Here is a 144,179-nt window from a genome sequence, read left to right on the forward strand (position 1 = left end):
TACAATGCCCACGGGACTGCGCACTGGAGAGTGGCGTATCCGGCCGGACCGCGACCATGGAGCCATTGTTCTTAAAGGGCATCTGAAACGGTTCGGACAAATTTTGCAGACGCGTAGGGTACAGCTAAAGTTCATCATTCGCACCACAATTTGTGTGAAGCGCCTCATATTAAGAGAGCTAGGGACGATTACAAGTTACCCTCCTTCATATTCAAGCATTTTCTCCGCAACTCGTTTGCCGAGTGATCGGGGTTAAGCTCCACCTTAACTGGCTCTGCGTCGTAATGGCACGTCGTGTCGTCTACTTCCGGTTCTCTAGGAGCGAGCGCGCGCGCGAAGACTCTCCAATCTCTCCGGCAGCTGCTTGGCAGTCGATCGCAAGCGAGAGCTATCGAAGCAGCATGCGTTGCGAGCATTCTGTCCGAGCGCTGAACGTGTCTGGTATTCCGGTAACCACAGGCGAGCTCGGCCTTTCGTCGTATGTGTGGAGGCATAAACTCAAGCTGATGAAGCAACTTTAACGTAGACGTACGTAGACTTACGTGAGTGGCCTGATCGGTCTGCACGGTCCATCCACATGTTCGCGCATAGCTTAACCAGCAGAACAAAGAGCTAATATTGCTCTAACCAAGCGTAAAACATTTTAAACATTTGCAAAAACAGCATGTTGACAATTACGCTCCTGAGAAAAATTTACACCAGTAGTAACGAAGAATACACTTCGTTGCTGCTACTGTGTTTGGTTGAGCTCTGTGCCGCCAGGTGGCTGCACCGTGCAGATCATTCACGTTTCCGCTTCTGCTCATCCCGTGAAACGCCATGATCAAGCGGCCAGGCCCTCTCCCCTAGCTTGCGTTTACCCTAATACCAGACTCGCCAAACTTTATTGTGGTAGTAATCCTACAGTGTAAAGGGACGGCCACAAACTCACAAATTCTGGTGTCGAGCGGACACCGATAGTCCGATGTGCTGCAGCCACTCCGCTCGTCTGCTGCCTTACATAGGGGCAGGATGTCGAGCTTGACATATTGGCAGTTGCTACGCTTGCAGCCCATAACGCAACAAAGGCGATTCATGGTTCTCACGGAAAGATAGACCAACACTGACCGCGGCGCTCTCGTCAAGATGGAGCACGTTGCAACACAACCAGCAGACGCTTGCTGTGTGCCGGAATTGCTTAAGTGTATTGGGAAATTATTCTTGTGGATTCTCTTTATGTTACTTTCTTTTTATAGAAACAAATTAACTAGCTTTCCAACTATTACGAACATCATTTGTCCACCATAAAGGTGGAAAAATTATCGATGACGCGCCCTGGGCAGGCAATCGGATTGCTCATCCTACTGAGGTCGAGTGGGTGATTTACGTCATATGGGTAAGGGCGGCTGAAAATTTCGCCGAGCAGCGTGCTGCGATCGGCAGCGGTGTACATTTTGAAAACCTTATAATAAATTACACGCTTTACTCGAAGCACTTCGATGCGTCAATTAATGATCAGAAGGACCTACTCTAAGGAGTCAGCACGTTTGTACAAAATCGTCAAAATCTTTCAGGGTCCCTTCAAGAGCGTCTCGCTTTCGGCGGCGGTGGTGAGGTGCACCCCTGCCAATTTTCTAAACACCCTGCCTATCGCCCCGCACCCCTGCATAGGTCACAAAGCCATCGAATCTTGAACGCGATTTTTTCATTCGTTTATTTGCCACGAATATAACTAATATGTTCATTAAACTGCATATCCGCAGTCTAAAGAGAAAGATAACAATGAAAAAGCATGTGGAGGCTGGCCGAGAGAAATCATAGTACATGTTGAAAAGAGTTGTATATGTATTTCAACTGTAAAAAAATTCATTCATTAATTCAAAATATATGGCCAGATGAAAGGGTATGCTATATGATAGATTTTTGTGGTTGTTTCTTTTATATTTATGAAATTAAAAGAGAGGGTGTCACCTTTTTTGGCGCCGAACTGCTACTCTCCGCTTGGCAAGCAAAACTAAAAGCACAAGAAACTGAGAAGCTCGGGAGACAGTCAAGTATCCTGAATATTTGCGAAGTTCCGTGCCCGAGAAAGGAAGACGCAGCAAACAGTAAAAAAAAATGTTATTAAGAGATACGCAGAAACAAGTGGACGTCCACAAAGGACCCTCAAAGCAAAGCACGTAAGTTGGTTTTCGCTGACAAAATGACTGACGTATCTTGTTGTTGCCCTCGTTCTTGTTCAGCTAAACTACACGAAATACCAAACTACTAAAAACATCGCACTGCGCGCTACTCTAATGGAATCACATCTCGGGCAGGCGATCCGTGTTTCCGAACGCATATACGAGGAAACATAGTCGAATCAGCACAGAGAAGAACCGAGAAACAAACCAGCCATGGCCAGTTGCTGCAGAAAAGAACGCACGCGGGCGTCAATAGAAGAAAACAAAACGAAAACAAGAAAATTTACTGAAAGAGGTATGTCAGCGTTCTCTATATTATGCACTGCCGAGAACGGAACGATCTATCAAAGGCGCACTACATTTTTTTTGGCATGGGATACAGTAGCACACCATCGGAAGCCCTCCGAACCGTCTCGGACGTTGCACTAATGTCATCTTCTGCGAGTTTGTAGCAGCTTGGCCACAAGCGGACGCTCACTCCGGCGGCTGCCGTTGATGCCACTGCCCTCTCGGACTTTCGATTTCTCCACCTTCGGGTCCAGCCGGCTGATGCGCCTAACATCGCGGAAAGTAAGACTCTCCTAGATTGGGTTCCCTCCCCGGCTTTTCCCTGCCACGCCTTTACTTTTCCTGACTTGCCTTTCTGTGGCAAAGGGATCCGGTGCAGTGAGAATGCGATTAAAAAATGTTTCGCTTAGTTTAAATATGCATTAATCTTGGTAGGTGGTGGCCCAATTAGCATGCTACGGCTGTTCCGCAGGGCGCTCTTTCCTGTTCGTCATTTTCGTCCGTACTATTTCTACGAGTACCCTCATTTATTACATGAACGTCCTCGGTTCCACTGGAAATATATTGGGCAAAACGCGGGTGAAATGGCTTGCTGAAGTTGCCCCACGATTTCTACCCACCTCAATGGATAAACGGGTCGCAAAGGAAACGAAAAGCAGACGTACACAAAGATGATATCATAGGCAAAGTAAATTCACTGCTAGCCTATCTGTATCCGTGTATAGCGATGAGCCATCTTCAACAAATTTGCAAAGCAATCGTAAACGGCATCTAACGTAATAAACAATACGTCTTAGATTTATAGGGCTGTTCTTTATGACGCAATCTGAAATATGAAACGAGTGGCACAAGCGTAAAAATACCATGCTGGAAATGTAAGCGCAATGGATGAGAAACTATAGGGCGAATCAATGCCCTGCTAAGTGTTATATCTGCTTCTTCAGAAATAAGGTGAATCCATGGTCGCATTGTACACGCCCCACCATGCCATTTTACAGGATCGTCTGTGGCAATGCCGAAAGCATGGTGATGGCATGGAGTTTCTGTCGTCAAGGAAGAGCTGTCTTCCTCTTCAGCCAACACAGTTGATGAGGGATTTGATGGCTGAGCCAGTGAAGCTACACCTCGATCTTCGTAGAAAAAAGGCCGGAGTATCGGTGGTGCTGAGCGCACAGACCGCAAAGCAGTCACTCAACATCATTTCAATAAGACGTTCTAAACTTCGACCTGGCACTGTCATTCACCAATAAAACAAGGGGCAGAATACAAGGACAAGCGATCGCGCCATACAAAGCGCAGTAGGGCCGACCGCGTCAAGTCATTTATAGACAGTATGGTCCGTCATACAGCTTCTTAGTCGCGCTTCTGTAATAGTAGTGCCAAATATGAAAGCATGGCAGGGAAGCCGAAACGTTAGCAAATGTACGCAACATGCAGGCAAGTCTTCCCACCCTTGCAGCAAGCTCAACTTCATTCATTCTATTCTTTATTCAGCGAGCGCTATATTTTTTTATTTTTTTACTTCCTTTATACTCTGACCATAGATAACATTTCATGATTGCTATAGCGCTGGAGCTAAAGGCAAAGAAACACCCTCACTTGGATCGTAGCGCCATTCTAACATAAAGCACTGCCAAAATAATAAAAAGCAGTAAAAAAACTAAAGCATGACTCACGGCAAATAATGCGCAGTGCTCTGTATACAATAAAATGTCAAACACAATTTAAGGCATAGAGAATGAAGTACGCATTTTACTATAGTACACTACCCTAGTAAACTGCGTCGCATGCCTATACAAAAGAATGAATGCACGAATAAGGATATAAAATAATAAACAATTAAACCCTAACGGTTTTAGACTGTTGCACAGGATATCATAGATGTTTTGTTTTGTGCGTGTGTTCGTGCGTGCGTGCGTGCGTGTGTGTGTGTGTGTGTGTGTGTGTGTGTGTGTGTGTGTGTGTGTGTGTGCGTGTGTGCGTGCGTGCGTGCGTGCGTGCGTGTGTGCGTGTGTGCGTGTGTGCGTGTGTGCGTGCGTGTGTGCGTGCGTGCGTGTGTGCGTGCGTGTGTGCGTGCGTGCGCGCGTGTTACGCATGGAGAACTACGGGTTCGTTATCTACCGCTATACAGGCTATCATTTACTGATAATCGCAGAGAAGACACGTGGCAACGTACGTGGTTTGTCAGACATGGGAATGCTGCTCCGAGCTGAATGCGAATCAACGACACAGGGCAGCCGCTTCCTCAGCAAACATATAGCGGTGAAAAATTAGATTTCCACCTTTCAATACGAGCATCAAAAGCAAGTCGTGGTCGGATACAAAGCAAGCAGTTCTTGCGAAATAAAGCCTCACTGACTTTAGCACGTGGGTTATTATGTACAGATGCCTCAATCAGTTCTCTCTCGACTTTGGTCGTATTTCATGTAACTGCGGTAAGCGAAAGACAGCCCTCAATAAAAAAAAACTGACTCGCCGTCCCAGCTTCACGGTAGTGGATATCCAGCGAAGCTGTTGAAAACCTCCACTAGAACTGCTGAGGGGGCATGCAGTGCTTTATAGTTATAGCAGTAATGATAATTTCGACAGCACGCAGTCATGCATAGTGGTGCTATAACATCTTTGAAATCAGTTACTAGGCTTGTTCCATATACGAAATGCTGGGGGCATCACGCCCCACGTCGCAAGCTGCCGTCGGCGCGGCAGCTTACGCAACAGTAACCTTTGCCAGGAAATGTATGCGGGGAGCGCTACGTTCTTCGCATTGTTATGAGGAGCGCCTTATCACCACTTAGTGGTTCAGATGATTGTTTTGCGTTTCTACGTTATTGAAACGCATGCTGTCCTGTATGTTGTATGAGTGATTCCAAGGAGTGTATGCACTGTTTGCTTCGGTTTGCTAGCTGCTTGAAGCCTGTGCCTAGCGGGGGTACAAGCCACTGCGCTTGGCTCTGCACGGCCACCGGGATAAGGCTACATTTTGCTGCAAGATGTGTAAGACTCAGGCAGCATCGCTTCCCCACATGCTATGGGAATGTAAACACCAACGTCTGACAATTAATACTGTGACTTTCTCGTCGAGATGGCACGCCGCCCTGCGCAGCTCCCACCTCGACCCAGCAAGCCTGCGAGGCGGCGAAGAGGTAAGGCCTCGGCGTCCCCACATGGGAGGCCTAGGCCCAGCCAACTAAAGTGCTGGTTTCAATAAAAGTTTTTTCCTCCTCCTCCTTTAAACGCAAGAAACAAGTTTACATATGTTCTTTTTCCCCGTTTGCATTTCGCAAAACCAACTGATGAAAAACTATACGTGCAAAAGGACACACGAGAGATACATACTGCTTGAAGAACAACAAAAATATTTGTTCTCCGACGAGAACCGTAAAATAACGTAGTAGAATGAAAGCCGACACTGCGGCCTCAATGCGCGCAGTCACCGAGCGGCATTAAATATCACTAAAACGAAATAAAGAATTGAAAGAAAGGCATCTACTCCTAAGGCATGAATGCATGTCATACCCAATTATAAGCACCATTTCAGCTGTTTGATCGCAAACAGTAGCGCGCGAGGTAGTACGAACGACACCGTAGAGCATAATCACCAGCAGTTTACAACGGCGCGATCATGGAGGAAGGAAATGGCCACTGTGGTTTTTGGACTGTGTGGACTACGTCAACAAGATAAATTGGCTGCTCCTGTTATGATTGGGGGTTAAATCCCATCGCTCGTGATCCGTTGTGAAGATTGGAGTCTGGCATGAATTAGAAGGTAGCTGGCCCATGCCGTCGTCCAACTTATCCACGCTGAGGACGTTGATAAAGGGAAGGACTGCTTCTCATCTAGAACGAGGAATACGGGTTTATTTACAGTATTTATATCAGTCTAACATGACTGCTTGAGAGAGTGTCTCAGTCAAACATGACTGCTTAAGAAAGTGTGTCGAGCATCCACACAACAGCAGTTTTTAAACACTCGGTCCTCTCGCGATACAAGGTGACGCGAACGTTCGTTTAGTCCCCGTAAACTAGCCACCTCTCAGCGGGGCGGTTTACACACACACATGCACACACACACCTGTTCACGGTCCGAAACCGACACCCCACGAATTTCGTAAAACTTGGGGCCCCCGGGTAGCGCGGCAGGGTAGCAGACCATGTCCGCGTTGTCGTGTTGCGCACAAAGTCGGCTTCGTCGAACTCCTTCAGTCACAACGGCGACGAGGCTAGAGCGTAACGGTGGCGGTTTCAGCACAAAGCCTTCGCTTCGTCAAATGCATCCTAGCTGAAGCGACGGAGAGTGGAGGACGTGCGTATTGTTCCTGACGCAAAGTCGACTTAGTCACGCCGTGGCTAGATGTTGGCGGCGGCATTCCAAGATGAGGTTGCCACCGCTGGCGTAAATGGCTGGCAAACTTGCACTGCAGCTGGCCGTTCTTAACACTCCAAGACCACGTCAACCTATACCAAACTGGCTATGAATCCAACGAAGAAGGTGGAATCGGAGCTCCGGAAGCTGCTTACTGAAGTTTCCAGGTTTGACCCCCCCCCAAAAAAAAAAAGAAAAAGAAAGAATATCTACTACAGGTTGCTCTGCCACAATGAATCAGCTGCTCTCTACGGACAGCCGAAAATTCACAAGCCTCACGTTCCGGTACGACCAATTCTGGACTACACACGCTCGCCACTGTACGAGCTGTCCGCCTACCTGCACCGCATTTTTAGACCGCTTGCAGGACTCACGCCCTCTTCCTTCAAAGACTCCGCTCATTTACTGAGCAAATAAGAAGCGCCTGCATTGAAGATGAAGAATTCATGATCTCCTTTGACGTAAACTCAATGTTGACATGCGTGCCTATTGATTAGGCGGTCGAGTGCTGCAGGAAACGTCTCGAGGCTGACTCTTTTTTGCCCGAACGCACGTCATTCGAAACCCACGACATTTGCCGCCTCCTATAATTTTGCATTGAGAATACGTACTTCGTCTTTAACAAAGAGTATTACAAGCAAGTATTCGGCACAGCGATGGGAGCCTCAGTGTCCGTCGTTTGCGCTAACATTGCTATGGAGGATCTCGAAAGTGCCACCTTATCTTCATTTGGGACGCGACCAAAGTTCTTTATAGGATACATTAACTACTTACTTCTGCATTATCCCTCGCCGGCACGCAACACATTTCCTCGACGATCTAAATTCCTTCAAGCTCAGTAAACATTTCACGGCTGAAGAGCAAACCAATGGGCGCATTCCTTTCCCGGATGTCCTCGCAGAGAGGACTTCAAGCGGCTCGAGGAATAGAGTGCACAGAAAGCCAACGCACACGGCAAAGCACCTGAGCTTTGACGCGGCGCATCCCATTGGGCAAAAGCTATCCGTCGCGGCAGCACTCTTTTCACGGGCATACAGCATCTGCTCCAGACCCTCGAAGCGTAGGCAAGAGCTACAGGCTGTGAAACGGGATCTTTTGAACACTGATTACCCTTTACAACTGCTCAGAACGCAGCGGCGTAAATCAGCGAAGCCACACCGTGCAACGGCGAAAGAAATAGTGAAGCGTGTAGCGGTACCCTACACAGTGGGAAGAAGGGAAGCCCTTGCACGAATTTTTAAGGGCTACGGTACTCAAATCGCCCACTTGCCTTCTCGAAAATGTGGCCAACAGCTGTTTCGCGCAAAAGGACACTTGAAAGACACGGACTACCCGGGATTGATATACAAGATACCATGAAAGGAATGTGACGTGAATGGGGAAATTTTAAACGGAGCTTGAAACAGCACATGAATGAAGTCGCCAAGGGCCACACAAGCGCGAACACCCTGGCGCAATATCACGAACTAACCGGAGACATCATTTAGTGGAACTCGGCAGCCATCGTCGCAAAAGAGAAACACTTCTGTGCCCGTTCGCTTTCAGAATAATTTCATTCAATCGACTAGACGCACGCTAAACGGGATGCGGGGTAACCTCCCCGAGATATACACCTGCAGGCTGCGCCACCTCACCCATAAATAGCCGCGCGTCCATGCTTATATCGTCATTGTGATCAAGGGACCCGTACGGGACCCAAAACATCTGTTCTTTATTTTTGTTTTATTCTTGGCGAGTAAACGTTCTTTTCGTAGCAATATGTTTCTTCGCCACACGAGGTTTCGTCGAACACTTGACAATATTCTTATCTGCATGTGCTAGAAGGGCGGGGAAAGAATGTTGCACCACATAATTTTCTCTTTTGTAAATGAGATGAAAACTGCGAAGTACCCACACAAAAAGAGATAAACCTTGTTTCAACCAAGATGATCAATGAAACTTCAAAATAGCATGCTATCAAAATGGACTAGACAAAGGAAAACTTACGTCTGAAAATCCGTCGACAGATCAGTGAGCTCTCCCAGCGTCAGCTACCTTGAGTCTTGGTTCTGAGTCGCATCCTGTACACGAACATTCAGGAAGGGGTAAGTTTCAGCACCACGTTTACTCTTGAAAGAAGCAGGTATTTTGTTCTGACTCTGTGTTCTTTCGATATTTAGATCTGCGTACCTTCAAAATACTCAACTACAGGATCGCACTAAGGCTTCTTCAAAGAAGAAAAGAAGGCCACGGAAATATATATAGCTAACCCGAGCAGCTCACTAATAAGACATGCGAGTCTCCGAAAGCATGCGCACATCTGGGAGCGGTGAGTTCAATGTTCTATATCGGTACATAATTACGGAGCTAGACAGAAGAACCTGCAGAATACTTTTCAAGACACTCGCATAAAGCCTGTTTCACATGATGCGATTTTCGTCGCACTGGAAGTGCGATTTTCGTCGTTTGCGACAAAAAGCGCAGTCGCAGTGCCGAGCCCCTGATTTTCAGCTGCGACCAACTGGTTGGTCGCACTGTCGCAGCCATCGCTGTGATTTTCCGTCAAAATTGCGCGGACAGTTATCATGTAGCTATTTCGCCGGTTTGTTTTGGAAAATGGCATCTCGCATAACAAGTGCAATGCGCGCAGACGTGGATTGCCGAATTCGGTACGTACACGAAGGGAGAATAAAAAACTTGTACCGCAGATTGCATTCTCCGATTTCTATGCGTTTATTGACACGCTGCACAGCATTATCACGTTTGCTTCGTACGCCTTTGCGAGTTGTCAGTACTAGGTGTTCGATCCCCACCAGACGACGAGGTCGTCAGAATTTTCTTTTGTTGAGTAGTATACGAAAATCGCGCTTATGGAGCAGCTTGAATTATTTCAACCGTGGCAAGGGCAAATGACCAGACAGTAAAGTACCCGAAGTTTCAAGGTTTCTTTTTTCCCGATGCATCTTGGATGGTTATCTCACCTCACTTATTAAATTTGAGAGAGCGAAAGTGTAGGCTATGGTAATAAATTTTCTATGATAGCATTAAACCCGTGGCTTCAATAAACAGCGTCGTTAATTTGTTTTCGACACATGCATGTTAAGTTGGACCTGTTCTCTGGAGAATTTTTTTTCTTGCCCAGAAACCAATAAACATTGGCTATGTTGCGGAATCTGTATGCTTACTGCACCTGTATTAACATTCGCTTTGAAACGTAATTAACTCTACAGCTAGTAAATGAAGTAAATTATTCGGTTGCTCTAGTGGCACAGTGACAACGTACCCTCCTGTACTGTCATGTAAAACTTGCGCAACAATGCGAAAAGCAGCCAAACAGCCTGTTCGTGTGGGGATAAAACAGTAGAAAACGACACGTTAAAGAAAAGTAAATCGAAACTGTGCGGTGAAGTCAGCCAGTTGCATCCCTTCATGTGAAACTTTGAATCTAAGTACGACCAGTTCTTGCACGTTCACAGCTGGTCAAGTGCGCAGAAACATTCAAGCCTTAGATGTTTCTAATAAGTTTGTGATCACATATATTAGTGTGTCAACCCATGTAACGATATCCGTCATTGCTCTTTATAAGTAATGAAATACCATGCTACTTGCAAGGACATATCACCTGAGGATTTTAGAACAAATTTCTAGATTCGACTATACACAACATGTGGTTTATTCAAAAAAGGACCACAGACTGCATTATTGCAAATGATAAACTTGTTACATATTTTACTTACATACAGGCAAAAAATATCTATAGACAAAAATATTGTTCTTTAATTTATTCACCTGCCACTGAGGCTATATCATTCTGCTGCTAACACAAGGCAAGGGGTTGATTTGCCGGAAGTCGCATTTCGATGGGAGTCATAGGTAAAACAAAGCTCCTGCACTTAGATTTGGTTCATCGCCTTTTATTCAACCCATAAACTTACAAATACTATTGCATAGAGGGGCATGCTTATGAGAAATTTAACACTAAATGAAAGCAAAGGGCACAATTGTAAAACAACCATGTTTCGTGATAATTCGAGTTTGTAAACATTCATTGCATCAATATGTATTGTTCAACAGCACTGCACAAATGAGCATAATCAGGTATAGCAAGTAGTCTGTCAGGAAGCTGGTTCTACACACGTATAAATCTCAAGACATGAATGCTCATACTACGTCGCACACATAGCACAAAGAAAACCTTTTTCAAGAGCTCTCCCTTCTGGCAGATATGAGTGGGCCATAAACAGCAGAAACATTATTGCAGGGCATTGTGTAATACCACTTATGAAACAATAAAGAGAGTGAAGAGGCTTTTAACAGCAGTACCTCATGCTACTTTAATAAGATGAATGATGAGCGAAAAAATTTCTGGTAGCGCACTTAAGTTAAACAGTAACTTTTTGAAAGACAGAAAATTCCAGGTGAAAGTTGGAGGTACATTTGAACCATCCACACCAACAACACAGGCACACTACAAGAAATACTATACAGCCAATGGCGCACTACAGTCTATGAGAAAGCTATCTTATACAGAAATCAAGAATGATGCAACAAGCCCTCGACCACATTGCAGACTTTGTTGGCCAGTCTGGCCTCTCGCTTTCTGATAAGTCAGCTTGCATCAATGTCGGAAAATAGACTAGAATGAAGAACTACTCGAGATTTCACATTGTGCTCCCAATAGCTGGAGAAAGATACCCGCAAGTCAGCATCCACAAATCCTCAGCTAGCGTAAGACCATGACGGCAGAGCCAGCACGTGGGTGAAACAATTATGCTGTGAGTGGACGCAAATTTTACACCTAGTGAAAAGAATAACCTTGAAATCATGGGAGGTGGGTGAGTGAGTACTATGGAAAATTGTAGATGCTGTGCTTGTATCCAAGGTATTGTACGGTATGAATTACCAGCAGCACACAAAAAAGACAACTCTTCGAAAAGAGGCATCGGGTTATAACAGGTCTTTCAGACTTTACCATGCTTGAATACCTCTATGAGAAAGAGCAAACGAACAAGCACCTAGACAGAGTGTATTTGCAGCCTGCAGCCCAAATTCTGTGCCTCAAAGCTCAGAACCTGGTCCCAAGATACTATGCCAGCTAGCATATCAGATGCAAAGACGACTACCTCTCCCTTCAGAAAACCTCGGGAGCACCTGAACTTGAAACACAACAGGCCCATGCCGTGCAATATGTGAGCAAACAAATAGGCCAGGACTGCATGCCAATCCTGCATGCCAGCACCTTTCAAGAAACACTGTTATTCCAATAGACAGACTGACAGCTTGCTTATGCAGACACATTCTTCCAGTTCCATGCCATAGGGAAAAAATAAATTTCTTGGGAGGTAGCCTCATGCGCACTTCGTGATCACAATGTTTTTTCCCCTGGGACTTGTCTGTATATGTATATATATATATATATATATATATATATATATATATATATGTGTGTGTGTGTGTGTGTGTGTGTGTGTGTGTGTGTGTGTGTGTGTGTGTGTGTGTGTGTGTGTATTTTCTCGCTTTCCTATTTTTATTTTTGGTTTCATCAAGCACTAACTTTTGTCAGGTTTTACTGCGGTACTACCTTCTGGTAACCGTTAGAGATCACTAAATTACCACAATAAGCCTTTTAATTAGAAGTTAGCGTACCCTGTTCTTACTGCTTCACATTATACATTCTTGCTACATTGGCCGAATAAAAGAGTTTATAAGGTACACAGAATAATTATAAGGACCATTAAAGTGACTTGTTGCACTCTAAAAAATAAATAGCCTGGCTGCAAATGGCATCAGAGAACACATAGGATGAACAAGAAAACCGCAATGATCTAACATCCAAAAGTTCAATGTGCACACCGAGTAAATGATGGCTGACAAGCAATAAACCGTACATACACAAAACGGAGAAGGAAAAATTGTTATGTGCGTCCTGACAGAAAATACATCCATTTCTAGCGGAGGCCATACTGACAAGACTCTCCCAACATTTTTAGATCTACAGCTTCCGTAATTTCTCTAGGCAGCCTGCACAGTATGCTCTGTGGAGATCGGCTGCCTAGAGAAATCATGGAAGCTGTAGATGCAAAGACACGGGGAGAATATTGTCAGCATGGCCTCTGTTACGCTTTCAGAGATGGATGCGTTTTCTGTTGGGATCTGTATGGACACACATCAGTTTTTGCTCCTGCTTTTTGTGTAGCTTAGGTTTATTCCTTGTCAACCAGCATTCGCTCGGCATGTTCAATACACTTTCATTTGTTAGTACGCCTCCTGATCGTCTTGGTCTCTAGCAGAAAGGAGTTCATTCTTTTTACAGTGAAGCTGCATATGCCTAGGCAAAACACTCATGGTCCGATCCCAAAAACCCTAGCCTAGGGGGATGAGCTACTGTTTAGGGCGTTGTGAGCCATTGCATTGCTTGATGGACGGAGAAATTTCTTGTTGGGTAGACATAGAAATGCTTACGCATTTAAAACCTATACATTTATCTACGTATTATTGCAGGGAAGGAACACAGGGGGACGGGGTTAAGACAAGATCATGATGTCATAATTATCTCGCTGCAAAGGTGCGGCGAGCCATTGGATAGACCGATAGTGACGTCGTTTCTCTCTAGCAGCAGAGCTCACGTGCAGCAATATCTCTCCGCCTTCCCAATGGGTTCAAGAATGTGGCCCTGTATTTAAACAAATGAAATGTGCAGGCCCGGTTTGTCACTTGGTAACTACAGCGCATAACCGAGTCATAAATACTAAGATTAACGCATTACAAAACACAAATGCGTAACATAATTCAGAAAGATTTTGATGGACCCGCTGGATTAAAACACAATGAACCGCTCATTGCACCTTCCATGATGGTGGTTATGCGAAGCGCGATGTGTGGCATTCCAAATAAACAATGTGATAAACCCAAGCCAAATGTGTGCGTAACCTCATTAAGAAACACAGACATGACCAATAATATAGAAAGACTTGAATAAACTGTCAGAATTAATCCAGTGATAAACACCGGGACCGCACATTACAGCTTCACTGGTTTACCATCTCTACATGGTGCTTGGCCAGTAATTTTTTCTGTTATTGTTTGTTAAGTATTGTACAATGTTGTGCCAGTAAAACACGTGGGCTAGTTGGTGAATTGTATTGGTACTGCTTTTTTGCTGGTTTTATCTTAATGTTGTGCCCTTTTTCATTTTATAACTACTTTTTTATTCCCCCTCGTATAATACTCCAACCTTGCAGCCTGCGAGGCATATGAATAAATAAGTGCATAAGCTCATGTCATTGATTCATCTGCATACACCTCACACAATTCCTTGCTCAAAAAACGTCACTTTGTTGATATCTCGCTGTGTGCATCTACATTACGGCCGGTTGCATTTCGGTATAGTTTGTAAACAGTGTAGTGCATAAAGATTATATGACATTAAAGTTGTGACCTATGCGGTGCATAAGAACCTTGCAAAAAATGATATGTTGTATTGTTGAAAATAAGACGATTTGTATATATAACAGTTACTTTATTAGCATTTATTTGACCACTTGACAAAAACTTCACTTCGCATAGATTCCAGCACGTACACTGAGTCTGCAGTTGTTGTGGTTGTTACTGCATGGCCACATTGTAGATTTGAAAACAAAGTTCAATAAATTGGTTTGTCGCAATATAAAAATATGCTTAGGTCACTGGGATTGCAGCACCAGAACTTGATACAATCATGCATACTATAGAATGCAGACAAATGATCAGGACAAGCTCCAGATTGTTTGCATCCTGATACATGGGCCGGACATGTAATGAGGAGGGAAGATAACCGATGGTCATTAAGGGTTACGGACTGGATTCCAAGGGAAGGGAAGCGTAGCAGGAGGCGGCAGAAAGTTAGGTGGGCGGATGACATTAAGACGTTTGCAGGGACAACAAGGCCACAATTAGTACATAACCGGGGTAGTTGGAGAAGTATGGGAGAGGCCTTTGCCCTGCAGTGGGTGTAACTAGGCTGACGATGATGATGACTTACGAAAGTGAACAGTTTCATTCCCTGGCTGTCAATGAGAGGGAGAAAGTAAACTTAATTGTGTTCGTGAAACAAAAATGCATTGATAACCTTAGAGATATAGTCATTGCTTAACACTTTCGAAGTGAATAATTACAGCTTGCTACCGAAATTGAAGCAACCTTTTGACAGCAAGAAAATGATTCGGTTTTTCCAGCTCTGAACATTTATTTGCAGGCAATGGAAGCAGGCATAAAATTCTGCCAATATAATCTTTTTAGGAATACCAAATTGGAATAAACATTGAGACTTGCATTTGTACTTTCACTGGCTGAGCAATCTAGTTTGAAATGAATACCGTATCAATACGTTCTATCCATAATACAAGATCGTAGGCCCACGGCAGGCGCACTTGCCGCAGAGTTTTTCAGCTTTCTGCTCAGCCTCGCGCGTCAGTCACGGTTAGCCTGTTTTGTGTAATGTGAATGAATGAATGTGTAGTTTTTATTGGCGCAAGGGCCAGGTATGGCCAAAGAGCGCCATGCAAGTGTTAATTATTTCGCAGTGAAGTGATGGGTTCTATGGAGTTTATGTGACGTGGCTGTAAAGGGGCCTAAAATATAGTCACTGTAAAGTGCGTAAAATGTACGTGTATTAAAAGTATGGTGATGACAAATGACGCGTACTATGAGCATTGAGGTGCATTTCAAAATAATGATACGATATTAGAAATTGCATAAGTTTCTAAAATTCGCTAGAGCACCATGGCCTCGTTAGAGCCCTTGCGACACAAGGGCCTGGAGGCGTGTGCTATATAAAACAACTATCACAGTGGCATCCTCTGGAAAGAGGATGCGCTACGAATTTATTGGGCTCATAACATAATTTAAAAAATTGAGGACTACATTGGTGTTGAAAAATGGTTCCTTACCAAGAAACATGGCTGGGTGAAGAGGTATGCAATAATGATATGCAAGAGGAAAACGTTTCTTTCTTTCAGATTCGGCGTTTCGACACTCCAAGAGGACCTGGAGGACGGTCAGCCTCTCACCACATCGACCACAGGTTGGCTGGTTCATATCTAGCAAGCAGAAAATTGTGAGTACCAAATGTGTGCCCTATTCTGAGGCGGCAGAAAAGGACATCAGTTCGCCGTGATTTTGTTGGGGAGGGCCGAACACCTAACTGTGGCTTTATAACACGTTTATTTCTGCGTTCCACATGCGTTGCCAGTGTTGTCGCAGTTTCTTGCGCAAGAAAGGCTTCAGATCTGTGACAGGAACAGCACCTGTAGGAAAAGTATTGAGTTATGTGAGTGATGTGGCCATTTTATCAGCCAGTACATTACCCTCGATACCTCTATGGCCAGGTACCCAGCATATCACTACATGTATATGTGATAGATAAATACTGCATAAGAGGGAGTAAAGCTCGATGAAAACAGGATTTTTAAGCTTTTGTAAAGAAATTAACGTTTTTACGAGACTTAGCGAGTCTGTGTATACAATTGCTCTGTCGAGTTTTAATTTCTGTATATGTTTTACTGCAGACAGTACTGCATAGGTTTCTGCAGTAAGGATACTTGTTTGCGGGTTCAATAAGTAAGATTTAGAAAGAGAGGGACCAACAGCAGCATAAGATACACCAGCATGTGATTTTGACGTGTCTGTGTAGTATTCGGAGCAGCTGTACTTCGATTGAAGTTCACGGAAATGCATAGTGATTTCGAGGTCAGGTGCGTCCTTTGTGACCTATACAAAGGATACGTCACAGTCTATTACCTGCCACTCCCAGGGCGGTAATAGCTTAGCTGGAGGCATAAGGCGATGTTCGAGAACAGGGACATCCATTTCCGTGCTAAGTGCTAAGTGCTAAGTGCTAAGTGAGGAAGGAAGTCTCACAGAGGGTTTATTATGAAAAAGTGTTTCACACGTCAAGTCGTTAACAGTCTTGAAACACGCATGTTCTTTATTGGAGCGCATATTGAGAAAATAGGTAAAGCTGATGTACGTTCTCTGAAAATGTAGTGACCACTCGTCTGACTCTGCATATAGACGCTTCCACCGGGCTTGTTCTAAATGCGCCAGTGGCCAGGCGGATACCCAGATGAAGAACGGGGTCTAACATCTTTACCGCACTCGGTGCAGCAGAGTGATATACTAGGGCACCATAATCTAATCGTGATCTAACTAGGCTCCTGTAAATATTTAAGAGGCACCTACTGTCGCTACCCCATGTAGTGTGGGATAGAACATTAAGTAAGTTCATGGTTTTTAGACATTTTTCTTTAAGATATTTTTTGTGTGAAATGAAAGTGAGCCTGGAGTCAAGAATTACACCCAGAAATTTGTGCTCTTTCTTGAAGGGAATTTGTTGTCCACCCAGTTCTACACAGGCATCAGGTACCAGGCCTCTCTTTCTTGTAAAGTGAACACAAGAGCTTTTGTGCAGGTTGATTTTAAATCCATTTTGGTCTGCCCACTTGGACACCTTGTTTAAGCCCTGCTGTACCTGTCTTTCACCCACTGTAAGGTCGCAGGATTTGAAACCTATCTGTATATCATCTACGTAGACGGAATAAAAAATGGCCGGTGGCAGTGGAGGACGAAGTGTGTTCATTTTCACGATAAATAGAGTGCAACTGAGTACTCCTCCCTGGGGTACACCTGTTTCCTGTATAAAAGGTCGCGACAATACGTTGCCGATTTTCACGCGGAAGCTACGATCCGACAAATAGCTTTCAATTATGTTCAGCATATTTCCACGGATGCCGACCTCCGACAAGTCTCGCAAGATCCCGTAACGCCATGCCGTGTCATACGCTTTTTCCATGTCAAGGAATATCGATAGGAAATACTGTCCATGTATAAATGCATCGCGGATATTTCCTTCAATGCGCACCAGATGATCGGTTGTCGACCGCCCTTCTCTGTAGCCACACTGATAAGGATCGAGCATATTGTTGATCTCAAGGAAATGTATAAGTCTGCGATTTATCATTTTTTCAAAAATCTTACACATACAATTTGTTAGAGCTATCGAACGATAACTTGTTGCCAAGGAAGGGTCTTTTCCTTGCTTTAGAAGAGGAACCACGATTGCTTCTTTCCATGGGGACGGAAGCTATCCCGAAGCCCAAATAGTGTTGAATAGTGTAAGAAGTGTAACTTGTGCATCAGTATGTAGGTTTCTGATCATGTCATACATGACTCTGTCAGGTCCCGGTGCAGTGCTTTTGCATGTGTTCAAGGCAGCTCTCAACTCGGCAATACCCAAAGGCCGGTTATACGGTTCATTCTGCCTGGATTTTCCTATGAACGGCTTACGCTCTACTATTTCTTTATGTTTAAGAAAGGATTGGGAATAGTGCGTTGAGCTCGACACTCGCTCAAAGTGCTCCCCAAGTGAGTCTGCCTGGTCTTTCACTGTATCGCCCTGTGTGTTTACCAGAGGGAGTGAATATGTTTGTCGCCCTCTTATCCTATTAACCTTGTTCCAGACTTTGGCCTCATCTGTATAGGAATTTATACTCGATAAAAACTTCTCCCAACTTTCTCTTCTAGCCTGTCGGCGGGTTCTCCTGCCTTGGGACTTTCTTAAAATTAATAAGATTCTCCGTAGTGGGAGAGGCACGTAGCAACCCCCACGCTTTGTTCTGTTTTTTTACGAGCGATCCTACAATCGTCGTTCCACCACGGGACATGCCGTTTGCATGCCACGCCATTTACTTCTGATATGCATTTTGATGCGGCATCTATTATAAAGGCTGTAAAATACTCAACACCAGCATCAATTCCTAACGAGAACATGTCATCTCATGATATTGTCACGTGGTCGTGACGTCAAAGAACACAGTAGCAATACTGTGAAAGGCAAAAACTAGCTTCTATTGGGCGAACCTGTGCCCACAAAACAGGCTACACCTAAAGCACAACGAGAGCGGCGAACACAGTCGGCGATCGTCCTAAATCTGATCAGCGGGTCAAGCGCGTCGGCTTTTATAGAGCAGTCGTCGAATGTTCCAGATTAATCGTTCGGACCCGCGTGCCTTCCACAAAGTTCTACACCATTCGCGTTACGCGATGAAATCAGATAACACAAGGTTCGGCGACAGCAGACAGCCGGGTAGAAGCATCGATAACTTTCCAGAAACGTCGGATACATGCAGGCGCATCCCTCGCTTTGCGATTACAGTTGTTAAGCGGCGAAACGTGGTCGCCCGATAATAGTAATAGTTATCTCGGGCGTGGTCGCCCGAGATAAGTACACGTGTCAATACCCCCCTCTTAAAAAGCATCGACCCGATGCTGCAAACAAACGAAGGTAATAAAGCAAAGAAAACAACAAAAATGGCGAAGTTCGTCAGCGTCCGTAAAAGGGTTTAAGGCGCACCACGTGGACCACTTCAGATCGTGCGCGGCGCCGCTGTGAATGCGAAATGCCGTCTGGCACGACCTCATAGTCCAGAGCGCCAATACGTCGGATGACCTTGTAGGGTCCGAAATAGCGTCGGAGTAGTTTCCCACTCAGTCCTCGTCGGCGCATCGGGGTCCACACCCAAACACGGTCGCCGGGCTGGTACTCGACAAAGCGTCGTCGGAGGTTGTAGTGTCGGCTGTCGGTCCTCTGCTGGCTCTTGATTCGCAGGCGGGCGAGCTGTCGGGCTTCTTCGGCGCGCTGGAGATAGCTAGCGACGTCAACATTCCCTTCGTCAGTTACGTGCGGCAGCATGGCGTCAAGCGTCGTCGTCGGGTTCCTGCCGTAAACCAGCTTAAACGGCGTGATCTGTGTTGTTTCTTGCACCGCCGTGTTGTACGCAAAGGTTACGTACGGCAGGACAGCGTCCCACGTCTTGTGTTCCACGTCGACGTACATTGCTAGCATGTCGGTGAGGGTCTTATTCAGGCGCTCCGTTAGACTATTCGTCTGCGGATGGTAGGCAGTTGTCCTCCTGTGGCTTGTCTGGCTGTACTGCAGAATGGCTTGGGTGAGCTCTGCTGTAAAAGCCGTTCCTCTGTCGGTGATGAGGACTTCTGGGGCACCATGACGCAGCAGGATGTTCTCCACGAAAAATTTCGCCACTTCGGCTGCGCTGCCTTTTGGTAGAGCTTTAGTTTCAGCAAAACGGGTGAGATAGTGCGTCGCCACGACGATCCACTTATTCCCGGATGTTGATATCGGAAACGGCCCCAACAAATCCATCCCAATCTGCTGGAATGGTCGGCGACGGGGGTTCGATCGGCTGTAGCAATCCTGCTGGCCTTGTCGGTGGTGTCTTGCGTCGTTGACAGTCTCGGCATGTCTTGACGTAACGGGCGACGTCGGCGGTCAGACGCGGCCAGTAATACCTTTCCTGTATTCTCGACAGCGTCCGGGAGAATCCGAGGTGCCCAGCGGTTGGATCGTCGTGTAGGGCGTGCAGTATTTCTGGACGCAGCGCTGACGGTACAACAAGAAGGCGGCTGGCGCGGACTGGTGAGAAGTTCTTCTTCACGAGCACGTTGTTTTGTAGCGTGAACGAAGACAACGCGCGCTTAAATGCCCTAGGGACAACGTCGGTGTTCCCTTCCAAATACTCAACGAGGCCTTTTAGCTCCGGGTCGGCTCGTTGCTGTTTAGTGAAGTCTTCCGCGCTTATTATCCCAAGGAAGGCGTCGTCGTCCTCGTCGTCTTGCGGCGGGGGATCGATGGGTGCGCGCGATAAGCAGCCGGCGTCGGAGTGTTTTCTTCCGGACTTGTATATTACCGTGACGCCATATTCTTGTAGTCTGAGGCTCCATCGCGCCAGCCGTCCTGAAGGGTCCTCTAAGTTAGCTAGCCAACACAATGCGTGATGGTCACTGACGACTTTGAATGGCCTGCCATAGAGGTAAGGGCGGAATTTAGCTGTAGCCCAAATGATGGCGAGGCATTCCTTTTCAGTCGTAGAATAGTTGCTTTCCGCTTTTGACAGCGACCGGCTAGCATACGATATCACCCTTTCAAGTCCCTCTTTCCTCTGGACTAGGACGGCACCGAGGCCTAGGCTACTGGCGTCAGTGTAGATTTCGGTATCGGCGTCCTCGTCGAAGTGTGCAAGTACCGGCGGCGACTGCATGCGTCGTTTGAGTTCTTGAAATGCCTTGGCCTGCGGCGTTTCCCACTTGAATGCGACATCACATTTGGTTAGATGTGTTAGCGGCTCCGCGATGCGTGAAACGTCCTTGACAAAGCGCCTATAGTAGGCACACATGCCAAGGAATCTGCGCACTGCCTTTTTGTCGGTTGGCTGCGGGAACTTTGCGATGGCAGCTGTCTTCTGTGGGTCGGGGCGTACTCCTGATTTGCTGATCACGTGGCCTAGGAACAAAAGCTCACCGTAAGCGAAACGGCACTTTTCCGGCTTCAGAGTGAGCCCTGATGACTTGATGGCTTCTAACACTGTCGCAAGCCGCCTAAGGTGCTCGTCGAAATTTCCGGCGAACACAACGACGTCATCCAGGTAAACAAGGCACGTCTGCCACTTCAGTCCGGCTAACACCGTGTCCATGACGCGCTGAAATGTTGCAGGCGCCGAGCAAAGTCCGAATGGCATGACCTTGAACTCGTAGAGGCCGTCTGGCGTGATGAAGGCAGTCTTTTCGCGATCTCTCTCGTCGACCTATATTTGCCAGTAGCCAGACTTGAGGTTCATCGACGAGAAGTATTTAGCGTTGCAGAGCCGATCCAATGCGTCGTCTATCAGTAGAAGGGGGTACACATCCTTCTTCGTGATCTTGTTCAATCGACGATAATCGACGCAGAAGCGTAGGGTTCCGTCCTTTTTCTTTACCAGGACTACAGGAGAGGCCCACGGGCTTTTCGACGGCTGGATGATGTCGTCGCGCAGCATTTCGTCGACTTGTTGCCTAATAGCTTCACGTTCTCGCGTCGAAACTCGGTAAGGGCTCTGGCGGAGTGGACGAGTGCTCTCTTCGGTTATTATGCGATGCTTTGCAACTGGTGTTTGTCGAATCCTCGATGACGTCGAAAAGCAGTCTTTGTATCGTCAGAGAAGACTTCTGATCTGTTGCTTCTTACTCATAGGAAGACTTGGATTCACGTCGAAGTCTGGTTCGGGGACAATTATCATCGGGGTAGATGCGGCTGAATCCGAGAGGACAAAGGCATTGCTGGTTTCCACAAGTTCCTCGATGTATGCGATTGTCGTGCCCTTGTTGATGTGCTTGAACTCCTGGCTGAAGTTGGTTAGCATAACTTCCACTTGCCCTCCGTGGAGTCGAGCGATCCCTCTTGCGACGCAAATTTCACGGTCGAGCAGTAGATGTTGGTCACCCTCGATGATGCCTTCTACGTCAGCGGGTGTTTCAGTGCCGAAGGAAATAATAATGCTGGAGCGCGGCGGGATACTCACTTGATCTTCAAGCACACTCAAGGCGTGGTGACTACGACAGCTCTCCGGCGGTATCGCTTGATCTTGTGACAGCGTTATCGATTTCGACTTCAGGTCGATGATTGCGCCATGTTGATTCAGGAAGTCTATGCCTAGAATGACATCCCGTGAACACTGTTGGAGGACAACGAAGGTGGCAGGGTAAGTCCGGTCATGAATGGTAATTCTTGCCGTGCAGATTCCAGTCGGCGTAATGAGGTGTCCTCCAGCGGTCCGAATTTGGGGGCCCTCCCATGCAGTCTTAACCTTCTTCAACTGGGCGGCGATGTGTCCACTCATTACGGAGTAATCGGCCCCTGTGTCGACCAAGGCAGTGACTGCGTGGCCGTCGAGAAGTACGTCGAGGTCGGTGGTTCTTTGTCTGGCGTTGCAGTTGGGTCTTGGCGTCGGATCCCGGCTGCGTCGAGTTGAACTGAAGCTGGAACGTCGCGTCGTCAAGTCGTCTTTCATCAGTGTAGTCTTGGCTTCCTGACTTCGTCGGGACGGCGGCGTGTCGTTATGTCGTCGAGGTAGTTTCTTCGGTGTCTTCGTCGGCGGCGGAGGATCTTCGTCAGTTCGACGAACAGCAACCGCACCTCCATCGGTTGCTGCTTTTAGTTTTCCGGATATGGGCTCGCTGACCGGCCTCGGGCTGGGCCAGTGTATGGTCGGCGCTGCGGCGACAGGTAGCGGCCTGGTGATGGCGAACGCGACGGTCGTCGAGAGCTCCACTGAGAAGCGGTGAGGTAATCGGCGTTATCGCGGGGGCGTTCACCTTGCTGCGGGCGCGGAGCGTTCACGGCGAAACCTCGCAGTCTCATCTCCCGGTATGGACATCGTCGGTAAACGTGACCCGCTTCTCCGCAGTGGTAGCAGAGCGGGCGGTGGTCAGGAGCGCGCCAAATGTCCGTCTTCCTCGCGTAGGTGCGCTGGGCGACGGGTGGTCGTGCTGGCGGTGGCGGCGGCGGACGACGGAACTGCGGCGTGACAGGGCCCTGGCGCGGTCGCGGAGGGGGACCTTGACGGCGTGCGACGGCGGCGTAGGTCATCGCTTGCGGCTCAGGCTGGGGCGATTCAGGGGCTACTCCAAGTTGTTGTTGGAACTCCTCACGCATGGCGTCGGCAATCGAAGCCAATTGAGGCTGTGATGGTGGGAACAGCTTTTGTAGCTCCTCCCGCACGACCGCTCGGATAGTCTCGCGCAGGTCGTCGGTGGCCAGTGATTGAACTCCGGCGTAGTTTGTCGAGTTCGTGCGGCGGTCGAATTGCCGGTTTCGCATCTCGAGCGTCTTCTCGATGCTGGTGGCTTCGCGAAGAAACTCGTCGACGGTCTTCGGTGGGCTTCGTACCATTCCTGCAAAAAGTTCTTCCTTCACAGCACGCATCAGCAGGCGGACTTTCTTCTCCTCGGGCATTTCAGGGTCGGCGTGGCGGAAGAGACGGCTCATTTCTTCCGTGTAGATCGCGGTCGTCTCATTAGGTAGCTGCACCCGGGTTTCTAATAGCGCTTGGGTTCGTTCTCGGCGTACGACGCTTGCGAATGTCTGCAGGAAGCCGCTTCGGAAAAGTTCCCAGGTCGTTAAGGTGGCTTCTCGGTTCTCGAACCACGTCCTGGCTGCGTCTTCCAAAGCGAAGAAGACATATCGCAGTTTGTCGTCGCTGTTCCAGTTGTTAAATGCAGCGACTCTCTCGTACGTCTCAAGCCAGGTTTCCGGGTCTTCGAATGTTGAACCGCGGAACGTGGGGGGCTCCCTGGGCTGCTGCAGCACGACCGGGGATGCTGGGGCTGCCATTGGGGTGGACTTGGTTGCAATCTTCCTGCTCATCTCAGGTAGAAGTACGTGCTCTGGGGGCAGTCCTTGCAGTCGGCGGCTAACACGCTGGTCTTGGACGACGTTGGTTTTGTTCTCGGGCTTCGGGCTTGGATCGCGGCTTTGCGGGGGCGTTCGGTACATGAACGCACAAGCACCTCCACCAGATGTCACGTGGTCGTGACGTCAAAGAACACAGTAGCAATACTGTGAAAGCAAAAACTAGCTTTTATTGGGCGAACCTGTGCCCACAAAACAGGCTACACTTAAAGCACAACGAGAGCGGCGAACACAGTCGGCGATCGTCGTAAATCTGATCAGCGGGTCAAGCGCGTTGGCTTTTATAGAGCAGTCGTCGAATGTTCCAGACTAATCGTTTGGACCTGCGTGCCTTCCACAAAGTTCTACACCATTCGCGTTACGCGATGAAATCAGATAACACAAGGTTCGGCGACAGCAGACAGTCGGGTAGAAGCATCGATAACTTTCCAGAAACGTCGGATACATGCAGGCGCGTCCCTCACTTTGCGATTACAGTTGTTAAGCGGCGAAACGTGGTCGCCCGATAAAGATAAGTACACGTGTCAATATACTAGTTAGGGTTCGGAGTTTCTCCCAGTCAGCCGTGTCAATCTTCCACCTAGGAGCCTGTGGTGGATATTCGTTTTCTTTAGGTGACCTTAGCAGTATGGGGAAGTGGTCACTTCCGTAAGAATTGTTGTTAACTTCCCATTCAAGTTCAGACAGTAGTGACGGGGAAACTAGGCTAAGATCAATTGAAGAAAACTTTTCGTTTGCAAGACAGTAATACGTGGGTGCCTTCTTATTAAGCAGACACGCACCGGAAGAAAAAAGGAACTGTTCAACGAGACGACCTCGCGCATCGATACGAGAGTCTCCCCACAGGCTGCTGTGTGCAGTGAAACCACCCAGAACAACATAAGGTTCTGGAAATTGATCTATAAAGGACTGAAATTCATGTTTGCTTAGTTTGTAATGTGGGGGTATATATAGCGAACAAATAGTGATAAGTTTGTTTAGCAGAACAACTCGAACCGCCATTGCTTCAAGGGGCGTTTGTAGCTGTCAACGCTGACAGGAAATACTTTTATGAATAAAAATGGCGACACCGCCTGATGATACGACAGCATCATCGCGATCTTTGCGAATCTTGACATATGGTCGGAGAAAATTTGTGTGTTGTGGTTTTAAGTGTGCTTCCTGTAGACACAGCACTTTTGGATTGTGTTTTTGGATTAGCTCTTGCACGTCATGAAGGTTCCTATGAAGACCTCTGACGTTCCATTGAATTACTTGTGTATCCATATTTGAAGTAAATAGGTGTTGTGTATACGGAAACACAAGTATTAATTACAGATATTTCAGAGATTAGATAACAGAGCTCTTTCGAGGCCCTGTAACCGGGGTTTTGTCCTTTTTGAAGCGTTCGAGGGAGCCTCGCCGCTCCTTAGGCGCTTGGTGCGCCTTCAGGATAGGTGTGGTGTCCATTGCCTCTTGTGAGGCGCCGGACACGTGCTCTTGCGAGCGAGATGTTTCCCGAGTGAGTCGCGCCTTGGAGGGCAAGACCCCTGTGCCCACCAGCCCGTAGGTCGATGGGGCTCCCTGAGGGATTTGGCTGCGCCGGCTGTTGCCAGCGCTGGAAGAGGCCGGGGAGGTTGGGGCAGTGTCGGCTGCGCCCACCTTCAGGGTTGATACTCCCTTGTTCTCGGTTGGTGGAGCAGCGCTAGCTGCGGCCACCATGGGGGCAGATGGCGTGACTGCCGACTCACTGCTTGTGGGTCGGACAGCCGCCGGAGGCCGTTGTGGCGCTGCCCCCTGACGCGCCATTTCCTGTTTTGTGGAAATAAATACTTATATTGTTAATGTTTTCAGATATTATAATTTCTTCACTGTAATTTATAGCAGTCATCTATATCTCTTAAGCTAGTCATGCATTTAACCTTTATTAGATCAACATTGTTACAACATGCTTATAGGAGTCATTTAAAAAGTTAAAAGTTCAGAGTATACTACCAGCGCTAGACACAGGACAACAAAGTGGATGAGAAGCGTGTGTTCAGGGGCAGACGCGGGCTTTCGGGTTGGCGCGTGTTGTTGCTTTTGGCGCAAGAATATGGCTAGGAGCAGGCACCGCATATGCGCAATCACGGGCAATATACGCACATCATTTCTCCAGAAGCTGACGCCGAGCACGGGTAGCACGAGGATCTTTTTGGGCTGTCACGACGACTTTGTGGCAGCCAAAGTGCGAATACTGCATATGCGGTGAGGGTAGCTATGTGAACTTCTCGATAGGTCATCTTGTAGATTGTTGTAGCGCTGGCAGAACGAAACGTCATAGAAGGTAGATGAGACAACACACAGCGCTGAACCAGCTGCGAACAACTGTTTACGTGCGCCATGTCCCACCGAACTTCAGGAACCGCCTTTGCGCACTCCGTTTTAGAATCATAAAACATGCTCATAACTTGCTCCTAATAAATACAAGTCTACAATATTATAATGTAAACTTCTTAATCATTGCATTAAAAGAACCATGCAGCGTGTGCCACGAAACCTGCAAATAAGCAACCCTGGGCGTCGCACCAGTCGCATTGTTGAAATCGCAATCATGTGAAATGGGCCCTCAAAAATCGCATTGCGATGCGCGCGACTGCATCGATTTTCGTCGTTCCAGTCGCAGCATGTAAAACACTCTTAAGCGTGCTCACATTAGGATCGGGGCGTCTAGGAAGAAACATCACATTTGAATTCAACATACCGAAAAATTGTGAGACTGGCTAAGGAACCACCCTAAGGCATTCTCACTCCTCGTCATCACAAAATATTGTGCCCACGTGGCAGCGAGCTCTTGACGCAACGAACGTAAGCCTGAAAACTACGAGGCAACGTTGAGTACTAGTGTCTTCTTCACTAAAAGAATCAAACCCAAAAAATCCTGTAACTAACAAGCCTCTCAAGGCGCACTTATCAAGTTCCTAGAAAGCAGGTTCAAACACTCAATGTTTTCACAACAAAATTTCCTTCGGTTTAACCCAGTTTCAGTTCACTGAAATTTGCTGAGAAGGAAGCTACTTCCGGCTTTTTTGTCCTTGGATCCTCTTGTTAGAGGATTCTAGTAAAGAACCCACCTAGTTTTGTTTGGCGTACCCAAACAAGCCTTAGTTACTTACGAGGCCGTAGGAAATTCTAAAACGGAATTTACGCACATCAATTCAGTCTTTGTTCTGCCTTTGTTCTCGTCATTGTATAGGAAAGTTGCTGCACGGCAGACATCTTGCAAGTACGAGCATCTATGATTTCACGCAGCAGCCGCGTATGCAAGCAATAAAAAAAAGGACACAGTCGGAACGATAAAAAAAAGAAGTGTGTCACAGCGACCTTGTGTGGCGTGAGCCCTCTATAAATGGGCGGAAGACGCACAGGCCATTTATGAAACCAATTGCGGCTGACGCCATCGGCTAAACCAGATGAAACAACGCTTCGATTGGCTTGTCGGACACTTGGCAGTGGAGGCGGCAAGAACAGCAGTTACGAAGAGTCTAGTTGCATTCGCAGGTTTGGTGAAACTAGTTTTTTCTTTGCTCGCCTTTGTGCTGCCTCTGCTGCCATTTAGCGCCATCATTTGCCGTTGAATGTCTGTCTTGTCTTATTTGGTGCCTTGGGGCTCAGCAAGTGCGGTGACGTCGCTGACCTCAAACTATAGGTGGATGATGTGAAATACGAGCTTTGTAAATAGATAAGATGTCTAACGAACAGTTTTGAACTCGTGAGCAAAGGATATGAAATCCTAAAGAAACAGTGTGGAAACCCAAAAAAACAAGAAAATGCAGGAGCCACTGAAAAGCGAGTTTCACCTTCTACGAAAGCAAGCCTATGAAATAATGCTTCAAATTGTGGCTCACAACCTGCACTCCAGAAATAGGGACAAAAAGGTTAACGTATTTCTGTTGTAAAAGAATAAGGATCTTGTGGAAGTGCTTGGCAAGGTTGGCGATATGCTTCACATATCGCTAACCGCGCAGAACCTAACCGAAATTCCTAACCGAAAGGACAATGCGAACGAAAATATTGCTGTAGCTTTTAGTCGCCTAGCAAAGTGTGATCTAGTCGTTGTGAAAGCACGAAAAACAAGGTTCGACACGCAAGATTTAAGGTATAGCACGAGGGAGCCTGTGTTTTTGAACGAACACTTTTCTCCCCAGTTAAACAAGTTGCTTGGTATGACTATTGCAAAAAAGAAAGGAATCGACTGCAAATTTGCTTGGACAAAGAGAGGAAGGCGTTCGCTACAAGAACAGAACCGTCTCACGTGATTAGGAAAAGCTGCGAAATTTAATTACACACAATGGAGTAGACAGTTAATTCTAAGCGCGCGTAATCACCGCTTGAAGGCTTACACTGAATGAACCAAAGGTTGTATTATGTCCCTTTCAAAGTGGCTTTCTAGGTTTTCTACACTGCAATGCGCTATCCGCAGTAAACAAACATGATGTCCTCACAGCGCTTTTTTCTTTATTTCACGTTAAGCTCAGGTGATTACGATAACAAGTAAAGCACCGCTACTTCCAGTCCGTCAAGATGGTCGCACAGCGAAGTTGTGTTAGCCACCAGAAGTACATGTTGCCGGGCTAGTCGGTTCATATTGCTGAGTAGACCGTAAATATGATCGCTTGGCCCAAGCAAGGAAGGACGGAAAGGAACAAGGGGAGCGCCGAGTCCCATCGAGTGTTACACCATGCAAGTCAAATTTCGCAAGCCGTCTATATTGCAAATGTGTTGTTTCACCATTCTTTCACCCCATTTTCGCTTTCGCGTGTTTCGCGTGGTTAGCATGCTTTCGGAGTGCTTCTTTTGCGATTCTCCCAGTGCTTTACCTTTTCTGCGTGTGTGCGCGAGGTTTTTGTGGTGCACAGCTCGGGGTCGGCCCTACGAAGACGGGGTCAGCCCTACAACGATGAGCCCGTTCACGAGCAAACTTTCGCTAACGCTCGCGGTAGGCAGATTCTTCCTCAGAAGTACGCACTACTCGGGTCTTCCCATAGGTGTAGCTGGGATGAAGTTTTCACAAGTACTAAACCAAAGATCCGTATATTGGGCGCAAGGTCCACCACTGGAGATGCGGGCGCTGCGATCGTTTTGACGATGGGTTGGATTGGTTTGAAGATAGGCGTCTTTGTGTTTCTTAATGAGGTTACACATAAGTTCGGCTGCGACGGAGAGAACGATGTCAGTAACGGTATGCCCGCAGTACGCCGTTGTCGCTTGCGTTCAATGCCTCGAGTTTTCTCGGTGGCGGGTCAGTAGCATTCGCCCAGCATTGCCGTTTGCAATTCTTCAAAATTAAACTGCTTCAAAATTAAATATCTTCATAACGTAAGACAATGAATGGTTCATATCCCCTTAAACAATGGTTCATACTCCTGTAAATGGGGATTCCCCATTACGACGACAGCAGCGAAATTTTCCGTTGGAATGACGAGTCGCAACAGAGCCATCTGTGGAAGAAGACGATGCTCGAGATATTGCTGTTGATGAGACATAGTGAACTCCGACACTGCCGGCACAGGGCCCGCATAAACAGCTTTGTTGTGAAACATAGTACGTTTCTGAGATGGACGTACTGAACTTACTTGGTTTTAGCCCGTTGTATTTAAATAGAAAGCACCGTCCACGCGGGGGCATAGCGCTACTTGTAACTACTAAGCTCTCATGTACAATTATTAGGGAATTGTCGAGCATTACTGATGTTTACGAAACACCAGCCCTTCAATGCGGAAAACATCTTTTTGCAGTCGCCTAAAGCCCTCCCTATGGAAATCTTGGGAGGTTTCTTGGTGTCATGGGAAAGCTGCTCGACATTTCCTCTTTTAATAGGTGCCGTCTGTAATAACAATATTCTATAGCCTAATTCTCATTCCCGTGATTTACAATTATTACTTACCTCGCTTCTCTCTACGAACGTAATAACAAAGCCTAGGCGCATTAGGTGCGCTTCTGAAGCGCTGCTGAACTTGTTTATAACCAATTACACAAGCAACAACATTGCAACAGACGTTATTGCCGCAGGCATGAGTGATCACTTGTCCTTATTTATTTTTTGTAAATGAAACGAATAAAAAGAAGCGGTAGAGATCATCCCGATACATGTACTATTCACGATAATAATGCAAGAACACGGATGTGTTTCCTCATAAGAAAGCAAACGCAGATTCAACGCCTATATTGTGGTGCACAGATGCTGAAGAGGTGTGTTACCTTATGAAATTTTATAGAGATGGATAGGACAACTTGTTCAGACCTAGATTAAGTAAGCCAAATAAAGACAGGAAGCCATGATTTACACTTGAATGCATTGAATTAGTACAAAAAAAGAATATAACGTATTCAAAGTTGATGCGTACGCAGGATGCCAGCGATCCTGCCTTATCTAAAAAAATTCAAAATTTTGCTAGAAAATGTTTCGTGCAGTGCGAAAAATGCATATTACGAAAACTTTTTTTTTAATGTGCTGGTTGAGAGAAAAGTTTTATGTCGCGAGCTTAAAAAGTTTTTTAATCATAGTAATAGGGCGAATGAACTACAGCTTACAGTAGACAATCGGTTTACGAAGATCCAGGAACTAGCAGCAGTATTTAATAAACATTTTGCTAATTTTTACAAAACTATGAAGCTCCGAGCTTCTTAAATAAACATAACATTCACTCAGCTTTTTTTTTTTTTCTGTGGCTACACCACAGGAACGTTATTCCATATTCTCAAGCCTAAAGAATAGTAGAGCTCGAGACATTGGCGGACTTCAAATACGGTGAATAAAGTATGTATATTTCTTGTCCATCTGTTTATATCACGTATAGTATATCTAAAAAAATTGTAACACACGAAAATAAACATTCGTAAAAGAGGAGAGACAAAACTGATTTTTCAAATTATCCACCAGTTTCTGTTCACCGCGCTTACTCAAACGGTTTGAAAAAGTAATGACAAAACAGTGAATTCGTTCCGCGAGAAAAGCTGTCTTATATATCGCCGCAACAGATCGGCTTCCGTGAGCGCATATCTGCAGAAGTCGCTTTGGTAATGCAAAGAAGAAATAACATTGTCGGCCTTTGAAGAGAAAAATTTACGTTTGTGGGTTTCTCCAAGGCTTTTGACAAAATAATTCATCGAACCTTGCTTACTCAGTTGTAATATTATGGGTATCATGGTCTACGTCTTGCTCTTCTACCATCATTCCTAAAGCATAAGGAACATGCAGTAGAAATCACAAATCAGCTTTCCATATTACTGCAGAGGCCTCCTTCAGGGGAACATATTAAAGCCGATAATTTTTAACATATATATAAAAGATATTGTACAAGTTTCTAACAACGCAGAGCACATGATCTTTGCCGATGATTCACGCATATTTCCCCAAGCTTACTATCTTGCTAAGCTCTCTCCACGCAAACACAGCACTACCAGCAAACACAGCACTTCATAAAATGCACACCTGAAGTATAGCAAATTCAATAGAAGCTCATATCACGAAAGCATTATCAGTTTTATTCGCACCACTCCGAAAAGCAATTAAACATTCGCTTGCTTTGTACCCAGGGAGAAAAAAAAGCGCTTGTAAATCAGGTTAAAGCAATAAGAATATTTTGACAGAACAGTGATGCTGACGTGTCCGTTTACAGCGTGTGTGTGACAGTCTGCCAAGAGCGACAGTCTATAAAAGCAATAATAAATTATTTCTGCCTGACGCTCTCTTTGCACCTAACCTTAATTACTGTGCTCGTATATGAGGAACTACTTGGTGTAGGAACATTCAGTAGATGTGTACTCTACAGAAAAGGGCACTGCGTCATACTGCAAATGCATTTCAGGGTGCGTATAGACAGTACCTATGTTTAAGGTATGTAGTATTTCCTTTACAACTATTACATGGCTTTAATCTGCTGTTAAAATACAAGAAGAGCCTTAAGCAAAAGGAAGCAGGCTTTCATACAGTATGTGCCTTAACACAACCATCCGACACACCTTGTACACTGAGAAAGATAAGCACTTGGCTGACTCCCCTTGTCAGATAAAAACTGAATAAAATTCCGCATAGCAACTCTTTCAGGTGACCTGGAAAATGACAATATATACATAAATAACTTATACCGCGAAACATTAAGGACTTATTAACTAAACCGATGGTGGTCTTAAACACCTGTTGACTGTCGATACAGCATTACATAGGATTGAAGTATTCATATTGTGCTTTTTTAGGTTTTCTTGTAGACATCCACTGTTATTGCTCCTGCGATGAAGCTTTAAATTATTTTATGTGACGTGCTTTGCCGGTTCTGTTGGCTATGGGTGGTGATATAGTCTACAACGGCGTGCTATAAAGGAGCAGCGGACTGCATGTTTTTGAGTATTTTATATGTTGTGCTTCGCGTGTCATTTTTTTTCTTCTTGACGCGACTATTTGGAATGCATATATATATTTTGTTAGTCAGCCAAACGTATTCTCTATGTCCCTTGTTTCCGCCAACTGATAGGGCAAGCAACCATTAAAGCTGTGGCTTAGCAGTTTTCTACAAAAGAAATGCTGCAATAAATTGACGCATTCTCTTCTAGGAGACGTTCACAGGGGAGGTAAATCTGGCGATTCAACGAAATAAATAGTATAGCCATGCTATACAATCAGAGGCTCACTTCGGTAAGCCAAACAAACAGTATGTGCCAAGGAGCGCCCGGCGAAACGATATCCAGAATCTTGGGATGGCAAGAAAAAAGGGAGAACGTAGTGAAAATTGTCCTTGTAAAATAAATAGCAGGTAGAGAGCTTCGCTGGGGATAGATAAGAAGAGTTCGTTTCATTTTCTGATACACTGTAGCACTGAACTGTCGCCGCTTCGCTGCCTTTCACGCTGCTTCAATCAACGAAAATATCGCCGAGAAGGGGCTTTCAGAAGCCCCGACTCCAAATCCTACTTGCATCATCCGAGGAACACTTCTTCCCGGACGAAAAAAAATCAATACAGCACATCGCACTGGCTCCCTCAAATGAACGAAAAGAAAACAGGTTCAACACCTAGCGTCTCTGGAACTTTGCCACACCACCAAGCGCATCCTCTAAACCCATCTTTTTGTGAACTTGCGTTGCCCGGCGCACTGCCGTGCATCCTCTTTTCCTCCTCTACGCCCCTGCCTCCCTCTCTCACTGTCCCTCTTCGCAGTGGGCGGCTGGCAAGCTCGAAGGTGTGGACACGGGGCCTGTCCCGAGAGAGATGGCCGGAAAAGAAGCCTGTGCTCTCCACGCCTGTGGTAGTTGGTTTTTCTGTAAGTCTACGCGTGCGGGCGCGTGTGAACAGTTCTTCACTGAGGCGATTACCATTCTTTGGATGCTTCAGTCACGTTTAGTCCGTCCGTCCGTCCGTCCGTCCGTCCGTCCGTCCGTCCATCCATCCATCCATCCCATCCCATTCCATCCCATCCATCCACTTACGCCAATGCTGTGGCTCAAATTCTCTACCAGCTTGGGCCAGTGGGCATGTGCTCCTAGTCGTGTGCGCTTATTTGTGCTTACTCCATGAAAGGGACACCCGGCGTGAATAATAGAGCCAACCTCCCTTTTGATGTAATATATTTAAAACATGTATCACGTTCATTTTTCCGGCGTTGCGTAATACAGCTCTCATCGATTGGTGAGAGCTGTGATTGGTGTCATTGATCGGTGAGAGCCCTAAAGCTGGTAAACACGTCGATTTGTGCTCCTCGCCATCTGTGCATGATGTTGACTATGTGGTTACACCAATCCCCAGCATTATGCTTACTACGGACGGTGTCACTCTTCCACACCGAGTCCCCACAATCGCAGACAACCACACCTGCCCCCCTCTCGGTAATTTGGCGCTGACCACGCAGATGCTCTCGCAAGGAATATCAATGACCCATATTTGCGTCATGATAGACCACCCAGTCGAGATCATTTCCATAGACGACGCCCCTGTCCGACCTCCAAGTCACGGAATTGTATTCGCGCCAACATTCGGAGCATGATTCCCACAAGCTTCCCGCCAGCTCAAGCTCAAGCTCTCTGCCGCGTTGTTGAAGGCTGCCGCGACAAGTTTTATTTTTACAATCGGCCCTTACAACCGGAAGCACACCGCCTTTGTCACCAGTTACGATATTTATCACTTCGAAGTGATGTCCTTAGGTCTCTGTAACGTTACGGCCACCGTCGAACAAATGATGGAGTCTCTTTTCCATGTGTTCAAGTGCTCTACAGCTTGTGCTACCTTGACAACGTGGCTGCGTTCTCCCCTACATTTGACGCGCACCGAAATCGTTTATCAGCGATTCTTGATTTGTTCCGCAGGGCCCGAAACCAGTTGAACTCCAACAAGTGCTACTTTTGCTACTGACAAATGGCCATTTTGGGCCACCTTGTGAACACCGGAGGATTAAGATCCGATCCGGACAGAATTGGTGCCGTCACCAACATTGCTGTTCTTGAGTCTACCAAAGACGTTTGTAATTTGTATTTCTGCGCTTTCATTTCGTCCGTTTTGCGAAAGACATTGCAGCCATTGCACGCGCCTCACCGATCTTCTTAAGAAAGATGTTCGATTTACGTGCGGTCCTGACCATACAGCCGCTGTTTTGCAGTTCACCACTTTCTTTACCACACCGCCGATCTTTGATCCATCCTCTCTCTTTGACTCATCCGCCCCAACCAGGGCTCATGCGAGAGGTCACGGCATAGGCGCAGCCTAGCTCAGTGACAGCGTCGACCCTACCTAGGTATAGCATTCGCCAACCGGTAACTGTAAGCCACTGAGCGCACTTTTTCGATCACTGATTGCGAGTGCTTCGCACTTGCGTGGACAGTCTCTCATCTCCGCCCATACTTATACGGACGTACCTTCTGTGTGATCACAGATGATGACGTGTTCTGCTGGCTCACTTCACTCAAGGAGAGGCGGGCCGGCCAGCTAACAGGGCTTTACACCGGCAAGAGTATACGTACTCTGTTGCACACAAAGTGGCGTACCCCTTACATCAAGATGAAGTATGTTGGTCCCGCTGCCTTGCGGAAGAGCCGGTCAATACCAATGCAGTCACTTGCATTTTCTCCGTGTCGCGGTTGCTTCAGATCGGCATAGAGCAACGCGGTGATCCTTTTCTAGGAGAAATCGCCGAAAAATCGTGCATGGAACGCCAATGCATTTCTCCGCAAAGTATCGAGAATTAATATCTTGAAACTGGTGTCATCCTGAGAATTCGTTCCAAGTGGATCCACCTTGCGAACTCCACGGCTAGAATTCTTAAATTGCAATATGGGCCATAATGTAATTAGTAAGACTGTTAATCAGTGATTTTTTAATTAGTCGACTATGCATTTGATTTTTTTGTGCGAGCACTGTCCTCTGCTTCGACTAGACCGCCTCATAGACTATAATTGTGCCATCTGCCACAGGCAACCTTTAAAAATTTTTGAAAGTGTTCGCTCAAACACTCTGTGTATCATAATAGGCATGGGGGTATATCATGCATTCATACGTAAGATGGATGACATGCCGTGGCATCAATGACTCGACATATTTTTCATGATGCAGTAGCATGGATGACATGAGGCCGTGATGGCTATATCGGTAATAATATATACCGGATGTCCCAAATATCATGCACCAAGATTTAATAATATTCAAATGGCACGTAGATAGACACAAAGTAATGTTGTTTGCCGTCGCTTGGGGATACTCAGGTTACTTTTTGCATTACGCCTAAATAAATAACTTGTCCTCATTAATTAATCAACTTCTCAAATATTATAATTAGATGAGAAACGTAAATGGGAAAACTGTAGAGTAACACCAGAAAGTCCGATACAGCTTTCTTTTGCTCAATACGTGCTGCATAAAATTGTTTTATCGTGCGTGAAAGCAGCCCACGAATATACTCAAAGGGCCTCGAGAGGCCAGTGGCGCGACACTTTTGCCTGTCATTGTGTGCGGGGCACGAGCGCGTCTACGACGTTACCGCAATCGCAAAACTACGGTGGCCAGACTAGCGACGGTAGTATGATAGCGACGGTGATTGCATGACCGATTTTTAGTGCAACTTCTTTGCTCGCCTTCCACAAACATGCTTGTATATCTCGTAACGTTTGGCAGAACTCCGAACGATGCAGGGGGTAGAGAGAGAGAGAGAGCAAAGAGCGGAAAGGCAGGGAGGTCAACCAGGCGATCCCACGGTTTGCTACCCTACACTTGGGGCAAGGGAGAGGGAGAATAGAAAGAGAAAAAGGAGAGAGGGAGCGCTGAGTGCGCGTGAAATGATGGACACGTACACTATAAGCGGTCTCTTAAACAGGTGCGCTTTGGTGCACGAATCGCTTTTTGTGCCAATGACGGGTGTAGGAACGGTCCGAGTATCTTTGACTCAGAGAACGGCCTCGAGTACAGTCGGTTTGAAGTTGTTCGGAGAGAGAGGCATTGTACGTCGTAGCGAGGACAGGTACACAATATGTGATCGACAATTTCCTCGCACATACAGGAGTCGCGCATCGGGTTCTGGGCCATTCCTATATGACAGAAATAAGCGTTCTTGAACGCCACTCCCAGCCCCAAGCGACAGAGCAAGGTTGTTTCGCCGCGGGAAAGGTTAGATGGCAGTTGTAGCCGTAATGTAATCGGCAATTGAAGGCACTTGAAATGCAGAGATCTTGTGACTTTTTGCGTGCAAGTAGGCGAAGTTCCCTGGCAGTGCCCATCCTCGCCAATGGTATTGGACGTGTCTGGGTGTCGCAGCTTCTGCAATTGTATTACTGCACCGAGTAGTTCGACAGCGCTTGCCAGCGCTTTTGATTTCCTTGAATGGATGCTGAATGAGCGTAACCTACATGTGCGGCAGTTTCGTACTTACCCAAACGGGGAAGGGAAATCTGAAAAGGGAATCGCACACTCAGTGGTATGTCTTATTTTATTATCCTGTTGTAATTACTCTCTTTCTCAGCTTAAACTAACATGGGCGAAAATGAGGGACATTTATTTCGGGAGTACACTCAGTGTCACGCGGCCTCCACAGATTCTTCTTCATTACCACAGAATGCTCTCCGCGAATATCGCATCTACATAACCACTTGACGAACTCTGCTTCGCATAGATTTACAACAGGTGAGTCGATCTGCGTAATATTCTTTAATATCACATAATATCACGTAATATCACATTGTTTTTACTCTGTACTAACATCAAAGAGCAAAACTTGTTTAAGGCACATTTTACGGATACGAAGTGTTTGTCGTTTAGTTTAGTCCAACTGCATTCGGAAGCGAATATATAAGAAACAGCCTAATATTTACTATGTGTAACGGCGGAGGTCGTTTATTCTAATGTGCATCATACAATTCGCCAAGAAATTCGTAGGGTTTAAAAACCCCGTGGATCGGTGCTTTTAAGTTCTGGAGAGCGTCGTGCTTTGTAGCTGACAAGGAAATTTATTCACCCGTAGGCACGATTTACAACTGTAGTATGAACGAAAAGTACAATATAAGGTACAGCACATGTAATACATCATACTTGATCTAAACAATGTAGCACGCTAAATATCGCTACCAAAAGAGGCATTGGCGGCGATATCAAATACCAGGAGTGTGTTCAAATCTAAGCCCGCTGACTTTCAACACTTTTCCTTCGCACATAACGATGATTTTGTCAGTATAGGTTGCGTTAAGTAATACGAAAATTATATGTATTAGTATTGAGGCGCAATACATGTGTCTATTATCTAAAAACTTAAAAATAGGCTTTTCGCACAGCCAAGCAACTTAAAACCTCACTTTGTGTTCCAGCGCAGTAGACTGATAAGGCCCGGGACCGGAAGTTTCTTGGGGCTGCACTCTCACTGCTCTTATTGCGGGAGTGAAACACGGTGAAACCGTCTATAAATTATCAAAATAAAATTTTCTGGCGTTGCAGCCACCACAGATTCTTAACCGCAGAACAGAGGCTGAGGCCACTGCCGGCTTGGTCAAAAAGAAGAAGCTTTAATTCGTTATCTTTTTTTTTACCTTGTTGTCCACAACGCACCGTTAAAAAGTTCACCGCTAAAAACGTGCCGCAGTAGCTGGAGGCCGGTGACAATACAACTGATCCTTCTATGAGAATATAAATTCTAAACTATTACGAAAAAAAATTGACCCACCATCCCGGCCCAGTGAAGCTGTTGAAAAGCACCACTACAACTCCTGAGACGACTATGCAGTGTTTTATTGCTTTAGAGCAATGGCAGGAAGTAATGGTAGTTTAGAGTAATGCTAGTTATGGAAGTAATGGTAATTTCGGGAGAACGGCGCGGCTGGTCGTGTTGCGGTTTCATTTTCCTACATTGCTCCCGGTATTCGCGCTGCCTCCTCGGGAGCCATGACTACGCGCTGCCGACCCATAGCGGTGCTGCAACAGCAATGAGCTAAGTTGCTAGGCTGGTTTCCTTTTACGTATGAAAGGCCAGGGACGTCACTCCCTACGTCGCAAGCTGTCGCCGTGGCAGCTTACGGAACAGTAATCTTTACCGGGAAACGCATGCGGTGAGACTACGTGTTTCGCATTCTTATCGGGAGCACTTTATCGTCGTTGATGTGTTTCGGATGGACGTTTCGTGCTTGGTCTTCTTTGAAACGAAAGCAGTGATGTATGATGGTGCGCGGGATGCGAAATGATGTGTCACTTTTCGCTTCAATCTCTGAAGGTATTTCTTTTTTTTTTCGTGAGGGCGCGCTGCGAGAAATCCCGACCAACTAGAGGCTAAGGCCCAAACATTGACACCTTCTTTTCCTTCGACCGCTTCCTAACCTTACGCGAGGCCTTCTTACAGCGAAGGATCGATGGAGGAACAAGCGTGCTTCGCGCGTCCTCACGAGAGGAACGATTGCCGACGCCTGGGTTTGAGAACATCTCTTATAAGCTTTATGCGCGAACCATTATTCAATAAAAAGAAAGTCCAACAGTCACATAATCTTTAAATTGAATGGCTAATATGGAGACGCGTGGGCGCTTTCTTCCACTTTTGTTTACTAAACGTGAAAAAGTAACCCATTCTTGTGCGAAACTTGATGCGTTCCAGCAACAAGGGCACGGCGGCGTCGTGCAATGCCAAGAGGTGTGCGCCGAGTCGGTTTCGAGCGGCGGGAGCGTGGTGGTCGTTTCTAGTCGGCGTCGGCGGCGTCGACGCCGGGATATTCATCGGCGGTTGCGCACGGCCACTTTTCGTTTCCCCTTCGACGGCGGCGTGGAAAGAGAAACCACAAATTTAAAAAGCCATTTTGTTACATGCTTCATTGCTAAATGGGTTGAAATTCTGGCGCGCTAAGAGGACCGAATACAGGGGTGTTTAAAGTGAAAGAAATGCAAAACGTTTTGTAAGTCTTTTGCTATTCAACCGACATACTTAGAAACATTGGGCACATATGTAAAGGCGTTAATATTGAGTGCCCTTGTATATTTCTTCCTCTCCGAATATGCAGAATCTTGTTTGCTTTTGGCGCCGTAGTCGCAATGGTTTTTCTTTTACTATGCCTTGGTTTATATGAGATATTTTTCCATTGAGCAAAGAGTCAGTGAACTCGTCTAGAATTGCTAAGCCAGCACCGACGCACGTGGTACTCTCTAGATATCTAAATCTTGCTCCAACTTGTTCTGGATGAGATTGTGTTTATACAGTATGCTTTACGTAAAAAAAAACAGACCTCTACTATGACCAACTTTTGCTGGGTTCACCCCTTAAGCTGTCAATGATTGAGCAGATGTTATTATCGACATTCCCAACTGGACAATAAGTAAACTCCCTTGTTCTGAATATTATTCCCCTTTTGCTTAAGTAACTTTTGTTATAAAGTTTTTTTTCCGGAAGAAAAAACAATCAAAATACTTTCTTTTTGCAGCAGCAGATGTACATTTTTTTAAGGAGATATGGCTGATGTGGTAGGAAACAAATTTGCCCAATTTGTTAAATCATCATCACCTGGTGGAATGAACGAAGTGTAGATTAGTAGAAATGCATGCATTTACCGTATGCACAATTATTTTTGAAAAGAAATAGATCTTTTTTTAGGCAGCACGTTGAATCTGTTTTATAATTCTGTGAAGCTACCGATGTCAGTTGCACTCGATTTTTTATATGAATGCTGCAAAGAAACAGCATCACGCAAAAGACATGTAGAAAACACGCCTTCGCTAAAAACCTATGCGAGAACTACCAACCGGAATATTAAACACATCGGGGCCAGAATCTCGCACAAAGGTGCATCTTTCCGTTGATGCCGTTTTCAGACATACCGCCAATTCTACTCGCAACTACAGGGCCCACAACCCTCAAGCCGTGATTCCAACGTTCCGGGGCTGCTGTTTCTTCTAGTTGCGCCATATTTCGCTTTTGAAGGAAAACTTTCGGAAGGAATCCTACATTGCACTGATTGATGATGGCACGCATGCGCAGACGCGTGAAGAGCAGGGTTGCTTTTCTTCGTATTGTGTTGGTTCATTGTTCCCCTACTCGATATGATTCTAATCCTGAGACATGCAAAATAATAGACGACACAAAATCTCAAACCAACCACGATTTCCGTCAAAAAAAAAAAACTTTATTCCCATTTAAATGGCGTGCCTATGTGGCCGACAAGAAGTGGCGGCGGCAAGCCGACGTCTCGCCGCACACCTCTAGTAACGCCTAGGAGCACCATTCATGCCGAACGCGCGACTGAAACAAACATGGAGGAAGCAAAAATATAGGAGGGAGCATTAAGTCATGCCGCCAACATCAGCAAGCAAACGCTCCCTGAAGGCACTGATTTGCTTCGACATTTGGTTCCCAGTAGCTATGCCAGCAGTTTTTATTCTGTTCGCGGTAGTTCAGCTGCCTTGCCGTGGCTCGGCCTGGAGAGCATAAACACTAGAACCAACCGCGCACTTGGACGTGCGATCACGTGTTGGGCCGACGAGTTTGACTTCAGTCGCGTTGCACTATGCTCCCTCCTATCTTTTTCCTTTCTGAATAGAAACGAACACGCCTCGAAAACCGTATCGTGCCTGTGCTTTTCCGCAGGTGCGCTATAGCGCACCCGCGCAAGCAAATGCCACGTGGCCTAGCAGTGAGGTGAAGCGTTCGTTCAGGGCCAGGAGCGGAGTAAGGAGGCATGAAGGTTGCTTGGGAGTTACCTCAAGCTGAGAAAGCACCAAGAAAGCTTTCATGAGAGCCCCTCAGTGGGGAAGCTTTCAGAGTGAAATAAAGCAGCCTCAGCGCAATAAAAACTTCCTTACTGAGGTAAGGAAGATTTCATTGCTTGGCCTTAATAACTTGGCTGTAAAGAACGCCCGTTGTTTCTGGCAAGATATCACCATTGGCTGAATAGTGATATAATGATGTCCCAAATAAATTGTGAAAACGTAAGTTTCATACTAAAATCAGTGACCATCCATCACCATCAATGCGGCAAAACTAACTGTGTGAAAACGACAGGAAATGAGAAAGCAAAGCTTCTTGTTCTCAGCAACATGTTGATCAACTGTTCCATAATATGGCGGCGGCCAGTCTAAATTTTCGGATATATTCTCCCCTGCACAACCTTTTCTTTTAAAGCTCCTAGATGCAAGTTGACAGAGTTCGGTCCTTTTGCATAAGATGAATCTCGGCTGCTCGATCCAAACGACCAAGTTGCGTGATTTGATCACGCAAGGACTGCGTTTTCTCTTCACGGCGTTGTTAAGAACGGCCCAGCTGAGGTGCAACTTTTGCCAGCCAGTTGCGACAGCGACGGCAACTTTTCTTGGGACGTCACCGTTACGATCTAGCCTCGTTGCCGTTGTGACTGAATGCGGTCGGCGGACCAGCTATTGTTACTGAGCCGCCGCCACCGCCCTGGTGTGCCGCGAGCGGGGGGGTGCTCGCGGGAACGTAGTTCGAGGCTCCTTCCCACGCGCCGTCCAAGACGCAAGACCATGGACACCCGGGCGCGCTGCAGGGGTCAGCTCGGGGAATAAAAGGCACCTTTCCTGACACAAGCCCCGAGTTCTACGAAGTCCGTGTGACGTCGACTCCGGACCGTGAACCTCGCGCAAGGAAGTGTGTGTGTGAATGTGTGTGTGTAAACCGTCCCGCAGAGAGGCGACTTGTTTACGATTAATGGGCAGCCATTTCCGTCACCTGGGTATCGGGGGAGGACCGAGTGTTTATAAACCGCTGCTTTGCGGCTGCTCAGTACACTTACTCAAGCAGTCATTTTAGACTGATGTACTTTTCTCTCGCAGTCATGCTAGACTGATTAACTGTATGTAGATACTGTAACTTACTCAAGCAGTCATTTTAGACTGATGTACTTTTCTCTCGCAGTCATGCTAGACTGATTAACTGTATGTAGATACTGTAAATAAACCCATATTCATTTTTCTCGATAAGAAGCAGTCCTTCCCTTCATCAACGTCCTCAGCGTGGATAAGTTAAACGACGGCATGGGCCAGCTGCTTTCTAATTCATGCGCGACTCCAATCTTGACAACAGATTACGAGCGATGGGATTGAGCCCCCAATCCTGACAGCGTGCGTTCGTGTGGTCTCGTCATCACCAGCGTTTACATGAATGCTACAGAAGCGTATCGTATTAACTTTCAAGCGTACCGTATCTCATGTAAACGAGGTAATTCGCTAAGAAGGCGCATCGCACCGACTGCGCAAAGCAGAGGTAGCTTGAGATGGAGAATGCCCATGCCAGCGACCCACATAAACAAATGCGTATCGTATGAGGAATTATGGGAGCGCATTCGCTACAGGATGACTGCGCGCCAACCAACCGGGGGTGGCCTTAGCCGCGACGCGGCAGATCGAAATAAGAATGGCGGCTTATGAAGCAGGCCAAACGCGATTCTTTGGAACGCGTCAGCACAGTACACCCGTTTAGCCATTGTCTTCATTACCAATAATCGATGACATTAACGTCGGTCAGGTAGTTGATTTGCTGCTTTAACATGGCCAAGTTTAACATGGCCAAGACAAAAGCGAAGAAGTCCACGCTCTCCTGTCACTAGATACGGCAAATTTTTACGGCAAGATATGGGAAATTTTGAGCGGTCCTGAACCACGCCTCGGACTTGGCAAGAAAGCACAGTCTGCGGATAGCATACGATGATATAATTAGGTTAGCCAAACTCGGCAGTCGTGCACAGCCCGTGGAGCTCGCAAGCGGACTGCGAAGTCATATTTTTTTCAAACGCTCTATTTTGAACAGAAGACTGCTCCTGACTCTTTTATAGACGTTTTTTTCGTAATATAGCAGATTCCAATGTGCGGCTGCTGTAGGCCGATAGCTGACACCAATCAAGAAGGGTTTTCGGACCCATGAGCTTCTTTCTACTGTTTCTGTATATATTTATTGATGCATTTTAATAGACAGGCTCAAGTAAGCGACAATCTGCTTTCGAGTTTCGATAATTACGTACTTCCAGCAGAAGCCGACTATCGTCTGCTTATGCTCGGCCACGGCCGCCTGAGCAGGAATTAAACCTGCTCATCAGTGTAGCAACCGTCGGAGCTAGCTAACTTCGACAAGTTTTGAACACTCAACTGGCCTAGAACCACGCGAAACTAAAGTTCAGACCATACGCGCGCTTTCCAGCGCATGTTCAGTCCTGGTCGTTCCTGGTTAGCCGCCTTGGTAGACTTCGTTCCTCATTGCGCTATTAACAGCGCTTCAAAAATGCGCAACTGGGATGGGGCTACTACCCGTCGGTCAAATTGGTGCAACGCAAAGCCGTTCCGCACCACGCAGCAAGGCCGGACAGTATAGCATACGAGAGCTCGCACTCAAGCCCTGTCGTGCACAAAGCAAACGCTACGCATGCGCACTGCAATTGCATGTAGCCAGATGTAGCTGTGGTCTGCTTCGTAGCGTAGATACCTTGGCTGCTGCGGGGTGCCGCGACGAGTCAGTTGGATGAGAGCACTGCGGCTCGCTATTCAGATGCGCGTTTGGCGCGTCGTAGGTACCAAAATCGGAAGCGGCGGCGTCTGCGTGAACAACCAAAATCAAATTTATATTGCGCGCCCCTGCGACGTTCAGTATAGGCGGGTGCGTTGTGCCCACGCTACGCCTTCCCGTAGCCTTCGCAGCGCCAGTCATTGAAAAAGGAGCAGAAGCACCGCGAGGCGAATGTTTGATTGGCAATAACCTCGCTTCTGCAGAGCGCATTGAAATACTTTTTGCGGCAGAGTAATACTGAAATAATCTAATTTATCTTGGAATTCATTTCTCGACTTCGACAATAATGTGGTTCCAGTTGCCTTTGATATTTGGATAGAATACGGTACGCTTCCGCAAAAGAAACGTAACCTAAGTTTGTCCACACGGACAAATTAAGGAGAACCTGATCCAATGTCACAGGTACTGCCGGTTCTTTCGGTGCATTTCAGAGCGAGGCAGCAAAAGCAGGCTCGACAGGAAATTGCGCATTCATGTAAACCGTGGCGTACAAGCATCTGCCATACGAATAACTAATACGATGCGCTTCTACCGCCTCCATGTAAACGCGGCAATTCCACTCCGTACCGCTTTGAGATCGTTTCCGACATAGCGCGCTAGCGTCTTTTTTACTTCGTTGAGTCCTCTAGCCCTTCTGAGCGACTAGCACGCTGCGAAACTGGCCCCTTGTACCGCACCAAAGACCAAGCTGCCTGCTGCGCTTCCTGGCACCACTTTTTCACTGGTCTTAACTAGTCTGCCAGGCTACAAGAAGCATTACGCAGCACGGACCTGCAAGAGCAGCTCTGGGCCGTCCAGCGAGCCCACGATGCGTCCAGGGAGTTAGAACTCCCTGTCCCAACACAGCAGTAGCCCGTTCTATGGGACCTTGCGCCCCGTAGCTCGCAGGAGCTTTCATTAAATTTATTCCATCCATCCATCCAACTAGTCTGCCATGAGTTTGTGAAGCGTCATCAAATACCCCTAGAGCCACGCCGGACATAATGAACACGGCACTGACAGAGACCCCACTGTGCCGTGGTCTCTGCCGTGGTCTCTTGTTCTCCCACGGCACAGTGGGAGAACAAGGGCTTGCTTTGCAGCTTTTCGAATTAACCCTTGATGTGTCCTTAAAACAATTGCAGGTTCCCACAATGTGCCATGGCCCAAAAATTCGGGGGTTGTGCGCATAGCTAAACATTTTTTTAAAGTTAACTTAAAAAATAATACTTCAAGAAATGAGTATTGTATAACGTAGAAGTCAGACCAGGTGACTCGACAGTTACATTTAGGAGAAAAAAATTCTACGTGTACTCATTGGTCGTCATCTTCCTTTCCCGTTTCAGTTCTCTTCCTTGCTTTTATTACGTTATTTCTTTCTTTCGTCTTATTTCTTTTTATCTTTCTCGTATTTCTGCTTTTGAGTCATGACCATGTGACTTCCTTATAAAAGTGTTTCCGAGTGAAAAAACTGTTTCTGATGCCCCGGTGCAATGATCTTTGTTTTATTTTCGTGTAGCGTCCTGAAGGCATTGCGATGCATTTTACACATTTGCAAGTTCGCACAAATGAGACTCTCACAGATCAATTCCATTCTTATATGAACCTGCACACTTCATAGCTCATAACACTAACCAAAATTCATTGTACTACGCATTAAAACACAACAAAAATCTGGTCATAAAATCTACTACAAGCGCTCACAAAATCTGTTCAAACATTCTCTCTTCCCTTGATGCATTCTACATGAAAGCTGTATTTTTGCATAGCGCAAGGTTCTATCTCATCTCTCCGGTGTAAGCAAAGGTCGCATTATTTAAGCATTCAAGTGGCTGGAGACCGGCACTTTGGAATGTCTTCCTCTAAGAAGTATATGAGACCGCTTTACCACCCACAGAAAGATATTATTAGATATTAGAAAATTCCGTTTCTAATGTCTAATAGCGCGTTTCCGCCTGATTTAATTGCTTGCTCCCACAGAATGCTTGCTCGCACATGATGTTCTTTTTTTTAAGCAACAAAACACCGAGCGCTTTCTCCGATGCGACGGTATGTAATACAAACCCATGTTCCAAATAAGGCTTAAACACAATTGAAAATTCAGCCCTGGGCAGCTTGAGCCTTTAAACTGCCCAGTCTTCTGCTTTTTTCCCATTCAACATTATTGTTGGTACATTTCGTTGTTCGTTCTATCCTAGAATGAGTTGTCTGCGCGTATATCCCTTGCAAAATTGTGTCAGCACAGGAACGACTATACTGTTTTTGTTTTTCGGTGGGCTTGCTGTTTACATTATCTTTCCAGAAAGTGTTGTTTTGTCGATATGCTGCACATTCCTAGTTTGTGGCCCAAAAGCATTGTTTTAAAACAGTCCCTCATCTTTCGCTGCTTGGTTAGTCTGTAGTTTATGCGTGAAACAATTTATCTAGCGAATCCAGGTTTTCTTCCCATGTGTCCTTTGTCACAGGAATATCGTCAATATATAATCCACATTAGAGACCACAAAGTACTCTTCTCACAAGTTGCATAAACACAGCTGTATTACTGTTTAGCCCAAAAGGCCTCATGAACGGAAAACACCCATTTGTACTAGAATACTCTGTCCTCTGTTTGAACGTCTTCTCCATGAGAATTCGTCAGTACCCCTTCGCATTGTCAAGCTTCGAAATTAACGTCCGGTCCACCACCTTCGCGACGCGAACGCCCACTCTTGTTATTGGCCCAGAGTCTGAAATTAACACATGCTTTAAACGCCTGAAATCTACACAGAGTCGCTTACAGCCATCTGGTTTCAATAAGACGGCAAAGTGTGCGTTGTAAGCTAACGTGGACCTTTCTTCCATGTCCTGGCGAAACGTCTCGTCGACTTTTTCACAAGACATTTGTGAACCACCAGAAGCAGATGGTAGTCTGACGTAAACTAGCGTATCAGTTGTACTTTCCAACTTTCATTCCATAATATCCCCACCGTTTACCTTCATGCCCCTGCCATCCAATTACTACGACCGACTCGAGATCCAGCGACTCAACCGCAGGATTTATCCTCCGCCTCACAAAAAGCTCAGCACTGAAGATGCCGTAGCTCTCCGACTTATACAGACCAACACATTTCCAAACCTACACAGATACAGTAAAATGTTCCCACATACATATCGCGGCATCTGCCCCTGGTGCGGCGACACACGCCCTACACTCTTTCACATCTCGTGGGGGTGCGAGGGCAAACCTCAACACTTAAAGACTCCTAGCACGTCATTTGAGCGGTGGGAGGTACAGCTGACTGGCGATACCCTGGCGGGACAAGAAGCTCTCGTCCAGCAAGTACGTCGCGCAGCCATGGCCAGTGGAGTCCTGGAATGAGGACGCCACCCACTCGACCTGAAGAGCAACCACCTCGAAGGTCCGAATAAATGTTTTTTCTCTCTCTCTCATTCCATAATATTTTAGGTTCCTAGGAGATAGGAGAACATTTCGCCGTACTTTCGTAGGAATGTGTTAAGCTCTGCTCTTTTTTAAACATCCAGAAAAGGATTATTGATTTATGTTTGCATCCCAGTGGCTTTCTTCTAGTTGCAGGTGTGTACTTCTACGTCATCTCTCTTTTTCATGACTACCATGCCGACAATTTCAGGTCCTAGACGCAGATATCGCTCCTCCCATTTCTTTAACCTGTTGATGTCGAATAGCTTCATCGAATTAGTGACCATGAACTCGTAAACCATGCTGTACTTTTCCAGCGTCCCTATAGGAATAATTCCTTCAATAATATCAAAACTTCATTCCCATCCCTGGGTAAGAGGATGAAAGGTTTCTCTCTGGTAACGAGACGTCTGTCAATTACTTTTCCTTGAGGATATTATAGCGCTCTTTCGCTTCCTGCAATGTGAGATGTGACTGCTTGCTCGCTTCGTCGAGCGTTTCACGCAGTTCGAGCACGTACGTGTGCGACTATATCAAGCCAACAAGCAATGAAGCCAAAGAAACGAATCAGGACGATCACCCTCACTGGCACAGGCGAACAGTGCCAGAGCTTGACCTAGTACACATAAATATCCGAAGGAGTGATCGGATTGATGGCCATCGCCGTAGTGCAACGTGTGCGCAATGCGGGGGTTGCCGGCTCGATTCGCACCGGCGACAAGTTATGCTTTCGTCCACTTTCATTTCTAGCTTTTCCTCGTTATTTTACACATCTCAATTTAAACCACAACTAATTAGTCCCTTTGCAATTCTACGCTTCACTGCCTGCTAGCCTTATATGGTCGTGATCAGCAAAAATTTAACCAGTCGTTTCCTTTCTTCATACCCGTTTGCGCAGTATTAATTTCGATGCTGAGCTTTTCATTTTCCCATATCTCTTTGACAACAATTATAGGCCCTCTAATGATACGTCTGTACGTCTCGAGAGGTTGAGGCTTGTTATAGGGGCATTTCCCTGTATGCCATCAGAAGCGCTGCTATACATCGCTTCAGGTCCGTCGGCCTTTCAGGGCACATATTTTTACCATACTCTTTAGTGTGTCTGCAAATCTTTCGACCGAGCTGTTTTACAGTTGGTCAAAATATGGTACGGCATATCAAATAACGATGGCACGGCGTGATCAGCAGCTGCTGTACGCACAAGAACGCCGTATTTGACTGTTGCATACTTATACATCAATGCATACCTCACGGCCGGTACTGTGCAAGTAAACAAACTGCTTGCATGACTGCAAGCAGCGGTACGTTGTCATGTCAAATTTCAGCGAAAGAACAAAGGAAAAATGGCAGAATGGTGTGCAAGCACGCGGCGGGGCATGTGACATGCTGCTAGACTTGTCTGTCCCTCACACTAGCGGACATGAACTGGCGTCACTTGACTACTACACGAGGTTGCCGGCTTTACGCATGTGTCATTCTATCAAGTTTCATGGCAGACAATAAAGCAGGGACAACGAAAATTCAGACCACTGGTTGGCGATCGCCATCAGTGGGATAGCAACTCCTGCTAGTCCTTTCGAAACACGAGCTTTATGACAAATGACACTGACGAAGGAAAAGAATGTGAAGCGGACAAAGTAAATAATATAGTACCATAATCTACTCGGCATCAAACATGAACTGCACGTGAATTCTGTTACGGTTTGAATTCTAGGTGTGCTCTCTATAGTTGAAAATAATAATAGGCGTGTGAAAAAAGACGGGGACAAGGCTAAAAGCATTTGTACAAGACAAATGCTCGCTACATTGCGTTGGCTGACCAAAGCAAGAAAATTTTGGTTTGGTTTTAGCAAGATGGATGAGGTCGCCAGGAGATACAGAGTAAAAAAATTACCGACGATTACGTTACTTCCTAATGCGAAATTTGAGCGCAGCAAATAAGCTGTTTCACCTTTTCGATAGATTGAGGCAAAGAAATCGAGCAACACATGTATGCGCTATCACAGAATTTTTTTTTATTTTTCACACGTATTCCTTTAACAAAGACTCCACTAACAGTTCTTGACAGTCATGAAGGAAGCTTTGTGGTCGGAGAAATAGACTGATATATGTTCGACTTGGTACACCAATGCTTGATTCTCAAAGACGAGATCTATACAAGTGCCTCGCGAGGTTGTCACAGCCGTGGGACGCGTTACGAGCGAGAGGAACGGGATGTTCTCCCGCATAAGTGTTAGGAAATTGCTGTTTGTCTTTATGTCAAGCCGCCACCGATCTGGCTATCTGATTGCCACCGCACAGGGCGAACGGCAGCGGCAATTTCGGCTCGGGCGGTGCACATATACAGATCCGCCGCCACCGATCTGGCTCTCTGATTGCCACCGCACAGGGGTTGCATTGGAGGAGGAGCGAAGAAAGGAATTAAGTTCGAGCCGGCGCTTTGACAACCGGAGACTCGCAGGAAGAGGGGGGAGGGGGGCGGCGTGTACACCCAGCGGCAAACGATGGGGGCAGAAGCGCGCGCAGCAAGCGGACAACACGATAAAGGGGGGAGGGAAGAGATAGCAGCGACTGACTGATGCCGCTGACGCCGATAGTGAGTCAACCCCAGCTGCGGAGTTGGTTTCAGGGACAACGCCGCCGATGCCGACACAAACAATATGATACCCTCGCTTCCGCAGCGCTAAGAACCAGGTCTAGCCGTGGGAAGGTGGTCACGTATTCGTCGACGTGCCGGGGCCTACGTGAAATAACCGGCGCGTCGGCAACTGAAGAGCACCCTATCCGCCACACAAGAACAGGGGGGGGGGACCCTTTCCTCCTCTTTCTGCATGGCGGCGACGGTGTTCTATGCAGTCACGTTATCTTGACTCTCCTGCGGCGTCAGCGGCATCCAGCGGTATCAGTCGGTCGCTGCTAGCGCTGGGGGGATGAAAGGGGGGCGGAGCTGGTTACGAGGCCGACGACAACGCCGACGACGACGCGAAAGCCAGGAACGGACGCCAAAGAGCTGCGCTCTAAAAGAACATTTGCAGGGCGCTTAAGTCCGCCTTTAAGAGTGGAACGCAATAGCACTCAAAGCTCCCTGACTGCATCTCATGCCTCCCGGAAACTATAGCTTATGTAACCGCAATGCTTCGCCTGGGGGGGGGGGGGGAGCAAATGAAAAAAAAAACATGCATTGCAGAAATAAAAATAGGAAAAATTATAGGCAGATATGAAGAAGACGTGCTTCTCCGTCCCAGGGCAACGCCTCCCTGGACGGAGCATACAAAAAGCGGGCCTTTGGGGAACGCGCTCTAAAGAAAATTTTCCCGTGTTTTATCCCTCACTTTGCTACCTCAAAAAGAACAATTATTGAGTTCCTGAGCCTCCTCCTGTTCTGGCAGAACGTGACTGCACAGTGTTGTCATGATGCACTTGGGCCAATTCTGTCGCCGAGAGATACCTTAGCCACCGCTACAGAGAAGAACATCACATTGTGGAAAAAACTGGTTGTACCTCTATTTTGGTGTCCACGAAATGTCTGAACGCTAGCGCAATATAGAAGTACAACTAATGTAACGCGTGGTGACCACCATTCTATTTCGATAACCTGGTGCTAAGTCTAAGCAAAAGTGTTCATATTCAAACAGCTCCCGCATTCTTAGCTACGATAGCTTGTAACCGGATCAATCATTTAAAGAACGTGAATATGGCAAATCCATTCTGCATCCGCAGAAGTTATTTGCTATATTTATTGTTTGTGTGTTTCGAGTCACCGATGAATTCACCTTCGCGTTGCGATCTGGTAACCTTTCTCCTAGTTAGCTCTGATGGTTGAACGACCACCCGAAAAGATATTGATTCAAATTTTGATTTCCCCGAATAGGACATTTTTTCTTCAACTATGAGGCTTTTCTATGTGAAAAATGTTTGTGTTTTTTTCTGTATATTCATGCTACCGATGAGTAGCTGACAATTTTCGCTTTTATAAGTATTCGTTATGCAAAACTAAGCGGAAAATCTCGCAACCACGCTCTGTGCACGCTGCATACGAAAGCATATGTCACTGAATCTGATGTTGTACGCTATTAACAGAAAGCAGCTGTAATGTCCGCACTCAATATATATCAAAGGCTATGCCTTGAGTAGGTACGTGGACTACACATACATGCAGAGTCAACCACGAAATTTTACGGAACAGGAAATCTGAGATAAAGCTGAGTAGATGTCTGCGCAGCCTCACAATAAAGCCTAGTATTCGCATTTTCAGCCTCTGCCAGCATATGTGAAAAACGTTGAGATGTTCGGGTTTATCCATTACTGTTACGGGCCGCTCGGAAACTAATCGTTTTCTGAGAACCCGCGGACCGTAACGTATTGTGGTTGATTGTACGGGTGCACCCCGCGCAAGAAAAACATACTTAGCCTTCCGAAGAGACAAAGCTCTCAATTTGAGACGTTAAGCTCTTTGTATTTGGTGAGTAACGACGCTTTTTGTATATGGTGTGTGTATTTGATATATTGTGTGTATCAATCCAGTTTTGTCACACACATCAGAAATAACATGCTACACATGCCGCAAGGCAAACGTTCCCAGTACTCGTTAGAGAGATTTTCCCTCTTCAACACTTACCATCTCTTCTGTGGCTATGTTTCCCATTTTCCCTTTCATTCTATGTTGAGCACCAAGTAAGAAGCTCATACTTCAGGCTGGCTTCTCCCCCTTTCAAACAATAATGTCTCACTGTCCTGTCGTGATTACACTGCACCGTGCTGATAAGAGCCAGTCCAGTGAACTGAACAGTCCACAATTTGTCACTGCTGACCGCAAGCCAGTAAGAGGAGAGCGGAGAATGAGAGGGAGGAAGCTCGACTGTCTCGAGTTGTCCACAGATCTCTGTCAACACTCCGGGGAGATTGCAACAGACGCGCACAAGCGCAAATCACACATCTTCGTCGTTACAAGAAGGATGCTGTTTGCGTAGCCGCCATGTACATATAGCCCTAAAACTGTTGTTTGATTTCTACGCCTACAGAACAGCAGACCAAATTAACAGGGAATTGGTCTGACCGACTAGGAGCATGTAGCTACAAGGAATACAAGTCGACGAAACAGTCGGAATAGAGGCGGAAGGGCAGTTCATAACATCTTTTCTTTATTTATTTATGTGTATCTCTCTATTATCGTAGCCATTATGGCTTCTCTCTACTGTATATTCCAATGCTCTGAGGTATACGCTAGTCGACATACAACGAGTGAATGCTAACACAGGTCATTGTAAACAAGGTAGGCATGTAAGCCGATAGGAAATAACTCACGGTTTTATGTCACTGCTGAAACAAATACGCGAGAAGGCACCTACACACTACGGCAACGTGTGGCAATCCATCTGGACTGCAGCTAACCTCCTGAGGCACTTAAGAAGTCCCCTACTTTCGCTTCCACTCCCATAGTTTTTTCGTGTGTTTATGGCGACGTCATGCCCTCGTCTACGAGTGCGTACATGTGTACGTCCGTCGTCATTGTCGTCGTCTTCATCGATATCGGCATCATTTAATTTACGTCTGTCGCACAATAGGGGCCTTTCCAAATATGCCGAATAACTTCTGTCGTCGGTTGGCGGATTTCTCTTTATACCTGAATATTTTATAATATATCCCCACTTACCTATCTACTCTTCTTAGCTGCACTTACCAGCAGCACTGGCATTATTTCGGTTATTCTACTGAACCGACATTTGTCACCTATGGAAAGTGAATGACCTTCCCAACTCGAATTGTTTATTTTTACATAATCTAAAAAAAGTTCTTGTCGTGATTCCTCTTTAAATATATAGCGCGGTTTTCGTTAATGCGACAACGTTCACTCTCTACTCAACCGCTCGCCACATGGTCCATGTATTTCTTTCCAGATTTCATTGTAACCCCTCAAATTTCAACCACCAAAAGCAGTGCCAACCTAATGCACTGATTATATGCTTTTATTTCATGGATAGTTTCGCAGGTAATTGCTTGATATAGCGCGTCATATACGCTTTACCCCAGTGGTATTTCTCCGAATACCTTTTCTCATATTTTGCGTCACCAGTGGTTACTTGGCTTGGCAAAAGTATAGTCCTTGCAAGCTTCAAGAGACAGACTGTGCTATTACTTTGTCGTGGAATTAAAAGTGCTTTTAGTCTTTTCTTCCATTTATGTCCAGTTACAAAGGCTTTGACACACGGCACAAGGAAATCGGCATCGTCGGTTTCTAATTAATAAGCAACGTTCCATTTCATAGTGCTTCACTTTGTCACAAATATCAAGAAGTGGTAAAAACCCGCAGTTTTGCTCACCGCTCTCACAGCTGCAGCGATCAGGCATGCGTCGATTGAGTTTCCCCGTCGCACGTTCGTGCTCACAACAGCGTTGGGCATTGGGCGACGCGCGAGATGCAAGACTGTCCGTCATCCGCCAATATATGCTGATCACTGGAGTTCGGCACTTCTTACCTACTGAGTTGTATACAAGAAAAAAAATATTCAAAATAATAGCTGCTGTGTTAATAACGCATATATTTTTTCTAATTCTTTTCTTTCTTCATACAGTTACTGTGGATGACATTCTACATTACTCCTATTGGCATTGTAGATTTGAAGTTAGGTTTTTTAGATCGCTGTTTTGTTATGAGGGATATACGATAACATCGTTGCATGCACAATAAACTGTTTTCTAGTCTTGCCACCAGTAAACTACGAGTGCAATTTAAAAGCCTATATATGTAGCTGTGCCATCTGCTCAAGAGCCAAGGAATAGCCGGCGCCGCAATTTGTGCGCCAACAACTTCAATCATGTTAAAAAAAATTACGGCGAAATCCATCTCACCACGCCTGTCCACGATTGTGAGTTTCGCATTGAATGAATATACCGACACAACTTATTGCCACCGTCGAAACGAGTTATAAATGAGGCCTTGACTGCATCGGAATTCCCCTTTCGCACTTCCATCAGCACGTTCGGCGCCATCTAGCACAGTCGTCGGGAAGCCTGCGCGTGACCTTCGAAATACATGGCCCATCGGTGTGTATGAACACTCAGAAATGCTTAATGCGGAAACCGCGCTCCTCCTCTCACGCTTCGATGATGATGATGTTGATTTATTATCATCCTGTTGGAAGCAGGGCGGGGACAAAGAGCCGCCTAGCCTGCTTGAAGTAATCAGGTATGCTACACATGTCACTAGGACGAAACTTTAGATCGTGAGAATGTAACTAATGTAAATAATGCAATACACTTAAAAGGAGAACTCGATTTTCTGGGCAACCGCTCAACCAAATTTGACGAGGTTTATTGCATCTAAAAGAAAGATTTAAGAGCTAGTGACCCCTGGTTGTGAATTTTTGATTTATAGTGTCAGTGTTTTATTAAATATTGGCGAATATAAAAGAAATTCATAAAACAAAACTCAAGTTTACAGCTCTCTAACTCAGCAAGAAAAAATGATATCACAATTCTGTGAATTTCATACGATAGTACATGTAAAACGGACAAAATTGATGTGCTTCACCTGAATCTAAACAAAATTAAGTAATGTGTAAATACAGCTTTTGCAGAACTCTTGTATACAACGTAACAAAATTACTTAAGATATCAAGTGACATATCGAATTTGTCCGCTCTGAATTATTTAATGGATGCCATTGACAGAACTGCTATATCTGTTCTTGATGCAGGGCTAATAATTTATAAACTTCGTGCATCTGTTCCTTACGGACTTTCGAATTTTTGATAACTTTTGAACTCAATTCCGCCGTTAAATCGCAAAGGCCCTTCGCACAGTCACTAGAATGTCTCTTTCTCTCTCAAATGCAACAACTTTCACTAAAATAGGTCCAGGGGTTTTATTAGAAAGGCGTTTGTACGTTTTAACTGTATTTGAATAGGTCGCGTCGGAGTGCTATCTATCTATCTATCTATCTATCTATCTATCTATCTATCTATCTATCTATCTATCTATCTATCTATCTATCTATCTATCTATCTATCTATCTATCTATCTATATCTATCTATATCTATCTATATCTATCTATATCTATCTATCTATCTATCTATCTATCTATCTATCTATCTATCTATCTATCTATCTATCTATCTATCTAGGGGCCCAAGTTGTCTACCTGCTAGGTAGAGTCTGTAAGCGCGACTAAACGAGGACGTAAAAAGAAACAGATACACCGAGACAGCGCTTGGGAGTTAAAACACGTTGGCGGGCTAGTTGGTTTGAATGCATTACAGAGTGTGTGAGCGCGACTGAGCGAGGACGTAGAAAGAAATAGATACACAAAGTCGCACTTACACACTCTATCATTGATTCAAACCAACTAGCCCATCAACGTGTTTTAACCAACCTGCTTGGGCCGCTACTATGTGCTCCTTGTCGTGATGTCGCCGCGGTCATTTCATTCTCTTCTTTCCAGCTATGTGGTATCTTACTCTCGTCTTGGCGCCATCGTTACGCCATCCACGCTGACCCAGTGGCACAAGTTCAACAGCTTGGGGCCACCAGGTGTGTGTTCGGGCTCGTGATGCAATGATGGTCGTTGGATGGTCGTAATTCGAACTTTTTCAACTGACTCTCGGCGTGCCGTTGTCATCGTGTCATCGACGTCACCCAGTTGCGTTCACGCTGTTGTTTTATCATTTTACCATCTCAGTAACGTCACCTAATTTTCGTCATACTGCTTTCGTCGTTCCATCGACATCAATCTTTCTTCTTCATTGCATTGTAGTCATACTGTCGTTGTTCAATCGTGATTAGGCCGACCTAGTCATGTCGTCATGGCCAGGAAGTCGCCATTGTCAGACATCCATTGTAATGCGGTCGTGGTCATACCATCATCGTCACAGCAGCGCTTCGTCATTCTAACCTCGTCATGCCATTGTCGTCACGTCTTCGTCGTCATACAGCTTTCGTATAGAGTCATCGTAACGTCAATGTCATCATACTGGTGGCCACCCCATTGTCCTGATGCCTTGTCATGTGATAAATGTCATACAGTTGACATCGTGCATTCTTAGTCATAGCGTCGCCGGGACGCCGTCGCGGTCGTTCCATCGTCATCAATGTAAATTCAACATCCGACTCTCGTCATGCCATTGTCATCATACCATTGTCATAATGCCATCATTGCCACACTGCCGTTTCACCATCGTCATCATTTGAGTATCGTCATCCCATTATCGCCATGCGGCCGTCGTCATACCAATTTCGTTGAACTGTCGGTGTCCGTCTTTGTTCATGGGTCATTCCACGCCCACTCCACGTGGGTCATTCCACCAATACCGGAGCGCTCGAGCAATATCCGTGTCTCTCGAAAAAATACAAAAATTACCCGTTGATAAGCATAACGGGCACAATACTTTCCCAAAATATCGTTAACAGAAAAAAATTTTTGCGCCCGTGAGAGCCATTTGAATTTAAGAAAAGAATGGATATTCAGAAGCGAGACAAAAATTTATCAAAAATCGACCGTTTCGCCCATTCTTTCAAGCATAGCGCTTCTGCGTTGCATTGCGCTTTCATTAAAAAGAGTATCACAACATTAATTTGCGTTAATTTATGTTCACCACACAGGTAAAAATTGCGGATACCGTTTTGGAAGAATAAAAAAAAATATGGTCACTGAAAAAAACTTGGAATTATATTTTACATTACAATTTACTTACGAATTATCGTCCTATGTCTGTTATGTCTGTTTTCTCCAAGGTCGCACAAAATGCTATAAAAACACGTTTAGCTGCTTTGCTTGAGTAAATAAACGCAATACTAACCCGACAGCATGGTTTTCAAAAGGAAAAATCAACAGAAAGGTCGGTAATTCGCATGATGGATGAAATAATGAACAATATAGAACAATAAAGTTTTGCAGTGCGATTGTTCTTGGACCTAAAAAAATGCTTTTGATTCTGTTCATCATAAAGTTCTCATAGCTTAATTACTATTCTACGAAATCAGAGGCACCCCGTTAGACTTTATTAAGAGCTACTTATCATCTAGAAAACAACGTAGTAATATTACCGGTGTTTCTTCCAGCTACATGGATATTCGTACCGGCGTTTGGCACTGTTAAACTTTCGGAACACCATTATTTCGCTTGCATATTAACGACATAGTCAACGTTCTTTATAATCCCTGAATGGTGATGTACGCAGATGACACAAATATTTTCTTTTCTGGGTCTAATTTACACTCTATAGCAAGAGATGCAAACACGTGGCTGCCTGAACTGTGGAAATGGCGGACAGCAAATAAAATCGAACTTAATGTACACAAGACAAAGTTTCTATTATTCGGACCAAAAAACTAGATCATAGAAAGTCCGTCTATCAGCACTTTTCGTAATATAGTTTTTCGCGCGTGGGTTGAATTCGATATATAGGTGTTATTTTTAATGAAAAGTTAAAATGGACAGATCATGATAATCATGTATGTTTAAGGTCTCTAGTTCAATTGGTATAATGCACAAAATGAGAAATTATGGTTAAAGAACCAAATGTATTAAGCCCTTGTGCAGTCATATATACATTGTTGTTTATTGGTCTGGAGCAGGAAAATTCAAAGTAACTTGCAATCAATACGTGTTCTGCAAAACAAAAGGCTATTCGAGCCACTACAACTTTTACGAATGAGGCCAGCACAGAAGAACACTGCAGCAAACTTGGCATACTGAACATACATAATCTAAAGACTCTGCTCTTGAGACACATCATTTACTTAACAATCACTATACCTTTTAACTCGCATTGCGAGACTGTCAACAATAACTGCCGTACGCACTTCGACGCACAAATTACTGACATAACAGGACCAGGACAAACTGATTCACAAAGGCTACATTACCAGATCACAACATTCCTGAATAACAACAAAAGTATAGAAGAAATCATAATAAACCTTAAATCTGGAAAAATAATAAAGGGGGCAATAAGTAAAATACTACTTTCGTAGTTTTTATCTCAAGAACTATTCATCAAATGTAATTATTGTGTAAGCTCTAGTGTATATTGCTGTTCAATCTTTTACAATAATTTACGCGGACAACAACGATGTATTTTTATACGACGATGCAAGCTGTTATTTGTATAAATATATCAATCGCAGTTGTGATTGTAGTTTTGTGTGCTTTCTTCTGTATGTTTCATATAGTCTGTTTAGTTGTACCACATCCTCACATCCGATTTGTTTGCCATAGTTTGTGTGAAAACTCTTGTCTTAGTTGGGAGGACCCAGTCAGGCGTAACTTCCTATCGTCCTCTCTTCCTACGTGTAATAATGCGCTTGAATAGAATCAATTGAATTCAATTAAACGTTGAGAGAACTATCCAATGAACTGTCTTCTAAAACTTTATTTCGCCTCTGTGTGGTATAGGCTTTAAAATAAAGGCCTGACTTGGGCAAAAATTCTATTTCGCCTATATTGAGCCATTGGAGAGACACTAAGATGGCTCTTGTAAGAATGCGCAGAAAAGCGGATATAATTGAGAAGTATAACACCTTTCGCCACGGCAATCTTAATTGAAATAATTTGCGTTTTCACCGAGAAAAAATATTGGATTTCAGCCCCAATATTGCCATATTTTTCTTCGCGCTTCAGTTTTACGTCATAGAATGTTGGCAGGACACACAAACAAACTGAATTCGCTGCGCACAATAATGAGTGGTGTAGCCAGAGCACATAGCTTTCGGGTATTTTAGCGCAATGTGTTCCCTTTATGTTGTACTCGGTGAACATCTTTAAGTTATGTCTAAATTTTAAAAAGAGCATGTGGCAGATGGCATATTCGTTGTTACTTAGCGGTGTTATTTACGGAGCCCCAAATTACTATAACAGGAAGGGTAACTGGGCTAGTTAGTTTACTTACATCTTGAAACTGTAAACGCGCACAAAGTCGAGAACGAAGAGAGGGGACAGGACGAGGCGCTTACTCACAACTCAAACATTTTATTGAAATGAAAGAAATATATGCACACACAAAAAAACGGAGCAGGACGGCTGAGCATGCGTGTCATGGCTCACGGGTTCAATCATTTTAAAGGCAAGGTTAAAAGTAAAAAAAGGGTATAACTATCAAGAATATATGAATTCCATGTCGAGTAGTAAGACCAAGGGGTGGCTGACGCAGTTGTTTCCTCTTTCCTTTATAAGGGAGGCATCTGCCATTTTACGGGTTAAGCTGGTTAGTGCTCTTGAAGATGATCTGAGTATGTTCAAGAAAAGGATAGCAGCCGCAATCTCTACACTGGGAGGCTAGATGTGTCGTTCCTGATGAATCTCTGTGCACTTTTACAGTTTCAAGGACATTACTAGCACGAGAAATTAAAACACATATTCAGCTAATTACCAGAAATTTGCTAAATAACTTGTTAATGAGTTATATTACAGTACACATATTGCAATTTACGAATCGTAGCTGGTGAGCCTGCAAGACGTATCCACTTGAAATGAAGTTCCAGCATGACACCACTTTCGAGATATTATTTGTCCAAAATGTGGGACAAAATACGCAGCCTTTCTAGTTACTTTCGTACTTCAATGTATAAAAGAGCTTTTTGTTAAAGGAAGTAAGTGGAACAGCGCAATATTGCGGTGAGTGTTACGGCACATATCCTGAAACTAGTGTCATCTTGGAAACTCATTCCACATGGATACGGCTTGTAAATTGACCAACTGCAATTCGTAAATTTCGACATGTGCTTGAAGCGAACTAAATAGTAAGTTTATTAGTGAAATTTTGGTAATTAGTTCACTATGTGCTTTGGTTTGTCGTGCAAGTAATGGACACCTCACTGACTAATCCTGCTCAGGGACTAGAATTAGGTTATCTGCCACCAGCTAACGTTAAAAATTCCGAAACACTTGGAATCACCCCGTAGATAACCGCGAAAACAAACAGTCAAAAATAGAACAATAATATTGACTTAAGTACCTGAATTCCCCCAATAATAAACTGCTGTACTCACTGGTTTCTTCAGGCTTGACATCCCGAAGGCCCCGTGCTGTGTGTCGCAAAAAAAAACCATGCCGGAAACTCACTATCTGACCCCAAGTAACTTGAATAATATTAGACATGCCACGAAACTATTCCAGTATGCTAAATAGAAAATACTATCAACAAGGTTCAAAAAGTGTATTCGCCTTCTTTAGCTGGTTTCACGGTGACTGGACGTGTGTCGGGCCAAGTGGTGCTCCCAAATCAAGCTCAAGAAAACGATTTGTGGCCCACGCTACCTCTTCATGCGTAGGCAGTCGCACGTTTACTTCCAGTAGCACGTGAGTGCGCAATGTCGATCTAACTACAGGATTGAAATTCTTACGAACTTCTGGTGATCTCGGTTTCTATTCCTCTCCGCACAGATCACCATCTGCACTACCCTGGTTTGTATTTCCTGCAGTGAGCTAAAAAGTGAAGTCGAAACGTGAACCAAGATATTGCAATTGTGAGATTGAAATTAAATTTGTTTTTTTTCTCTTTGAAAACGCAAGTTACTTGGATTAAAATTTCCGCGGCGAAAGTTGTTATGCTTTTTAGTTTGTATCCGCGTTTTAGCGCATTTTTTTCATGAAACACCTTTATATATCGATAACGTGTAAACATAGCAAAAAGGGTATTTTTGCCAGTGAGACCTGTATTATAGAGCCTGGGCGCAGCACACAAGCGAACATAAAATTTTAGAAAGTACGTTTTAGGGATGGTTTTGTAAAAACAATTTAGGGTTTTCTTCCATGACCATATTTTGTAAAAGGTTTCCCAAGTACGCTAGAATTTGCGCATTCTTTAGCTTGGTGTTAAGGGTTAAGCAGCATAAAAGTATCTGGTGAAATCTTTCTTTTTTGGTTACTTGCATATTCTAGCAGTAATCCTCATTTTCCTCGGCCGCTTTTTGCATATTGGGCACTCCGGCGCATGTGTCTCATCCCTCGTGCTGCGAGTTGTGGGATCACAAGAAAAATGTACGAAGAATAAAAAAAAGTTTCTTCGGCTACTGCCATCGACCCGAACTGTTCTCTGGTCCTTCGCTCGCTAGCTCACACATTGTTGTATTGGACCTGACCTCGGTCCCTATAATGTGGGGACCCGGACGTGATTGTACGGCGAGCACGACGTCATGGACGAGGCCACGAACGAGAGACCGACGACCTGATCAGAGGGTCTCGCCACGGTGCAAGTTTAGCTTCCGTCAGTTTTGCCACAATATCTCCCAGCCTTGTTCACTCAGGTGGAGGTCATCTTCGACTTTCAGCGCATTATCTCGCAGCGCGCGAGGTTCCTCCGTGCTATCTCGGTGCTATCTACTGAGGGGGTTGAGGAGCTCCAAGACCTTACGGACGCACCCCACGACACCACCGCCCATGACCACTTCAAAACGACGGTGCTGCAACGCGTGTTCGTGCCTGTGCACAGGTGCCTGCAGCAGCTTCTAAACGAAAAGGAACTCGGAGGCCATTTACCGTCGAAGCTTCTACGTCATATGCGGCGGCCTCTTAGTGACTGTAGGATGGACGGAAACAGCCCGCTGCTGCACGATCTCTTCTTTCCGCACCTGCCGCAGAATCTGGTGGTCGCTTGGGTTACCAGAAGACATGAATTTCGACAATCATGCAGAGCTAGCCAAACGTACCGCTGACTATTCAACAAGAGGTGCTGTGGGAACGACTCTTCCGCTGTCACACTTCGAAGATCGCCAGTCTGACTTTGAGCAAACGGCTAAGGAGCTTGCTGAGACCATTACTGCACTATGGTCATCGCCTCACCGTCGTCAGCGCTACCGCAATTCCCGTCTCTGATTTCCTTCTCTGTCCAGCTCCTGTCGTGGCCTTCGTCACGGCGCGTGTTGCTGTTATCACAACCGATTCGACGCGACTGCACGTCAGTGCCGTACCCTTTGCAGCTGGCAGGGAAACAAGCCGTAGAGTCACCGATGGCGGCCGGTGTCTCTTGCCGTATGGCAAGCCACTTTTTCTGCATCACTGACATGATTTCCAGACAACGATTTCACGTGGACATAGGCTCAGAGATCAGCGTTGTTCTTTCCGCGTGACTACGCCGGCAGCGTGCCAGAAAACCGCACCAATTTAAGTAGCCAACAGCTCTTCTATCAACACTTATGGCCATTGCTCCCTTACGATTGACTTGGGTATCCGACGAACCTTGCGATGGGTGGTATTGTTGCAGACGTACGGATGGCCATATTGGGCTCGGATTTTCGTACTTACTTCGCCCTTAGTGTTGACCTCCGCACTCGTCGACTCGTGAGCACGATGACTAGGATGTTTATACAAGGCATTCTCACGCCTATGACATCTACGGGTACCACAGATACCACCGCCTTAATTATATGAAACTTCCCAGCGGTCACGAAATCTTCCAATCTTGAGCTACCAGTGCGTCACAACGTCATGCATCATGTTGCCACCACAGGCACACGAGAATTTTGCCGACCCTGACCCTTCGCTGGTGACCACCTTGCTATCGGTCCGGACAGTTATCAGGTCTTTCGCTCGCTGACTCGCGCATTGTTGTAGTGAACCTAAGCTCGGTCCCTTATAACGGGGTGACCAGGACATGATTCGAACACGCAACCTTGTTACACATGCTACTTAGAACAGATGTTTAATTTGAACCCTGTTATGCAGAAACGATGTGGCTACGCACGCAGCCTTAATTCAAAATTGCCATTGTACAGTGATTTACAGTAATTCTCACATAAAGAATGCAGAGTTGTTCAATAGTTTCAGAAATCAGCAGTTTTTCTCAAAGGCGCACTCATCACCGCATATCCATAAGGACGGTGTATTGTACCGATAGCAGTATTCACAGCGCAAGAAAAAGAAGGGAGGAGTGTCTCACATCTACGCAGGAAATAAACGATAAAGAGTACGCATTTGGGCTGGTTGGTTCATGATTACGAGCACAAAAACAGCGCTAAACGACGGGACGAGCGAAGGGACACAGACAACAGCGCTGACTAACAACCAAGGTGTCTTTATTCCTTCAGTCAGCATATATATGCTCCGCCGCTATCTGAAACCACAGAATCTACAAAAATTGGGCATGCGCAGGGAGAATTGCAATTAATGTGATAGGAAAGCAATCTCCTTCGGAAGGAGAGAAATGGACGGAAGGCTCACACATGCTTCGCCGCTGACGTGAATGTGAAATGCTTCGGATATAAGGCGTGCGCGTTCATCACGATATCACGACACCTTGGTTGTTAGTCGGCGCTGTTGTCTGTGTCCGTTCGCTCATCCCGTCGTTTCGCGCTGTTTTTTTGCTCGTAATAAACGATAAGTTAGGTCATCGTGACGTATTTAGTTCAATCAATAGAGCATAATAAGACTCCGCGGCTCTTAGAGCGTAAGATGCGAGGACTCTTCAGCGATTAGCTAAAATGATAATGCAATGCTTCTTCTCATAAGTCTCCTTTCACATTTAGTACAGGTCACCACGCGGTGTGTTGTGCAGACTTAGGCGTCATAGTGAACTACATTTTATGTGAAGAGACAAAGGAATGTGGAGGGTATAGAACAAGAAATACGAAATGGCTTTGTACTGGCTTTGTACATATAACGTGCAGGATAGCAGGCGTAGAAGTACGGTTCTTTATTGGGAGCAAAAGTGTTCGCCTCATCGTAAGAATACGAACATGAAACTATCACGTCACGAATTTTTCGAGTCAATTCTCGAAATACCACAGGCAATTGTAACACAGCGACGGTATTGGGCAAAATTCAGATGCGCCGGTAGCCGAATCCTCGAATAGTTTCATTCCCAAGTGTTGTTTGCCGTTGGCCGACTGCCATCGCTAATAGTAGGTGCAACATCACGATTCACTGGCATCTGTTCTTCAAAGAATCCTAGTGTAGGATTTTTTTTCTTAATACGTGGTTGTACACTCAGGAATGCAGTATTCTGTGCTGTTCCTCGTAATTGCCTCTGAATGCGTGGAGACCTTACTGCTCTCTGGCATTTCTCAACGGGGAGGGGGGTGTATAAAAGCTCATTTTCTAAATCCTCTTCGCCCCTTTACAACGCGACCGCCGCAGCCCAACCAGTGACGTTGCTTTCTGCTCGTGTTACTCTGTGATACATTTGCACTGGCGGTAAAATATAGCCTCCATTATTAATATCACGCACTATTTTATTTTATTTTTTATATACGATATCTATATTACAGGCGGGCGTACCCTATTTGTATCCGCTTGGCGAAAATTATGGGCAGATCCCGAAGGCGCTGTAGCCTAACAAAGCGTCTCAAAGCCCTAGCTGTCACTAGGAATGAATTAGAGGAACTGGCAAGTGAAACACGAGCCGGGCGTTTTAGAGGGTGACTTTGGCACGAGACAAACATGCATGTCATCGCGGCCAATTGCTTAGAGCATTGGGCTGCTGTGCTGCAAGGCAGCAAGATCTCGTACCACCACCATCGGTCACGCGTTTCTTTATGACCTTATGGGCATATTTCACTCACTTAACAGGTATCAAGAGAAAACGGGAGATATGTTGAATGCTTCACAGTTGGCACAAAATCGCAAGTTTGTGAGATATACTAGGTATAGAAATGTCAACTTGATAAATGAGAGTCTGCAAGGTCCCCAGTGACGCAGGCGCGCTCCCCAGTCGAGACGTCCCAGTCAAATCATTATATGTATAGGTGCTGTCACGTACTTAGAGAGCTAGCAGAGTAAATTTGGGCCTAGTTTAGTTTTTTCTAATTTTGCAGTATTGTTGGTTAAGGACATTTTACAGAAGTTTGACTTCGTTTGCCCCGAATACGCTCTTTTACTCGTAAGCATTGCCCTGGGATGTGCACGGCTGAAGTTTTACTATAAGAGACTTCCACTTTTTAAAAACTGCGCCCTGAGAGAAAGCTGTCGTGAATAATTTGTTCAGGGAATGGTATGCGTTCTTGCGCCTCAAACCATGCCCCATTTTGTTGCATAATTGACGCGCTTCAATGAAGAACCGGGAGTAGAGTTGGAGCTTCTCCAAGCTATAACAGGCGCCGTTGCAGATATTACATACTGTGGCAGCATAGAACGGTAAATGTAACCGGCAATATCACCAGTCACTGTTTATTTCAAAACGCAGTTAACTGAACCTTCAAACGACGCATGCGGTCAGAATGTAAGGCGCACAACTCTCCATGGACCAGCAATGTTCGCAATAAAGGAACTTCGCAGCCAGAATTCCCGAGTGTTTAGGAGCATAATTTGCGACAAGACTTCTCAGAACTCCCAAAGGATTTCGCGAACGCACCAAGTGCTAAGGCGGTGTTTTCTTCATGAATCCAGCCGAATAAATTTTCGGGGACAAGGTTTACGACTTTAGGCGTGTCAACAGCTTTTGCATGAATCCTTAAATTGCTCCTGCGTTTTTCTTTTCTCTTTTGTTAACGTTCGTTTGCTGCAAGTTGCGGGCTTTCATACTCCTTATATTTTATTTATTGTACTGGCGACAACGAAGAGCTCTGCTTCTGAACTGATAGGTTCGGAAGTCCTTACCGCATTTGCTTAGGGCAGAACAGCGGTTACCGTTTTTATGGCCTTTGTCGCGTTCTTGCAACGCACACATGTAGTTATAAGTGCCCAGAACAGTAATGTTCCATGCACCATCACGGCTTTCATTCACAAACAAAAAGTGGGAGGTTCAGCTCTGCAACACATACTACTTTGCAAGGCACCCTGCAGTGCCGTTTGCATTTGAAAACACCCCCAGTTAGAGAAAGTAACTATACAAATGATTAATTGCACGGGCTTGTGTAGTTTGCGCGCGGGTGTTTGTGTATGTGCGTGTGCATGTGTGCGTGCTCGTCGAATGCTGTCGGGTTTCTTGCCGTTCCACTAATTTCGCCCTATACGATAGCATTTATTTGTGACAAATCTGATCTTGGGCTGCATTAGTATGCACATATACTTGTAAGTGGAAAAATGACAGTTTTCTTTTATTATAAAATTGCGCATAAACCATCGGCGGTGGTTGTAAATCAGGCGAGGAGCTAAACGCTTTTAGAAAGCCGTTCTCTTCATCGAAGAAATGATCCTCTTGAAGGTGTATATTTATGGCAGTGAGGATGTTTAGGCAACCTTTGTTGTTTACTGAGCAACTCTACAGAGAAGAGAGAAATTAAGCAGCACATCAACACCTGTAAGCCGTCGTCATATGCGTGATGTCTACAGCCGCGCGGGTGCCAGCATGGCAGACGACTGCCATCCTCCTCTACACCGGAACGTGCTCCTTTATTGGAGATGAGACGCTGGTTCACACTTTTCTAGAATGCTGAGTTCACAACGCCGACAGTAGCCGTATGACGTCTGCTTACCAACGCCCCAAGCTCCCGATAGCGATCCTTCCTTTCGGGGCAACTGGCACGACGCAGCGGGGCTTCTGAGGTTCTAATCGACTTCGCGGAGGACATCGACCTTTCCGGCTGCGTCTATAGGTTCGCATGGACCGTTGACCCGCCACAAATGATGCTGCCTGATGAACATTATATCCTCCCGTCCGTGACGCTACCCGCTGCCGATCTGACCACGCACCCCAATTACGCAAACACCTTTCCCCTTCTCATTCTGTTCTTTCTCATCTTATTTCCCCGTTCCCATCTCTCAACGCAGCGGTTGAGATGTCCACCACTGCGCGAGACATTCAGCGCGGTATTTGCTCTATTTGGTGCTACTTCCTTCTCGTCCTCTCCTGTGGCCTCCACGGGTTGCGAGGGCCGTGGCAGAATAAGGAGGAGGGGCATAGGGGCGCTGTGCTTCCCGAGCGCCCCGCCACAGCATCCAAACCTTCCGGCGCCTTTAAGCTCTTTCGCGACAGCACCACACGCATCTCAAACAGGGCATCAAAAATCTAAAGTAGTTGGCGTTCGATGACGAACGTGCCCCGCAAGTTGGTCGCGGGAGAGCACGCATTTTCACACAAGAGCGCGCTCGTCGCCTTGGCGCTTTTGTACGGGCGGTGAAAGACCGCACCACCAACTACCGATGCCCCCCAAACGGGCGATAAAGCCAAACACAGATGCTCGCAATACAAATCACTCACTCAAAGGATACCAGAACGCACCCGACGCATCTCATTAGAGACTGCCTTCAGTTTGCAGTATATGATGACCATGACATCCCCAGTTGTATAACACTTGCGGGGCTGTTATAACGGTGAAATTAACGCACCGTCGTTATCCCATCGTTAGAAGTTTGAATGACAGTATTGTTTAACCATATGTTCAGTTTAATTACACGTTATCGTTTTCAGTAATTCCTGGCTCAGCTGCCAACGCTTCAATAAATAAAAAAATATATATCATTTGCGGCAGCTGAAGTCTTGTTGTGAATGTCTACAAGACAGAGAGAAAGCAGCGCTAAGTAATGTGCGTATGAATTCACGGAATATGATGAACTAGAATCTTGAACCGGTGTAACTTAAAACTATTCCAATCAGTTTTTATTGCAAATCAACCATTAGCCCCCCGTGATAGGTCAAAATAGCTCGGGTTCTGCCCACATGGGTGTGGCGCCCGCCGATATGGGCTGGACCCGAACCATTCTAACCTATCAGGAAGGGCTAATGGCTGATTTGGAATAAAAACAGCTTGGAATAGTTTTACGCTATAGGGCCCCTGCATTCATTGCGCCTATTTTAAAACCAGTTCTCTTGTTCAAAGCTAAAGTAGCGCAAAGAACAGCTCAACAGCGCTGCCACCGCAGTGGCTCTGCAGCTGGTGTACTTATCTGTTTTTACGCTTTATACTTTTTTGTCATCCGTATGATCCACCTCGAAGTCAGTCACCTGTAATAACCTTAAACGTTTCTCGTCTTTCCTAGGCAACTACAACCACCCCGGGGGTTTGAAACTAACTATTTTTTTTCTACTATCCCGACACTTACCAATCGGGAACGCGAAGGAGGCATGCCTTTCCGTCACAAGCTCCACCATGCTTGAAAACGGTTTTGTTTAAAGTTGAAAAAGTTGGCTCCCCGCTTACCCTGTTTCTTTATTTTTCCGGTGTACTGCAGTAGGCGTTACAAGCGTAAGAGAGGGAAGGAAGCCCTACAGGCACCCTTCAGAAGCCGGAAATATTATTGCAGAGAAGGTGCTAAACGAAAGGGAAACGGCACTAAGAAAGTAGAACACTTCCCAAACACATCCTAACGACTGCTTCCGCCTGGCCTTGCGCGTCCATGCCAGCTTCGCTGCTATAAGCTTCATCCTCCAGATGTCATGTTGAAAGGGAGCAAGTTGACTGCCGAGTTTTCGGCACGTACGCCGAGGCTGCAGGGACGAGGAAGCTTTGTAGGCGGCGTTCACCCCACTAACCAGTGCAATCAAGAACTCTTGGCAGTTGGTTCTTTCAGGAATGTTGAAAGACAAGATAACCACAAGTTCCATTGATTTACTTTCTTGCTGTCGGCGTGCATTTGCCTCTATTTCTCGACTTTGCCTTTCGAGTACTTCCGGCAGAGACCGCAATCTCATTTCACGAACAACAACAAAAAAAAATAAGTTGAGGGAGGTGCCATAGAGAAATGCTTCCACCGCTGCCAAAGAGGAAACCGGTCACTTAATTCGTAGTGCTAGAACGTCTTATTCACTGACCCACCGAGGCGATTTGTGAAATCACATCAATTATAGCCTATTCTACATAGAATTAACACCGATTCAATGTAAAGAAAATCCGTAACAATGTCTACAATAATACTAGCTCCCATGTACAATACTTTTGTTCAATAATGGGCTTTTCATTTATCCATCATTCTTGCTTTCTCGCGCTAACGTATGCTTCCAATCGTCCGCTGCTACTTAATGCTTGAGATTGGTGAAACTTCGCGTGGGGTATTTGAAGAGATTTTGTTCCGAAAGCTGGTTAGCTACGCCGATTTATTAATATCAAGCCTCGGTAAAAGCCCTCAAGGTATTGAAAAAAAAAAGAACTTTGGTCATGTTGATTGAGAAATTAGGCATATGCGTAAATTCAATCTGTACATTACTTCATACATATTCATCTATAACATTACAAAGCTCATTACATTACATTACAAATACGTGCAACAGCTCGTAAAAAAAAGGACACACTTCTGAAAGTTCAGGCGGAAATGAGCACACAGAACGCACGCGCAATGCAATACCCGGATAAGGGTCAGCAGGTATACACCGCTGCCGGCTCGATCAATGCTCGTTTAACGAGCGGTGCTTCCAATCCACGGCACTCGTTTGGCAAACGCCTGTCCACATCCCAAACGATCCTGGCATAAACGCCTATCGCCGAGGAGGAAGTAGGGACCATCGGGCAAGGAGAGTGCCCTCCTGTGGAATCGTACCAAGAGAATGATAAAATTCTCGAGCAATTAGCGTCTACGGTTCCTGGCGGGATCGTTTGGCGCCGGCCCCGCGAGCAATCTGACGCCACCAGGCTGCCGTGACGCCGTTAAACCGCAGTGCCAGCGAGCCGGAACGATACCGAGCTCATAGTACGGGTTGGTTAAGCTTACTGGCGAGGTCGCACCACGTGATAAATGCGTTAAGCGCGACGCCTGGGAGTGGCCAAGCTTTGGCGCCAGATTGGAAGCACCAGTTCTGTCTCTCTCGAGATGATTGCAGGTGTCTGGCCGGCGCTTGGCATTTGCGTGTTCTCCTATAGGAAAGTTGCTTTGAATGAGCCTGGGACTAATGTGAAATCTTCTGTCCAAGTAAGGTTAAGACACCCAAATATCTACGCTTTCGTAAGGACTACTGCCAGCGTGTACAAAGACTTGTGCGTGGCATTTGTGAGTACATGCATGCCTATGTCGGTGAATATTAGGAAACGGGAACGTTCCACTTTCAAAGAGGCAAGTATATGAAAGTCAGTCACGGACCGAAAGATGCACAGGAGCCGGTTCATGCCCAGTGCATTCCTCAGAAATAGAATATCCAAGAAAAATCAAGTGAACCTGTGGTATCGCAACTTGCTTCTGGGCTTGACGGTTTATGGACGGTTGCGGTATGAAAGACGCGAAAGAATCTGAATAAAGAGATGGAGAAGACAGAGCGCTTTTCCTGTTCAGTCGCTTCTTCTTCACCATTGTTTCACATCTTTACACCACGAAATAGTCTCTATAAAAGTTACTGAGCAAATGATGCCCATAGTATTTCTCCAAGATTAGGCGTTCGATGGCCTGAAATGCTTATCAGTTAGACAGAGTGCAGCGGCTGGTATCAAACTTGTTTCAAGATATCTCACTCGGTCCGAAGGAAATGAATCAATAAAGCTACTTACCTATTGCGTTGCCAATGTGTCCTCTTTCCCAGCGCGATTACTTCAGCCGGAACCATGATAGCGTAGTTTCTGAATGTGCGTACTTCTCACCCGGTCCTATTATTATTACGCATTCTTCTCGTCGTGCCAAGTACTTTAACTAAGTCAGCTAGATAGTTACGTTCTTCCCTAGCATTGCTTTGGGCCTCTTCTATAAATGAATAAATAAAGCCTTTGTGTGGAGAAGCAATGCCGATGTGGACTGAATAGGGTATCCGGGTTGTTGGGAGTGGCTATGGAAGTAGTTACACCAAAAGTGAGGAGGTCCACTCAGTTCAGTCCGCTGAGGTAGGCCGGTCTCTGCGGCGACTTCCCATACTGATGGCTTGCGACGTTTCTGCGTTTCTTATTGGAGATTAGACGGTGGGGAGATGCATTCTTCGTAGCCGGTACAATAAAAAAAAATCCCGTGCCCTACGGTGGGACGCAATTACGATGCCCTAGCACACTATAGGCCGATGATTTATCCTTTAGGTTATGCAGGCCTAGAGACTTCTCCGGTGCCAACGACGACTAATGATTTAGATGACAGGCACGCGCGCCACGTAACATACCAAAAAAGTTCATTTGCCGAAGCGAGTGCAAGTGCGAACGCATTACTAACATAAATATTAAGGTACCTAATTAATTGAATTCGGGCGTTCTACTTGCCAAAACCACGATTCCATAATCAGGCACTAGATGGGGATGGGGGTGTTTGCATTAAGCCCGAATCAAAACGTGGCCCCAGCGACCGGGAGTCAAATCCGCGAAGTCATGCTTAGTAGCGCGACGTCCTAGGCGCTAAACTGCCACAGTGGCTAGATGTAGCTACTGGAATGGCGAGTATGCCTCACCTCGTATAGCAACAAGTTGCTTGAGTAAAGGGGGTTTATTCGGGTCGGAGAGAAGCAGCGACCAACACGGCAAGAGCAGCTAGGGCACAGCCAATGAACGAACTGGGTATGAGCCACGCGATGGCAACGGGGCTTTTTAGCCTGCCGATCTTCTTTGTCACAATCACCCCCGGAATTGAAGAGTAGCCATCCTGGCAATCTAGGAAGAGGTGAGCGGAGCGTAATACGGCTTCAGCCGGTCAATGTGCACAATCTCTCGTCCCCAACGACGCAGATCGGGAGATGGCGACACGGGCTCGACACGTAATTAACAGGGGATGGTTGCGCAACCACGCGGTAGGGCCCGTGGTACTTCGGGAGGAGCTTGGACGAAAGGCCAGGGGCAGGAACAGGTGGTACCCAAAGCCACACGAGTGAGTCGATAGGGAAGGGGTGAGCAGGTGGGCTGATGTCATGGCGATCTTTTTGGCGGCACTGTTGAGCAGACGTCAAAGAACGGGCCAGTTGTCGGCATTTCTCGGCGTACTGAGCGACCGCAGAAACAGGTGAGCACTCAGCAGGGTCCGGCCGGTACGGGAGAACCGTATCAATGGTGCTGGAGGGATGGCGGCCGTAAAGCAGAAAGAATGGTGAGAATTCGGTAGTGGCTTGAGAGGCAGTGTTATAGCCGTATGTGAAGAATGGAAGTACAAGATCCCAGTTGGAGTTGCCAGACGCAACATACATTGATGGCCTGTCACCAAGAGTTCTGTTGAATCCTTCTGTTAAGCCATTGGTTTCTGGATGATAAGCAATAGTAGTGCGGTGAATAATTTGGCATTCAGATAGGAGTGACTGCAGGACGCCCAAGAGGACGCGACCCCGATCGCTCAGCACTTCACGGGGTGCGCCATGGCGGAGAACAAAGTTGTCCAGAATGAATGAGGCGACGTCTTTTGCTGATGCGGCAGGCAAGGCGCCGGTTTCGGCATATTGTGTCAAATGATCTACGGCGACAACAATCCATCGGTTGCCAGCGCCAGTAGGTGGAAGAGGCCTGATTAAATCAATGCCGACACGATCGAATGGCTGAGCTGGGCAGGGAAGCGGCTTGACAGGTGTGGTGGAGAAATGCGGGACACATTTGCGGCGTTGGAAGGCAATGCAGAAGCGTGCGTATTTGTGGACGAAGTTGTACATCCCTCGCCAATAATATCGTAGGCGAAGCCATGGGTAAGTTTTGGACACTCCGCCGTGACCACACTGCGGGTCAGAATGAAAAGCGGAGCATAAATCTTGTCGAAGGTGGCGGGGCACTACTAAGAGCCATATGCGGCCATCATTGTGGTAGTTGCGGCGGTACGAAAGTCCGTCGCGGATGGTGAAATGCTGCGCCTGTCGGCGTAACGCTCGAGGTCCCGAAGCTACCGGAGGATTTGACAAAAAGTCAGATATCATGACGATCCATGGGTCTTTACGTTGCTTCGAGGCTATGTCCAGGATTTCAAGTGGTGAGATATCATGTCTGTAGGTAGACGTACTCCTGTTCGAAGTTACTGGGAAGTGCGAGAGGGCATCAGCGTCAGAGTGTCTGGGTCCAGAGCGATAGACGACACAGATATCATATTCCTGGATTCGGAGGGCCCACCGAGCGAGGCGGCTCGACGGGTCTTTGACGTTAGACAACCAGTAAAGAGCATGATGATCCGTCATCACGTCAAAGGGTCGACCATTGAGACATGGGCAAAATTTTTGAGGAGCCCATACAATAGCCAGGCACTCTTTTTCTGTTACTGAATAATTGGCCTCAGGTTTTGTGAGCGTACGGCTGGCATAAGCGACCACGTATTCGGCATTAGAGTTCTGACGCTGTGCGAGCATGGCACCAAGGCCGACACCACTGGCGTCAGTGTGAAGTTCTGTAGGTGCGCTTGGATCAAAATGGCGCAAGATCGGCGGAGACGTGAGTAGGCGATGAAGAGTCGTAAAGGCATCATCGGAGGCTTCCGACCAAGCAGAAAGTTCATTGTCGCCTTGTAGGAGTTGGTTTAGCGGTGTGATCACAGTAGCGAAATTGCGAACGAAACGTCTAAAATAGGAGCCTAGGCCAATGAAGCTGCGTATTGCTCTTAAGTTAGTGGGCTTTCGGAATTCGGACACGGCGCAAAGTTTAGCAGGATCAGGAGGGATAATATAGTCAATTTCGAGCTGCAAATAGGCACTTTTTTAAGTTAAGCTGGAGCCCAGCATTCAGGAGACAGGTCAAAACTTGATATAAACGGCGAATATGGGTCGGAAAATCAGGGGAAAAGACTACAACATCGTCGAGGTAGCAGAGACAAGTGTGTCACTTCAGGCCGCGCAGGATGCCGTCCATCATGCGTTCAAAAGTGGTGGGCGCGTTGCACAGACCAAACACGATTACAGTGAATTCATACAAGCCGTCTGGTGTTACAAACGCAGTTTTAGAACAGTCAGCGTCAGCCATGGGCAACTGCGAGTAGCCAGAGCGGAGATTTAAGGAGGGAAAAAACTCCGCTCCTTGCAAACAGTCAAGGGCGTCGTCGATACGTGGCAACGGGTATACATCCTTTCGGGTAATCTTGTTAAGCCTTCGATAATCCACGCAAAATCGTATGGTGCCGTCTCTTTTTTAACTAGGACGACTGGTGATGCCCAGGGACTACTAGAAGGCTGGATGACACCGTGTTTCAGCATATCGTTCACCTGGTCATCGATAATACGGCTTTCGGTCGCCGATACTCGGTAGGGACGCTGCCGAATGGGTGCATGGCTCGCAGTGTCAATGCCGTGCGAGACAGTTGTGCGGCCGAGTGATGTTGCTTGGCAGTCAAAGGAAGAAGAGAAGCCTTCGAGCAAGTGAAGAAGTTCATCGCACTGCGTTGTCGTAAGGTCACTGTCAATAGCTGGCGTAATAGAACGCGGCAGTGACTGAGGAGGCGATGCCCGGAGACCGGCTAGAAAAGATAGGCCACGGGTTTTTGCTCTGCCAAGGCTTTCACGGTGGCGTAAAGTAATTGGTTCGGCCGATGGGTTTGACACGCACATGAAAGAGGCGCCAGTTTTGATCTCGAGGACGGCGAACGGCAGTTGTAGTGAACGGCGGTGAACTAAAAGTTTATACGGAGCGAAGAGTACTGTTCCGTCATCTACAGAGTCACAAGAGATACTGACAAGAGCGAATGACCAGGCAGGTATAGCGGTGTGTTCAGAAACGGCGATTTTGTGACAAGGGTCCCTCTGGTCAGTGATAATATCACCCGAAAACTGAAACAGCTCGATTTCGTCGCGGGCGCAGTGATGATCGCATGATCGCATGATGTGTGCAGAGAGAGTCCCAACCTAATATGACGTCGTGTGAACAAGATGGTAACATAATGAATTCTATGATATAGAGGACCTCCTGAATCACGACACGAGCGGTGCAGGCACCGGATGGCTCGACGTGCTGCGCGTTGGCAGTCCTAAGGGACAGTCCACAAAGCGGCGTCGTCACTTTTCCTATTTTGCGGCAAATACGAGCATCTATCGCTGAAAGTGCAACGCCGGTGTCGACAAGTGCTAGCGTCAATGTTCCTTCTAATGAAACTTCAATAACTTTTTTCGGGGGAGTGTGAGGCCTTATACATTTCGCAGACATTTCGCAGTTCTCGCCTCCTTTACGGCGATTTTTAGTTTTCCTGGCGCAGAGGGCTCCACCGACGGTTAATGGGGGAAATGGAGCGGCGGCGAGGAGAAGGTGAACGGCGAGCGGAGAATGCGGTTTCGACAGCAGGAGATTCAAATGTGTTCGAATAGTGGCGGCATTGTTATAAACGTGGCACATATGGACGCACATTGTTGGGGACGTTCGGTGTAAGCAGGCGACAGTGACGTGCTACGTGTCCAGCACGGCCACAATAAAAACAAATCGGACGATCGTCTTGCGTGCGCCAATGATCTTCAGGTCGTGCATACTGGACCAGTGGCCGGACTGGAGCGGATACAGGCGGGCGCAAAGGAGGCAGGCGAAGGGGACCCTACCTCTGTGCTGCAGGCCTCGAAGCGACGTCGGCGTACGTCAGGGGAGCGGCAACCGGAGCCTGCTGGAGAGAAGGTGGAATGTGGTCGGCTACCTGCTCCTTGATGACAGATAGGAGAGCGGGCGCCAAAGGAGAATTCGACTGGCCGTGTGTAAGGGGAATCAGAGAAAGCTGACGAGCCACCTCTTCACGGACGAACTCCTTGATCTGTAGCAGCAGCGGCGTGTCATCCGGGGAAGCAGCCAAGCTCGACATTGAAGTCACCTGAGGAGGAGATTGGCGGGTGGCTTTGCGTTATTTGCGGAGTTCGTCGAAGCTTTGGCAGAGACTGACGAGTTCAGAGACAGTCGCTGGATTTTTCGCCAACAGCATCTGGAAGGCGTCGTCTTTAATGCCTTTTAAGATATGGCGGATCTTCTCGTCATCAGCTTTTGGGACGTCAACGCGGTTGCAGAGGTCGACAACATCTTCTATATAACCAGCAAATGTCTCCCCGCACTGTTGCGCACGACTGCACAAATTTTGCTTGGCGCGAAGCTTGCGAATGGCGGGGCGCTCGAATACCTCCGTCACGTTAGTTTCGAAGGCTGTCCACGTCGTGAGATCACGTTCATGGTTGCGGTGTCACACGCTGGCGACACCGCTCAAATAAAACGATACGTAATTCTGTTTTTTGGTGTCGTCCCCGTGGTTGCGGATGCTCATTCGTCGTAGTCAGTGAGCCAGTCTTCTACATCATGGTCTTTGGCACGGCTGAAAATGGGTGGGTCGTGTTGACGCAACGGGCCGGGGCAGACCACGGTAGTCACCGGGGCAGCGGGTTGTGGTTGCGGTTGTCCTTCTTCCGGCATAATGAAGACAGGCTGCAATGTCCAGTTGTGAAGTTCCAGAATTCCTTTTGTACCCAGCAGCTCCACCAATTGTAAAGGGGGTTTATTCGGATCGTAGAGAAACAGCGACCAACGCGGCAACAGCAGCTAGGGCGCAGCCAATGAATGAACTTGGTATGAGCCACGCGATGGCAACGGGGCATTTTAGCCTGCCGATATTCTTCGTCAATACTTTTGCAATAGCCTTGCAATAGTTTTTTTCTTAGTTCTACAGCCTTCGGGGGATGGGTGTAGGTCTAACGGACGAATATTCAACGCTTCAAAGTCTTTCACACACCCACACACACACCCACACACCCACACACACACCCACACCCACACACACACCCACACACACACACACGCACACGCACACGCACACACGCACACACGCACACGCGCACGCACGCACGCACGCACACCTAATGATGTTCAGCTCCGAGATTTAGTGGCAGTGAGACATAGCTATGAGGTTAGAGGCCATGCAAATTGGAGCGCCTGCTCGACTAATAAATTATACCTCATAAATACCTCATAAGAAAAGATAACTAGATCATAAAAATACAGACGATTAACTTCAGAAGAGTGGCTAGCCGGGCTTGTTGGTACGAACACATTCTTTAGCAAACAACGCTAATAACGGGACACAGAGCGCCTGTGTCGTGTGCCTCGTTTCTGTGTCCCGTTATTCGAGCTGCTTGCTGAAGATAAGATTAACATGTCTGGCTTCCCTTTTTCATCTCTTTCCTTGCTTGACAAACAACCCATTTTCATTCCCGCAGTCGCCTGGGAGCACCTGTCGCGACTCGCCAGTCCAGGACGCAACGGGCGGCACCGTCAATTTCGGCAGTGAAGCCGAATGCCTGGTCGCTGCTGTCTTAGTCATCAAAGGTGAGTAGATTCAGCTACTATTGATTTATCGATCTATCACATTTTATGGTATTTTGTCTGCGCTCATCGATTTTCATTTTGCAATATCCTCGCAATCTATGTGGAGCTTAGTAAGCTGTCCCTGCCCTCACGGGCCAGTCGATGATACAAGACACATTTTTACAACACAAAATTGAACAGTACACAAAAATAAAACGCATACGCTTGAAGTGCCCTTTTTCTCTCTTTTTTTCTTTTTTATACAGAGGGCACGGATGGAAGAATTGGGTTCAATGTTACTACAAAGAGCTACAAGTAATGATGAAAAGGCCTATTTATTTGATGACCAAGAAAATTAGCACGCTGCAACAGGGACCAAAGTTTCTCATATCTCGGTCTTCCCTTCTTGCGTCGTTTGATTTTCTGCTGGCAACATGTATCATTAGTATCACTTGTATCACTATCGTGTATCCCTAGCAGACCGTCTTCCAGTATCCGATAATACAAGTTCGCTGTCCGTATCCATGAGAATGCGAGTCAAGTCAACTCGCTTACGCAACCACGTTAGGTGCGGAAAACAAGCATATCGTCTGGATCGAGTACTACCAAACACTTCGATTTCTATTCATGCAGTTCATGTCCTATGTAAGTTACTAGGATGTCGCGTCATTCCCCGCCATTAGACAATCGCGAAACTGTTGACAAGTGCTATTGAAAAGTGAAAAGTGAAACTGTTGAAAAGTGAAAAGGCCACCGTGCTGTGGAAATTGCTTCCAAAGGAGATTGTATATAGTTAGCGAGGAGGAGGAGGAAATAAAGAGAGAAGGCAGGGATGTTAACCAGAAATGTGTCTGGCTGGCTACCCTACTCTGGAGCACGGGAGAAAGGGGATAGAAAATGAGATGGAGGGATGAGAGGGTGGGTGAGCTCGCGCACGCACACGCAGAGCTGTGGTTGAGCTCGCGAACGCAAACGAAGGGAGGGCTTGAGTCAAAGGCGTTCACACAGGCCAGTCGCCCTCAAGAAAAACAAAAGTGCCTTCATAGCTTAGCGAAGGTGCAATCCGTCCTGCCAGCTTTTTTCGAGCTTGTTTCCGAGGAAAGCAGGTCGCTATATTGTTGCAAAATTTTATTTCAATGCAGCTAAAGTTGTCGAGCGAATTTTACATAGTTTAGGTGTTTTTGTAACACCGTACCAGAGTCTAACATAATTTAACACATATATCGAAATGTCTGGTGTCCGTAAAGGTAAGGAATAGGCAGTGTATATACGATGTGGAGTACGTTTTCTTTTCTGATATATTCAAGAAACGATGCATAACGACAGCCCGTGTCCTGGGCTTAGCTTGCTAATACTTTATTAAAAATCAAGGACAGCTCCAAGAAACACGTGTCACCTGATTTTCTTACCACAAATCCGCTAGGGCCAGATTATGCCTCCAAATGTTCTAATTGTGGGCGCTTACGAAAGAATTAAGGTATGCGGCACGATAATAATAATAATAATATTTGGGGTTTTACGTGCCAAAACCACTTTCTGATTATGAGGCACGCCGTAGTGGAGGACTCCGGAAATTTTGACCACCTGGGGTTCTTTAACGTGCACCTAAATCTAAGCACACGGGTGTTTTCGCATTTCGCCCCCATCGAAACGCGGCCGCCGTGGCCGGGATTCGATCCCGCGACCTCGTGCTCAGCAGCCCAACACCATAGCCACTGAGCAACCACGGCGGGTGTATGCGGCACGATCATTGTCACGTTATTTACACGGAAATGATCAGTACACGACGTTTGCATAAAGGCCAAATATTCAGTTACCGTCCAAATATTATGGGACACGGATGTGGTACGTCATAATTCGCGTGAACAAGCCAAGCCACGCTCCGGTGCGTACGCCTTGCTATAGTTGATCTGCTATATTATAAACCTGTTCCGTTCTAAACCTGACCGTAAAGTTTATTACAATAAGTTATGATAATTGAATTTACTGATACGCTTGCAAATGTCCACTAACCGAACATTCGTAGAGAAACCAGGTCACCCTCTTTGTTAACGGCCATTATAACGGGTTTTATAACGAATAAATAAATGTGGATTTTGTGAGCACGTTGTGAAGCCTGTTTGCCTCTGAGCAATTAACCTCAGCGTGTGACCTTCCTTATTGCAGACTGCTTTATCAAGGCTACGCGCAGCACACACCTGTTCAGCTTTATTTTAGCTACTCGTGAATAATAAGACGTGTTCTAGAAATTTATGTTCAAAGCAACTTTCTTCGAATACGCCACAATGTCCCTGTTGTTGTTGTTGTTTTGTCTTTTTGGCACATTGCTAAAGTAAGTCGCTGGTCAGCGAATAGAAATAGAAAACGTGGAGAAAGGGTTTTCTAGAAAGGGCTACAGGATACTGTGACACACACTTGTCAAACCCATGTCAAGAAAACCTCGTGTTCAAAAACGAACGTAAGTATGGCCAACTTACTTTTTATTGTATAGGATCCCACCTGCATAGGTTGCTTCCCATGTTTTTAAATAATGTATTTTATCCATATATGTTCTCCGCGGTCCTTGAGGAAACGTGTTTTTTTGTGCGAGAGAGCGACAGAAATGAATGCATAGAATGGCATGGAGAATTCACCTACATGCTAAGGTAGGGCTAAATGAGGTGTAACTGGAGAGCTATAAGGCAGCAAGTCTCGAACTTACTTCGTATACACTTCTGTATCTGAGCCCTTTTACACAATGCCTCCGTTTAAGACATTGCGCTGAATGTAAATAAAATAAAATACTTTATTTCGCTTCTGTGCAAAACATACCTTTCTTTTAAAAATGAATAAAAGTAACAGAAGATAAAAAATGACATTTTTGCTCCCGTAAGCGTTGACGCGTATAAGAAAAAAAGAAAAAGGATACGCAGATTTCTCGGAATGTGGGCATAGGTGTACGGGAAGCTTTCATCAGGCAGCAAGTCAATATGGTGCATTGGGACAAACGACATGCTGCAGATTTAGGATATTACCTCTTCCCTCTGCCACCATGGTGTAGCTTCCCGAGAAAGCGTAATCTTATTAAGTATTAAGGCGCGTTTAGTCGCAAGACCTGACATTCTTGACCTTGTAGAAACGTGCCCCAGCCAAACAGCACGATAAGACAGCCGCTGCAGATTTGACGGACGAACGCGTATTCGTAACTTTTATCATCATGGTCAGCTAGAGGATGCGCGCGCGCCCTTTTTATAGGTAAAATTGTTGCTATGCAACGCACGCCAACGTCCAACTAAGTTGACATTCACGTCAAGTAACGTTCGAAGGCGCCAAGCTACTTAAATCACTGGCTTTCACGAAGGTAACACATAATGACGTTTTATTTTACCATATATATGCTGGTTGTAAGCTTCCAAGCGAATATGTAATTTGCTTCCCTCTGTCATATATATATATATATATATATATATATATATATATATATATATATATATATATATATATATATATATACACATGTGAGTGTGCACACGTCTCAAGGTTATGCGCAAGGTACACCCTTAGAAAAGGGCAAATGGAGGGTGTTGTTAGCCACCAACAAGTCCCTGCGTAAACAAAGTTATTGTACATAAATCCGCCCTTTCAAGTGCCCTAACTGACGATGGTGCAAGCATCGGTTAATTTTCCTGCTTCGTTTTTGTGCAACGTGAAGTGTATGGCAGGATCGCCTCACAACTGAAGGCGAAATCCAAGTGGCGGAAAGGATCACTTTTTGGGGCTCAAGGAATTCATCGCGAACGCTTTGGTAAGCCTCAGTAGCCATAGGAGTGGCAGCGTGAGGTCTCAACATTATTTTCCGTGTTTTTGAGTGCACTACGCTCCTACTATAATTCCCTATTAGTTTCGCAGTGTGAACAATTCGTTGAAAACGTTTTCTGTGCATCTTTCTTTCTTTTCCACCGTTCAGTCCTCCTTTCTGAGCCCTCCTGAAGCCGCCATTCATCCCACGCCAAGAGCCGGTCTGGGTGGGCTCTTACAGGGACGCTAACAAGGAAAATGTTTTACGTTGTAATAGTAAAAGCCCGTGTCTGACATGGGCTATTACTCATAGCGGGATAAAACGGTGGCAATGCCACCAGCGGTGTGAATGCGGCTCTAGGGTTCCTGTAATTGATGTTGTAATAGAGTTGTGAAAGAACACTCCATAAGCCCAAAGAAATTTGGTGTATCTCATTCGTGTCTTTTAAGTAACTTGGAAATTTACGTTCTCGTTTGTCGCAACACGATCCGCAGGTATTTGTTTTTAAAGACGCATGGTGTTTGCGCGAAAAAATGGCCAACTTGTATACATGTTAAGGATCTTAACAACACAAGGTTATGGAATACTCTTCGCAACGGCGTCTATCATAACTAAGAGTGATCAAATGAGATTGTTACGATGGTTGACGGGCCGAGGCAACGCCCCTCCCGTAGTGAACAAGACAGCCGTACCAGCCGAAGAACGCCGGGTTTATTCACGCTCTGAAATATAATGCAAACGTAAGGAGAGAGGGAAGGTGTGATAGAAAGAGTGCGCACATGCGCACTAAAGGAAATAGCTTGCTTGTGAAGTTCATGGGCCGCCGCATTTCTTCACCCTTAGTAACCAAAACGCACAACAGGTTCCTTTGATCGTGTGAAGCGACGTAGCTCCTGAGGTTGCGCTTCTGCTATTCTCTCAGATGTTTCAGCAGTCCTTGGTTCCTTTAATAACTGGAAACCTGTTGTAGGAAGCCTCGACAGGTCGACGGCTGCTGGGGTCTCGTCTGTGCTCCGCTTACGAACTTGATCCATGTGGCGGTGGACAAGCCCGTCCGCAGTCTTAACATCCAGGAGGCGAGCGCAGGAAGTAGCTTCCGCAGTGCCTGGGGCCCACTTGTCGCCCACGCCATAATTTCGCACGTACGCATAGTCTCCCGGTGCAAAGTTCCAGCTCGAGTCATTCGCAGCTTTTGTAGGGCAGGCTCTGGAAGGAAAAGACATCTCCAGTCTTGTGCACCACCGGTAACCTAATTGCGTCTCTGAAGGAGAAGGGCGTGCTTGGTGTGGTGCGTTTCAATAAATGCACAACAGCCGGGTCAACGACGTTATAATACAACGGACTCCTATCTTCAAGCCTTCTTTGACTGTGCGCACAGCTCACTCGGCTAGGCCATTACTCTGGGGGTGATAGGGGGGTGCCCGAATATGCGCGATTCCATTTCGCTTCATAAACTGCTGGAACTCCGATACTGTGAATGGTGTCCCGTTGTCTGACAACAATGTGCGCGGTATGCCAAAACGGCTAAATATTCTCCTGAGGGCATTAATGGTGCTGTGAGCGTTCGCCTGCGAAATGGGAACCGCCTCAATCCACTTTGTGCGTGAATCGACGACAACCAGCATCATTTTCCCTTTGATTGGTCCCGCATATTCGATATGCCAATGCGACCACTTTTCTCGCGTATCGGGCCAACTTACTGGCTCTTTCGCCTGAGGCATCGGTAACGTTTGCACGCAGTTGTGGCATGTCACTGCAGTGTGCTCAATGTCATGCTCTAAGCCGGGCCACCAAAATAAAGACCTGGTTTTTGCCTTCATAGCGGACACGCCTTGGTGGGCTGCATGTAGTAGTTTTAGCAGCTTCCCTCGCACATCTGTCGGCACTACAAGGCGATGACCCCAGTAGAGCACTTCTTCAGTAACAGACAGCTCATGCCGCTTTTGTAGAACTCTGCCATTTCTTTCGTTTTCATGTCAAAACTGCGCGTCCAACCTTCCCGTGTATAATTGCGTACCTGTGAGAGTACCTCACCAGCGACGGCGAGTGCTTTGAGTTCCTTTAACGGCACGGCAGGCTGATCCCACTGGTCCAGGGTCAGTACGATTTGGGCTTCATCCTCCTGGTCCGCTTCGTCGTGTAACGGTTGAGGTAGGCGGTTCAGAGCATCGGCGTTCGACATGAATTTTCAAGGCTTATGTTGCAATCGATATCGGTAGGCCACGAGTATGATAGGCCATAGCTGAATGCGGGCAGCGGCCATAACCGGCGTTTGCCCGTCCGCTCTTATGACACCGAACAATGGCTGGTGGTCAGTTATTAGTGGGAATTGCCTGCCAAGCACATAATCTCGGAATCTCGTCACATCGTAGACGAGAGCTAATGCCTCACGCTCGATCTGCGAATAATTCTCTTCTGCGGCAGTGAGCGTGCGAGATCGGAATCCCAGGGGCTGATACTGTCCTGCAATGCGATGGAAGAAGGTTGCTCCCACTCCGTAGGGTGACGCATCAGCCTCCAAAAATAGGTCGCTTGCAGAGTCGAAGTGAGTCAGCACCGGAGCGGAACACAAAACGGCTCTAGCCTTCCGGAATGCCTCATCCTCAGGCCCTTCCCAAGACCATTTCGATTTCCTTTCCAGAAGTCGGTATAAGGGGCCAAGGAGCATGGATAGATTAGGCAAGAATTTGTTATAAAAAGTGAGCGTGCCCAAAAAGGACGGAAGCTCCGTAACGTCTCGAGGAATCGGTACCAGCTTAATTGCCTCGAAGTTCTCTGACGGGTGCAGCCCTGCCGCGTCAATTCTATGTCCTAGATACGTAACGGACGGTTCGGCTAGTCGGCACTTGTCCACCCGGAGCTTGATGCCGTATTCCGTGAAACGGTTCAGAACTGCTTGCAGATTCGTATTTGCTGATCATCCGCATCTGCTATTAAGACACCATCTAAGTCCATCTAAGACCTCGCAGAACATGCTAAATCGTTCTTTGAAAAATCGCAGGTGCGGACGCGTTTCCAAATGGCAGTCGATTATAGCAGAAGAGGCCCTTGTTTGTGTATATAACAGCTAACTTACGCGAATCTTCGTCTAGAAGTATACGGTTGTAGGCATCGTGTAAATCCAAGATGCTGAACTGCTCTCCCCCGCGAAGCGGAGAGAAAATGTCGTCTACTACGGGTAGAGAATACCTTTCCATTTCACAAACTGGGTTCAGTGTTACTTTAATGTCTCCGCAGATGCGAACTGTCCCATCGCTTTTCAACACGGGAACCACCGGGGTGGCCCATTCTGCATAGGAAACACGCGAGATGATGCCTACGGCCACGAGTCGGTCGAACTCGGCGGAGGCCTTGTGTAACAGAGTGAACGGAACATTTCTTGCCTTGCAGAACCTTGGTGTTGCTCCGTCCTTTATATGCAGCCGTGCTGATGGCCCTTTCATAAGTCCCAAGCCCTCCATGAAAAGTTCAGCGTACTGCTCCATCACGGTTGCAGCAGCTCCTTGGCTCTCCAGCTTCACTTCGGCTGACTGCGATGTGATGTGAAGAAGCGGCGCCCCTTTTATCTCGAGTTTCTGCAATAAGACACTGCCACAAAGGCCTTCGCAGTTCAGCACTACGATATTGCAGCCAACTGTCGCAGACTTATAGGAAGCCTGCATTTGCCGAACGCCCAGCACTGGTAGCTTTCCAAGGTAACATGAAAGGATTAGCGCAGCCTCAAGAAACGGCGGCCACTTATTACGATGGGCTTTGTATATTGCTTTAGGCACCGCGCAGACAGGCGAACCGGTGTCGATTATCATCTTCAGTGTAATTTCATTCCACGTTACAAGTTTCTGTATGGGCTGAACCAGTCATTCATTACTCTTTACTGACCATATTTGCAATGCATTGCTGCCGCTGACTTCAATTTCAGCTGAACATTCGCTTATCGTTAAGGTTCGATGGGCGGGAACTGTTCGCGAGCATACTCGGGCCAAGTGACCTTGTCGCCCGCATTCGTAACACCGGCGTCTTCGCAGCGAGCACGCAATGGCTTGATGCCCCTGTCTGCCACAGAAGCTACAGCGTTGCACTAACATGCTTCATTCCTTAATATTGCGGCTTCCCCTTTGCGCTGAAACTTGAGCCCATCGACGGCGTCACATAAGCTGTTCACCTGTTGCGAACCTAGCTCTGCGCTTTCTGCTGCAAGAGGAAGTACTTCGGCTTCTGCAAGACTCAAGTCCTTCTTCGCTAGTAGCTGTTTCTGGAAGTTATTCGACCACACTCCGCAAACGATGCGATCCCTCAACATTCCCTGCAACATGGAAGAGACATTGCAATTATGGGCTATTCTACGAATCTCGACAATAAACGCCTGCCTAGAGTCCTTCTTGTTGGCTTCGATGAAAGAACTTCAAACTTTCCGATATGTCGTTGAGAGACGGATCATAGTGCTCATTCAAGGTTGCAACGACTTCTTCATAGCTTAGCGAGCTCTGTTTTCTAGGTGCTACACTACCGCAAAGAATCTCAACGGTGCTAGATCCTAACGCCGCAACCAACAATGCCCTCTTCTTGGCGTCGTCTGTAACCTCGTTTGCTTCAAAGTAAGCGTCGACTTTTACGAGATACGCGTGCCACTTATGTGTGTCCTCTATAAAATTTGGAAGCCTGAATGCCATGGCCGCGGCTGGGCCGATGGGTGTCTTCGTGCCGTGGCTGGTGCCCAGACGTGGTTGCGTATCCGTGGGGGTTCTCGTCGCCACTGTTACGATGGTGGACGGGCGGAGGCAACGCCCCTCCCTTAGTGAACGAGACTGCCGTACCAGCCGAAGAACGCCGGGCTAGTTCACGCTCGGGAATATAAAGCAAAGGTAAGGGGAGCGAGAAGGTGTGATGGCGCACTAAAGGAAATAGCTTGCTTGTCAAGTTCATAGGTTACCACAGAGACATGTTGCTCTAAGAACTACGGTTAATGAAAAGCATGACATCTTTTGTACTGGAGGACTTGCATGCTATACGCTAGGTCTATTCAAGGTCATCTGTTCTGGGTAAGAAGGAAAAGTTGCGAAACAAAAAGAAACTAATAGGTACGGAAAAGCTATCTCGTATACCTGGAAAGTTGCTGTACACCATTGTTTGTGAATCAGGAGGCACCGCCAATGGAGACTACCTCTGGACCACAAGATTAATGGTTTATACAGAAGGTGCTACCGAGACCGTGTGACATCTTCGTATGAAATTTAATTTTTTTCAAATAACCCTTGACTTTTTCCTATAGGCAGGGGAGAGAGAGAGAGTAAAACTTTATTCAATGTAAATAAAATAAGGCACGATGGTTGGAGCCCCTATTCCAGGGCCCCACTGGCACGAGCGGCTCGCTGGGCTTGGTCCAGAAGAGCCAACTGGCTCTCCCGGCCCTCGTCCGCAAGCCATGCCTCCCACTGCCTATTCCTCATTAGTGGATGTTGGTGTAATATGGGACTGTATGTGCGGAGGCCTCCTGGGGCACTCTCATGTGATGTGTTTTAGTGTGGGTGTGTCTGTGCACCACGGGCACTCGTCAGAGAACCTCGTGGGGTGTATTCTGTGTAGGTGGTGCAGGTTGGGGTATGTATTCGTCTGAATACGACGCCAGTCCCTCTCCTGTTCGCTGTTTAAATCGGAGTGAGGATGTCCAAAACGTCTCCGCTCCAGCCTTTGCTGTAGGAGGATGTCACGAGAATTCGGTGGAAGGACGTCGCTAGGCCATGCCGTTGCTCGGACGTTCAAACCTCGAGCAATACGGTCTGCCCTAGCGTTTCCTGCCAGTCGCTCGTGTGCCGGACACTAGACGATAGTGTGGTGCCCCTCTAGTTGAGTGCCTAAAATTTTGATTATTGATTTGGGTGCCGTTCCTTGTAAAAACAGGCGGCAAGCCGCTTGTGAGTCGGATAATATGACAGCCGAATTGGTTTGGCGCTCGGCGTCCTGAATGGCCAAGGCAATGGCTGCAGCCTCTTCCACGCATGCCGAGGCGGTTTTGAAGGATGCCGTTGTTACGTTGTTGTTGCATGTAGAGACTATGGTGAAAGTATCTGAGCTGGCTCGACTGGCATCCGTATAATACACCCCCGGTCCCATGCCAAAACGTTTGTGAAGGGTCTTTGCCCTTGCTCTGCGTCGTCCGGGATGGTACTTGGGGTGCATGTTTTTGGGAATTGGGGCCACCGCGATGTGCGATCGAACATTGCGGTCTATCTGTGCCGTTTCCTCTCCGCAATACTGGGGTCTCTGGGGAAAGCCTAACCTCACCAATACTTCCCTGCCCTGAGTTGAAGAACAAAGTCGTTCTTTCTGGGAATATAACGTCGAGACTGCGTACTCGTCAAAAGTATTGTGCAGGCCCAGTCCCTCGAATTTCTCTGTGCTAGTGCATTCGGGAAGACCAAGGGCGGCTTTGAAGGCTTTTCTTATTATTGCGTTTGCCTGTTTAATCTCTTGGTTTGTCAAGGCCTGATACGGAAGGGCGTATGTGAGTCGGCTAATTACGAATGCGTGAACCAGGCTGATGGTCTCTCCCTCAGTTAGGCCGTCTCTGCTTCTTGCCACTCTCCTTATCATTCTGGCCACGTTTCCTGTGACCGCCTTTAGTTTTTGTAGGGTGTGAGATGTTCCAGCATTCTGCTGTATCCACATCCCCAATATTCTGAGTGTCTCCACTTCACGAATTGGCACCCCGTCGAGAGTCAGAGTGAGCGGCACCCAGTCCTTCTTTCTTGCGTACTTCGCACGCACCTGAATGAATTCCGATTTTTCGGGTGCGCATGCCATGTCCGCTGCCCTCGCGTATTCCACGACTGCGTCTATGGCCTTATAGGCAGGGGACTTCGTGCTATTTTCGCAGTCAGCGCTCGGTCTTAGGCTAAGGTCGACTATGCGGCACAGATGTAAGAACCGGCTGAGCGAATCAGAATACCAGGATGCCCAAAGAAGTATAAGGCTGAAAGGTCTACTGAAGAGATGATTCTCGCAGAAGGTAGAACCATACCGGCCAGCCATCACAGGTTTCAATTGAAGGAAAGCACGACCGCCACGTACTCCATAAGCAATTACCAGGAAAAGTAATTAGTAAACTGGGCGAGGGTCAGCACGATTGAGAACGCAGTCCACGCTGGAAATGAGAAAGATTTGCAAACGACATAAGGGACTGGGCTTAGAAAGAATAAAAAGGGGTATTTGCCCATAGCATAGGATAACACTTCCTTATTCGATGCGCATACCAACTACGGGGGATTGGTGAAGATTTGGATGGCATTAGGAAGACGTTGATATTACAAAGACTCCTAAAGGTGTCATGTGGAAACAGATAAAATATTGTATGACGAAGTTAAGAGAATCGTCTTGAAAGAACTGCGAATTCCTTCACGGCTGAGCAGACATATCTGTGACAGTTTCCTAGAGAGGAGAACCCAAGAGAAAGGACATTTAAAATGGAAAAATTTAAACCAAGTTGGGGGAATGTTGGTTCAAAAATGCCTTTTCTTAAAGTAGAAAACGGCGACAGAATAAGAAAAAATGATCTATGGCTCATGTACTGCACAGAATGGCCAGAGAGGGTAGGACGCCAGACCACCCCTGTGACGATAAATTTTCAATAATGGTGTTCGACAGTGTAACCGGGTAAACATTACTTCAGTTTCTCTGGTGTAAAAGAAATTTTTGTGCCAAGGGAATAGGAAGTGTCGATATTCTGAAAAATTTGATGTCGCTGGGTTCAGGAAGACTAGAGCAATAGCATATCGCCTGAATCTAGTAGCAGTTGGGTAAGCTGTTGCCGGAAGTAGTGAGAGTGCAGGGCCATTGAGGGCTGCTCTCGCGAGATTGTCCGCCATTTCGTTCATGTATGATCCCCTGTGACCAGGCACCAAAAGTTACCCAATTAAATTTATGTGTTAGGCACTAGAAAATGAAGTGTACGTAAAAGGTTAGTACCACTATTTGTTGTGAGCGATGTACATAAAGATAAAGAATCCGTTATTCTGACTACCGTCGACATTGATGAATTTAATTTGCTTAAGGCTAACACTACAGCTAGAAATTCAGCCATAAATACGTATAACTAGTCCGGAATCCTAATTGAGAATAACCACTCTATAGAGCAGGAGCGAAAATGCCAATTATAGATTTTCCTCCACACTGTGAGGCGTCTGCTGCAATGGCCATATTTATAGCTAAACTCAATAAATGAACTTGTAATAGTCCTTTTAATATATTATGAGAGAGAAATTTTGCATCGTTCGGGTAGATGTCATCATAGATGACTTGTAGACTGTCTCGCACATCACAAATATGCGACACCTCCCAAATACGTACACTTAAGGGGTTAATCAATGTTTGTACAAAGACTACCTGTGGTGTCTTTGTACTCGGGTCAGTGTAGTCGGAAAAATAATGCAGGCTGGGAAATGATTATTTTCCAATCTTCTAATAGTTGATTCGTACATATTTAAGAAGGTTTGCACCATCAGCAACCGAAATCAGTATAATATTCAGGGCAACCTGACTTCTTGATGTAATACGTTATTAGCCAAAAACTTCAGTAATCCTCAGCACAATCGCAGGTTTGCCCGCTCAATCAGGACAAGGGGGCATGATTTATAAGCTTCCCACCTAAACATAGCACAAATCCAAATTTTAAAATTGGTCGCACATACATTTTATATATCCTTAGTAGTGAGTCTCTATGCATCCCCGACCGACTGTTGCATAGCTTACGCAGCATGCCAACTGCTCTCACTCTTTCTTTTGCTATATGGTCTATATGGACAAGCCATTTGAGGAAATCGTCATAGACTACACCCAAGTGCCTCACTCACTCCACTTGAGGTATAGTCTCGAGACGATAGGAAAGCGATATACTAACGGGATAATTAAGGGGAAAACCATTATGGAGCAGTTTTTCACGTTAACCTAAAGGCGAATCTTGTTTATCGAGATTTCCATTGCGTAGAAATATTTCTGAAGTGGATAATATAGGGACTGAATATCACTGTCTGGAAACGGACACATTTCTTCCTCTGCAATCATAACCCCACGCTCACATCCTCAACTTCTTCCTCTGATTAATGTTAGCCGCACTCAGCGGTCGTTCGTTTTATAGTTTAAAGGCTTGCTCGAATAATAAAAATATCTAATTTATGCGAACGGCTATTACAAAAATACGTGCGGCAAATATCGGTTGCAATACCGATTATAGAGATCACAAAAGAGAAAGAAAAATTTTAAATATAAGTCAGATTTGTTGCATCTGTTTACGTTCAATAGGTGAAATCCTATTTTGAAATTCACATTTCCTACTTTGCTTACAATGAGTATTACACGACCGGTTGGCGACAATAATTATCCTTCTTAAGATGAGGCAAGTTCTCATCTTATATGGGCCACACAATCAGTCAATATAAAGAAAATTAAAAAATAAACATAAGATATGGAATTACTGAATAAGCAATTTCCATAAGGAAATTAGATTAGTATTACAAATGTTAACTTTCGGGACACTCCTGGTAGCTCTCCGAAGGCCCGCGCTTTAGACCTCATGCAATGACTTGTAATATGCACAAAATAACCTTGTTTAAGTGTATATAGCATGTTATTTTTAGCTGCATCAATCTTTTGAAAATTACCCGTGGCAAATAGTGCAATCCTAACCCTTAGTTATATTACTCGATGGAGTGACCAATACTCCTACGAGAAATAAAAATGCTAATTGAATGATTAATGTAATTACACTAATGTATGTTATTTGTACCTTTTACGACACCTAATTCAATCTAGGAATTGTATCTGGTGTGTTTGCTAGGCATATCAACTGGGAACAAATTGGATTCTTGAAGACAATTGGAAAACTTCGACCCTGAAAATTATCTCGAAACAGGTGTAGCCCTGAGAACTCTTTCAACAACATAAGATATATAGCGTAATGCGAAGGTTGTGGTTTTGGTCCCCACTGGCGATAAGTTATTTTTTCGTACACTTTCATGCCCTATTTTCTTCACGATTATCTACACTTCAGTTGACACTACGGCTGATTATCCCTATGCTTTTCTTGACTCCATTGCCGTGTGACTTTGAATGATCTTGTCACTCGTGTGCCCCGTGTCACCCTCGCCCACTACATAGCGAGGGAAAGGAATTTGGCAGCAATGATGTAACGAGGTACTATCGTTGAGGGTTTATTCTCCGACTGCCTACTCCTAAGCAAGAGGCCTGCTCCGCAGGCCTGATATAGCTCGCGTGCTATATGAGGCCGGCACTTAGAAGGCTATCCCACATTCACCGCCATGGCCGTGAGTGGCGCCGGCTAACACTCCAACGGCTAATCTCGTACATGTACAGCCATACCCCAGAAAGTGGCCGTAATGACGGTTGCCGTGGTATAGCTCATTTACTAAAGGAGCGCCAGCGTCACTCAGAAGATCTGCGCTCGTCTCCCAGCCACTGTAAATTTTCTTTTCATCCACTACTTTGCTTTGTCCCTTTCTTATTATTTATAAATTTCATTTCAAGAAAGCTATTTTTCGTAAGAGTCCTCTGGATTTATCCGCAAATATCTTCATAGTATTGTAACTAACAAGGAATTGAGCCCCTCAGATCCCCTAATCCTTCCAGCTACAGTGCTACAATGTTCGACAATCGTTTACGTGGCTGCCTTGGCGATAATTGAGAAAGAGAGTAAAGGGAAGAACAGTACGTCTATTGAGCTGAACAAAAACAATTCTTATTCTTCAATAGCTCAACGCTTGGCTAGCTAGAGGATGTTCATCTTAAAAATTTCTGTGCTATTACATTACTAACACGGCACTAAATGACAGACGCAAGCCTTTAACGTACCGTTTCGTTGCTAGTTAACGATATGAATGCGCAGCCGTGGCGGTGGTGGTAGTGGTGGTGGTGGTGAATTGTAGCAACAGGCGGGTTTAGCCTGGCGATTAAGGCGGGCAGTTGCTCCGCCCGAGCGTCTCGCACAATACCGCTGAAGGGTTTCACCATATGTCCATCAAACCAGTCTCTCTTAAGAATTCGATGAGGAGACGAAGTTTCTTTGCGGGCTGTATCTATTCCCTCAGGAAATATAAGGTGTTGCAGGCGTGCATGAGGAAGGTCCTTGTTTTGCAGATTCTTCAGGAGCGTGTCTCTTTTATCTTGGAATTGCTGGCAAGACCACAAAAAGTGCTCACTGTCTCCAGCCTCGTTGCATGCCGTACAGTTCGCAGAACTGATTCGCCCTATTTTAAATAACCAGGCCGGTGTATTAGCCGATCCTGTATTTATTCGATATAGAAGTGAGGCTTCCTCTCGGTGCAATCTCTTGGTTACGCAGGGCATATGCGGTGGAACCCAAAGCGACGCAAAGTGATTTCGAATGCCAGATTTTTGCACTTGATTACGCTTTGGAGCCTTGATTTTGTGAGGATGAAAGAGCGCTGCGTATGCAAGCGCATCAGCTTTTTCGTTTCCTGAGATACCAATGTTAGAGGGAAGCCACTGAAACTTTACTGTGAAGCCTTTGTTGTAGAGTTCTTTCACGATGGCTAGTGATTTGCGTGGGAACATGAGGGATGGAAAACCACGGTATACTTGTTGTAATGCGGCCTTTGAGTCCGTAAAGACAACCACATTATGCGGAGGCAAAGTCTTTATTTTGCGCAGAGCAGTAGCTATTGCTACGCCTTCCACAACTGTCGACGAGCTTATACAGCCCAAACGACCAGACCACGTATATCTTAGAGAGCGAATATAGAATGCAGCTGCGCCGTGGTCTTCGTCTGCTTTGACAGAGCCATCTGTGTATACTTGTAGGTGATTCGGGTAAGTCGTCTTCAGGTGTTCCAGGACTAATGACTTGGCTTCTGCAGATGGAATGCAGCTCTTTGATTGCAATCATGGTACACTTAAGTTGCATGTGATGTCCTCAAATGTCCAGGGTGGTTCTATCCTTTCCCTCTGTCTCGACCAGCGCAATCCTTATACGCAAAGCGTGTTCAATGCTGCATAAAAATGTGAACGTGGCCTGTTACCATTACGTCGTAAGAGGGCTCTACTGGGCGTAGACACACTCAATCGTAGTAGCTGGATCATGAGAGCCTTGGAAGCCTGAAGTCGTAGACGACGTGACTCAGCTTCGTAGAGCACTTTCTTGTTTGACGCTGGCTGAGGGACTTCTTGGCAAAGTCGGATACCTTTTCTGTGGATGGCTTCTAAGCGCTCGTATTGGCTGTCTGAGGGTGACATCAGAGGTAGCTGATACAGTATTTGACTCGTAACCAACGCTGTATGTAGCCGTAGCATCGACGTCGGGTTGCCCCAGCGTATGCCAGCGGCTCACTTGAGTACATGTAGCTTGGGTGACGATGACGCCACAACGTGGTCAACACCGCGGTGCCAGAGTAGCCTGTTGTCCAAGGTAACGACCGGAAATCGGACGTTGGTGACTTGTCGAATCTGGCATCCGTCCAAATTCAGCGTCAAGCCTGTAGATTTTCTTTTCACTCCAGGAAATAGTACGAATGATCATTTCTCTGCTGATAGTGATAAGCCAATCGTTGCCAAGTGGCCCTGAATGGCTTTTACTGTTCCCTGGACTATTCGTGCGAGGCGGCGATGCTGGTGGCCGGAGACCCATGTGCAGATACCATCGACATACATAGATATCTTCACTGGTGTTCGAAGGTTTAGTACTCTTGAGAGGCTACTCATGGCAATGTTAAATAATAAGGGAGGTAAAACAATCCCCTGTGGCACGCCGCGAAATATACGTATTTCATCGCTCAAAGTGTCGCCAAGACGAACTCTGATGCGACGATCATTGAGGAACGTATCTATGAAGTGCAAGAGATGACCCGTGACGCATATAACTTGTAAATGGCTGATGATGGCTCTTTGAGACACGTAGTCGTAAGCCGTGTCTGTGGTATTTGTATAACGTCTGGTCGGGTGGCGCGACATTCCGAAATGACCTGCGGTACATTGGGCTATCCTGCATAGAACGGGTAGGTGAGACGGTCTCTTGAGATGTAGATGTGGTGGGCTAGTGTAGGGGCTAAAATAGCGCCCTTTTGAGCTTGCGTCATCAGCCCGGCATGGTCGCGAAGAAATGAGACATGTGGTCCACTGGTTATGTACCTTATGCACTGCATGGCAGCCCCAGCTCCCTTTTCTTTCTCTTATTGTTAACTAGAATATCGGCTATCCCCGTTTGCTCTGTTCCACACAGCTCTTTTTCTGTCGCTTAACGTTTTAATGGCTGGGATCAGACATGAAATAGATAATAGCTGGCCCGTGCCATTGTCCAACTCATCCACGCTGCGGACGTTGTTGAAGGGAGAGACTAGTTCTCATCGAGAACGAAGAATATTGGATTTTTTACAATATCTACATGAGAACGTTAAAGTTCATCAGTCTAGCATGACTGAAAGAAAATGCATACTGAACAGCCGACGACGGCTGCGTTAATACACTCTGTCCTCCCTAGATCTCTAAGTGAGGAAAGACGGCCGTTCAACCCTCGACCGATGGGAGCGTCCAAAGTCATCATCGGCGACCCGCCTTGGGGGGGAGGGTTTACAAACTCACTTACGCACAGGTTTCACTGACCACTCCGAGGTGAGAGTGTTCTCGCAAACAAGGGTCCTACCCCGAGCAGGCGCATCTTTATCCCAGTGTTGATTCCACAGGCTGTGGCCGCCGCGTCTGTCCATTGACTGACGACTTCTAAGACCCATGAGACGGCACCACAGAACTTCCAGGAGTTCCCCCGCTCCAATCAAACCATGAAGGCAACGGTAGCTCCACAAACAATACTTGGTCCGTCGACTGCGTCCAGACATCCCGGTGCCGCTTGGTTGGGGTCGCGGCGCATTGTGGTCTTTATCAAGCGAGTCGTCGCAGCAGACATGGTGGCGCCGATGGGCTGTTGACTCGGCGCATTGTTGTTTTCACAAAGTGTGTCATCGCTGTGGGCCGGGCAGGTTTCGGCGGTCGCTTCTCGTCTAGTTCGCGAGCCCCCACAGGCCGTTCGTAACAACGTTAAGCCAAAAAATTTTTGTTGCATCGCTCCGGTAAATTCACGGTCACGGCGGTCAGCGAAAAGGGCGAGCTCCTATCTGCGGCCTCGCTAGGCGCTGTGACGGCCGACGTGGCAGAACAGGTGGCGGTGGCGCCGGCGATGCAGGATTCAAAAAGGCCGTATATCTCTACACTGACTCACGCGCGGCCGTCAGGGTTTTCGCTTCGGGAATGGTTGCGAGACAGATGGAGGCGATTCTGAAAAACAAGTCCAGAACTAATTGTGACCCCGTGCATTATATTATATGGTTCCTAGCTCACATGGGCGACAACGTGCTGCCGCACCGCCCGAACCCCAATGAAATTGCTCACTGCCGTGCGCGAGAATTAACACGCCGCGACGGCGATGGGGCTACATTGGATCCGGAGGAGCTCGGCCACAGTGACCCCTTATTAACCTTTCGTGAGATCGTCTCCCATTATAAAGAGCAACGCAGGCGCTTCCCGCCTCCACATCCAAATCTATGCAGATCTCAATCGATCACGCTTAGGATGCTTCAGACGAGGTCATATCCCTCGCGAGGTTTCTTAAGCAGGATTTATACAGAAATTGACCCACAGTGCCCGGATTGTGGGGAGGTTAGCACTCTACCTCATATGCTCTGGCAGTGTCCTGCGTTACGGGATACGTCCCTCACCAGCGAACGGGACTGGGACGAGGCCATATCTAGTACGCAACTCAAGCTCCAGTCCATGGCCTTCCAGAGGGCCCGTGAAATAGCGGAGAGGCTTGGCCTCCCGATTCCGACATGGGAGCAGCCAGCGGCGAGCCGGGGGCCCCAACGGGTCTCCGCCGGCTAGTCCCTCAGGACCTCAATAAAAGTTCATTGTCTGTCTGTCTGTCTGTCTGTCTGTCTGCATCGCCCGTTTCGCACTCCTTAATTTGTTCTTGATCGTTGCTAACTTTAAAGTGTCAGCCCTATATCTTAGCACCGGTAGAACGCAATGATTGCACATTTTCTTTGCAACGATCGTGGTGAGCTCGCCGTCAGGATTTGGTGCCGACTCCCGTATGCACTTCAACATTATTTTATTCCCCTTGAAATTTCCTTTCATGATTAGGGTCCCCCCCCGTGTCAGTATTCGATCTAGATAAACGTACTGCTACAAAAACTCTAAAGGCTGACTAGCGATCATGAATTCTTGTTACCTTGCCAGGCTACTGAGCATTACCTTTGTCTTGTGCCTAATAATAATCTGTACTCTTACACTTACGGTGTTGAGATCATCAATCATTGGTTGCAATTCACCCCCAGCGTTGCCGAATAGGAGAAAGCCATCTACAAATCAAAGGTTGCTCCAATATTCGCCGCTGATCCTCACTCCTAATCCTTCGCAGCCTAATATTTTTAATACGTCTAAGCATGCAGTACCCATGCAAAATCGTAATTCATGGATTCATTATTGAAACTGTGCACATACTTCAAGAATGTGATTACTAAAGCGAATGGGAGCATTTATGATTGCTCAATGATTATATAATTACTCTATAATCGCAATTACTAATTAGAATACTCTCAAAACGTCATCCTACTATCAACTTGTGTTTCTTGCAGTAGAGTGTCGATTTCAATGCAATTAAATTGTGTAAACTTGACCAATTTATAAATGGTCATTCATATCTCGTGCCTCTATAGTCTTCTTCATTCGTTTCGTGCCACACTGTGGAAGCTACGCAAGAAATTGAGTCATTACGTATCTCACTGCACGCGTTTTTTGTTCAAGTGTGAAGTCCGGAATGGAATGAACTGTTGCTGCAAATAAACTATTGGTTCTGCATTACAATGCGGCATGTGAGCTTTTCATAGAAGTTTCGGCCGCATATATAGCAGCACGTCAAAAGGCACATCATTGTTAGATGTCATGATATATCATATGAGATATGCACGGTTGATGAAGTGTACCTGTTAACCTCCCGTTTAGAGTATTGTTTTCTCTGTCGGTTGTCGTCTTGTGCTGTGTTTGTTTTGTGCTTGTAGGCTAGGGCTATTTCGACTGCTATCCATACACGCTATGCACGTAACTTTTTATATTTATGTTATTTATCATACAAACCGTAGTGTTCCGAGCAGAAGTGGTTCGGGCATCCAGCTCAGCAGCCGAAGGGCATGGGGCTGACATTTCGCCAAAGGAATTGTTTTTTATCTAATTCTTATTTAACATTTTAGAGCTTGCATCACATTATTATTGTGGGGCGTCTTTTGAGCGTCATACTGTATTTATGAGAATAAACCCGACATCGCGGATGATGTGCACATATTCGCCAGTCTGTGCTTTGCTCAACACCAACAGCGCCCGATCGGACAAGGCCGCGTCGTCATGCGTGATAGACTGGCGCGACGGGTTGAAAAAAAAATATGATACAGAAATTCAACAAAACGCAAAATAATCCAAAGCAGGCCACTGTAGCCGTAAACGCACTTTGTTTATTTTTAAGGACTAACACTTTGTTTTCGTTTATTATTAAGCAGAAATAAAGAACAGTTTCCCTTTAGTAATGGCACACACCGAATTATTTCTTCGTTAACACGCAGCCACGGCAGAATTTATTGCTGACCTCCACAGCGTTGCACGCGATGTGCGACATGAATTTGTCCCTCTTCTGTCGCGCGAACGTTTTGTGGCGTCTGAAGGTTCGGATGACGTGGTAGATGGCGGCACTGTGTAGAGTTTCTCCGGCACCTAAATAAATAAATAAAACTGAAGAATTACGAGTGAGGCAAGCTTGGAAAAATATTCGTCCTATACATCTTCTTCATCGAATCTTCGAACCAGAAGTGACGTGAAATAAAAATGATTACTCTGATCACTTAGCGATACTTTGTATTTACTCGTTTCAACAGTCAAAGCACTACACATAAAAAACCATGCTGGCACACATTAAAACGTCATTAAAGTCTCAAGAATGAAAATTTCAACGTCTTGCTTGCACATTCTATCCATTTAAGTGATTAATCAAAATTAAATAATTCAGTGGAATCTGAAAGCTTTTCGATTAAATTGAAGATTATCTGAAACAATTTCTTTTGAAGTTCATTTGGAGATATATTTTTGTGCGCGGTGAACAGGTTTGCCAGGGTCGAAGACGCCTAGGTGTGGCGCCGGAATATCTTTGAAGAAAAGTGCAGTTTTCGTCTGCATTTTATGCAGCAAGCCTGTTCTGCAGCAAAATGGATCGTCAGGAAGTTATGTGTAGGATGTTCTAACAAATATCAATTATTGGCTCAATTGTGAACTAAAGTAAAATTTGAGAATTGTACGGACAAAGTGAATACACAAAACTTCTGCCTAATTGCTGCTACTGAGTGAAGGCGCACGGGCTGCACCGGCTCACTCCTTCACGCGTTAGGATCGCGATGAAAGCAAAATTACCATCCTAAAATAATTATTTCGCTCTTTCTCTATACGCAATCTCAACATGTAACCGCGAACACTTGAAAAAAAGAAGTATGCAGATACAACCAACATCCAAGAATGGATGCCTTCGTGAGGCGCTGAAATAAATATGGCGAACATGAATACACGTGTATTCTGCAGAGCGTTTTGTCCCACTGCGAGAACCTGCCTGCCAGTGCAGGCGGCAGGTCGCGCAGGTCCCCACTAAATGGCCGCGTTCACCGGCTCACCCTCGCACGATTCCACTCACGCATAAAGCATACGACGAGCGGCGACGAACTTATCTTCTTTGGACTTTGTGTAGAGCGTCACGGCGAAGCTGATGGAGACGCTGACGGCGGCATAAGTGCGCCTTGAGTGCCCATATATAGAAGATATCGAGTCAAATTTGCAAATTGTAGATGATGTGTTGTCTAAAGGATCGCTTTGCGTTATGGGAAATCTTAAGTTGGACAAACAGGGCATTATTTTCAGGACTGGCTGCGTGAGCATAGCAATAATGTTAGGTATAAAAACATAGCAGGCGGTTCTCTTGCTTCTCACAGGAAGATTGGTGGTGGCACCCCTGACTTCAGCAGATGTACGGTTATAGGACGTCCTCATAATCAGCTGACATAGCTGAAGTCATAGCAAGATTAGGGCGGATGTGTGTAAAGTCGCCGTCTTCAGTGTCAAAGAAGTCACATTTCTAGGCTTGCTACAATGTGCAGAATGAGTAGCGTGGGTATTCTTGTTTGCACTGGGTATATAGGCTTACAAATTACATATACGGTGCTTACATTAGCTTGCGAAACCTATACTAAGGAGCGTGTATAAGTCACGGAATAAATCAATTGCAAATTCAGCACCACCCTGTGTCCTGTTTCGGTATGTTCGTCCTTTTTCTTCACTCCTTATGACATGCACTTATTCCTGCAATTGTTCATCAGTAGAGCGTAGTATTGGCCTACTTTGTACATAGTATTTGCTTTCCCGCACCCTGCGTAATCCACAATTCATTCATTCATTCATTCATTCATTCATTCAAAAAGGTTTACTTGCCCATTTTTTTATGTTTGCCCTAATAGTATGCTCGAGTATATAGTGTGCCCGAGTATACAACTTTGTACACCGGCTATGAACAACTGGCCATGTGTCACGGTACATGTGAACCTTCTGGACCAATGTCCCAGAAAGTGTGGGCGCCACAGGGTGGGTGTCCGGATAAACAAACTTAACAAGGAGAAAGAAGTGAAGTCGTCGACAACACGAGCAGCCCAGTGGGGAGAAAGAGCGAAAGAAAAATGACACAGCGTTCTTCAAACGAGCAGCGTCGAGCTACATAGATGGGAGGAAGTCAAGTAAAATCGTTTCAATAAACATCAAAGAAACCTTTTCACCGGTCTTCACCCGCATGCGTATGTATATTCGAGGGATCTTTTTGTGTCCAGCCAGATGTAATGTAGGCGAAGATTTAACTCGCACAGCAATTAATAGCAATGAACCCGTTGTGGGAGTCACGTGTTTTTAATGAAGACGCGAATTTCTTGGACCGATTCTTTCGAGGTCCGCGTGTGCCGACAAGGACATCACTATTTCTTGATGACTCTCGCAGGTTAGGACAAGTTCGTTTCCTTTTTGCCACTGTTTTAAGGTTGCTTTAATATCTTCAGGGGCGAAGTACTTTCGTTTTCAGGCATTCATGACAGCTGTCTGAAATGAGCGATTTGTAATTGCTGCCTTTTTTTTTACGCGCCGCAGTCGGGCATTTCACTAATGTTCCGCTGGGGCCTTACTACAAGGCGCTGTGTCATTAAAGCCCGACGGGTAATTAGCATAAGCACTTCATACCAGATGCTTCGTTTTTTAGTCCCGCGTTCAGGTCCTGCGTTCCCTTACTTTCGCTCGTGCTCTGTAATTGCCCGCGTCTTCGGCGCCGTTCTCGTGGAGCGAGTCTTTCTCCCCGCTAAGCTTTCTCTTGCGTCTAGTTGCATGCGCTGAAAGTGCTGTTCTATGTTATTATTCGCATCATTCTTTTCTGTGCCTTTTCCGCCGCTATAAATCTTTATATATCTTCAGTTTATACTCGGTAAATGGTGGTCTGCCCTTCGAATTTCTTTTTCTTGTTCGTGCGCAAGACCTGCTTTTCTAAGACGCAGATGTTTGGATTCAGCGCGTCTCGAAGGTGCGAAGGAAAGGAGGACTGGAGTCAAGATGGAAAAAGCCACTTTCTAATGCCACATCTCTTCCGCCCCAGCGAAGGGATAATGAACCATTGTGGATGCATTCTGCACAGATTTTGATATTATCATATCATTCAAATCGGAACAGGTACCGTGTGTTGTGTAGTTACTGTACACGATAAAAAAATGTGGGAGTCGATGTAAGCGTAGCCCTCGGTATTCTTTCATTTTAGTGGCGATAATTAGCGGTGGTATTCATGACGAATGTTTATTTTTTCAGCGTTTATTGCGCTATAAGTGTAATGATTCGACGTTATACGTTACCTTGCGTACACCGCTGCTGTTTGTCTGCATAATAAACGGAACACGCTGTGACACCTGTTTGCTTGATGCGTTGTTGTGCTCCATTGTTCACAGCCTCCGAGAAGGCTAGCATGGTCATTTCCTGACTCGGCACATCGCATCACGGCAGGAGTGTTAAAGTTCATTTTGAATTATTAGGCTGCACCTGAGAAAAACACAGTAGTATTATGAGGCCGGACATATTGGGGGAATCCAGAATAATTTTGACACCCTGGGTTTCTTGAGCATGCGCCGAAATCTAAGCACAATGATGCTGTAGTATTTCGCTCCTGTCAAAAGGCCACTGTTGTGATCGGAATGTCACCCGCGACATTGAGCTATGCTATAAGCGCAAAGCTGCCGCGGTGGACACGGAAGTGTTGATCCGACGTGTGGCCGATTCCGTTGTGTCTACTAGACGCTACGATGCTTTAATGCGGCTTTGCGTCTCCACGCCCTGTGTCGGTTGTCTGCTTGAGAAACTGGTCGGGAGTTTATTTTTCAGAAATAACTGAAACCTGCCGCACCGCACCTTACATTTCGAGAGCTTTAGCGGGTCGTGCATTTCGGCAAATGGAAGCAAACTGGGTGTATCACCGGCTTTCGGAGCTGCTAAATAAAGGGCCTGCACGGTTGCAGAAATCTGGTGGCACAGACCTCAGCGAGACAAACAGAGAACTACTATTGCAGCAACTCAGTGTAGTCTACTGCTCTGCCGGTCTAAAGTTTTGGCAGCGGCGTAATCGTGTTGCTGCTTAATCTTTACACCAGCAGCGAAGTAAAATTTCTTGGTTACTTCAGTATTAGCTCTGTGTTTCTCTCGTTGAGCTCTGTTCCACCAGATTTCTGTAACCGTGCGGGGCGTTCACGTAAGTGCCTCCGCTAATCGCGTAAAACGCTCAGTCCGCTTGAGTTTACCAGAATACTGGGTATGCTATACGTTTTCCATTTATTCATTTAGTACTCAACCGCTGTCGTGTGTAATAGCAGCCATTTCTCGCCTCCTGACGTCGCCTTTTCCCCCTCCCACCCTCTCTCCATGCATGCGGGTCAGGAGCGGCATTTCACTCATTTCGTGAGTTCGTCAGTTCTACAGATTCTCTGCCCTCTGGGCTGTTGCAGGTTAGTACAAAGGTAAGCGCTGCAGTTTCTACAATGCTATGTGTTGGTGTCACGAATAATTACAGCAGTCAAGCATGTAAATTGGTTAGCCCCGGGGAGCAACGGCATCGCAGCGACGCGATGAAAAGGCCGAAACTAGTTTCTCGTATCATCTTTCCTCTCTGCCACAGTCCTGTCATGTACTCGTGCATACAAACTCTGAACCAGCTCCTTACGCCCCGTGCATGACAGCGATAGCAGCAGCAGTAGTGGAAAAGTTGAAGAAAGGGGCGAAGAAAGCTTCGCTTTAACATAACTCCTCTCTTGCGGGAAAGCCTAGAATTTATATTTTCCTTTAAGGGTCGACCGTTTACTTCTTGATTGATTGATCGATCGATCGATTGGTTAACTGAGTGATTCATTTCACAGACAAACAGACAGACATACACTTGACTGATTCTTTTAACGCCCAAGATGTAGGTCCTGTAAGAGGTGTCGTAGGCTAGGGCTCGACCACGTGGAATTCTTCAACGTGCACCGAAAGTGGAACGCACAAACATGCTCTCTTATTCTGTCTCCACCTGAACGCCATTGCCGCGACTGGGAGCCGATCCTCGGCGCCCAACTGGAGAGAACGTGATACCCACTGAGCCATCCTGACAGCGTAATTAAAAAAGTTGTAAAAACCTGGACAAGAACGTTACTAAAATCCGAAAAAAATGTTTTGGACATAAAACACCCCAGAAATCGGTACACCCTTTGGCACAGTGCATGTGATATCATAATACGTTGCTTACTTTTATTGGGATCAAAATATTTATATTACTCTGGCCATGACAACATGCTGCTGCATTTCTACAGTTGGAATAAATTGGGAAGTATCAAAAGTGAATATACACAACCAATATTCCAGCAACCTACTTTTTGGCGATGGTATTGCTCTGTTCAGCAACGCTGGGGACCAATTGCCACCAATCTTGAGGCCCTTAAGTAATGTTCAATAGCCTGACGCTAGAAGAATTCATGATCTGCTGTCAGAATCTACAATCAGCGGAAAAGTGCGTTTATCTAGGTCAATTACCAAATAGGGCCTGATCATGAGAGGGAAATTTACAGAAGAATGAAAATGGGTTGGAGCGCATACTGACGGCGTTACCAAATCATGACCGGGAGCTTACCTCTATCCTTAGAGAGAGAGAGGGGTACAACCATCGCATTTGACTGGTACTTGCACATGGAGCAGAACTTTGGATGTTAAGAAAAAATCTGCAGAAGGCTTTTAAAGATGATTCTCGACGGCAATGCCTTAAGCATTTAATCAATATGGCGACACAACGTATCGCCACCATGCAAACGAGTTACGTATCAGGCGTGGAGTGTAGCGGCGCTCCTCTTTCGCTCTTCCCTAAGAACACTCGGAAGCATATAGTGGAGCGACTGTGGAGCCTATGCATGGCCTCCAAAATTTATTGCACGCCTACGCGTGCGAACGCTCAGAAACAATTCACGCGGCAACCGGGTTCCTCTCTCGCGCTTCTTTTTGGACACGCTGTGCCATTTATGGACATGGCCGAGAAGCCCGCGGATGACTTCTGAGATGGGTAGCGCGGCACTGCGGTTCTCTGGATTGCCGCAAACTCACTGGCTCATACTCAGTGACCCAAGTTAGAAGTTTATTGAAGAGCGGTACATTCCCAGTGCATTCATGGCGCAGCTCGCTAAAGTGTTAGTCTGAAAAGCATCCATTGAAAATCGGCAGATACCTAGTCCACTTGAGACACAGTCTGCGAATGCGTCGAGTTGCCGTCCTTCAGCAACCCTTGTGACGTGGATTCGGTTTCACCTTGAGTTGAAGAAATTAAGGGATCTTTTTTTCATTGTAGAGGGACACATTCCCAAAGACACTTACCTAGCTACCCAAAGTGTCGTCACAGATTTTCATTGAAGAGTGGCAAAGACCTACTGGAACATATCCAGTGATCCAGGTAGGCATCAAAGAGGTTCATTGAAGACAGCACATACCGAGTGACACATACCAAGTGCTCCAATGCGGCGTTAAATAGTTTATTCTAACATCAATCCCTATCCAGTGCTGCGTCTGCAGTGACCTATGTCGGTGAGAAGCAGGTTCGCCGAAGAGCGGTACATATGCACACATTGCCACATACTCAGTGACCCAAGTTGGTGCAATATTTGGTTTCGAATGCTGTTTCCTAAGCACAGCAGCTCGATGCGCTATAGACCATACACTAGCCATTGACTCAGCTAGGCGGCAAAACGCCTAGATAGAGATATAGATGCAAGCGTAGCGCCCGGAAAGTGAGAAGTACCCCAGGAATGCTAATGCGTGTGAAGTGGAGCTGGGCAGGCTATGTAATGCGCGGGGCTGATAACCGGGGGCAGTAGAATGGCTCCCAAGAGTTGAAAGGGGAGGGCAGTCGAGGGTGTCATAACATTAGGTGGTGTGATACAATATGGAAATGTTCAAGCAGAACTTAGAATTGGATAGCTCCTGGCAAAAGTGATTGGAGATCACTGAAAGAGGCCTTCGTGCTGTAATGGACATAATAAATGGAATAATGATGAGGATAATGACGATGAAGATGATCGAAATAAATTGTTAAGAACATCCCAAGTGACTGCTTGCTCAACCTGTCTTTTCTCCTTTAAGTTATTCTTGATGTTGGCTGGGGAAGAAAAGCAAGCACTGCTCCGGTATAAATGGGTACTTACGAGTGCTTGCCGAAGCCGCAGAGGTATGTCTGCACATCTATATTAAGCGCATATAAGGATCACAAAAAGGAAGTTGTGATGTCTGAAAGAGACCTAAACAAGCGATTCTGTTGTTTGCGTGGGTTCAGCGTATGTAACATTGCGTACTTGATAGACAACCCCATGAACAACCCATAAACGCTTTAGATCCATGTATAGTAGAACTCCATGCAGAATGTGCTACAGTAACACGCAAGGATCAATGCACCGCTTGCGATAATGCAATATAGTTCGATGGATATACGGCAAAGCTCTGACGTGTGGTAAGTAAGTGCCTGGAATGAAAATGGTGCTATGCACATATGAACCTCCCTACCTCTTACGGGATTCCACAGAAGTAATTTCCATAGAAGTAATTCCACAGAAGTAGGTAAGTTGCGATAAGCTAGACCTTTCACCTTAAAAGCTCTTCTAAAAGAGGAAGCGTACCTATTATGAACATTTGCGGCGGACGCCGCATGTCACTTGATGCGCATGACCTAAATTTGGAGCTCTAAGAGTTCTCGAAATTTTGAAACATTTAGAGAGATTAGAGGACACAAATATTTTGGACTCGTAGGCTGAGAAGCCACTAGTTCTCCCTGAGATAGTTGAAATATTACCTGCAATGAAGTAGCAAAGGATTACAATCACGTCTATTATATCATTGAAAACAATAGTGAAACCCGGAACAACATGCACAATCTGTAATTTTCTGTAACAACGGCGTAAATGCCTATTTCGTCTCGGGACATAAACTTGGTTGAAAAGCAGGTGCAAGCAGTTTGATTTATGCATGTGCTTAGCTGGCACTAACAGCGGGGCATTTTTTTTTTCGAAACGGGGATATGTCCAGGAAATTCCAGCTCCAGTAATAACATTAAACACTCCAGGTCGCTGCACAAACGAAGTTGTCGCTTAGCGTTTCTTGCTTGCGCTTGGCACAGATTGTAATTTCGCAGTCAACCACAAAAGTTTACGGACCACGGCAGCTCGTAAAACATTGCATTTCTGAGCAGCCTCTAAAAGTAACCAGTAAAAGCGTACATCACTATGTTGTCCCCATTTACTAGCAGCAGCTGGAAAAGAAAACACAAAACTCTGTTTTGAAGGTGGGATATATTCAGATTTTTCTTAGATGCCGTTGGCGGTAAAATTTTGTGGGTGGATGCACAATAAAGAAGAACAAGTGCGTATCTGGTTATTCCGAATTGAAATTGCAAACTATGGAATATTTCATTGTCTTTCTTTCCGCTTCTCACGCGCACGAATGCATGGGCGCTTCGCGTGTGACTGGGCTGTTCTAATTACTGAAAAATTAGAAAATAACAGATAAAACATGCAGCAGATGGGGTACACCTTTTAATCAATGTTGCTCCAGAGACGGCGACTGAATCGTTCAAGCCTGTTCTCTCGCTGAAATGATTGTACCTGAGCGAGCGGCACCGCAACTTCGTTTCTGTACCCTCGTCACCGACTTCAGGCAATCTACTCAAAAGTGCGACGAGAGGCAGTTTTTCCGCGCTCAGCGAGCCTCAAGAAACGCAGCAGCCAAATTATTACGCGAATAAGGCCATTGGAGCGAATTTCAATCTCGCTGACGCACTTAAATACGTCAGTGCTGGCTACAAGTCCTGCTGTTTTTTTTTGTGCAATATTTTTAATGCCATAGACGAGATGTGAATGAAAAAAACGGATGTATAAATGAGAGGTACGAGGAGGAGGCGGACAGGTAATGAGGTTGGCTAGAATTCCACTTGGTTCTCTGCCGTACGGTGCATTGCGCAAAAAGATGGCGCTTCTTCATAACAGGGATCATGTGGCGTTTCCGACATTCTATGACTACGCAGAGAAAGAAGTGGATTATGTATCTCTGCTAGCCGTGCCCTGCGGAGCGAAACAGTTGAAGCATGCGGAATCGGCGCAATATGTGCAATTCAACAACCTTTCGGGCGAACAATTCCTTGCTCGGGCCGTAATTGGAGATTGGGTAAGGGTTCCAGCCAGTGCTTCAAAGTAATTAAAGCTTGGAGTCTAGATGACTCAGCTAGCCACGATTGTGGGCTGCGCAATAAACGGGATGCCTTCTGGCTACTGTTTGTTGCGATGCCGTGCTGAAGCTGTATCGTCGTTAACAACACGAAGGAAGTCTTACAGGAACATTGGCAACAATTGAAACCTGACTTTCGCGCAAGTTTGGAAACAATGGGAAGTATCCATAGACTAACTTTGGCGTTTTAAATGTATTTTGAATTTATTTCGTTTGTTTTTCTACTTTAGTTATTTGTGAGACAGAAACTACCTCCGAATGTGAAGTTTTACATGAGGTCTGGGCGTGTTACGAAATTCTTAGGTATGCAAAACTTAAATAACTAAAGAACGAATGGCGTCAAGACTAGAGATGGCACACGGCCGCTTAAAAGGAATAGAACTAGAAATTATGTAGTTGCTTGCGTGACCATATCGTACTCATATTTCACAAAAATGTACCAAGTCCTAATATGAATTGTCGTTGGCAAAGTACACAGGGTGTTAGATCCTACCCGAACGTGAACCGAAAACCGTACTTGAACGGCAATTAGGGGCTGAACTCAACCTGAACCCGAAACTATACTTTTGGAAGGTTCGTCAGACTTCAAAAGGCTTCATTCTAGATGTTTTGTCTCGTCACTTCAAACTACAAATTTCTGACTCACAAGTTTCTCGAGCGCACATCTTAGAATCCTACACCGATAAATAGACTCGGCCACTTATCATCAACTTTCTTTTGTGTAAAGTCAAGGATGCAAACTGGGCGTAGAAACATGAGCTCAAGGGGACTGGTGTATCAGCTAGTGAAGATTTTGGCAGAGCTATGTGAAACTAGAGGAGAAGACTAACAATACTTTAGAAGGCAGTCTGGCAGTCATAATGACTTCGCAGGAATAAACTGATTATGAATCAACAAAACGTACGCTTACTGCGCAGCAAGTGACAGCATGCGCGAAACTGCTTTGCCACAATCGGCAGAGGCGCAAGATAACACGACCACTGTATCTGCACGTGTTGGCATTTCTAGTGCATCATAGTTATGTCTGCCTAGGTCCCGCTCCAAAGACCCCTCTATTTTTTTTTGCAATGTATGAAGCATCGTGAATAAACGCGCTGAATTGTATTCTGCTATTGATTCGTGCTCTGCTGATGTTATTGGTCTGATGGAGACTTATCTTTCTGCAAAATTTAAATCTGAAGAAATTTTGGACACTGAAAGGTGCTACAATTTTAGCGATGTGGTTGCCAATACTCTTATTTCTCATGTCATTCCAACTGTATCTTCGCTTGAACTTGCGTGTGTTCGTGTGCTCATCGATTCTCGCGAATCTGTATCTGTTATCGGTGACCAACTGCTTCATTGCCCTTCTCTAAAGACCTGCACAATGTTGTCAATAAGCTGTTCGTCAGAAACCTAAAATCGTCCCTCTTCATGCTAGACTTCAATTTTTCAGACATCAGGTAGAAAGGACACTCGGTTTCCTTAAAACACAACTTAGCTGGAAGCAAAGTTTTACCTTTTCGTCAGCACTTCAACTTACCTCAGCTCCTTCACTTTGCCACTCGCATAACTCCCTCTTCCAGTAACATTCTAGACCTTGGTATTTATTACTACACCAGACCTAGATTCCTGCTTAAATTGTTCACCGGGAATTAGCGGTCAGCCTATAAATCACTTTACTCTGGGGGCACGTCTGGCCACCATGAAAAAAAAAGACCCGAGTCAACCAAGATTACAGCAAAGCAGGCATTACTCGCATGAATAGGGAATTGCAGGTCTTTATTGATCGGTTTTTTGTAGGTTTTGAGCAGTGATCGGCTGAGGACAACTGGTTGCTTTATAAAGCGAACTGTAGTCTCTAATTGATCATTTTGTACTGAAAAGAAAAGTTTCGTTGAGTCCTCGCTCTCCATTGTTTAATAACAAGTTAAAGCGCATGTGCAACAACAAAAAAGTGGATATTTCGACGCACAAAATTAAAAGCAAGAACAGATGACAGGTCTTGGTATTAAAAATTTCACCAAGGATTCTGTACTGCTCTTTCAAAAGCTAACAAGGAAATCTTTAATAAAACTCTCCCTTTGCTACGGCGTTGTAACCGCCGTAAATTTGGGAGCATTATTAACGGTAATAAAAGGACACATTCAATTAATCCTATCTAATGGTTCAGTAGTTCAAAGCGAATGCTGCAGCTTTTGAACAATATGTTTGTTACTCATTTTCATAAGACCACGCCCACAGTACTACCGCGCATATACCAACAACTAACCTCTTACTAATGAATCCCATCGCTACTGATGCAGTTGGTGTTGAAGGGCTGATTGTCACTTTAAAAGTGCCTTCAATGGCCGGTCCAAATAGAATCTAGTTCAAAATGCAGAAGCGTACACAAGTTTATTCTGCGTTGATATCGTCAAAGCTTTCATTACAGACGTTTACACTGTCCTCTGATCGGAAGATAAGGAAGACGGTCTCTGGGTATAAATCTGTTGATCAACCAATAAGTACCGTCCCATATCATTAACATCGATTCGAATAAAAATCTTAGAACATATAATATGCACATACCTCATTGACTTTCTTGAGTTCTATTCTTTCTTCAGTATTTATCAGCATGAATTCCGTAAAGCAGTTTCGTGTGGAAAGCAATTGCTAACGACTTATTCATTAACACGGATCATGACTTTCATACTCATTGCATATGTTTGGATTTCGTTAAAGCGTTTGACTCCGTCTCACGCGATCTACTCATCTCCAACGTTAATCCACTTAGCACTTAGGAGCCACTTAGCAGCTAAGTTTATTACACATAAACATACGAAGCATAAAGAAAAACTGGGACCAGTTATGTGCTTATCTAAACACTCGGCAGACAAGAGAAGATAAAATCGTCTTGACAGGGGTTAATCTCGATGCAACTCAACAAAGCTTTTACAGCCTTGCTGGGTACTCTCGGTACGCTTGGTGTCTACAAAACAGAAAAGGAGGAGGGGTGGCCGTGTTTGTGAGCGATACCTGGTTGTCATATGAAATTCAGGTATCCATAGAAAACGCAGAAATGGTGGTTGTCTCTCTTAGCAAGATGGATACAACTTACATTGTATGTGCAATATACAGACCACTTAGCACGAACATTCCTTTATTCCTCGAAGAACTAACCTGACTCCTAAAAAAATATATGAATTAGACGCAGTTTATTTTAGCGGGAGACCTAAATATAGATATAATGCTAAACTCAAGGACGGTAGTTAGAGACTACTTAGACCTACTGGCTGAATTTGGCTTAGTTAACCTCATTAATAACTGTACAAGTGAGGAATTTTTAGTTTCCAAGGTAACTACATCATGCATCGACCACATAATTGTCCCCATAGCAAACAAACACTGTTCATCAGGAGTCACTAAATTAAAGCTTGCAGACCACTACTTTGTGGCACATGTAACCGTGAAAGAAACTTGTAACCACGAAGACAATGCGAACATCAGACCTAGAATCAGGAATATTTTAGACAACAGGGGTATAGATAAAGCTATTCGGAACACAAACTGGAATGCTATATTACCTCTGGATCACATGAGGCTATATAATATATTTCTCGAAAAGTTCCACCTCATACACGTGACGTCCTCCAAAGCTATAAAAATAAACCAAAGAAAAACGGACAATTGGATAACGCAGGATATCATGGAGTTGTGTTACTTAAAGGATAAAGCTTGGCAGAACTCTAGAAAGGACCTTGAAAATGTAGCACTTAGGCAGGAATTTCGCATATTCCGAAATATTGTAACAGCCAAAACGCTACAGGCAAAAAGAATATACCTATCCCAGCAGTTTGCGCTATACAGGAATGATGGAAGAAAATATGGAAATTGGCAAACAGTTTAATGGGCCGCGTCAAACAGGCTACGATTGAGGAGATCATCGACAAAAACTTTCCAAAGAAGAAACACAGTTTTTGTGTGAACTGTTTAACGAGACTTCCATTCAGGCAACAGATAAGCTGCGCATTACTCACGGTACGAATCGTCTCGAATATAATTCAATACTTTCATGCGCACAGACAGCGTATCTTCCTGAGATAACAAAAGCTGAGTTATGGAATATAACAGGTAGAAGGAAGATATCCAAACCACCAGGTTTTGATAAGATCCGCGTACGAGATCTGTACTACAACTTTAACAAACTAAAAGGTGTGGTTCTCAAAAACTAAACGGAATATTAGAAACCGGAATGATGCCCAAAGAATTGAAAATTTCGATAGTGAGACCTGTGTACAAAAGTGGAAAGAAAAGTGACTGCGCAAACTATAGACCGATTTCTATTATACCTGCCCTGGCTCACATTTTGGAAAAGCACGTGGCTTCCGTTATGCAGTCTTTCTGCGAAAAATGTTCATTAAACAACCCGGCACAATATGGGTTCACAAAGGACCGGAACACAACTACGCTCTTAGAAGATTTCTCGGATTACGTTAACACTGCGATAGAAAACAATCACCTTATCCTAGCGTTGTTTTTAGACCTATCAAAGGTATTTGATACTATTGATCACGCCTTATTGTTGCAAAAGCTGGACAACTTAGGTTTCAGGGGCCGATTTCATCAATTCCTTGAGGGATATTTGACAGACAGATCACAGTGTGTTACCACTGAAAACAAATGCAGTGAATTTAAAGGAATAAAATTCGGTGTTCCGCAAGGAACTACTCTGGCCCGTTACTATTTAATAACTACGTCTCTGAACTGGGTTTTTTGAATTTAAGATCTAGAATCTTGCAATGTGCAGATGACAGAGCATTAGCACTAGAACTCACTGGTCTAGATCTTGGGTGCACAGTGCTTCAACAGGATGTGTGCAGGGTAATAGACTGGCTGACGCAAAATTCAATATATTTAAATCGGCAAAAAACAAAGCTTATCTGTTTTAGAAGCCCACACAAACGAATGCTCCTAAGAGAGTCTCTCTTTTTACATAACTCCCATTGCGCTCCTTGCACATGTAAAGCAATACCATTCGAACATGCAACAAAGTATCTCGTAATAATATTTGATGAGCATATAACATAGAATGATCATGTGCAGTATATATGTAACAGGCTTAGAGCTGTGTCTGCGATGATGTACAACCTAAGAGATAAAGCTTCGACGTACTTGAGGCGCACCATATACATGGCGTTGGCTGAATCTATTATAACCTACGGTATTACATTGTATGGAACTTGTTCTGATCACAAAATGGGAGCCATAAACCACATAATTCAAAGAATAGTAAACAGTTTAACCTGCGGAACTTTGGTGCAACAGGCTGACAAGGAGGAACAATACAATAGGCTTGGCATACTGGAAATGCGTGAACTATTTTATTACACTGTGCTCACACGTCATTACTATGCAAAGGATTTCAAAGTACCTGTCATGAAAAACGTTGCCCTAAGAAAGACAGAAAAATACATTAAGCCACGAGACTTTACATATTACGGGAAAAAATTAAGGCGACATTACGTGCTACAGATATTTAATGAACTTGGAGAAGCGCTTGGAAATTTCAAAACTAAACGAAAAATAACTAAATCAATAAGGAAATGGTGCTGATCTTTGCAGATAAATTACTGATGGCCTCTTGCATGTGGAAGGTTGCTTTTCTGGATTTGCTCCTTAGATGTTCTGTGAGTTGTGATATGGCTCATTGTCAAGCTATTATGGTGACCTTTATTTATTTATTTACTTAGTTTTATTTTGCTCGAGTTGTACTCATTGTGTCTCTATAATTTTGTATATTATGCTTAGTATGTAGCAGTATGCCTTACTACACTGTTTTGTGGTACACGTTCGATGATTCACTGTCCTGCCTGAACAACCAACAAGCATGCTGTGCATGGGTTGGACAGGAAATGAAAACCTATGTACCAAATGGAGATGAATAAAATTTTGATTTGATTTGATTTTGATTTTTGGTAGACCCCAGTGTACTTGCATGGATTAAGGAATTTCTCTGTAACGGTAGTCCGTATGTGAAGCCTAATTACTTGTTCACCTAATTCTGCCATAACATGTGGTGTCGCGGAAGGTCCCTGTTGGCCCACTGCTCTTTGTGATTTGTATTACTTATGTTCCTACTTGCTTCTCTTCCTCAGCTATCCTAACGTTCGCAGATGACTGTAGTTTACCAGAAAATTACTCACCATGCCAGTTATCTCAATCTGCAACGTGAATCAGACAGGTTATTTGTATGGTACAGTAAATGGCTCACGACACTTAATACAGTAAATGTAAAAGCATGCGAGTTTCTCGTCACACCATTTCTCGTTGTACACGTACTTACTCCCTCAACGGTATATAATTATCATGTTTTGACAGTTCGTGTACGTCAGTGATCGACAGTGAAGTGCACGTTTTGGATATGTAACTAACAACGAGAATCGCATGCTTGGTTATCTGCGAGGAAATCTTTTGGTTGCACCATCATTCCTGATGTTAGCACTTTCCAAAACCTTCGTACATTCTAAATTATAGTACGCATACACCATATAGGATTACACTCAGGCCACCCACCTTCAAACTTTTAAAGACATTCAGAATCGCGCAGCACATTTCATCTTGTCGAAATATTTGCGTCATTTAAGTGTCACATCTATGAAGAAAACCTTAAATTTGCCTCACCTTCCGCTGCGTCGAATGTCATCTCGCCTTAACCTCTTTCACAAGATATATTATTACAACAACGATTTGATCGACGTCTTAGAAGGATATGTATATCTTCAAAGACTGATCATCGCTTCGAGGTGGCTCTACATCTTGCCACACAAAAATGTGTAAGGGCTCTTTTGTTCCTACAACAAGTGTCGCATGGAACCACCTTCCCTGCACAATCACAAGCATAACTCATGACGACTAGTTGAAGATCGCTTTAGAAGATGCGTTGTAACATTTTGTTGTTAGATGCACGTCTTGCCATTTTCCCCCACTGCTTTCTGTAGTGCCTTTGCCCTCTGAAAACGTTTTTAGCGCATAAATAAATAAATAAATAAATAAGTTGTTTGGTGATACTTAGAATTCATATGCAACAATCTTCGTGGCTGACATCGCACTATTCTACAGAGCGGAGCCCTCAAGCTACATTCTAGAGTGTTGAGCAAAACGAGAACACGGTGAAAGCAGGAGCTCCTGCTTTCACCTTGTTCTCGTTTTGCTCATCATCTTGAATTTCCGTCTGCCGCCTTCCTCGTGTTTTCCCTGGAATTCTACGGTGTTGTAGCTTGTGACTAGGCTGCTTTACAATAAGAGCTCCTAATGATTAGCGCCTAACCACAGCGCATGCGCAAAACCCGAACGGTTTCTTTGGGTTCCGGTTTTCGTATGCCCCATAACGGTGAATCTTAAATGTAGCATGGGTGCCACTGTCGCCCCAAACCTGCTTTGCGTCATCTCAACATCGCTGCGAACATCTAAAAAACTCGTCAATGCCACCTCATTGAAAATAGTAAACGCCCAGGTATACCCTTCATCCTGTAGAATATGACAAACTGCATTGTTTCATGCTTCTGTCTCTGCGACATTTATGTTTTTTTTGTTCCGTGAGCAGGCGCGGCGCTCCAATCGCATGACGCTAACACAAGCCGGGAGCCCTATACTGGGGCACCTCCCCTGCGGGGCAGACCGCGAATGCAAAACGGTTGCTTGTTGGGGCACCCTATGCTCTAGACCCCTATTCTAAATCTTCCTAATAATACTCAACACCATCTTGATTTAAGCACCCAACGTGTGCACTATCTGCGTATGTGACGTCTCCGATAGCCTTACGTGTACCTCCCAATTTATGGAATCGTCAGCAAGGCACACCTGTCACCGCTATATATAGACGCGCAGCATCTCTCTGAAAATTCAAAACGCGCTTTTATTGTGGGCTTTCATGCACAGTTACTTTTCTTATACGTACTTGCCATTCACCTACTTGACATCGCGCTGTCAACGGCCCAGTGATGCCCCCACGAAGAGCTCGTGAGCCTGAATCCTAGAGTCGTGTTACCAGATGCTTACCCCTCTGCCGAAGATAATTATTTAGAAATAGTTCCATCGCGAATGTCTAAATCGTGGACAGTCCATCGCAGAGAAGTTCTAAGTAGCCATAAACCAGAATTAGAAAACAGTAACTAATCCGGCGTCCACGACGATCCTAACGCCACCTCATCTACGGTATCGAAGCCACGCGCCGAAACTCTTGTCACATAGAACTTTAGGTTCCTCAAGAGACCTATGCTCCTTAACTCACACCCATCTTTTTTCAGCATCTACATGCTAACAGCCTCACATATTGTTAGGTTATTGCTCGCTTAATTATCTGTTCCTATGTTCAAGCACTCTTCGATGAAGGGCCAAAATAGACATTTGCAGAGCACAGCCATTCACTCACAAAGAAATGGTGCAAATATTGAACGCCATGATGGCCCTTATGACTACTGTACACTAGCATAGAGTCCGGTCTGCTGAGAACACGGGAAACACTTTTGCGATATGTACGAGGAATGGGACGAAACTGGCATTTGTTTCATTACCATTTCTACCTCCTTTACACGGCCTACATTCTTTGTCCCTCTTCCTCATCCGTTCTTTCCCACATTGTGCAGATACATTCGCGAGACAGGCAATTCAGTACAAGTTTTCCACCACTTACATCGGTATAAGCAGACCTGCAGAAGCAGTGATGGCTGCTTCAGCGAGCACGCGGAGTGCCGTAATGTGCCGTCAACATAGGGGCGTACCCTACGTGGAAGGCACGCCACAGTATCCTCAAATTAAGGTTCCTATCTTTATTCGCGGCCAACTCCGCCAACCATAACCATATTCTTTCGAGAGACCGAGTGCCCACACAACATTCGCTAATAAATACAGTCGCAATGGCGATTCTAAGGCCACCTACTTACTGTTGGCTGGACCAGCAACCTCAAATTCTAGCACTTCACGCCAAGCCGGTGCACAAGCGAAGCATCGTGAGCACGGCGACGAGCAACAGGCGTGGCATGCAACCGCTGCAGTGATGGCACAGCTTCCCTAATTAGCCGAGAACGGCGGAACAGCACGCGAAGTCGATCCCCGGCAACCACCCATAACCGTGTTTTACGACATCAGTTCGTAGGAAGGAACAGAGCATGCAAAAGCCATCGCGCCGCCCGTTTCTGCTTGACATGCGACACACGCCACTGGACTCCCACATGTGCCGTTCAACTTTCCATCTACTTGAATCCTTACGCACCCTGCTTAGAACAAGCGCTTCTTTTGATCGCACTATCAAAAAGTGCACTTCAGCGGTGCATGCGTGAACTAGTTCAGCTTTGCAGGCAAGGTCACACCTCATTTCTCCCAATGTCACTGCTTGACTACATCTTATTACTACCGAGAACACGTGGGCGGCCAACATCCTGGAACGGAATAACTTCACGGGTGCGAACAAATTCAATGCTACTTAGACAGTGTAAGAGCACAGAAATGTTTGTAGAACTGTTTCACCAATGGGCGTGCACGCGTCTGGAATTGGTTGCACGCTGTAAAAGATCTGAAGCTACCGTGCTCAAAGTTATAGCATGTGGTCAAGCGAAACAGCAGTGCGAAGCACTGCTTTCTCTCGTTTCAGCGTGCAACTAGCAACCAGCAATGTCCTCGTTTCAACCAGCAACGAGCAGCCCCTCTCAATCATGCTAGACCAGCAGTACAAGCCCCACACTCACAGCAAAACAGGAGTTTTCTCGAAACGTGTCTTTGACGCTGTAGCTGCCTTGAAACTAAGTGCCCAAGGCACTCTGAGGTGCCTAATTACAATAGAGCTCGAACCTGGTGTTTGCTCTCAATCATGACCGTCCTCCCTTGACGGCTATTATCAGCAATTTAAGAAACATACTTAATGTGGCGAGGTTGTTTTTCGTGTTATTTTGGGGTGTCGTTGCCACCGTTACCATCGCATGGGAATTAACAAAAAGAAAGCTAACATGCGTAGCAGCAAGTCTGGTTCCCTCTCTTGGATACACACTAAATGAAGTTGCATGGGTAATACGTACAATACGCGTTTATCAAAACATCTGTGCACTTTTTCTTCCTTCTCGCTTCACTACGTTGGTTTTCAATATTCAGCGTCATTTTGCCTCTTTCCTCTACGAAAAATTTCTCCTCAAAGCCCGCCTCTTCCTTCTTTTTTGATCATGTACTACACACTCTAAGTAAGTTGCGAAAGTGCGAAAAGATTTCTCCTAATCTTTCTAGCTGGCGACGGGTCGTCCGTTATGTGTTGGGAATCAAGCTTGTCCAGACATCGGTTTTGTCTGTTCGCGCACTGGTGGGCTTAAACTCGCCGATGCAGAATCATTATTAAAGCAGAACAATTATGTATCACGCACTTTGGACATGTTTAACACATCATGTCCACGTTGTGCCTTAACATTTTATTAGTGCATATCCTATGCATTTAATAATGTTTCTCGCCACATAAAATTTAACCCTATTTATTCCGTTCACTAATTCTTACGCGCATATTTTTAGCGAAATGTTACTCACGATCATTGTCTACCTTTTTTTCTGATATCTTCCTTTTGGTTTCACACATCGGGCAGCTGACAAGGGACACGAAATAATATTTCAGTTGGTGCCTCCTCACCGCAGCGCTCATGGAAATGATCAAGCGGACGCAGCTGCCCGATGTGCCCCCGACGGCGTCAGCTGTGCTGCTATCCCTCTTTTTAGGTGCGACACAGCTCGAAAACTTGCCGCCCTTGCTTGTCACCTGTCACTGGAACAGTTAAATTCATCCGAAATGACAAATGCACGCCTTGATACGTTGTGAACTAACCTGCCACTTCGGCTTCTGTTCGGGATCTGACGACGTGACTTCAGTGAACCCTTAATGTTACCCGCTGGCTTGGAGTAGCATTTTGAAATCCGTACTCTTTTATGATCACAATGATAAATAGCTCAGTTTGTGAATCTTTAGATTGCAGTGAAACAATGGCACACATTCTCTGTGAGTGTCATGGTTTCAACCAGCAGCGAGCAGCCCCTCTCAATCACGTTATACCAGCAGTACAAGCCCCCCACTCACAGAAAACGATATTCTTGGACATCACCGTACGCAAACGTCAGCGCGAGCCATTGTAAAAGCGCTACTGCGTTTCCTAAGATACACCGGATTGTGCGAAAAAATGTGACTCGACGCTGTGTGGAGGTGGGATATTGGCATTGTTTGCGACTATACGTAAAACTTTCGCAGACTGCACGGCAGCGTCGACCCAGTCGTTTCAGCATCGTTCATTTTTTTCGCTTCGGGTGCTTCATTTTCTCTCCTTTTTTAATCGTTGGTACCCCTTTTTTCTTTCCCCGGCACAGGGCAGCCAATTTGATATATCCTCTTGTTAGCCTCCGTTGTTTCCTTTGTTTTCATCTCTGTCTATATTCTTTTCATTCTTAAGTTGTAGCCACTGCTTTTGTAAACCTAAAATGGAAGCATTCTGCGGTATTTAGTCGCCTGTTTTAATATAAAGCTAAGCAGTTCTATGCGCACCATTTCTCAAAGCAAACACAGAGAGCCAGGAGTTTCATTTGTAAAAAAAGCTTACTTATTTTGATTTTACCTTTTTGGCTTTTGGCTCCCGTCACTGCTTCGAACCACGCAGAGCCGCTGTTAACGCCTAATCAGTAACTTGACACCACGGGTGGTATGAAAATTACGACAACCAATCAATCAATCAATCAATCAATCAACCTTTATTTTACATGCCCCGGAACAACGGGTGGTCTGAATAGTGGCAAATAAAAACAAACAAAATGAACATATAAAGGTAGAACAGTTAAGACGGAATATTATGGGGTAAAATAAATAGAAGACCAAAAATAAAACGAAAATATGCGGGTCTCAAGCGTTGAGGGAACCGGTTTAGGCGAAGTTTTCAGTGGCGTTTGTGAAGAAGCCTGCTTTGCTTAGAGATCATTTAACAGGTAGAGACCACACGACCGAATTGCGAGCATTTTCACTGAGAACCGCATCGCTATACGTTAACAGTTTGCAATCAATCATGCACATACCATGCATGTCGACGACGGAACAACCACAACGTCATAAAAAAGACTGCATGGCGATAACGCAACGACGAAAATTGAATGGAGGCAATGGTGTGACGGCAGTTGCATGACTGCACTAGAATCATTGCGACCAAATGACGACGATATGACAACGGCGACGTGGTGACAACGATATGACAACTGCATGATGATGATGCAATGACGAAATGTGATGGCGATGATGGAATGACGACAACGGCATAATAGCCGCTCTATTATGACTTTGGGGTGACGACAACTGTATGACGACGATGGCTTAGCGATAACGTGATGCTTCTGATCGAATGATGGCGATGGTATGATAATAACAGCTTTATGATGGTGTGACGACAGATTGACGATGTTGGAATGATTCATTATATCACTGCGACGTATAATTGACGATGGCACCATAACGAAGGTGGAAGGATGACGACGAAATGGTGACAATGGCGTGAACACAAATTCATGAAGAAAATGCGGTGACGGAAGAGAAATCACTACCACAAAATGAACCACCTTACATTGCCCCCGACGGAAGTGGCGGCGACTTTGTGACGACGACGCAATGACGAAAATGTCATTACAGCAGTAAAGTCTCTTTGATGGACTTATCACGATGACACTGCGATGACGGCATGACAGCACCCCAGCTTTGATTTGGAGCTCAAGTGCGCACTTACGTGCATCACCTGCTGCAACAGGTTTTTTAAAGCGAAGCTTTCTTTGCCTCTTTTCCCGAATTTCCGAGCATTCCCGTAGTGATGGTCTTGCCGCACGTGCCGCTAGGTTTGTGCGTATGGCACTTGCTGTATTTGCTTTCTTATGCGACAAAAATGCAGATGCTGAGCTGTGGAGGTCACGTGTATTGCTTTGATAGCGTAAGCAATACAATGGTACATAGCCTGAAGCCAGTGCTTGGAGGCGGTGTGTCAACAGCGTGCCAACCACGCATGCAGACGAAGCGCACGAAAACCCGACAGCAACATGGCTCCGAAGCGTGCATTCAATGTCAGAGAACACCCAGGCCGTGAGGCAGGAGCGTCTTCGCTGCGCAGTGAAACGTGCAATATAACCATTGAATTACGTACAGACCTCAAATGAAATTACAGTTTAGCACTTCTGCCATGATGCTATGTGCCATGTGAGGCAATGATAACGCTTCACACTGTCAGACATTGTGAACAATGACGCAGAACAACGCCTTAAGCAGACACGTCCTCCTTTGTGTTCTGTGGACTACGCTGACAAAAAGCAGTGGTGCACGCAAGTTAACGTGTAACATCAACTCACCACTCTCGTATTGAACTAAGCGCTGACGAAATTACACATTCGCCACCTACATCCCCCTAATTATCGTCAATCAAAGCAAACAGCATACAAAGAAAGCTTCGTTTTCATCAATTCCCACAGCGCGTGAGATCCGCCGACGTATTCTCTCAGCTGTTCTTTCCGTCTTTCATTTTCACTGACCCTTCCCTAGTGCAGGGTAGCAAACCAGAATGTTATCCAGTTAACTAGTTTCCTGCGACGGCCTGTTCGGTTCCAGAGATTCTTAGCACCTTCTTCTGCGTTACAGGTCTGACCGCTGCCTTGGTCTTACCGCCTGCGTAGCTGGCAGGGACTGAGGGCCATTGGTTGATGGGAGGAGTTATGAGGGAAGTAGTAGGTCCTGCAGGCGGTGAAGCCACCTTATGGCGAAGAAGTCCATCCTAAAGGATTCTACATGCCCAAAGACCCCCTTGATATATCCGCGATATAGACGGGTTTTGCTGATCGCGATAGGTAGCACAAGATAGCATTATTTGTAAATGGTATTAACCGCGAGGATCCGGAATCTCACGTACGCAGATGACCGGGAACGCAGCTAGGTACAAAAGATATTTTCGACGAGCTTGAACAGCACTTAAAGCGAGTAAGGGGGAAAATAATGGCGGAAATGGTCGCACCGCTTACCCGAAAACAACTAGTCGCATACGTACGATGGTACATCATGGCGTACTGGAACACTTTATTCTACGTGTGTGGTCGTTGTGCCCTAATCGAAATGTTTATATTTCTAGTTGACGTTTTTCGCCATTACATTCACTTCCCCACCCCCCCCCCCATGCAGCCGAACAATTTCCCTTGCGGCCCTGGTGCAACAATGCAGCAGCAGGTGTAAGTCGTTCTCGACCATTCCTTCAATGTCTGAGGCTGATTTTGTGCCCCCAGGAATCGGGATACTGGAGCGAGGCGAGATGCTGACTTGGTTTTCTCATATATTCAGGACACGGCAACTGAGATTTTTATCCCCTAGTATCGCTTGGTCTGTGGGCAGCGTGATCGACGAATACTTAGAAAATGACGGCGTCGAGCTGGCTCGGGTTGTCCGGGCCGAGGATTACATCCGCCGAGCAGCGTGGCAGGGTAACGAATGTCGCTCGGCAGGTCTGGTCATTTACCGTAACTCATGGTGCGCAGATTCCAGTAGATGGCGGTAGGTTATTTCCGGCTGCCTGAATTTGAGACAGGTTCTATGCAATCTTTACTTTATTTAGCTTGTCGGCGAAGGTTCCACTGAGAAGAGTAGTCAGCTTCTGTATCCGCTACCTGGAGCCATCGATAAGCATGTCACGGCAAGCATTGTCCCCTTGCTGTAATCTCTAGTCAGAGGTCTGTGCTGAACAGACTTATCTCTAGTAGTTATTGGAATGCATCATGTAACCGCACAAAAACAAGGGACAAAGAAGGAACACACAGGACAGGCGCGGAACTTCAACTTTCAATCTCTAGTCCGAGGCTTCGTCTGGATGGTGTCTTGTCATGACTTAGATTACAATACCAGCCGTGAAAATAGTCATGAAATTTTTCAGCAGGTCAGCTATAAATATCCATGCAACGCCGGGTGAAAAGCGAGTAATGGCTTTTCACCCACCGTGGTTGCTTAGTGACTATGGTGTTGGGTTCCAAAGCACGAGGTCGTGGGATCAAATCCCGGCTACGGCGGCCCCGTTTCGATGGGGTCGAAATGAGAAAACATCCTTGTACTTAGATTTAGGTACTCGTTAAAAAACCTCCGGTATTCCAAATATCCGGAATACCCCACTAGGGCGTGCCTCATAATCAATGTTGTTTTGGCAGATAAAACTCCATAATTTAATTTAGTAATCCCCGGTGTTCACATACATTAGAAAATCTTCGACGGTATGTTTTTCCACGGCCAATTTAGTTGGACAAGATATTTCGCAGAAGAACTAGCGACAACATTAAAGAAGTTTCGAGTACTGTAAGCGCGTCACGCGCCGACTGGCTTCTTCATCACAGGGATAATATTGTGTGATAACAGCCACCGGCAGAAAGTAAACCAAGTGACGTACGGCGACAGTACCTAACTCAGCTTCTTTCCCCAGGTAATAAAGCTCTGGAATACTTTACTTCAACTTAATTTGAACTCTGTCACTTCTTGTAAGGCAGACATTCAGCGTGCTTAGCTTTATGTGGCTTATAAAAGAGTTTCATCTCCAACTCCTGTATGCTGTATGGTTCTGAATAGAAATGACGTGATAAAATTAAGCCAGCCGTCCTGTCGGTCTACGCCCCGTCGTCTACGCTGCTCGCAATGTTGGAAGAAAACCACCTAGCGCAGCTTGGAATTTCAGTGGACTCCGTGGGTGCGATTTCCGAAACTTCTAAGACCTATAACGCTTGCCATAATTTTGCGGGAGCACAACGTTGTGTGCACCGTACCGTGGCCTCGGATATAGTAACGGCGCCCCCGATGAAATTTCGGAGGGCACGACCATACACATAATATCTCCTGGAAGAGTTACAGGCCGCCACATAACTCCAAACGTAGTGAAGTTTGTCTACTCTTTTCGGCAATGCTATTTGGGACACTCCCAATTCCGTAAGAGAGATCCTCGCAACACTGCTAGCCAATTGGAATTGACAAGATCGCGCATTCCTAGAAGTGGCGGGATTTTGCAGTGGCCAGAAAAACACCCCTGGTCGATCTATATCAAAGCCGCACACCTTTATTCCGGGTGTATCATGCTGCGCATCGCCCCTCATTTGGCGTGAGCTGACGAATGTGCGCAGCTTAGTCACGCTTGTGCTGTATTTGCAATTCATTATCCGCAAATAGCACCGTCGAAACAGCTCATCGGCAATCATTGTTGCGCCACTACAGGAGGCATTGAAATAGAAGGCTTGGCCATGCATCATATTACATAAGCGATTCCTGCCAAATATAAGGATTCCATACGTGCACCAATTTGTGTCCCTATCGAACACCTTTGGTGCCGTTGTCCCCGGTAGTACGCTCTGCCCATAACCCTCCCTGGACAGCATAATACCGCCTGGGCTCAAGTCAGTTTTCAGTAGTCAAGCCACGCGAACCATGGTAATGCACGAAAATGTCACAGAAAATAGCGAAATTGTTTCTATAGGGTTACAAGCGCACAGATCTGTGCGGCTGTTGGTATATTTGGAGCGCAACCTCGCTATCGCTATTTCTCTCCCTTCTTTCCATTTTTCCAAAGTGCAGGGTAGCGAACTTTCTTTTCTCTGTGTGTCGTTCATACTGCTGTCTGCCGCAAAATCACTATGTGTCACATTGTGAGAAATGTGTGTCTCGTAAGCATCTACCATAAGGGCCTCTACATTTGTTCGTGTGCATGCGCGTTTGTAGCTGCACGCACCAGCAGATGACGGGAAGCGCAGGCAAACGTTGCGAAAGGGGGTGCAGGCATTACCTTCCACTATCGTGCGGCCCATCGCATGCCTGAAGGACGTCTACCTCCTCCTCTTCCACCATAGCTTCCCGCTCACTAACAGATGCCTCTAATATAACGGTCTTCGTTCGTTAAGGCAAACAGCAGCTACTGAATATTGGAAGTGATTGCAGAGGCATAGAGTCGCGTGCTTGCATAAAGTTTCGCTCCTCACCTTTGTTTGACACTGTAGGCCCAGCAGCTCTCTACATAGTGCTGGTGTTTAATCTCATCCTCTAACCTCACTCCGGTTTCTCACTAGTTGTTAAGCTGAGTACTTTGTTCTCGTGTCTCTCTCTTTTTTTTCAGACGCGTTCATTGTACATGGCCTGTTCGTGGTCCCGTTCGCCCGACCCGTTATTCCCGGTAATGAATGCATGCAGCCGCAAGTTTCCCACGCAGCCCCTGCGGGCTAACGGAGCTGTTTCTATGCGCACGCTTGGCTAAGCGGGGCGCGAAACATGCTAATGGCCGCGGTACTCATAGTCTCGCTTTCAGCCTGTAATAAAGGCTCTTGTGCAATACGGTGCATCCTGTATATGTTCAGGTAATATTACAATGCTTTCTTTTTTTTCTACGTGCCGGCTTGTGCAAAGATGTTTATGGAGCGCTCATGCGTTGATGCATGCTGTAGCGCCACGCTGCCAGCATCGGTTCATTGCTCACTAAGCGAGCGCCTATATTCGTCGGCATGCTTCCGCCAGTTCTGCTCTTCCCTGTTCATGCAGTCAATCAACAACTGTTCTTCTTATCGAGCCACTCAGTCATCTCCTCATGGAAAATAGAGGGAGCTCTTTAGTTTTTCTCAGTGGAATTTCCCGCGCTAGAAGCACTCAGCTATACGCTACTCTGCAAGAGAAGGGATTCCGGAGTAATTTCAACAACCTGGGATTCTTTAATGTCTACCAATGCATGGTTCACTGGCGTTTTTGCATTTTGCCCTTGTCAAAATGCGGCCGCCGCAGCTGGGATTCGATTCAGCACCTTCGGGCTTAGCAGCGCAATACCAAAGCCCATATGCCACCACGGCGAGTAAGACGGGTTTTTAATTTGGCCAAGGCAATAGAAGAGGGTGTTTGCGTACGCGACGGGCCACGTTAAGTCGTATATAGCCGATAGTAGACTATCTTTAGCGAGGACGTGAGCCCTAAAACAAACACGCCGTCGTCGTCATTCCATCATCATCATGAATTTGTGGCCAACCGTTGTCATGCAGCTGTGGTTGTTCCATCGTTGTCATTCTGTTGTGGTTATTTCTGTTTCGTCTCCTCATTGTCGTCATCGTTTCAGAGTTGTCATCATGTTGTCGTCACACTAACCTCGTCATGCCATCGCCCATATTTCAAAAATGTCATATCATGTCGTCATGCCACCGTCGTCATTCAAACGTGGTCATATTGTTTTGTCATTGCATCATTGTCACGCGGCCTTCGTCATTCTGTGGTCGCCATTGGTATGTCATCATGCTGTCGTCAAACCACCGCTGTAGCCAATCTATCATCGTCACAGAGTGCTCGCCATAACGCGACTCATAACGTCTCGCCACCATCTTCATATTGTCCTTGCATCAACGTGATTCCTTTATGTCACTACGTTAGAAGAGACAGCCGTGCAAGCTCGCGTCCCATTTCCATACTCGGCCACTTATGCAGGTATTCAGGGCGTCCCTGCTGAGTACTCTGCAAATAGTTGCAGGAATGCCTGTCGGGACAAGGTGCCCTGTCGGGACAAGGTACCCTGTCAGCTTGCAGGCAATTTTCTTACAGTCGTAATGAGGAAGGAATCATCACAGAAGCACGTCGAAGATCAGTCATTCTTGAATTCGCCGAGAATTCTCCCATGCCAAAATGTGTGTTACTTGAATTGAACAGTTAATTACCCTGTGACTGAGCTCGTGGGATCTGCAACGCAGTGTTACAACTGTCTAAAGCAAGGTGATATTACAAAATACTGCAAATGTACTATCCGCTGCAGGTATGTGCTAGACCCATCCACACCAAGATTCTGCTTCTAGGGCTCAACCACGAAACGCTAACTGTGGTGGACCTCATCCGGCGCCGTACGGACGATGCTCGATGAGAAGGGCAGCTACACTTGCACATGTAGTCGAAAAAGCACACGGAAAACGCTCACCGCGTCGAGAGCCCCCACCGATTTCAGAGCTCATATTTACGTGCCCAACGTCTGTCGACCACAACGTGTCCCACCACGGAGCGACGACGAAGAAGAGCCTTGTCGATTCTGACACACCACGACGTGGACAAACATCAAAAAAGACCCATGCTTCATCTCTTCGGGAATCCCGAGAACCCACCAAGTGACTGCACAAGACCTCGCAAGACCTAACATCTAGTCAATGTACGATCAGACCCTGGAACACCGGGTAAGATCATGTGCATGCTTCGACCTTGGCAACAATTGAAATTAATATCGAAAATTTGATTGTACCCATGCTATTCGGTGCAATTACAGCTCTTCGTGGCACTAATCCTGCAGTTAGTAATCTCTCTGTGGATGAGGCTGTCATGGCTCATGAGCCCCTAGTGACAGCCTCTTACACGTCAAACCTCCTTTCTTCGTTGAGCCAACAATGGCTTCTTTGAGTGCCTGAATGCCAGTGTTACCACAAACAGTCATCTAAATTTGTCTACTAGTTTTCAGTGGGATGCCCGAAGTTTGCGTTCGAAACTCTGATTATCAGCACCTTATACCTACCTACAACTTTATTTTTGTGGTAACATTCAAGTCCCTTGTAGACCAGACCTTTCAGATAAGTTGTCATCATTTCCTCCATTCGCAGCGGACGAATGGTATCAGCCGGCTACTGGTTGGCTTCCGCAACAACTTTCCTGTAGCCGAGACTGTTGTCTCCCCACATAACACGGATGAGTACATCTGCGCAAAGACAATCATTAGCAAGCAGACGTTTACTCTAATAGCTGCCTACTTGGAGCCAGTGGCCGTATTTGATGTGCCAAGATTAGATCATTTATTCTCAACAACAGCTGGTACACACTTGTGGCGATTTTCACACCCATAAAGTAATTTGGGGCAGTATGCGCACCTGTGGGAGAGGATATACGTAAATAATTTAGTTGTGGACCATCGCATTGAGCCATTGTTCAGTGGTAGCATTACTTACCTGATGGGGCCACGAGTCATCAAATGCATTGATCTATCCTTTGTGTCAAGTACTTTTGTTGAAACGTTTAGCTGGTGCACTGACTTCAAGACAAGGGGCAGTGACCACTACCCGATTCTGATAGTCGGCTTTTGGTTTGAAAATGCTTTTGCTGAAAGTAAAAATAAATGAAATGACTGGGATGCTTTTAGAGATACCTCTAGCCGAGGTATTAAAGTTGTAACTCGAAACAGCGAACTTGTACCGACAATAGCCCATTGCCTGAAGAAAACATGGCATACTACAGTTCGGCACCCCGATATTCCTGCTAATGATGAAGAGTATGAGCACGTTCGCGCTATCCGAAGACGTGCGGAAGTAAAAGCCCTGCGTACTAAGAATGGAAGACCTGCGTGCTTCTCAACAAGCACAACGTAGAATAAGACGCTATTTCTCGAAATTGTGTCGACAATGGTGGAGAGATTTCTGCGCAACGGTAGATTTACGTAAAACCCGTGGCTATTATCTGGCGCGTCATCAGAAGATTCCAGATGCCAGCCCAACAGTTCTACCCTTTCATCGCCCTCTCATTACACGAAGGACTAACCGCGAAACAAACTACAGAAGAACACTGTAGGCTTCTTTCTGGATCTGGGCATCGCGGTACATGCAGCGTGTCTCCGGCTCACAGACAACCTCCGCGAACGTCTATGGATGTAATGGGCCTCCCCTTCATCATCGAAGAACTTTCAGCGGCTATAGGTGCTACGAAAAAAAAATTCTTCTCCCGGCCTCGACGAACTCAGCTAGCAAGCAACAGCGCACCTTTCCCGCCACTGCCATCTCCGACTGCTGGAAATGAACAATACTTCTTGGACAAGTGGTGCCTGCCGAATGGAAAATCGCTGAAATCGTACCTGTCATCAAGCCTGGAAAACAGCCTACTAGCTACACATCTTTCCGACCTATCACCCTACTCAGCTGTGTTGGGAAACGAATGGAACAAATTATTCACAAGCGAATGGCACGGTTCCTTGAAACGCGAGGCATCTATCCCATAGCAATGAAGTGCTTTCGGCAGAATAGATCAGCACTGGACAATATAATATCGCTGATTTCTTCCGTAGAACAGCATCGAACTACTGCACATAATCCCATCATCTTCCTTGACATCAAAGCCACCTTCGATTCTTTTTAACATCATTCAGTTCTTGAGGCCCTTGAGGCTGTAGGTCTTGGAAGACGCCTTCATTCTTGGCTATCCAACTATCTCGAAGAACGGCCGGTTTTTATGGTAACTACATAACATGTTTCTGTGTTGTTGAATATCGAGTACCACAAGGGGCAGTCCTTAGCCTTTTACTGCTCAACATCCCTTTCTTTCACTTGAGAAAGGGAACACCAACTAGGTTGCATATCACGCTCTGCGATGATGACATCTGTATATGGAGTGCGTCATGATCTCGTCGAGTAACTTAGTACGAATACAGCGAGCGCTTTTCAACATATCATCGTATCTTACATCACCTCAATTACATCTATCGCCAGAGTAGAGCGTTGCTATCGCCTTTACTCACAAGCACGTGGGTAGCTACCCACTGGTGGTCGAGCCCTTCCCTACGTACAGACTCATCGGTGTCCGTGTCTTGATTGATTGTAACCTCTCCTGGACACCGGAAGTGAAAATGGTATGCGACAGAACCTCTGGCGCTTCCCAAGTTGGTTTTCTTGCTGGAGCCAGGTGGTGTAGCGACTGCCGGTCGATGTTGGTGCTTCATAATGCTTATGTTGATGGCCTCCTACGTTAGAGCCTTCCTATCCTGCAGCGACTATCCCCAACTAATAAGAAAATCTCGGAAGTGGCACGTAATAATAGCCTGCGTTTTTGTCGCGGTCTTCCGCCGGGGCCTTCTTGTATAGGAACAGTAGCCGAGGCCCACTGTTCAAGTCTTGACCTGCTATAAATTCAGGAAACCACCCACATTCATATGAGGCACGTGGTCTAAAACAAGGATAATTTCTTGAGAAATATCAAAATGCAAAACAATTCTGAATTCGGGAAGCTCTTGGCGAAATTCGACTTACTATCGCCAAGCAGGCACCACAGATCATGCCACTACAATTCCCTCTGAGGATGCTATTTCCTCTACATATTTAAAAGTACATCTCTGGAATAGAGACCAAGAATAACATGCCTCAAGGAGCTATTCTACAGATAGCACTAGCCTACAGGAGCGAGTACGCCACTACGAAACACATATTTACTGATGACTCCTCCACGCAACGCAGTTCTACCTGGGGTATTATCGTTTCTTCCACAGACCAGAAATTTTCATGGCGTTTAGAGCAAGGGACGTCATCAACAGCGTCTGAGCTGTACGCGATGAAACAGGTGCTAAAATACATACTACGGCAACTTCAACAACAATCGACAATCTTCACAGATTCGAAAGCAGCATTGCAAAGCTTTTGAACGAAAAGCACTAAATCAAGCAAATACATTTTGGTCCAGGACATAGCCTACCTACACAACTTGGCATCTAGCGGTAGACGTGCGATAGCATTTCAGTGTCTTCCAGGACATTGCGGTGTAATAGGTAATGCAAAGGCGGATGAAGCTGCCGGCAAAGGACATAACCGCATAAAATTTATAAAAGTATTTTACACTAACAGTGAAGCTGCAGCTTCACTGTCACTGGTACTGTTAATGGTACTGTTACTTCACTGTTACTTCACTGGTACATGTGTACTCAGTGAACGGCGTAGAAGTTAGTCTTCACCTCCAGAAAATTACCAGTTTTTATTCAACATCTTCCCAAAAGTCCAATCAAAGCTATCACAATGTCTACCACGGTCTTTGGAGGATCTCTATAACCGGCTTCGACTGAACGTTGCATATACGAACAATCTTTTCTTCCGCAAGGGCCAGACCACAAATCTATGTTGTGATAACTGCGGCGCGGTAGAATCTCTAGAGCACATCTTGCCTCTTGTGCCCAGCTTACAGAGACGAGTGACATCAATATAAGATGAACATGGAAATGCTCGACCAAGGCCCCTGGACACTGACACGGATGCTGGGTCCTTGGCCTTTCCCATCAAAACACCGCAAAGCCCTGGACTTCTTGTTCTCATATATTGAGTCAATCGGGTCACTGTCTACACAATAACTCACGCACGTCGTCTCATCAAGACTGTGATATTATTTTCTATTGCATTTACCGTCTACATGCATAGCATCTTACACTTACTCTACTGTTGGTAACATCACACGACCTGCATTTCTTTAAAGTTTACTTTCATTTTTTCTTCTGCCCACATTCTCTAGGGCCTTTGTTCTCATTCGTCCCATTCGCTCAAGAGTAGCATGTAGGCGAAAATACGCTACCTAAACACTCTGCATTTTCAATAAAGAACTTTTTATCTCGTGTGGGAAATTTATTCTCGTGTGGGGAATATGCATGTTCGGGCGCCATAAGTTTATCAGAAGCAAGCCATCTCTAGTGAAAATGTGTCCAACTTGGCCACGTGCTGTGCACTTACAAATGCTCGACAAAAAATAACAATCCGTTCCTCGCCTATTCTTAAATGTGTCACTTAAACCTATTCCGACAATGCATGGAATCCACATATTTTCTCATTGGAATACCACAGTGCGACGCAGAGAGATATATAAGAAAGCGAGGAAAGCCATGGATGTTAACCAGATCAGCATCCGATTTTCTATCCTACACGGGTGGTAAAGGCGACAGGAAAGACAAAGAGGAAATAGAGGGACAAAGAGAGATAGAATCTGCCAGGTGACCAGCCTTAGAATCTAACTGGTGTACGTATGTCATCGTCAATGGCGCAATGATGTTTCGAGATTTTCTTTCTCATTTTGGGGATTTGTGAAGCGGCCTGCCAGTCTGCGAAATTTGACATCATGTCGCCGAAGATCTGTTAACAAGTATCTCATCGCTCATACACTTTATCGCACACAGCTCAGGTAATTTGTCGGCGATATTTTTTCAAGGCGATAAAATATTTTCATAGAATTAGCCTCCTTGGGGTGCCTCACGCACTTTCCGGGGCTAAATCTATCTATCTATCTATCTATCTATCTATCTATCTATCTATCTATCTATCTATCTATCTATCTATCTATCTATCTATCTATCTATCTATCTATCTATCTATCTATCTATCTATCTATCTATCCAGCTATCTATCTAACCGTTTCAAGGCACAGTCCAAGCGCATTTCTGCCATCGCCGTCAGGTTACGTATCAATCCCATTGGCGATAAAATCGTCGCCGCGCGCCATATGCTGTTATGCGCGAGTGAAAGCGTGTGAAGATGAGTCGGCGATCGCGGCTTAATGTCGCGCACGCATAGGAGGGAACTGGGGAGGAACTGCGCCGTCTTCCGGCGACCACGAGGCTCCAAGGCGAGAGGAGGGGAAGAGGAGTGCTCTACGTGAGCTCTACCCTGGGCGACCCGGGTGGCTGTGCGCGCCCGCCGAAGCCGTTGTGTCTTGAAAGCCATCTGCGACGGGGACACACCTCTGCCGTGCGCAGTGTTTCGGCGGCTCAGTTCGCGTTGATGAACGAAGGTCATTTCGCTCGCTGCTACTGCCGCGCTTCCTTACACGAGCGTTTTGACAGCGAGTGTCCACGGTTATCGCGTGAGATGCGTCCACGTCTGCTAGTGCGCGCTTGACACCATGCTTGCTCATTTAGTTAGTATGGCTTTCTTTACAAGTTTACAGCGCCGACAAAACTGATATCCTTACTTCCTATAGCAGTCCACTAATTTGCTATAGCAATCGATGCTTCGGCTTTCAGGCGAAACATCCACCTTTTTTTTGGAAACCAGGGTCTCTGACTAGTCCATGGTCGAACGGGCAGCCCGTCGGGCGGCTCTATTGAGGGAACAGGGTTCGAAACGGTCCATCGGGCTAACTTGGGTCTCTGGACATGTGGCACCGTGTACCTAGGTGCCACTCCTCAACAAAGTTCTTTGACACCATCATGGATCAATGGGGTTGCTGAACAGGGTATGATACATGTGTGCGTACCCCTTCTTTAATGAATCTCTCTCACGCTGACTTGGAGCATGGTGCGTGTGGCTCTTCGTTGAACCTATTTGATGCCAGCATAGATCACTGCATTCCTAAATAACTAATTACGAAAAAGTTTGTAAAATTAATTACCTTGAATTTTTTAACTAATCATTTTACGGCCCATAATACAATGTAGAAATTGGAGCCGGCAAGCCCACAAGCCATATTCACTTTAAAAAGAATCTGTGGAAGACAAAATTTATGAGACATGTGCCATGAAACTTGAGGTAAAAGATTCACTGTCGTAGCGCTCACTTTTGTGACAAGACGCCGTTTTATATTTTGAAACGTAATATTAACTGGACCGTCAATGCATTTCGTTGCAAATTTCGGGAAATTATATCTTGAAAGTGGTGTCATCTTGACAATTCGTTCTAACTGAACCCACCTAGCAAACTTCCCGGCTACAATTTATAAATTGCAAAGTTTCGCGCACAGTAAACAAGAAAAGTGAAAGTTGTGAATTTTCGTTCATTAGTTGTTTATGTATTTCGATTTCATGCGCAATTAATGCCCACCTATTTGAGCAATCCGGCTTAAATATTATAGTTCTGCTATTTGTCATAGGTGATTTTTCTTAAATACTTAATGTCGTCGCAGAAACACTCGATATATTCCCCAACCATTCTTGATCTTTCTCTTGTCTAGCTTTACCGCTAGGCGCATGACGATCGTTCCCCTCACAACAATATCCACGTGGGCCATCGCACATTATTCGGTCTACTTACTGCCCACTGTTTCGGAAAGAATAGTAGGTGACGGGCACTCACAGCCCCCTCAAGGACTTACTCCTCGGCTATTCAGAAGAATTTCAGTGTATTTTTTTTATTTACATAATGACATAATGACCTCATGTGGTCCAAGCAGGAAGGGCAGATAACAAGGCATATTTACAAACGCCATAAAGTTATTACGAAGACAAAAGGTTTGACACATAACACGAATGAGCAAAACAAGTCAAAGGAAATGCATTGCACATCAATCTGCACATCAAAATTCATTGGTAAGATTTCTTTCAAAACTGTCACTTGAGACAATCTGTTCAGGCAGTGCATTCCAATCGTTTATTGTGCGTGGAAAGTATGAGAATTTAAACAAGTTTGTTTTCGCAAAATATGGTGTTAGGGCATGGGTATGTTGGTGACGGGTTTTTCGTGTAGTTGAAGGTGTAACATAAGGTGAAGAAGAAATTCCAAACTTTCCCTGGATGAGTGAATGAAGAAACGTTCATCGAGCTATTTTCCGTCTTATATGAAAAGGTTTAATTTCGTTGGAGGCCGTTAAAGCAGATGGGGAATCAGTCCTCTTGAATTTATTGTAAATGAAGGGCACAGCCCGTCTTTGCACGTTTTCTATTTTTGCTATATCTTTTTTGGTGTACGGGTCCCACACTATAGCCGCATACTCAAGTTTGGGCCGAATAAGAGAGTTATAGGCTAATAGCTTAACGTGACTGGGTGCTCCTTTGAGCTTGTGTTTCAAAAATCCAAGTTTTTTTAACACAGATGAACAGATGTAATAAACATGGTCGCTGCAGTTGAGCTGTGAATTCATTAAAACGCCTTAATATTTGTATTTTTCGACTTGCGAGATAGTAGTGCCGTAAGCAGAGTAACTAAAGTGGATAGGACGTTTCTTTCTTGTCATGCGCAAAAGCACAGTCTTATCAGGATTGAAGAGCATTCCTGATATGTCACACCAGGCCACAATTTCGCGGAAAGCATCATGCAGTAATATTTGGTCAGCCACAGAACTTATTGGGGTGTACAGCATGCAGTCATCGGCAAATAAACAAATTTTAACATTTCTATCAATGGAACACACAATGTCGCTTATATAAACCAAAAATAACATTCGACCTAGTACACTTCCTTGGGGCACGCCAGATGTTACTGGAAGTAACGTGGAAGAGATGCCACCAATATCCACAAACTGTGTTCGATTTTGTAGGTAGGAAGCAATCCACTTTACTATGGTCAAGGGCACGCCTATTCATTTCAATTTTTCAAGAAGTTTATTATGGGGAACTTTATGAAACGCTTTGCTGAACTCTAAAAAATTATGTCAAGTTGTCCAGATTTATCTAATACGAAACTAAAGTTATGGATAGCAGTAACCAACTGCGTGACAATTGAAAAACCTTTCCTGAAGCCGTGTTGAAATGGAGACAAGCATCCTTTAGAGTTCAATATTTCAAGTGTGTGGTTAGCGATAATGTGTTCGATTAGTTTGCAGCAGCTACTCGTCAAAGAAATTGGACTGTAATTGCTTAAACACGCGCGGTCCCCATTTTTATGCACAGGCACAACTCTGGCTGTTAGCCAGTCGGGGGGCAATGAAAAAGACGATAAGGATAAACAGAAAATTTTCGTTAAGAACTGAGCTAATGAATCAGCATAACGGCGTAAGAAGGTGTTTGGTATGTCATCTGGACCATGCGAACTTTTGGTATCTAACCGGAGTAGGGATTCAACAACGCCTTCGTAGGATACAGTGATTAATTCCTCAGGTGGAAGTTGAAACACATGTTCATTGGCACTTTCCTCAGAAAATACAGAATGAAAGTAGGCATTGAAATGCATAGCAATTGATTGAGGACACGTAATCACGTTGTTATGCACAGTGATTTGATTTATTTGCTTGTGGGAAGTTCGAAGGTGATCCAAAAATTTATGGAGATCATTTCGTATAAATTGAGGAAGGCTCTCTGTAAAGTAATGTTTTTTTGCTGATTTAATGCTAAAAGAAAGCTCTTCTGCTAAAATAGCTAACTGACTAGAGGAGGAGGAAAAACTTTATTTGCTCTAATTGGTTAGAAATTAGCGGTGGCAGATGCGGTCGGCCGTCTTCACGGTCTTCTTCCCCATCTGCGCAGGGTCGACGCCCCTATTCCAGGGCACCACTGAGGGTGGCTACTCGGCGAGCGTGCCTTACTAGTCCATGCTGGACTTTCGGGTCGCTGCTGGAGAGCACCCTCTCCCACTGCTCCGCACTCGGGTCTTTTATTTGAAGGAATTGTTGATTCTGAACGCATTCCCATGTAATGTGATATAAGGTGGGCTTGGCGCCGCACCAGGGGCAAATGTCTCTATACTGGGTGGGAAACATCTTGCTTAGTGTGTTTAGGTTTGGATATGTTCCTGTCTGCAGTCTCCTCCAAGAGGTTGCTTCATGCTGATTTAGGCTGTTGTGGGGTGGAGGGTATTTGATTCGGACCCCCTTATAGTAATTCAAAATGTCTGAGTAGCTTGGGTTGACTGGTATGGGTTCCTCAGGGTCGGTGCTTGTGGCCGCTCGGTTTGTGTGCTCTCGAGCTGCCTTGTCCGCCCTTAGGTTCCCTTCTATTCCAGCGTGTCCCGGTACCCAGAAAATTGTATGCCTGACTTTGTTATTAGCCCTGCAGGAGCGGAGGATGTGAAGCGCTCTGCGTCCTATTCTGCCGTTCATGTAATTCCGACACGTAGTTTGCGAGTCGGTGAGTATTGTTAAAGACCTTTCGGATCGGTAGCCCTCCACTGCCGCTAGAGCTACGGCTATTTCCTCAGCTTCCGTTACCGAGCAGTCCTTCATTGACGCGCTGCTGATCTCTTTGTAGTCCTGGCTTATTACTATCGCAGCTGTCTTTACTATGTTTGTGCCTCTTTGCTTGGCGTATACTGCAGCATCTGTGTATACTGTTGTGTTTTTTGTGGCCAGGTACTTTTCGACGTATTTCGCCCTTGCGTCCCTTCGCGCCGTGTGGAGGTTTGGGTCCATGTTTTTGGGTAGGGGGCTAACAGTGTATGTTTTCCGATATTCATCAGGAATCCCCTCCGTTCTTTGGGTTTCTTTGATTGATTCCGCGAAGCCTAGCCTTATTAGCAGTTCCCTTCCCGTTTTGGTCTGCTGGAGTCTCATGAGCTGTGCGATACTTTGGGCTTCTTTTAATTCTTCGAAGGTGTTGCTTAAACCAAGTGCCATTAGTTTCTCTGTCGATGTATTGTTCGGCAGGTGAAGTGCTGTTTTGTACGCTTTGCGTAAAATTGTGTCCGCTTCTTGTATTTCCTGTTTGGTACTAGAACTGGCGTTCTTAGCTTTTTTCAGCCGTTGAAGCCTTCATTTTAGGTGAATAATGTGCCGATTTATCCAGGCATTTGCTTTCTTTACGCGCTTCTTCTTATCGGGTATGAAGCTATTGATACAATATTTACAGTGTTCCTTGAACGTGTTTGTAATATTTATCGCCACGACAATGACTTAAATAATATTGCGCGACACTAAAAACGACACGGACGTGAGAGAAGACGACACACCTCTCACGTCCGTGTCGCTTTTTAGTGTCGCGCAATATTATTTAAGTAATGGATTACCAACTTGCCCAGAATGCTGCACTCATTAACGACAATAACCTTTATTTTAGATGCGTAAGAGCTCAAAAGCGGTTCACCGCGTCTTGCGAAAGACCCTAGCGTAAGCCGCAACAAAATGGTCAAGCAGACGCTTCACGACACGACTTGAGCCTGTCCGGGGCCACAGTTTGCAAGACAACATGGCAAACACAGAATCAGAGGGACAGCAGCGTAGATGTAGCGACACACGGCTGGCTGTACGCTACAGTGCTGCACAATTTAGAAGAATGACCGACTTATTACTTCTGACAGGTTTCATCAGCAGATCTCGATGTAAAGCAAGAGCGAGACAATACCATTAACATCGAGCTTCATCTCTGATTACGGTACTAGACCCATGGTCATCATCTTTAATGACGGCAACGTAAATAGAATGTACAAGATACAGGATTGATGTCTTTTACGCATTGCGGACATACCGCACACTCCACAGCTCTGCTTCGTACACGCTTCTTCCGTGGAATGAAGGGCGCAGCGATGCGAGGTGGCAATGTACAGTGTCGTCGGAATAGTAGGGACAATCGTCTGACTACGCTATCTGTCCAAGAGCAATGATAAAATAGATCTTAAGTTAGGGGACTCCTATCTAAATATTATGAAAAGTAGAAATCATGTTTTTCGGCAACCACTGTACCAAATTCGATGAGGTTTGTTTCATTTTAAGGAAAAAGTTAACTTATGGTGACTGTTTCCAGCGAAATCTATATTTCGGTCATCATTATATTAATAAAAATTCTTAAAAATTGCGAGTTATCAGAAAATGATACTATCACATTTACAAGTCTGCAACTAAAGAATAAAAATAATATCCCATTTTCTGCAAATTGCATTAGTAGTACATCGAAATCGGACAAAATTGATGCATTATACATGGTCCTCAATCAACCACTAATACGCTATTTGGAATTTACCAGTGCCGCTGTAAACAATGCAACAAGCTTACATAAGATATAAATTGACATAAATTTGTCCGCTTTTGATGGTGTAATCGACGAAGTTTATAGAACTGCAATACCTGTTCATGGTGCAGCGATAGGAATTCGTATACTTCATGCTTCTATATTTTTTTCAAGCTTGCTAATTGTTCAAAATTCCTTTTAAAATGTCGGACCGCAAATCAAAATACCGCTTCCAATAGTCACTGAAATTTAGGTTTATCTCATAAATGTAACAATCTTCATTCATATCGGCCCATTGGTTGTTTTAGAAAAGGGTTTTTTTTCGTTTTGTATGTATTTGAACAGGCGGCACCTGAGTTGGGCCCGAGCTAAAGCATCCTCTTAGGTCTACACAGCGGGAGCGAAGCTAACGTTTTAGCAATTGTTTGTTGTTCTTCAACGTGCGTAGAAAACGCAACCCGCGTCCATAGCTTCAGCAGGGGCATAATGAATGCCAAAATTTAAATGTCCTCCTAAATTATCATTCTACAACATTATCTACCGGTCCTGAAGAAGTTAGTTGACCTGTGCTTTTTATTTTACCATACCGCTGTTTTCAAAATAAGGCTGTGAAAGGTAGGAACGCCGCCCGCATGCTCACGTTCATAACAACGCCACGGCCTTTGACTGTTCACGTCGGAAATCTAACATTGCAGTGGTTATCGTCGGTGCGTCGTAAGATTCGAAACAGGATTGAGAAAATCCCTCGCAATTCCATCGTGAGTCAACAAAATCTATAAGTACCAGAACTGGTGCACTGTCATCTGCAGCGCTCCTCCGATGACTTCTGAAGCTCGAATTGCTCGTCTGAGTCCCACCGCGTGCAATATAACACTCGTCCTTAGCGAACTAGGCATTGAGCAACAAGCTTAACCACACCCGGCCTGAAGCGCACGCGCACTTCTATAAAGGAAAAAGAAGACTCTTTGAGCAATGCCTACGCGACAGTTGAAAACGCAGAAGAGCCCGCCTCGGTGAGAGAGGTTGGAAATAGATTAGGGAACACCCCACCCCGTGTAAGGACGGATGCGCTCTGTCGCCCGAGGTACAAAGCCTAGGAACACGCAGGAGCACTGTCGAAGGCGCCCGACAAAACCGATTTCGCGGCATTCACCGAAAACCTCGCACACTCACTCACTGTCACTCTCGGCCGAAGCTCTAAGATCTGACTGGCGAGAAATCGGAGACATAGGACAAGGCAGTTTACCTCTTATTCTCGGGTTTCATGATTTCCCGGAACAATAGCTTCATCTGTAGACGTGCCGTTTGCCTATTAGCTTGTTTCGCCCCGTAAACTTTTACATCTAATCTATATTCCTAAACAGGAAGGGAAGCATTGCGAACGCCCGGTAGGGCCTCTTGTTGAAAGAGCAAACTAGTTCATTGACAACGAGCGCTATTCGGGCTCAAATTTCCGTTTCGAGACTCATATTTCTATCTTCCTGTCCAATGAAATCTCTTTTGCTTTCCCCCTTGTGCTTAAGGTCCATTCGAACTGTTTTTTTTACATAAGCTGCCTTCCCCCCCCCCCGTATCTATAGCACTAAAACAAGCGACAGGTGTCGGCACGGACAATGTTTATTTAGTAACCTGCGATCATGATGAGCAACAAAAATCACTCTGAAGAGGGTGGAAAAGAGATGCAATAGACACCCGACTTATTTTATACAGTTACTGTCATTCCAGGACACAGAGGTAGCTATAGATATATATACCTTTACACCGTACCTACACAGCGTTTCGGACAGGCTAAAAAAGATTGGTAAGCGTACCAGTGTGAGGGTGGTTTTTCCGACACTAGAGAAGCTGCGAAAGTGTACAAACAAATTAACGCGCCTGGTGCTAACATTTCTGTGAAGCACAGGTCACGTTCTGTCCCCTGCAGAGTGGGGAAGCGTTTACTCGATCCCACTGACGTATGGAAAAAAAGAAGATATGTTGGCCAGACCAGCAGGTGTTTCGACTAGGGGCTGTGTGAGAACCTAAATAATGTGCGTAAAGTGGCGCACCACAATCTCAGCATTCCCTGCCCTTGGTACCGATTGGTACGCTCGCTGAAAGCTGCGTGTAAGCACTCCTTCTATCGCACTATCACGCCTCGAGCGCGATTACTTGGCCGGGTTGGGAGGCAATCGCAGCACTTGCTATAAACTAATTGACTGGTCTTGTTACCCCTGGTATTGTCGTTATTTTAAGACGCCCATGTATATATACTGCGCTTCTTGAAAATGAATGTAAGTTGGAAGTCACCCTTCTTTCTTCTTGTTGCGTTTCCTGAAGCCCTACGTGCACGGGGCAAGACACCGCAATGAGCACTTACCAACTCTTCCAAGCTTTCGGCCGTGGCCCCAAACGCAAAGGCACCCATCTAACGCCTGTTTTCTTTTCAGAAGCTCCCACGAACTGCAGCTCACAGAGGAAGTACGGGAGCTTGACTGAGGCTTCTGGAGCCAGGGCACAGCGTTTCAAAACCACCCAGGAGTTTCAGTATTAATTGCTACCTTCAGCAGCAGCAGCCACGTTGAAAGTGTCCCGTTTTATTATCGCCGAATATAATTAGCGGAAACAACATGCGGTGACACCAAGCAGGTAAAATCTCAATATGAATGACCTTGTATCCACGCCCTCAGCGCTACAAACGGTTTGACGTTATTATGCGTGCCGAATAATAGAAAAGGCAGCAGAACAAAATAGAGGGTAGGAATAAATGAAAAAGGTAGCAAAACTGAATGTTGGGCAACAGTGAATGGAGCGAACCTGCTGAAACTCATCTTAGTGCTCACTTTCATGCGAGCACTGAGAGGCCCTTCCTTCGACCACCATCTGACTGCCTTCATTATAAAGTATAATGAACGCCATCTAAGGCGGTTACGTAAGAAAAGCTCGGAAGGGGCTTAGGCGCTGCGGTTCGATGAACAATGATCGCGAAAACAGGCACCGGCAGTGGGGAAGAGGGCTAGAAAGACGAAGCAGGGGCTGTTACACTGGCGACAGCCAAACTATGCGCCTGCAGAAGCGGACTAGCCATGGGCGCTGCTTTCGACACAGCCTTGAAGTGGTGTTGTTTATTTAGAAAGAGCGATACACTTCTAACCGATTGTCCGTTGCACAAGGGACATGCACTGTGTTTTGGGCTTCGAGTGGTGCAATCCGAAACTTTGACAACGTAGGCGATAACTGTGTTGTGTGTTTAGACCTGTTAACTATATGCCTTATACATTTTCAGCGATGCTCTCAGTTTTACTTCTTATTTTTTAAGACCTTAAGAGGAACAGTATTCTCTACTGGTGGTTACAAGTTCCCGATAGCATAGGTGGTACCAGTGCAGTTTGTTAAGGAAAACCGTAATAACATGAACAATTGTGATTGCTTTCAGGGGACAAATTTTGCAGAGGTGGGTATCATCTACATTTTAACGTGCCAAGCACATATAAGCGCGAAGAACGTTGCGAGGAAGGAATCTTACATCCCTGCAAACTACCAGCTTTCCACAGTAACTTGCGGTAATAATAATAATAATATTTGGGGTTTTACGTGCCAAAACCACTTTCTGATTATGAGGCACGCCGTAGTGGAGGACTCCGGAAATTTTGACCACCTGGGGTTCTTTAACGTGCACCTAAATCTAAGCACACGGGTGTTTTCGCATTTCGCCCCCATCGAAATGCGGCCGCCGTGGCCGGGATTCGATCCCGCGACCTCGTGCTCAGCAGCCCAACACCATAGCCACTGAGCAACCACGGCGGGTTTGCGGTAATACAGGCCAAGCAAATTACTACTACGGTCTGCATCTGCTGTGCGCTTATCTTTGCAAATTGACACATACATGAGGGTAAGACATTGTTTTAAAAGAACGGGTTCTGGCGCAGAAATGTGCACATCGCTGCTGTGATGTCCCCGCGTTTTCAAGATCCGGTGTCCGTGTTGTATGTCACCACGTGGTGTTATCGTAGCCTGTTGAGGTACTTAAGCTTCTGATAATGATTGCAACGATAATAATGACAAGCAGAAGATGGAGAAGTACAACTACCTCAAGGTTCCCCGCGCTGCTTTTGTCTACGCTGCCATCGTTGTCCTTTAGCATAATCTCGTGATTGCAACTCGCACCAGTTGGAGATAACTCTTTTATGGGAAGCAGGGAAGTCTTCTGGCGTGTGTAATGTCGTCCGCATGCTGCCCTCCATGAATGAATGCGTGGTTTTTATTGGTGCAAGGGCCCGGTATGGCCAAAGAGGGCCAAGCCAGTGTTGTTGAATTCGCAGTGTAGTTATGACTTCAATGAGGTTGATGTGACGTGGCTGTAAAGGGGCCTTAAACATAGTCGCTCTAGAGTGAGCAAAATCTATCTGTTATAAGATTATGTCAATAATAATGACATGTTCTATGAGCAATAAAATCAATCGTGAGAGAATGATGCATTATAAAAGATATTTGAGATGGTAAAATTACCTGGAGCACTACTGCCTCGCCAGAGCCCTTGAAACACAAGGGCCTGGAGGCATGTGCTGTACAGTATGACTATCACAGCGGCATCCTCTCAAGAGACGAAGCGCTACGAATGTATGGGACTAATAACCTGTAGGACAACATCTCTGAGGAAACCTAGGACTGTGTTTGTATTACAAAGCGGTTTTGGAACGAGAAACATTACAGGATGAAGAGGAATGTGTTGACGGTATGCTAAGAAAAAATGTCTCCTTCTCTCAGATTCTGCTTTCCGACACTCCAGGAGGACGTGGAGCACGGTCAGCCTCCCCGCATCTGCCACAGGTAGGAGGATCATTTCCGGTGAGTAAAAAGTTATGGGTGCCAAATGTATGTCCTATTCTAAGACGACAGAATAGGACATCTGTCCGGCGTGATTTCATTGCAGGAGGCCAGAACCCTAATTGTGGCTTTATTACGTGCAGCTTATTATTTGTTTCCCTGTCCCACAAGCGTTGCCAGTAGTTTCGCAGTTTCCTCCGCAAGAAGGGCCTCGGATCTGTAACATGGATTGCAGCGGTAGGATGAACAGAATACGATGCCATTGATGTGGCCATCTGGTCCACCAGAACGTTACCTTCGATGCCCCTATGACCCGGCACCCAGCATATGATGACATGTTTGTTACATATATACGCTTTACATAGGACGGAATATAGTTCATTGATTACTGGATTTTTGTGCTTACAAAATGACATCAAAGCCTTCACAGCGCTTAGGGAGTCCGTATATATAACAGATTTTTTGAGTATTGTTTTCCTTATATGCTTTACAGCCGAAAATAGTGCGTAGGCCTCAGCCGTAAAGATGCTTGTTTCCGGATGCAGTACATCGGATTCCGAGAAGGATGGGCCGACGGCTGCATATGACACACCCTCGCGTGACTTCGATGCGTCTGTGTAGAACTCCGTGCAGGAGTGTTTGTATTGGAGTTCCCGGAAATGTATCTGGATTTCAATCTCTGGAGCGAGTTTTGTAACTTGCATGAAAGATACATCGCATTGTATCATCTGCCATTCCCAAGGAGGTAGCAGCTTAGCTGGAGGCATTAGGCGATGTTTGAGGATTTGGACAACCATTTCAACACTAAGCTCCCTCACACGAAGTGAAAAGGGCTGTCTTACAGAGGAGCGATTACGAAAGAGTGTATCATCTGTCATATCGTTAAGGGCATTAAAACACGGATGTTGAGGATTAGAGTGCACTTTCAGGAAATATGTTTGGCTGATGTATGTTCTCTGGAGATGGAGTGATCACTCATTTGATTCTAGATACAAACTGTCAATGGGACTTGTTCTGAAAGCGCCAGTGGCCAGTCGGATTCCTAAATGGTCAATCGGATCTAGCATCTTTAGTGCGCTCGGGGCTGCAGAATGATAAATCACGGCACCGTAGTCCAATCATGATGGAACGAGGCTTTTGTGAAGATTCATCAAACATTTTCTGTCGCTGCCCCATGTTGTATGGGATGAAATTTTCAGTAAGTTCATTGTTTTTAAGCATCTTGCCTTGAGATACTTTATGTGTGGAATAAATGTTAGTTTAGAGTCAAGTATGATACCTTAGAACTTGTGCTCTTTGTTCACGCTCGGGGCTGCAGAATGATAATTCACGGCACCGTAGTCCAATCATGATGGAACGAGGCTTTTGTGAAGATTCATCAAACATTTTCTGTCGCTGCCCCATGTTGTATGGGATAAAATTTTCAGTAAGTTCATTGTTTTTAAGCATCTTGCCTTGAGATACTTTATGTGTGGAATAAATGTTAGTTTAGAGTCAAGTATGATACCTTAGAACTTGTGCTCTTTGTTCACGGGTATTTGCTGGCCATACATTTCGATATTGGGATCTGCAACGAGCCCGCTCTTTCTTGTGAAAGGCACACAAGAACTTTTGTTCGGGTTCACTTTAAATCTGTTTTCGTCTGCCCATTTAGGGAGTGGACTAATGATGGAAAAGCTCCGAGAACGGCGGGAAAATCGAAAATGGAGAAATAGGTAAAATGTTTTTTGGTGTGGTACATGAAAGATGAAGGCGGTGTGGAAAGGAAATTGGCCTTTTCTAATATGTATAATAAGTCTTTCCTGAAGCTTATCAAATAAGCCAACATGGCGAATACAATAAAAAACAAGCTTAATGTCTGCCGCTTCGTAGAAGGACAAGGCATAGTACGTAATGTGCTACAAGGCGACAGTGCCGGCACAGTGAGTAATTTTGCCCGTTTGGTCTTCATAGAAAGTTGTTTTATTGTTGTAGGCTGGGTTTCCGGCATTTCGGCAGCACTACATAGTAGTGATTGGTATAGT

The sequence above is a fragment of the Dermacentor variabilis genome, chromosome 6 (assembly GCF_050947875.1).
Source record: "Dermacentor variabilis isolate Ectoservices chromosome 6, ASM5094787v1, whole genome shotgun sequence".
Taxonomy (NCBI): Eukaryota; Metazoa; Arthropoda; class Arachnida; order Ixodida; family Ixodidae; genus Dermacentor; species Dermacentor variabilis.